This window comes from Polyodon spathula, chromosome 1, assembly GCF_017654505.1.
Source record: "Polyodon spathula isolate WHYD16114869_AA chromosome 1, ASM1765450v1, whole genome shotgun sequence".
NCBI lineage: Eukaryota > Metazoa > Chordata > Actinopteri > Acipenseriformes > Polyodontidae > Polyodon > Polyodon spathula.
In genome coordinates, this window is record NC_054534.1 from 95,593,348 (window position 1) to 95,737,526 (window position 144,179).

At 38.9% G+C, this 144,179-nt stretch overlaps 1 protein-coding gene and 1 pseudogene across 1 annotated transcript; one reads left to right on the forward strand and one right to left on the reverse strand.

Annotated features, from left to right (window-relative positions):
- The first annotated feature begins 63,318 nt into the window (after positions 1-63,318).
- LOC121324663 (neuronal vesicle trafficking-associated protein 1-like) lies at positions 63,319-77,547 on the forward strand. Its single transcript, XM_041266773.1, has 5 exons — positions 63,319-63,524; positions 63,839-64,020; positions 64,742-64,858; positions 71,321-71,419; positions 75,482-77,547. The coding sequence occupies exons 2-5, from the start codon at positions 63,889-63,891 to the stop codon at positions 75,674-75,676; spliced, it is 543 nt and encodes a 180-aa protein (XP_041122707.1). The 5' UTR covers positions 63,319-63,524; positions 63,839-63,888; the 3' UTR covers positions 75,677-77,547.
- A 102-nt stretch (positions 77,548-77,649) lies between these two features.
- Positions 77,650-101,050, reverse strand: LOC121327815 (annotated as a pseudogene).
- Positions 101,051-144,179: the final 43,129 nt, after the last annotated feature.

A 144,179-nucleotide genomic window follows, 5' to 3' on the forward strand; every position in this document is an offset into this window, starting at 1 on the left:
ATGGAGAGGCATCAGCAATTTTTGCATTTCACCTTAATGTAATTGACTTTTCTGTGGGGTTGATTATCTTCTTGGGGATCCAGCCATCTCCCTAAAGTGGAATTATGAGTTGACCCACCAGGATATTTCATGGCCTCACTCGAGCAATTGTGGGTTTGACTACAACAGTGCTACAAACTGAAAGTGACACTTTCCCTTTTAAGTTATCCCAAACCAAGTGCTCTTGCTTTTTAAACCTCACTGTTCCCACTTTATTTGTGATGGCCTCACCTCTCCATCTGTCCATACTAGTTAACATTTGTAAGAATTGACTACTGTCTTCGAGATTCACAGGATCAGGCTTTGAGATAAGCTTCCAATATCCCTCAACAATTCTAAATTGATGAATAACTTACTTGATGATATTCGTACCCAGGATGAGGACACCCTTCTGCCCTGGCACAACAAGAATGGGCACTTCAACTTGGAAACCAAACAATCCTAGTGTGAGGCGAGAGTGTATTAAATGGAATGTCCAGACAGTAATTTATGTGTACAGAAATAAAATAATTTATTTTTATTTTCTATACACAACAAAAGGATTAAATAACAAACGAAAAACAAAATGGTGTGAGGGAAGGAGTGCAGGGGTGGAATCCAAAACAAACTGTGATGACTCGTCTTTAATTTGTCTTCGTGGTGACCATACATAAACAAAAAAAAGACAAAAGAAATGTTAGTGTTTCAAAAATTCCCGCTGCACAAAACCAGACTCTCCCTCTACCCGTTACTCCTCCTACTTTACTTTCGGACCAACCCCGAACACAGTAGTACGTTCCCTTTAGTATGTAATGTCCCGCCTCTGTAGTCAGTGGAACACCAATCCCCAACCGACACGTGTCCTTCTCCTTCACTTGACTCCAGTGGCTGGAAGTTACATACTCGTACTTCCGCCCCTCACCAAGGTGCCGCCCCTCAAAAGATGACTTTTGCCATGGTCACGAGATCTTGGTAAGGGAAGTCCCGAGTTGGTTTGATGCCATCTACTGTCGGGAGGCTGAATCACAGACCGAAACCCCTTTGACTCATCACATATCCCACCCCTCAGAGTGGAGCCGAAGGAACACTCGGAAACCTCTAACCCTTCCCTTTTACCTCCCTCCCGGGAAAAAAAATCAGCATTTTGATGTAACTTACCCGCACGATACCTTATTTGAAAGGCGAAGGGTTGGAGCGCCAGGTACCACCGCGTAATCCTAGCGTTTGAATCCTTCATCGTGTCTAACCACTTTAAAGAAGCGTGATCTGTGATGAGTACAAAGGGTCGTCCCAGAAGATAGTATTTTAAAGATTCCACTGCCCATTTCACTGCCAGGCATTCTTTCTCCACTACCGAATACCTCTGTTCTCTGGGCAGTAACTTCCGACTGATGTATAGTATCGGGTGTTCTATACCATCTCTCTCCTGGGACAGAACCGCCCCCAGACCAGTCTGCGATGCATCTGTCTGCAGGACGAACTCTCGGCTGAAATCCGGGCTTATTAATGCTGGGGCCTGACTCAAATTAGTTTTAATAGATTCAAAGGCTGTCTGACACTCTGCACTCCACTTAATTTTATTTGGAGCGTTCTTTTTAGTGAGATCAGTGAGAGGGGCGGCTATAGTGGAAAAGTGTGGAATAAAGCGGCGGTAATAACCAGCCAACCCTAACAGTGATCTCACCTGGGTTTTCGTGGTAGGTACCGGTGAATCCAACAAAGCCTGGACTTTTGAAACCAACGGTTTCACTCTACCCTTACCCATTATGAAACCTAAATATTTAGTTTCTTCTTTTCCAATAGCGCACTTTGCCATGTTCGCTGTGAGCCCCGCCCTCCTCAGAGACTGTAAGACGGCTTCTAATCTAGTCAAATGTTCTCTCCAGGAAGAACTATAAATGACTACATCATCGATATACGCAGCTGCATACTCTCGATGAGGTTGTAAAACCCTGTCCATTAGTCTCTGAAAAGTAGCAGGCGCTCCATGAAGTCCGAACGGCATAGTACAAAATTGAAAAAGACCCTCTGGGGTTGAAAATGCCGTTTTCTCACGAGAGGCTTTCGTTAATGGAATTTGCCAATATCCTTTCGTCAGATCCAGAGTTGAAATAAACCGAGCTTGCCCCAGTTTGTCTAAGAGTTCATCTACTCGAGGCATGGGATATGCATCAAACTTGGAGATAGCATTCACCCTCCTAAAATCGATACATAATCGTAGTGACCCATCTGGCTTGTCTATTGGTACTATTGGGCTACACCACTCACTTCGGGAAGGTTCAATTACCCCAAGTTTCAACATACACTCCACCTCCCTTCGAACAGAATCTCTCCGACTCTCTGGAATGCGATACGGTCTCTGTCTAACTCTTAGACCTGGCGGAGTGATAATAGCATGTTCGATCAAATGCGTTCTTCCAGGCACGTTAGAAAACACATCACTGAACATTTTAATTAGATTGCTTACCTCTTCACGCTGATCAGGAGTTAATTGTTCCCCCATCGGGACCTCAATTGCTGACTCTGACTCAATTGAGGGTCCAAAATCCTCTCCCTCCTGTACAGGAGATATAAAATGGACTTCCCGTTCTTTCCACGGTTTCAGGAGATTAACATGATAAATTTGACTTTCTTTCCGACGCCCAGGCTGTCGGATCTCATAATTGACTTTACCAATTGCTCGAATAACCTGAAAGGGACCCTGCCATTTAGCAAACAACTTAGATTCCGATGAGGGCAACAATAACAACACTTTATCTCCAGGTCGAAAGTTCCGAATTCTTGCATTTTTATTGTAGCTTTGTTGCTGCTTCTGCTGTGCCGCTTTGAGATTGTCATGTGCCAATCGACCGACTAATTCTAAGCGATCGCGTAACTGCAACACGTATTTTACTACATTTTTAGACTCCTTTGACTGTTCTTCCCAGCCTTCTCTTATGAGATCCAAGATACCCCGCGGCTGCCGACCGTACAAGAGCTCAAACGGGGAAAACCCCGTTGAGGATTGTGGTACCTCGCGAACTGCAAAGAGCAAGTAGGGAAGCAGTTTAGCCCAATTGCGTTTTTCTTGATCTACAAAGCGGCGCAACATATTTTTCAAAGTCTGATTAAATCGTTCAACAAGCCCATCCGTTTGTGGATGAAAAACTGAGGTTCTAATTGAACGAATTTTCAATAATTTATATAGTTGCTGAATACAGTCTGACATAAAATTAGTGCCCTGATCAGTGAGAATTTCTTTCGGGATTCCCACCCTAGAGAATATTTTTACCAATTCATTCGCTACAGCTATTGCATTCATAGAGCGTAAGGGAACAGCTTCTGGATATCTCGTTGCGTAGTCCACTACTACTAAAATATACCGATATCCTGACTCTGTTCCCTCCAGAGGGCCTACTAAATCTACACCAATCCTTTCAAACGGTACCCCAATAATTGGAAGTGGAACCAGAGGTGCGGGGCGAACTGACTTAGGGGCAGCTAATTGACATTCAGGACACTCCGATACATACTTCCGCACCAGACCATAAACCCCAGGCCAAAAAAACCGGGCCAGAATTCGTTCCTGAGTCTTTTCAGTTCCCAAATGACCTGAAAATGGAATGTCATGCGCCAATCTCATGACTTCTGACTGAAAAGGCCTAGGAACCAATAACTGTTTTACGAGCTGTCCCGTCCCGGGAGCCCGGGTTATTCTATATAATAAGTGCCCAGATACAGAAAAATGCGGAAATACCACTGGTTGTCCTTCCTGCATATCCTTCCCCTCGATATATCTAACCCGTTTCCAAGCATACTGTAACGTGGGATCATTTTGTTGTTCATATCCCAAGTCAATATCTCGGTCCCAATGGTTAGGTACACAGAGAGGAGTGTCTTTTATTACATGACCTTCCACCTCAGTAACCTCGCAGCCCCGGTTACACTGAATACCTACTCCCTTTCCTTGCCGTTTAAGCGATTGGTTTACTTTTGTGTCAGACCCCTCCCCTTGTCGTCTCAGAGTTCCCTCATATTTTTCCACCCGACGCTCTCTTTTTGTTTTTCTTGGGCGGATTTTAGGGTTAAACAGGTCGGATTGCAACGGAAAAATCTCGCCAATTGTTTTCTCCTGTTGCTTTAATTGTCCCCTGGTAGAAACTAAGACCATTTCCCGACCTAAAATACGATCAAAAAACGGCCAGTCTCTTCCCAGGAGAACAGGGTATGGTAAACATTGCGCTACAGCCACTTTAACGCAAGCTGAATAATCACCTACAATAAGTCTAACTTTAGTGGTGGGATAAACCCGAGTTTCTCCATGAATACAGGAGATAGCCACTTTACCCTGTGGCTCCCAGGCTACCCCATCCAAGAGAGCTTGCCGAATCAATGTTTGTGCACACCCAGAGTCCGCAAATGCGTAAGTACTCTTTCCCCCGACCTGTACTCTTAACTGATAAGGGCCCTCCCGACATTCCCCAGTGTTCCTACCTGTTACTGCTGACCAGGATCTTGTCGCCAGGTCCACCTTTATTACTGGACAATTCCTGGCAATGTGTCCAGGCTCATTACATTGGTAGCACACTTGGTTAGGAGGCATCAACGGAGTTAATCTGTCCTGCGAGTCCGCGACCGGCAGGTTAGGGGGATTCTCTCTCGCCCAGGATGGGGCTAACCTCGACCTCCATGGTCTGAAGGTCCGGTTACCCCCTCTGGGCTTCATTGGTTGGTTGGTCCGAGTTAGTTTAGGGGCAGGAGTGGGGTCTGACCCGGCACCTTCGTTTGCGTCTTCGTAGGCCTCCGCCAGGAGGAGGGCATCCTCGAGAGTGGTAGGTCTATTCCTCTTAATCCACTCTCGATTCCCTGGCGGTAGTATAGACGCAAACTGTTCTATAACTATTTTCTGCACCAGTTCTTGGGGTGTATGTTCTTCTGGCCGCAGCCACCGGGTGCACTGATCTAAAAGATATTGTCCCGCAACCCGGGGCCGCATCCCCTTGGACAGCTGGTATTCCCGAAAACGGCGCCGGTATGTTTCCTCCGTGATCCCGAGGCGTGAGAGAATGGCTTCTTTAACTTTAACATAGTCCCCTGCATTCGTGGCCGTCAGGGCTCGATATGCTGCCTGAGCTTCCCCTGTCAGGCAGGGTGCCAATTTCATGGCCCAGTGTTCCCTAGGCCACTCTGCAGCCTCTGCCACTCTCTCAAACGTAATCAAGAAAGCCTCGGGATCATCTTCCGAGGTCATCTTCTGAAGATTAGGCTGAGCTGCAAACATCCGGGCAACCGCTCTCTCTGATGTTGATATTGATAGTTTTTCCACCAGCTGTCCAAAGAACTGGGCGAGCTGTTCCAGGTGCCGTGTCTCTCTCTCCTCTCGCTTCTCCTCCTGCTCCCTAAACATTGTCAAAACTGTAGCTGGATCCATTTTCACTTCTGACACCACGTGTGAGGCGAGAGTGTATTAAATGGAATGTCCAGACAGTAATTTATGTGTACAGAAATAAAATAATTTATTTTTATTTTCTATACACAACAAAAGGATTAAATAACAAACGAAAAACAAAATGGTGTGAGGGAAGGAGTGCAGGGGTGGAATCCAAAACAAACTGTGATGACTCGTCTTTAATTTGTCTTCGTGGTGACCATACATAAACAAAAAAAAGACAAAAGAAATGTTAGTGTTTCAAAAATTCCCGCTGCACAAAACCAGACTCTCCCTCTACCCGTTACTCCTCCTACTTTACTTTCGGACCAACCCCGAACACAGTAGTACGTTCCCTTTAGTATGTAATGTCCCGCCTCTGTAGTCAGTGGAACACCAATCCCCAACCGACACGTGTCCTTCTCCTTCACTTGACTCCAGTGGCTGGAAGTTACATACTCGTACTTCCGCCCCTCACCAAGGTGCCGCCCCTCAAAAGATGACTTTTGCCATGGTCACGAGATCTTGGTAAGGGAAGTCCCGAGTTGGTTTGATGCCATCTACTGTCGGGAGGCTGAATCACAGACCGAAACCCCTTTGACTCATCACACCTAGATAAAAATCATATAACCCTTTTGGTTGAGTCTGCTTGCCTCCGCAACAATCAACACCACTTCTGTTGGTTTTGCAAATCTCTCGCTGAGTGCTCCTGCTGCTATCAATTTGCGCTCTGCTTCTTCACTCAGTGTACAAGCCATTGAACCACTTCCCAGCATGGCGCGTAGTTCCACCCACAAATTGACATTTACTGCTAGATAAAACAATACATCACTCTCCGCTACTTTCTGTATGTTTTGAAAAATAACTGTGGTACTATCAGAAATGTTTTCACAATAATGTGAATAAATGGATTTTGGATCCTGGTGACATGTTGAGGGAATTTCACTAAAGCCTACACTGCTCCTATCCCAATGCAGGCTCTCTAGTTTCCCTGAAGATTGCCAGAGGCCCCGTTCGGTGATTAAGCACCTTCTACAGGTATAGCTTGCAGCAAGCAATTCCTCTTCTGGTGACCTACTCTGTAGCATGCCAATGAAAATAAGTTGTGTGCATTTGATCGCCACATACTTTGCATGGAACACTTTGAGACAGGTGAGGTCGGGGACGGGAGGCTCTCCTATTGAACACGCCGCAGTTTTGCGTGGTCTGCTCCAGAATACGATCTAGTAGGTTAACCATCTTTTCTAGGGTTGGTTGATCACATGAATTGTGACTGGGTGCAGTCTGCATTACAGGACACTGATAGACTGCCTGAGCCTACTGTGTTTGGCAGTCCTCACTATGAACAGCACAGACATTGTTTTGGGCTCTAATATGTTCTGCAGATGCAACAGAATTCAGTTTACATTTCTGTTCCCTCTGGTATTCGTTAAGCCTCTCCTGAATCTCAAATACAGTCCACTTTTTCTAGTGCACTACACTCAAACAAAAGTTTGAGCCAGTTCAGGACCAGGACAGTTTCTAATGAACATCATGGCTACTTCATGGTCAAGACTGCCTACATTTATTCCTTGTTCCTTTAGACACTCTTCAGTAGCATCCATAGCCTTGTTGAGCCTAATCCAGTAGTCAAAAACATGCTCTTTAAGCCGAGGTAAAAGTCTGCTAAAGGCATGCAGGAAGATGTGGTTTCCCCAAAGTGTTGCTTAAGAATGCTAAAAATAGCTTCCAGGTCTTCACTAACATTGAGGTAGGGATTACTGCGAATACCTATTTTTGCAACATTTCTTACCATCCCCATAGCCCTTCCCTCCCACTCATGTATACTATACGACAAAACACAGGGGCTCACATGTATCTGTGTCCACCACAACACTCAATTTAGATTGATCTAGACTATGGGCTGTTGAGGGCTCAGGTTGCATTGGCAATCATGCTGTGACCCCCTTGTGTCACCCACCCTACTTGATGCCAGTTGAGCCACAACAGAATTACTTATCTGTTGGCCAAGCTGAGAAAATAAATCAGTAAGCTGTTGAATAGAATTGTCTCCCTGGTTAAGAGGCATAGAAGCTGCACCCTGAGAAACAGTGTCTGACATTACTCTATTCATGTTAGGGGTGAATTAAAATTGTTGTTTTAAATCAATTCTCACAGGAATAGTTGCATCATGCTCATAACTCCCCTGACCCTCACTGACATGTGGAGATCTTAAACTAAACTTTCCAATCCTTCTGCCAATTGCACTTGCAGGATCCACTTTCCATCCCACTTTCATCATGCATTTGACTATACATGTTTGATTTATCATCATTTGTCCCCATTGTAAACTAACATCAACCAACTTATCAACAGCTTAAACGCTTTACAGTAAAACAAAATTACATTCACAAACAGCTAACCAGCTGATTAAATAGGCAAAAGAGGAAAAAAATGAACAACTTTCCGATGCGAGTCCAAATGAAAATAATAATAATAATAATAATAATAATAATAATAAATAATAATAATAATAATAAAATCCTTCACATAGTCCTGTGTATCTGCCCACCAAAATATGATGTGCATCAACCGCCAACGATTGGCTTCCAGCTGATCAGGAGTTCTGGGTCATGGCATCAATGTAACAGGTCTTTTGGGCCTGTTCACCTCCTCTGCGTTGTGTGTTGTCTTGACTAAAGACTGCCACAACTCAGATCTGCACTCAGCTTCAGACATTTATTTTTCGTCACTGCAAGAAAATACACAGCTCAGTTGCATTTCCTTAAGCCTGGTATCATATCTTGTGCTCTCCTCACAGCAGGCAGCCATTTTGAGAGTGAAAGAAACTACATCTATTACAGGAAGAAGAAGAAGAAGAAGAAGAAGAAAGAAGAAGAAGAAGAAGAAGAAGAAAATGATTTGACCATAAAAAAATAACAAAAATAAAATAAATTCAAAATGTACATGAGGCTACATATCTTTTCACCAACAATCTCACACACATACTCAGCATTACACAATTACAACAAATATGCATCAAATAAAAGTTAATTGAACGCACCTGCAAGAAAATACACAACTCAGTCGTATTTCTGTAAGAGCCTGATATCATATCATGTGCTCTCCTGTTGGATCACGAAAGAACACAGGAATAAAATAAGACTACAGGGGGACCAGCATTAACCTGACAAACAAGTCCCACTAACAGCTTTTCTCTCATACAGTCTCCCATTACAGAAGTAAAATAGATTTTTCACGTCATACATCAACATTATTTAACAATCACTAACATAAAACTAACATTCAGGTGCGATATTATTCAAGATTTAAAGACATTAGCCAATAATAATGAGGAAAATGAAATCTTTTTTGAAGAGAGAAAAATCCACGTCACAGCAGGCAGCCATTTTGAGAGAGAAAGAAACTACATCTCCCCTCAGCATCACTGCCTGCGAATCCCACAATACCCCTGATCACTCTGTTTTAACCCCCTTTTCTGCCAGGCTCAAATTCAACCCAGACTGAGCAACTATACACTTAAAACTCATTTTCATGGCAAATATTATGGGGGAGTTTTACAGCTTTTTTTTTTTTACACTGGTTACATCTGCAGTGCCCTTGCAATGGAAGCGTAGTCTCGCCGCTGTTTGGGAGCAAGAGTTAAGAGGCAGTGCATCCTCTGTTAGGTAGCCTGCTAGGAGAGCCTCACTTCCCCTCCATCTCTGTAGTTTAGCAATCAACTCAAATTGTGGATTAAAAGCAACAAAATCTTCTTTCCGATTGCATTTTGGGGGCTTATAGATTGTTCTGTTGTTGCTGCCATCTCCCGCTGGCTACCTGGCTCCCGGACAGTGGCAGTGTGTTGGCTCCGGTCGCACCTTCTGCCGGATCCTTCTTTACTTTCCCCAGTGTCCAATCCTCCCACTTCTGATCACCAATGCAGCACAGGATAAAATTGCTATCAGAAAAGGAGGCACTCTTGACAACAGCGCATGGTTCAATAGCCGACAGGCTCTTTATTTGCAGCAATAGGTTCACAGCAAGTAACACGGTTCACAGCATATAATTCTCCACTCTCTTGAATCCACAGACACTTGCAAACCGGATGCACCCTCTTTTATCCCCCTTCAGACACAGACAAAGAAACACAAAGTTAACAGTTATGTGAGGCTCGGCCCATCAGTGCCCACTGTCCAACAAACAACAATGTAACAGATTATAACAGTCCTAATCCCATCAGAGTCCTGTATAGCCACATGAAAATCACATGAACAGCATCTGGTGACCTGACTGTGATCCAGCTCCTAGTCTCAGCACCCTGCTGCATTTAAGTTCTGCAAGTTAATAGCTGGCATAGTCCACAGATGAAACAGTTCCATTCAATACAGCCACAGACAAAGTCGGTCAGCATGCACACACCGCTAAAATATAGTTTTGTATAAGTGTCACTGTAAAATCTGTAGAGATTAGGTGGGTTGTATCACCAAGCCTCCATCTGTTACACCACCACCAATATATTAATGGAAGGATTTCCCCTAAATTCACAATTCCTCAGGCCCCTTGTGCACTATTCTCCTAGCCACCAAGACATGTATCATAGAAGGTTGTGTTTCCCATATTTCCACACCACCTCCATAAAATCAATGGTAAACATTTGGTCCTTGCCAGCAGATAATGGATCAAGTCCCATGTGCAGCACATTTGTGCAAGATGCTACTATAAATTTGTATTAAATCTGTCAGAAGGCTTCAAAGTTCAATTGTGTCACAATTTGTCAATCTATAATCTGACACAATTACATGTAGTCCCAGAGTCAGACTGTTACATGTATATATATTTTTTTTTTTTTCAGGCTAGTTTAATAAATAAATACTCTTTCAGAAAATGGTTAATGTTAGAATGTTATCTAAGAGGTTTCAGCTAAACAAGGCAGAAAATGCAGGGTTATGTTTCTCACCATCCGTTGTAGTCCAGTCTTTCTGTTGACCATCTATGTACATATATGTAGTATGGCTTTTTATATATATATATCATATATATCTATATATATATATAATAATATATATATATATATATATATATATATATATATATATAATAAACACATGCTTTTAAAATCTGCAAATTGCTTAAGTTGCAGTCAGCCTGTACAGGCAATGAATAAAGTATGCTAGCAAATTATTTTTAAATTAGAAAGAGTACAAATAGTGTAAAAGTTCATAATGCCCATTTTATTTTATTTTTTTTACTACCTTTCCATTTTTTGCTTAATTGTTCACCCATTATGCTTGTGCTAAACTAAAGTAGACTATATGTTGCAACATGGTTACTATAGAACGTCTAGTTTATCTTTTTTTTTATGTATTGCATACGTAAGTGACAAAGAACACAGCAGGTCAACATGTTCTAACCAGTTTTCTATGCAAATCCTTCTTCGTTTAATCAGATGGAGCCTTTTCCTATTTACAGTGGCGGAGGAAGAGAAAGACACGCCCCGGCACAGGACCTTACTGTGGTGGGCTCTGCCAAACTTGAATGTATCACTTCTTTATGAACATAAAACAACATGCCAAGTTTACAGTGGCGGAGGAAGAGAAAGACACGCCCCGGCACAGGACCTTACTGTGGTGGGCTCTGCCAAACTTGAATGTATCACTTCTTTATGAACATAAAACAACATGCCAAGTCACGTATTCAGTACTTAGCAATATTTAATTCTCAGAATGTCAGCATGCATGGCACAGTATATGCCTAAACGTGATAGAAAAGGTTTCTATCATCTACCTGCTTTGTATTTTGCATGCTTCTTTATACCCAACACTATACTGTTTTTAATCACAGGCTAACAAGTGTAGTCACCAGTCCCTTCAAGGAGACTTATTGTAATTCAATTAATCATAATCACCAGTCCCTTCAAGGAAACTCATCATAATTCAATTAATCATAATCACCATTCCCTTCAAGGAAACTCATTGTAATTCAATTAAGCAATAGAACCCAAAGAAAAGGGTTTTATCATCTGGTAAGGCCTGTCTCGTGTCATTAAATGTCCCGAGTCGAGGGCAGGCATTTAACATAACAAGAAGGGCCTTACGATATGATAAAGCCCTCTTATGGGGGTTCTATTGCTATTAGAAAATGGATACTAAAAAATAAAATAAAATTAAAAAAAACATTTACAGTTTTTCTGTTGCTTGTTTTCGTGATTGTACGCAGCACTAGTTTTTGTTGCTAATGATAGAAATATTTTCCTCATTATTCTGTGAGTGATGCGGTTTGCTCAGAATTTGAGGTCTCATAGCCTTCACTTGGGCTTCATCCCAGCAGTGGATGCTTCGTGGGTATTTCCAATTGCCAAATCATTTTTAAAAAAAGCTTCAACTTACAAGGAGCTGTTCTTCAATTATCTTCAAAGTATCTCCCACAGAAAAGCAAACATGGTTTGTGAACTGTTTGTAAAACATGTAAAGAATAAAAGTACAGCTAACTTATTATTTTTGGATTTGGATTTGAGTGCATGTTCGTGTATTTGTGTGAATTTCAGCATTTAAGTTGCAGTTAGGTCCTGACATTTATTAGATAAATAAATAAAAGGTTTTAGTAATTAAAATATCTAGTTATCTGCCATATATATTAATCCTGATCGTGCTGTTTGTTCCCAGTGTGTATTCATAAAGTCAAGCCTCCTTCACCTGACTTTAAAGAAGATATGCAATGTGCCTGTGACATACTTAAATAAAGTTGCTGAAAGTAATCAGACTGCGTGCAGTTTTTTGATTTGCTATACTAAATTTAAATAGATAGATAGGACAGCGACATTCAGAGGACAAGCGGAAAAAAAAACACAAATGCTGTATTTACATATTTTCGGGAAAATTGATTTGGAACAGTGATTAAACATAGTTTGAAAGAGGTCCTGTATCAGAGATTTAAGCCTTTTATTGGCTAATCAGTTGTTTTTCTTTTCTTTTAAAGAGAATAGCAGTGTTGGAACGAGGGAGGATAAAAAGTTAATTACTGGCACTGGTACCTACAATGATACAAACATGAAGGTTGTAACATCTGCAAATCTAAATGTGAAGGATATTATCAATGTTAAACTTTCAGACACCTCCAGGGCCCTCTGAGTTTTTGCCCCCCTGTGCAGTTGTACTGGCTGCACCTGGTACTCCTCCACCACTGGCAACATAATCTAATGTTTACTAAAAACTAATGACCAGTCCTTGCTTATAAAATCAATGCTTGGTCTTTTTGTTCTCATACTGTAACTAAGGCTAATTCACCAGCAAAGCAATTACATTTTAGATTTTTTTTTTTTTTTTTTTTTTTTTAGGCTTGGCAATTAAGATAGAGTTGTTCTATTTCACCTTTAGTAAAAAACAGTGAAAGCATCCAATTCCATAACATGACAAAGTACATACGGCAGAACAGAAACAGTACAACAGGTATCCACTGGTCTCATGAAGAGGTAAAGAAAGCTACAATGGAAATGCTGAGCCGGCTTTAAACACAAAAAAAGTTTTTTAAAAAGCTCAGGTGTGGGGCAGTATTTCACTGCTTAGAATGCATGCCAATTTCGGGTGGATATGGAACATAATGGGCAAAAGGCAACACTGGCGGGCCAGCTGCCAGACTGGTTTTAGTAGTTGTTTATAAGAGGATCACAGTGTCAGCAGCAACAGTGAAACGACTTTTCAAGCAATTGATACTAAAGAAAAGTGAAGCACAGTATCAGAAGAAAGAGTGCCCAACATTGTCAAAGAGGCTCAAACTCGCGTGGCACTAACTTTTAAACTGAACACCTATATACTATATATATATATATATATATATATATATATATATATATATATATATATATATATATATATATAAGATTTATTATTTATTAAATGTATTATTTTTGCTATTTATAGTTTTTATGGTATCATAGTACTAGAACTATATAAAGAGTAGAGTCCACAGCATATAGAATGGAATTACCCATATCTGAAAGTCTGACACATATTTTTCACAGCTGCAAACTAACACCCTGATTCAAAAGTCATGTATCCCTTACAAAGTAAATTACAAAGTTTGCTCAGTGCACAAGAAGGTCTTATTTTAAAATTTTTGTACAACTTTTGTACAACTTTTTTTATATGCTGGATGTGTTGTAATCCAAGCTTCTTCTCACTGGTTATTGTGTGGACCACAGAGTCTTATGAGTTGGAAGCTGATACTGTAACTCTAACCCTAGTCCTAACTGTTATAATTTGAACACCGTTTCTTTCCCCACACACAACTTCTACTGGCTAATGCCACCTAAGACCTGACGTTCAGTATTGGTAATATTTGTTCCTGTATTTTATAAATATCTTTATTATATTATTTCTTTATTATCTGCAATTTTCCCAGGATCTGGACAAGCTCAGATGGGCTGAATGGCCTCCTCTCACTCTTATATCATTTTCTTATGTTTGTGTCTTTTATCAACTTCTTTTTTTTCCATCTATATCAAATCCAATGTAGACCCACTAGTTTTCCAAACATTTTTAGCAAAAGAGAAGCTTGGTAATAGACAACTTATTTTCTGCAAATAAACCCTTTGGTAATTCCGCTAAAGTTAAAAAAAAAGTTACATATTAAATATTTCATCTAGGCAATCAATTGTAAGTAAAATACCTATTTTATCAACACATATCATTTTAAATAAGATTAAGAAAATATAAAAAACATCTTAAAAAACCCAAATAAATACTCTGACAAACATTGATATACAGTCCACAACATACATATGTTCTCTGTTGGACTTGATTTTAAAGATTCAATCTAAATTTACTCTCACAAATGGTTGTACAACCTGACAAGTGTGAGTAACATTTGTCTAATATCTAAAGTATGTGATATATAATTACACACAAGCACCACAATGAATAAGGACCTCTGTCTGACCCTACGGATTAGCAGAGCTTCATAAAGGGATTTTCCTTCAATATTCTGTGTGTAGGTAACAGGCTATTTATTCTACCAAGGAATCAGACAGCATTAAAATTCAATCAGACTTTAACACCAGTATCTTGCTCTGAATACACAAATATACCTGTATAGGGCTTCTGTGTATCCAGCCAAGTGACTACTGTGAAGGGTGCAGTGGAATGTGCATTAGTCTACTCTAAAGTAAGTGTCAAATTTAACCTTGGGTTTATTTTGCACTTAAACAATTAATCCGTAAAGAAATGTTATCTTAAATTTCCGAGCCTGCTAAAATGCTGCATTTACAAACTCAGCACCTGAAATATTAAAAGGGGCACTGTACGTGTGTTGGGCCCTACTTTAGGTTAATTTAAAACCCCCCCAAAAAAATGGTACTCTGAAACAAATAATTGTTAATATTTTTATTAGATACAAAAAATCACCCATCGTAAATATGATAAACATATATTGTTGTATACTTATTTTTATCTTGTGGCATGCATGTTATATTTAGTGCAGTGTTTCCCAATTGCAGTCACACGCAACTTCCAGCAACACACCAGTAGAACCCCCAATAACCCCTTAGTCAACCTTTCAATTTATGTTAGTTTACATTGACCAGTCACAATATTGTAGCGTTTCACAGGGCAGCCAGAAAAGAGGAGAGACAGACACGCTTGTTCTTAGTCCCAAAAGCTTTATTCAGCAATTTCTCCCCTCGCATACTCAGTATCCACAGCTCTCTGTCAGCGTCTCCAGAATCATGACAACAAGAACACAACAACAACAACAACAACAGAGCGTCACAGCGCCTCTTATAACCCCAGCCACACCCCTTTATTCACAACTTACACATCCCATTGGTCCTCAGGTGCACACTTCAAGCCAATGGGAACACACTGAATACGTGGACACACAGTGATTCACAAACAGGACTAATTACAGGGGAGACACAGACCATGCATCACACTACTGATACAATGGAACAAGGCCAATCACAGGGAGACACAAAACATGCCCATGCGTGCAGGCTAGGGTCACACAGCAACAGAAGCAAAGTTAAACAATGGTGGGAAATACAGAGGGGGAAGGAAACACAATTACAAACAACGGGAATGACATGAGACACACACAGCACGTAAACACACATACACAGCTGAATTACAGTACAAACACAAATGCACAAATCGTTACACTGCCCCCACCTTAGTCTCATTTTGTTGGCCACCTCCCTTTACCTCCCTTAAAACACAGCCCCTCTCCCCTCATGTCTGTTTTTTTTCCTTGCGGCCACTCTGTGCAGTCAGGCGCTGGCTAAGTGCAGACAGGTGCTGGCTCTGTGCAGTCAGGCGGTGGCTCTGTGCAGTCAGGTGCTGGCTCCGTGCAGTCAGGTGCTGGCTCTGTTCAGTCAGGCGCTGGCTCTGTGCAGTCAGGCTCTGGCTAAGTGCAGACAGGTGCTGGTTCTGTGCAGTCAGGCGGTGGCTCCGTGCAGTCAGGTGCTGGCTCTGTTCAGTCAGGCGCTGGCTCCGTGCAGTCAGGCGCTGGCTAAGTGCAGACAGGCGCTGGCTCTGTGCAGTCAGGCGCTGGCTCTGTGCAGTCAGGCGGTGGCTCTGTGCAGTCAGGTGCTGGCTCCGTGCAGTCAGGTGCTGGCTCTGTTCAGTCAGGCGCTGGCTCTGTGCAGTCAGGCTCTGGCTAAGTGCAGACAGGTGCTAGCTCTGTTCAGTCAGGCGCTGGCTCCGTGCAGTCAGGCGGTGTCTCCGTGTAGTCAGGCGGTGGCTTCGTGCAGTCAGGCGCTGGCTCCGTGCAGTCAGGCGCTGGCTCTGTGTAGTCAGGCGGTGGCTCTGTGCAGTCAGGCGGTGGCGCAGGGCAGTCAGGCGCTGGCTCCGTGCAGTCAGGCGGTGGCTCCGTGCAGTCAGGCGCTGGCTCCGTGCAGTCAGGCGCTGGCTCCGTGTAGTCAGGCGGTGGCTCTGTGCAGTCAGGCGGTGGCTCTGTGCAGTCAGGCGGTGGCTCTGTGCAGTCAGGCGGTGGCGCTGTGCAGTCAGGCGGTGGCTCTGTGCAGTCAGGCGGTGGCTCTGTGCAGTCAGGCGCTGGCTCTGTGCAGTCAGGCGGTGGCTCTGTGCAGTCAGGCGGTGGCTCTGTGCAGTCAGGCGCTGGCTCCGTGCAGTCAGGCGCTGGCTGTGCAGGCGGTGGCTCCGTGCAGTCAGGCGGTGGCTCTGTGCAGTCAGGCGGTGGCTCTGTGCAGTCAGGCGGTGGCTCTGTGCAGTCAGGCGCTGGCTGGCTCTCGTGCAGTCAGGCGCTGGCTCCGTGCAGTCAGGCGGTGGCTCTGTGCAGTCAGGCGGTGGCTCTGTGCAGTCAGGCGGTGGCTCTGTGCAGTCAGGCGGTGGCTCTGTGCAGTCAGGCGGTGGCTCTGTGCAGTCAGGCGCTGGCTCTGTGCAGTCAGGCGCTGGCTCCGTGCAGTCAGGCGGTGGCTCTGTGCAGTCAGGCGGTGGCTCTGTGCAGTCAGGCGGTGGCTCCGTGCAGTCAGGCGGTGGCGCTGTGCAGTCAGGCGGTGGCTCTGTGCAGTCAGGCGGTGGCTCTGTGCAGTCAGGCGGTGGCGCTGTGCAGTCAGGCGGTGACGCTCAGGCGGTGTGCAGTCAGGCAGTGGCTCTGTGCAGTCAGGTGGTGGCTCTGTGCAGTTAGGTACTGGCTCCGTGCAGTCAGGTGCTGGCTCTGTGCAGTCAGGCGGTGGTCCTGGCCATGGTGGTGGTGCTAGGCATGGCAGGGCCACTGCCGCTTGCTGGGGGATGGAGGGTTGTCCTGTTGGCCGTCGCCTTTCCTGCTCCCTCCTCGCACCCTTCGAGGGTGCTTGCGGGGCTCCTCTCTCCCTTGCAGTCATGGCGGCAACACCTCCCTCTCAGGCACTGGGGACCAAGCCAGCTCCCGTGTTTGCCTTTGAGGTCGGCTGTCCCTTTTCCACTTTTGCTTTCAGGCAGGCAGCTCTTCTCCCTTTTGATGTTGTCAGCGCCCCACTTTATGCCCGAACTCCCCTCAGGCGACGCACCAAACCCGGTCCTCTAGGTCCTCCCATCTGTCATCTCACTGGATCTGGGAAAGGTAGGGGTTCCAGCCACTCCACTGTTCCGTCTCATTCTCCAGCACACGAGCTACACTCTCTGGCGCCCAGAGGGCAGCACCTCCCTCTCCAACGCTGGAAGTGGCACCGGTTCTCTCGCTTGTCAGTGAAAATGGCCGCCCCTCCTCCTTTTTTGCTTCGGGGCAGACGGTACCTCCTTGTGCCCGAACTCCCCGCAGGCAAGGCACCAGCCTTGATCCTCAAGGCCACCGAGGGGGTCTTCCAGGTTGCCATTGCACCGGGTCTGGGATGGGTCAGGCTTGCAGTGGATCCACTGGTCCATCTCTCCTCACTGCTCCTGCTTGACGTTGAAGTTTTGTTCTTATCCCGCTTCTTACGCCTATGTAGAGTTTCACAGGGCAGCCAGAAGACAGGCGAGACAGACATGCTTGTTCTTAGTTCTAAAAGCTTTATTCAGCAGTTTCTCCACAGCTCTCTGTCAGCTTCTCCAGAACTATGGCCCACCTTTGGCCAATTGGAACACACGAACACACAGAGACTCACAAATGGGACCAATCACTGGGGAGACACAGACTCTGCATTACACAACTGATACATGGGACAGGGCCAATCACAGGAGAAACACAGTAACACAGGCAAAGTTAAACAACAGCGAGAAATACAGAGGGGGAAGGGAACACAGTTACAAACAACGGGAACGACATAAGACACACACAGCAAGTAATCACACATACACGTACACAGCTGAATTACGATACAAACACAAATGCACGGATCATTACAATATCGTGTGTGACCATCCCCACATCTTTTGGATTGCGAGTGTACTGTACGTATAACACACTAATATATTACCCTTTATCAAAGTGTACTGTAAAATAAAATATAATGTGCTTATATTTATAAGCTGTATAGTATCACCTCCACAGCTGAAGATAAATGAAAATACCATGTACCCCATATACAAGTATGCATCTATTTGCGCAACGACACAACAATTAGTACAATTTAAGCTGCACATTCTTGCCACTATGGACCCCGTGAAGCACACAGGCAGGCATCCACAACAACTGAAGCAGTAGATGGTCATAAATAATAGTAGTTCAGAAAATTGTTTTTTATGATCATATTTCCACATTTAGTTATCCTGCCAACAAAAAAATAATGATATTTTAACAAACTCGGTCAACGTTAATAAGGCAGGTCTTTTCACTGACCTTGTTCAAGTCAAATATGGGGGGGGGGTTGTGACTGGTATTAGTGTCTTGAAGACATATATATCACATATCACATTTAGTAAGTCAGTATAGTGTAATGTTGAGAAACAAGCTTACCAAGTCACAGCTTCCAAGTAAAGGCAGTTAATGATGAAATATAAGTAAGAACGAAGACAGTTCCAAAAAAAAATGTTTAACATGAGTGTTGTTTTTTAAAATCTCAGCTCATCTGACACCTGAGATTGGGGGTTATTGACGTGAGCTATAAAATTTTTAAACAAAACTTAGACATTAGCTATGTAGGGATATTTTACACACCATTTCCAATTTTGAATTCAGTTATAAAACTAAAACAAGAACAAACTGGAAAATGACATGGATGACATCTGGCAAAGTTTTTTTTTTGTGATCTTGTGAGTGCTAACAAAAGTCGTCGAATAGTCATGCAATTATTCAGTTTTACTTTGTCGTATAAAACTCTAAACATAGGATTGCTGCAAATTTTCTTGTTGAATAGTGAAAGTAGTTCTTCTTCAAACTTGAGGTTGTCTTCTCCACTCACAGAGTAATACTAAGCCAGAACCTACAAAACAAGAAGAATGCATTAAGACTCATTGTTTCTTTGTCTGGCCTACTTTGTATTCATCAATGCCCAACACTTATTGTGAAGAATCATGCGTGCTGTTAGTAGTAAACTGAAAACCATAAGTTAACTGCGAGATGCATGTTTATGTGCTTTTCAAGACACAAAATACTTTTGAGCCAAAGTTCCATATGCATATGGCAACACATACTTTTCCAGGTACTGCACTGAACTGATCTAATACAGAAGGAAGCCTGGTGCAGAGCTGCTAATGTAACCGTAACAGGGGCTTAATATGGGAAAGAATGGCTTTTACTACAGGATACAAGGCATTGTAAACAACTCCTGTGTTCTGTTTCAAACCCTTTAAGGATCAGGCTCATTTTAACACGATCATACTGAAGTGGACTTCTAGGACTGCAATTGTGTAGACACAAGAAAAAAAAGCAATTTGTTTTAATGACTTACAGGGCCACTGTACTTTAGCCATGGGTAGGGCTGGGACTGGTGTTCATGTCCTGATAGTTATTTTTTCGTGTAACGTTAGCGAGGGGCATTCAGGCCCAGATTTATAAAATGATTGTGCATGTTTTATGACCATAAAACTGGCACTGAGGGTTCTGAATTCTTGGATGGGATTTATAAAACACACACAATGGCATAAACATGCAATTAATACATGATTTGTGGGGGCAATGTCTCTGTGCGCTTTAGCCCTTGATGCATATGTAATTCTGTATATACATATGTAATTCTGTATATACTTATGTAATTCTGGGACATTTTATAACAAAAGGATTTTTTTTTTTTTTTTTCATTTTGTGGGACAATATACCCAAAAGTAAATCGTAATCTTTGCACCCGCTACTTTTATATTAAAATATTGCCATTTATTTTCAGATAATATTGTAACAAAAAAAAAAAAAAAAACATATTCCTTTCATTGTGAGATATTGGGGAGTTATAGAAGCGGTCTCCTTTAAGAAGAAAAGCATCCTGGGATATCAGCAGATCCCTGTCAGCTGAGTTTGGAGACAGGGCAACAAACTACAAATAAATCTGGGTCAGACTGCAGTACTTGATATCAATAGACACTGTAACATTTGTTCAAGTTTATCATTGTTATGAAACGTTATTTTATTGAGATACATGTTTTTAAAAAATATTTGTATGTTATACACACAAACATAAATGCATAATTTTTACTTTAAGTATATTTAAAAATCTTGGCAAAAACAGTGAACATGTCATGAAAGAATAATTGTTATTTGTGACATCTACGTTCAGTTAAGATGTGAAAATGTAGATTGTTGTGCTATTATTAAACAGTAGTTATCTATATCCAAAATAACAAAAATTTTATTACCTACTCCTTGTTCTTATGAATGATATGGTGTGACAGAGCAAAGCTCTGCCCTTTTAAATTGGCAGGGATGGGGTTAACTTCCCCTGCCTGCCTGGGTTTATTATGTTCAGGTGGCTGGGGTTGATTAGTTGATTAGGTTGATTAACGATCAATCAGCGCCCAGCCACCTGATATAAAAGGAGGCCTCAGCTTCTCATTTGGGAGGAGGGAGCTGAGGAAGCAGGTTGGTGTTTGTTTTGTGGTTTTTGAATTTTCTAAATCCAGTGAAGGCATTGCCCAGCCTGGAAACTTTATTTTTGTGAGTTTTGTTTTTGCTTTATTTGTGTTTGTGTATCTGTTATTTTGCCCTTGTGCACTTTATTTTTGTTTATTTATAATAAAATTGTTATTTTTTTTGAACTGCAGACTGTCTCTGGGCCTCTATCCACTCGCCAGCCTGCCACATTTGGTGTCAGAAGTGGGATAGCGCCACCTAGAGGCTCAGAGCAGTATTTATTTTTTTTTTGAGAAAAAAAAAATGGGAAAGAAGAGCAGACAGTGGAAAAGGCAGGACAAGCAGCAGCTGAAGAAATGTAAGCTGCTGCAGCCACCGCTGGAGGACCCGGCCAGCCTCTTCCCCTGGTGTTCCTGGTGTGGGAAGGAGGACCATCGTTGGCGGTCCTGCCCAGACGTGCCACCGGCAAACTGGTGTGGCCGGTGTGAGGAGGACGGCCACAACTGGGCAGGATGCCCCTACAACCAGGCCCAGGAAGAGGTGCCGTGTTCACCCCGGGCATCAGGGGCCACCCCACTACCTCCAGCACCACCACCTTCACCACCGTCCCAGGAGATCTGGGACTGGTTGATGCACCCTGAGGCAGACCTCGTCCACGATCTCCCCATAGTTATCAACACGCTGTGGCGTCGAGATGGGGAGAGGTGGGAACAGTGGGAGGAACAGCACCACCCGGCCTCCTTCCCAGAGGTTGCCCTCATGGTGGTTAATTACCTGGCGGTAGACATGGGAGATCCACCGGTCACTCCAATAAAGAGAGGTGAGCCGCCTTCCCGAGAGCCAGAGAGGGGTGAGCCGCCTTCCCGGGAGCCAGAGAGGGGCGAGGAGCTGCCGTCGCTCCCAGAGCCAGAGAGGGGCGAGGAGCTGCCGTCGCTCCCAGAGCCAGAGAGGGGTGAGGAGCTGCCGTCGTCCCCAGAGCCAGAGAGGGGTGAGGAGCCTCCGTCGCCCCCAGAGCCAGAGAGGGGTGAGGAGCTGCCGTCGCTCCCAGAGCCAGAGAGGGGTGAGGAGCTGCCGTCGCTCCCAGAGCCAGAGAGGGGTGAGGAGCTGCCGTCGCTCCCAGAGCCAGAGAGGGGTGAGGAGCCTCCGTCGTCCCCAGAGCCAGAGAGGGGTGAGGAGCTGCCGTCGCTCCCAGAGCCAGAGAGGGGTGAGGAGCTGCCGTCGTCCCCAGAGCCAGAGAGGGGTGAGGAGCTGCCGTCGTCCCCAGAGCCAGAGAGGGGTGAGGAGCTGCCGTCGCTCCCAGAGCCAGAGAGGGGTGAGGAGCTGCCGTCGCTCCCAGAGCCAGAGAGGGGTGAGGAGCCGCCGTCGCTCCCAGAGCCAGAGAGGGGTGAGGAGCAGCCGTCGCTCCCAGAGCCAGAGAGGGGTGAGGAGCAGCCGTCGCTCCCAGAGCCAGAGAGGGGTGAGGAGCTGCCGTCGCTCCCAGAGCCAGAGAGGGGTGAGGAGCTGCCGTCGCTCCCAGAGCCAGAGAGGGGTGAGGATCTGCTGTCGCTCCCAGAGCCAGAGAGGGAGGAGGATCTGCTGTCGCTCCCAGAGCCAGAGAGGGAGGAGGATCTGCTGTCGCTCCCAGAGAGAGAGAGGGAGGAGGATCTGCTGTCGCTCCCAGAGCCAGAGAGGGAGGAGGATCTGCTGTCGCTCCCAGAGCCAGAGAGGGAGGAGGATCTGCTGTCGCTCCCAGAGCCAGAGAGGGAGGAGGATCTGCTGTCGCTCCCAGAGCCAGAGAGGGAGGAGGATCTGCTGTCGCTCCCAGAGCCAGAGAGGGAGGAGGATCTGCTGTCGCTCCCAGAGCCAGAGAGGGAGGAGGATCTGCTGTCGCTCCCAGAGCCAGAGAGGGAGGAGGATCTGCTGTCGCTCCCAGAGCCAGAGAGGGAGGAGGATCTGCTGTCGCTCCCAGAGCCAGAGAGGGAGGAGGATCTGCTGTCGCTCCCAGAGCCAGAGAGGGAGGAGGATCTGCTGTCGCTCCCAGAGCCAGAGAGGGAGGAGGATCTGCTGTCGCTCCCAGAGCCAGAGAGGGAGGAGGATCTGCTGTCGCTCCCAGAGCCAGAGAGGGAGGAGGATCTGCCGTCGCTCCCAGAGCCAGAGAGGGAGGAGGATCTGCCGTCGCTCCCAGAGCCAGAGAGGGAGGAGGAGCCTCCGTCGCTCCCAGAGCCAGAGAGGAGTGAGGAGCCGCCGTCGCTCCCAGAGCCAGAGAGGGGTGAGGAGCCTCCGTCGCTCCCAGAGTTGGCCGATTGCGGCCGGTGTACGTTGTACATGGGGGGAGGTGTGTGGCAGAGCAAAGCTCTGCCCTTTTAAATTGGCAGGGATGGGGTTAACTTCCCCTGCCTGCCTGGGTTTATTATGTTCAGGTGGCTGGGGTTGATTAGTTGATTAGGTTGATTAACGATCAATCAGCGCCCAGCCACCTGATATAAAAGGAGGCCTCAGCTTCTCATTTGGGAGGAGGGAGCTGAGGAAGCAGGTTGGTGTTTGTTTTGTGGTTTTTGAATTTTCTAAATCCAGTGAAGGCATTGCCCAGCCTGGAAACTTTATTTTTGTGAGTTTTGTTTTTGCTTTATTTGTGTTTGAGTATCTGTTATTTTGCCCTTGTGCACTTTATTTTTGTTTATTTATAATAAAATTGTTATTTTTTTTGAACTGCAGACTGTCTCTGGGCCTCTATCCACTCGCCAGCCTGCCACATATGGCTATACTGCAGTTTGTGTTAAAATGTCCATACGTTAGATTAATACAATGATCCAGTATTTTACAATCACCAACGTTTATTTTTTATTTATTCATTGCATCTTTGTAATAGTGGATTGATGGGCTAATGTTAACTGCATATTCTATATTTGTGTACCATAATAACTGATGACTAATACGGAGAAGCATTTATTGGTGTATCTATTTATTTAATAATTTTGCTTGGAGTGAAAAAAGAAAAAATAACTTTGTACTTATACAACCCATTTTTAAAGTTAATAATATTATTTTTCAATACAATTCAATAAAACATGACTCTTCCTCCAACACACACACTGAATGGATATATATATATATATATATATATATATATATATATATATATATATATATATATATATATATATACATACACAGTGCCTATAGAAAGTCTACACCCCCTTGAACTTTTTTTCACATTTTGTTGTGTCAGTGCCTCAGAGTTTCATACATTTAAATGAGGATTTCTTTTCCACTTATCTACAAACCATACTCCACACTGTTAAAGGGAAAAAAAATTTTTATAGAGAAAAAAATTATATATTAAAAATACAAAACTGAAAGATCATAATTGGATAAGTCTCCACCCCCCTGAGTTAATACTTGGTGGAAGCACCTTTGGCAGCAATTACAGCTGTGAGTCTGTTGGGATAGGTCTCTACCAACTTTGCGCACCTAGATTTGGCAATATTTGACCATTCTTCTTTACAAAACTGTTCAAACTCTGTCAAGTTCCTTAGGGAGCGCTGATAGACAGAAATCTTCAAAACATGCCACAAATTTTCGATTGGCTACACCGTGTAATAATTTTTTTTTTTTTTTTGGTTCCTGGGTAGTAATTGTTATTTCCTAATTGCTTATGCCTCAAAAGTATAGAAAATGGCTATTATTCCCCACAAACATTGCTTTTGTGACCAGGACAGTGATATTTTGAAATGTACCTATTTTCCAGAACATTCCAGATAGATTCAGTGCGGAGTAAACTTGGAGCAACTTCTAGAACTTTCTAGAACTTTCCAGTAATATAAATAGTAGTATAAATACAGGGGCCTTAAGCCCACCAGTTCAGTTTAGTTCCAGCTGCCTAAATGGAAAAATATCTGCATTTTTCTGAGATGGCATCAAGAGGCTGCAAGCATCTGGCAGACGCATTTTGCTATGTCTGCGGCCAATTTATCAAGACAAGAGCGAAAAAGTACTCCATGGAAGCATCTGCTAAGATGTGTGAGGCCTACAAGGCATATTTCGGCATGCCTGTCGGGGATCAAGACAAACCCTGGGCACCTAATTTTACCTCTGTGCACTGCGAAAAAACTCTGGAAGGTAAGATGGACAATTGTTGCTTGGAATTTTATGTTAGAAAATTTGTTAAAGTTTTTAAAATTGTAAAAGAGAAACCCATACTACCCCAACCAAAAAGACCTCAACGACTTGATTAGAGATCTTGGTCGCACCAAGTCCAATGCTGAGCTTTTGACGTCTAGGCTCAAGCAGTGGAACTTGATTGGATGAAAGTGTGCAAGTCGCAGATCAGAGGAAGCGACACCAACCTTTTCCCAACTTCTTCACCCGTCAAGAAGGGGTCTGCTTCTGCCACAATGTGGCCAGTCTGTTTGAGGCAATCGGAATCGCCTGTAACCAGAATGAGTGGGGCCTCTTCATTGACAGCTCATCCAGGAGCCTCAAAGCCGTGCTGCTCCATAATGGTAACAAGTACCCGTCTCTTCCCCTGGCTCACTCGGTGCACCTCAAAGAGGATTACAACAGCATCAAGACCTTGCTGGACGCCTTGAAGTATGATGAGTACGGCTGGGAGGTCATAAGAGACTTCAAAATGGTAGCATTCCTGATGGGTCTCCAAGGTGGTTTTACCAAGTCTCCCTGCTATCTTTGCCTTTAAGACAGCAGGGACACCAAGGCGCACTACCACAGGCAGGACCGGCCACAGCGGGCCGAGTTCTCTGTGAGGAGGAACAACGTCAAGTAGGAGCCACTGGTGGACCCCCGGAAGGTGCTGATGCCATCACTGCACATCAAACTGGGCCTTATGAAACAATTTGTCAGAGCTCTAGATAAGGAGTTGGCAGCCTTCAAGTACCTTCAAGACTTCTTCCCTAAGCTGTCTGAGGCAAAGATCAAAGCCGGTGTCTTCGTCGGACCACAGATAAAGAAGATCCTGGAGTGCAATGAATTCCCCAAGAAGCTCACTAGTAAGGAGAAAGCGGCTTGGAACAGCTTTGTCGCAGTGGTTCGGGGCTTCCTGGGCAATCACAAGGCCGAAAACTATGTGGAGCTGGTTGAGACTCTGGTGAAGAACTACGGCACAGTGGGCTGTAGGATGTCCCTCAAAGTCCATATCCTTGATGCTCATCTTGATAAATTCAAGGAGAACATGGGAGCGTACTCGGAGGAGCAAGGCGAGCGATTCCACCAGGATATAATGGACTTTGAACGCCGCTACCAAGGAGAGTATAATGAGAACATGATGAGAGACTACATTTGGGGGCTGATTCGTGAAAGTGATTTACAGTATAATCGTAAATCTCGAAACAATACTCACTTCTAAATCTTTTGTAGTCATTTTTGTATTACTTTAGTATAAATACATGTTAATTTGGATTCATATGTTGTTTTTTTCTGACTTTAGTGAACGAAAAGACACAAATTCACCCATTTTCTCACTGGAAATAGGTCAATTTCAAAATATCACTGTCCTGGTCACAAAAGCAAAGTTTGTGGGGAATAATAGCCATTTTCTATACCTTTGAGGCATAAGCCATTAGGAAATAACACTTACTACCCAGGAACAAAAATTGTGTTACATAGTGCTATAGGTCAGGGATCTGACTGGGCCACTCAAGGACATTTACCTTTTTTGTTCCTTAGCCACTCCAGTGTAGCGTTGGCTGTGTGCTTAGGTCGTTGTCATGCTGAAAGGTGAACTTCCGGCCCAGATTCAGGTTTCTTGCAGAGGGCAGCAGGTTTTCCTCAAGGACTTCTCTATACTTTGCTCCATTGATTTTTGCTTCTATCCTGACAAGTGCCCCAGTCCCTGTCAATGGGAAACATTCCCATAACATGATGCTGCCACCACCATGCTTCACAGTAAGGATGGTGTTCTTTGGGTCATGCGCTGTGTTGGGTTTGCACCCAACATAACGCTCTGCATTTAGGCCAAAAAGTTCCATTTTAGTTTCGCCAGACCACAAAACGTTTTGCTACATGGCTGCAGAATCTCCTGAGTGTTTTTTTGCATACTTCAAATGGGATTCAAGGTGGGCTTTCTTGAGTAATGGCTTCCTTCTTGCCACCCTACTATATAAGCCAGATTTGTGGAGTGCTTGGGATATTGTTGTCACCTACACACTTTGACCATTCTTGGCCATAAAAGTCTGTAGCTCTTGCAAAGTTGCCATTGGCCTCTTGGTAGCCTCTTTGATCAGTCTCATTCTTGCTCGATCATCCAGTTTGGAGGGACAGCCTGATCTAGGCAGGGTGTTGTTGGTGCCATACACCTTCCACTTCTTAAAAATCGTCTTGACCATCTTGACATCAAGGTCTTTGATATTTTTTTATACCCATCCCCTGATCTGTGCCTTTCAACAACTTTGTCCTAGAGTTCTTTTGAAAGCGCCTTGGTGCTCATGGGTGAATCTTTGTTTGAAATGCACTACCCAGCAGAGGGAACCTACAGAAACTGCTGAATTTATCCTGAAATCATGTGAATCACTACAATTTAACACAACTGGAAGCCACTTAACTTGGTGTGTGATTTTGAAGGTGATTGACACCTGAGCTAATTTAGGATTGCTATTACAAAGGAGTGGACACTTATCCAACCTAGCTATTTCAGTTTTTATTTTTTAATTAATTTTAGAATATTTAGAATATAGAATATTTTTTTACTTGGAAGTTGTGGGGTAGGATGTGTAGAAAAAAAAAAAAAAAAACTTATTGCATTTTAATTCCAGGTGGACATTTTGAAAGGGGGTGTAGACTTTCTATAGGCACTGTATATAAGATACATTATACACTGAAGCAGTTGGTACTGTATCTGTTTAGGAATGCAGAATGTATCTAACCTTTTTTGGAAAAAAATATTTCCAATTTACTATTGTTTGTTTTACTGGGAAAATAATTATATAGCAATTTGCTACAAGTTTTAACAGGTCTTTCAAAAAACTAAAATCAATTCCAAATTAAAATTTTGTCTGTTTCTATTTTACTTCAACTTATTTTATTTTATTTATTTTTTTATTTTTTGTCAGGTTCATTAATCAGTGCTTCTTGAGGTGCCTGGAGTCTTCACTTTACTATATAGGTTGCACTACTGATTAAAGATGCCCTGGTGATAATTGATTCTTTGTGCATTATTTGTTAGAGCAAAACTGTATTAATGACATATGCTGCTAATAAGTTCTTAAGTAATGTAGAAGAGGCCCTTACTTCAGAATAGGGGCTGCAAAATGCTTTACTAGTGACCAGTATCCTCCAAAAAAGTCCTTTATTGGAAACACAATCCAACTCTGAGATGGTAACCATGCATGGTCCACTTTGTCTTGCTGCTTTATTACCAAGGTATTACTCACATACAAGCAGCTAGTAAGACCTACGATGGCCAAAAACAGTCTTCACTTCGGTATAAGACATGAAAATCCTTTATTAATGTCCATTAACCTGTTGTAGTAAGGTTTGAGAATAAGCATAATAAGTACCTAACAACCCCTTATTAAGAAGCTATACGTTATGTATTGTGTGCTAATTAGTCACAAATAGGTACATAATAAATGCCTAATATGTAGTGCTTAAAATAAAGTGTTACCAAATAGCATAAATGTGTATTATGTCATTGCAATCACTCAGGTGAAACAATGTCTTGTAATCTGCTCAAACATCAAAAGGCCATAGAATAATGCGTTTTTATACATGTATCTCTAAGCAGAATACATAATAAAAAATACTAAAAAATAATAATATTGTGTTGAAAAAAAAGTATGGTATGGTTTCTGAAGTACATTATAATGTTGCCCAGAGTGTTCTGAAAAAAGGACTCCATCTCCAAAACGCCTGGTCCTGGGGGAGCATCCCACTGAAATGCTTGGTCCTGAAAGGGTTAACATTACAATTGATTGTATTGTTCTGTAGTCCATGACCCATGGATGCACTTGTGTATAAAAACAAAGATTATATGTATGGAGCACACTAACTTGTTCACCATATTGACTGTGATAGGCAGACAGACACGATCAGTGCAGAAGGGTTTTAAATGAAGACCTTAAAAAAAAAGAAAGGGCAGACCAGAACAACACAGTACTGTAGATTGAATTACACTGCTACTGGCTATTTGTGCTGCTTTCCAAGAATGAAAACAATTACAATACAGTATACTATTACTGCACATTCCAGCATAAAACACATACCTCAACCACACTTTTCAAGCAACACGCACTCGATCATGCTCCAGAGGTTTCTTTTAAATCAACAAATTACATACAAGAGCCGTACACAGTACATATAGACATTATAACAAAGCTATTTCAGCACAGGTCTGAGAATAAAGTATTCCTCATTTGACCAGCTTTTATGAGCCTATACATTGTGCTGATATCCTACCAGGGCAAATGCTACAATACCAAAGTATGTTAGCATACATTTTGTGCGAGTGTATGTATATCTATAGGTTCCCTAATGGTTCAGAGACACAACATGGCTTACAGATATATAACACCTGTTCATTTTAAGATAATCCTGCCTTTCTGAGTATTTTTATTGAGATTTCATCATCTGGGGACTGTTTTAAGACAACTATTATGGTTCTTTTCCAATTGAATTGACCTGTAAAAGTATAATGAAAGGCTAGATTAAATACTGCAATACAACCAAACTTGCTCTATCCCAGACCCTAGTTTTAATGCATTTATTAATGTGTATAAAGTGATAAATAAAACACCACCCAGGGAAAACTAATTGGATTCCAGCATGAAAGTTTATTACCTAGCTCTATAGTTCGTTTCCTTTTCATTTTCGTTTTTTTTTTTTTTTTAACACAGAGGAACCAAAATAGTGATTACAGTGCCATCTTGTGACTAAAAAGGTAAATCACTTTTAATGCAAATCCAGTGATGCTAATAAATTAAACAGGTAGAAATTCAAAACAGCAGCTTCTTATCTGCTTACTAATGACAGCAATATCAGCCTGAAGACAAAATGGCAGAACTCCATACCTGGTAATTCCAGTTTTTCAGATGCACAAACATTATCTCCATCAGTTTTTGGACAATTCTTATTTTAAAATTTTGCCACTTTCCTTGAACTTTTTTTGATTTGTATTTTGCATGATTATTAATAAATGTTGACTCTACACTGCACACGAATTTATATATACTTTGTATGCCTCAACATACTATATATAAGATCCTTTTATATTCTGCGTATAAGATACCTTTGTTTTTGTTGTCACATTTTACTTCTTCAGCAGTTTCCATCTTCACAGAAGAAAATTTACAAACAAGGGGAGGCCATTTGGCCCATTTTGCTTGTTTGGTTGTTAGTAGCTTATTGATCCCAGAATCTCATCAAGCAGCTTCTTGAAGGATCCCAGGGTGTCAGCTTCAACAACATTACTGGGGAGTGGGTTCCAGACTCCCACAAAAAAGTGCCTTCTATTTTCTGTTCTGAATGCCCCTTTATCTAATCTCCATTTGTGATGCCTGGTCCTTGTTTCTTTTTTCCGGTTGAAAATGTCCCTTGGGTCGACATTGTCAGTACCTTTTAGAATTTTGAATGCTTGAATCAGATCGTTGCGTAGTCTTCTTTGTTCAAGACTGAATAGATTCAATTCTTTTAGCCTGCCTACATATGACATGCCTTTTAAACCTTGAATAATTATGGTCGCTCCTCTTTACAGTCTTTCTAAAGCAGCAATATCCTTTTTGTAGGGAGGTGACCAGAACTGAACACAATATTCTAGAAGAGGTCTTACTAATGCATTGTAAAGTTTTAGCATTACTTCCCTTGATTTAAATTCAACACTTTTCACTATATATCTGAGCATCTTGTTTGCCTTTTTTATAGCTTCCCCATGTTGTCTGGATGAAGACGCTTCTGAGTCAATACAAACTCCTAGATCTTTTTCATAGATTCATTCTTTAATTTCATTGTCTCCCATATGGTATTTATAATGGAAATTTTTATTACCAGTGTGCAGTACCTTACATTTTTCTATATTAAATGTAATTTGCCATGTGTCTGCCCAGTTCTGAATGCTGTCTTGATCATTTTGAATGACCTTTGCTGCTGCAACAGTGTTTGCCACTCCTCCTATTTTTGTGTCGTCTGCAAATTTAACAAGTTTGCTTACTATACCAGAATCTAAATCATTAATGTAGATTAGGAAGAGCAGAGGACCTGACAATGATTCCTGTGGTAGTCCACTGGTTACCTCGCTCCATTTTGTTTTCTACATGTTAACCAGTCCCTAATCCATGTGCATGCAAGTCCTTGGATTCCTACTGCATTCAGTTTGTAATTATCCACTGTCGATGTTGCATCCTCAAAAAAAAGAAAAAATAAGCAGGATAGTTAGACACGATCTCCCTTTCCTAAAACTATTCTGACTGTCTCCCAGGGTACTGTTACCATATAGGTCATTTTCCATTTTGGATCTTATTATAGTTTCAGATAGGAACAGGTTGACGTGTATATTTGCTATTTTTATTTTCTGTTCATCTATGATTTTGCCATTTGTATCTCTTAGACATTTTACTTCCTCCTTGAATGTTCTTACTTCCTCCTTGAATGATTTTACTTCCTCCTTGAATGTTCTACCATCTACCATCCCTATGGACATACCTGTGTGCCCTGTAAACAACACAGAATGTATCTCGCTAGGCATTATTGGGCAGCCTGTGACAGAGCCTGCCACAAATCAAACCTCTGGGGGCGAAACTTCTCCAGCCAGTAAGCAGGTTTGTCCAAAAAGACTACCTTAAAAAATGCAATTGCAAATGCAAATGTTGAAAAAGAGATTGAACTTGCCACTATATCACTGTGGCAGAGCAGGGCTTTGCCCTTGGAAACACTGGCAGGGATGGAGTTAAATTCTCCTCCCTGCCCAGGTTGATTGCCCCAGGTGGGAGCAATCAACTAATGTAATTAATCAATTATCATTTAGCCACCTGGCATAAAAGGAGGCCTCAGCCACCCAGTAGAGAGGAGGGAGCTGAGGAAGCAGGTTGTTTGTTTGTTTGTTTGTTTGTTTGTTTGTTTGTTTGTTTGTTTGTTTGTTTGTTTGTTTGTTTGTTTGTTTGTTTGTTTGGTTGGTTGGTTGGTTGGTTGGTTGTGGTAAATTTGAATCCAGTGAAGGCATTGCCCAGCCTGGAAACCTTGTTTTTGTAAGTTTGTTTTTGTATTGGGTTTTGGTTTGTGTTTAAGTCCCTTTATTTTGCCATTGTGCATTTTTATTTTGTGTTATTTATAATAAATTTGGTATTTTTTTTTTAACTGCTGACTGTCTCTGGGCCTCTATCCACTCGCCAGCCTGCCACATTTGGTGTCAGGGTGGGATGGTGCCACCTAGAGGCTCAGAACAGTATTTGTATTTATTTATTTTTTGTGGAATTTTTGGGATCTTTTTTTTTTTTAACATGGGAAAGAGCAGACAGCGCCAAAGGCAGGACAAGCAGCAGCTGAAGAAATGTAAGCTGCTGCAGCCACCGCTGGAGGACCCGGCCAGCCTCTTCCCCTGGTGTTCCTGGTGCGGGAAGGAGGACCATCGTTGGCGGTCCTGCCCAGATGTGCCATCGGCAAACTGGTGTGGCCGGTGTGAGGAGGAAGGCCACAACTGGACAGCATGCCCCTACAACCAGGCCCAGGAAGAGGTATAGTGTTCACCCCGGGCATCAGGGGCCACCCCACTACCTCCAGCACCACCACCTTCACCACCGTCCCAGGAGATCTGGGACTGGTTGATGCACCCTGAGGCAGACCTTGTCCACGATCTCCCCATAGTTATCAATACGTGTGGCGTCAAGATGGGGAGAGGTGGGAACAGTGGGAGGAACAACACCACCCAGCGTCCTTCCCACAGGTTGCCCTCATGGTGGTTAATTACCTGGTGGTAGACATGGGAGATGCCCCGGTAACTCCAATAAAGAGGGGTGAGCCACCTTCCCAAGAGCCAGAGAGGGGTGAGCCACCTTCCCAAGAGCCAGAGAGGGAGGAGGAGCTGCCGTCGCTCCCAGAGCCCGAGAGGGAGGAGGAGCTGCCGTCGTCTCCAGAGCCCGAGAGGGAGGAGCTGCCGCTCCCGGAGCCCAGAGGGGAGGAGCTATGGCCTAAGGATGCCTGCCTTGCACCGCTTAGGGATGCCATGCCTGCTCCTCTCAGGGGTAATGTATTTGGATCGCCTGGGGTTGCCTGCTGCTCCGCATCGCCTGGGGCTGCTGGTTTCTCCTTTTTGTTTTTTAGGCCTCCCGAGGGTCCGCTGCTGCCATCGCCTCCCGAGGGTCCGCTGCCGCCTTCTCCACTAGAGGGAGCCGGGCCGCCGTCGCCATACTACCTTGGAGATTCGGGGCCCCCTCAACCAAAGAAGGCTTGGGGCTCCGACATCAACCCCGCCCACCACCACCCACCATAACAGCCCGCCCAAGGGATATAATTGGACTCTTGGGGGGGGGGGGGGGGGGGGGGGGGGGAGTTTGGCCAATTGCGGCCTCCATACTTTATACGTGGGGGGATATGTGTGGCAGAGCAGGGCTCTGCCCTTGGAAAAACTGGCATGGATGGAGTTAAATTCTCCTCCCTGCCCAGGTTACTAATGTAATTAATCAATTATCATTTAGCCACCTGGCATAAAAGGAGGCCTCAGCCTCCCAGTAAAGAGGAGGGAGCTGAGGAAGCAGGTTCGTGTTTGTTGGTTTTGGTTTGGTAAATTTGAATCCAGTGAAGGCATTGCCCAGCCTGGAAACCTTATTTTTTGTAAGTTTGTTTTTGTATTGGGTTTTTGTTTGTGTTTAAATCCCTTTATTTTGCCATTGTGCACTTTTATTTTGTGTTATTTATAATAAAATTAGTATTTTTTTTTTTTTTTTTTTAACTGCAGACTGTCTCTGGGCCTCTATCCACTCGTTAGCCTGCCACAATCATATTTACAAAAGAGCGATACTTCACAGTGATTTGAAGGAAAATGAAGGAAATACAGTTAATAACCCCGAAGACCAAGCACATCTTCAAACGTTGTTCTAAAATGTGTGGAAAGACCATCAAGCACCAGAGCAACCCATAATTCAAACACAAATAAATAATTGCACAGATGTAACTGAACTACTGTATGTAGAATTTTGTTGTTGAGTTGAGAAGCGAGGCAGGTTTTGGGCTACTCAAAACATTCGCCAGTCTATTCTTAATAGGTTGTCAGCCTTACTGGATCTATTACTATTTTTAGATCATTAGTCTTTAGATCATAGTCATTCAGAGAACCCACATATGCTTGGTATCCATTGAGTTGTATAAGGTTATACATTACATTGTGAAGCTCTTTTTCCTAATCATGTTTTTTAAATGACCTTGTCTTGGCTTCCTATACAACACTGTGAGGCAGCATCACTCACAATTATCATTGGAGCTGCCTATTTCCCATACCAATACCTCCAATTTGTTTCTGATGCTGTAGATTGGTACATCTTTCCTCATCATTACTTGCAAGTGGCTTTGCATACTGATGAAGTTTTTATTTTATTCAGACAATTACTGTACTACATGTCACATCTTTTCAGATTTCTACAGTAACACTGACTGTCTGCAGTTTAATTTAAGTAGCACATTTAAGCACATTTAAGTCTTTTGTTCTTCAAGTACAATGGGTATGCAATTAATCTGACTTTACTTTCATCTTCAAAAAAGGTTATCTGTTTGTTCGACTGCTCAGATACTTTTGTGAGTTACTATGACAGAGCACCAATGAATCTGAATCAACACTCTCCCTCCCGACATGTGAGGGCGCTGTACAACAGGACCTGGTGTGGAATGGTTGGGCGTTTCATTCCAGGGGCAGTCAGAAGCCGGCCATTCAGGAAAGGGGCGGAGTCACGGTACCAGCAGTCATCGCCCTAGTACGGTAAGCAAAGTGTCAGTCATGAATTGGGAGGAAACAAGGACATGGAAAAGTGAGTGGAGTGTTTTCCTATTTGATGAACTGTCTGTGATTGTTTTGTCAGACGGCTTGTTCGAAGCTGGGAGCTGCAGCAAGAAGCCAGCGCTAAGCCCGGACCTGTATATATACACCACCACCTCTGGAGACAGGGGTTTTGTGTCTGTGTTGTGCATTTCATGTTTGGATTATTATTTCAGGACTGCAACCCTTTTTGTTTATGCTGGCAAAACCCATTGCTGGGTAGAGCCAGACTTATTACATCGTGTAACAATTTTTTTTTTTTTTGGTTCCTGGGTAGTAAGTGTTATTTCCTAATTGTTTATGCCTCAAAAGTATAGAAAATGGATATTATTCCCCACAAACTTTGCTTTTGTGACCAGGACAGTGATATTTTGAAATTTACCTATTTTCCAGAACATTCCAGATAGATTCAGTGCTGAGTAAACTTGGAGTAACTTCTAGAACTTTCCAGTAATATAAATAGTAGTATAAATACAGGGGCCTTAAGCCCACCAGTTCATTTTAGTTCCAGCTGCCTAAGTGGATACATATCTGCATTTTTCTGAGATGGCATCAAGAGGCTGCAAGCATCCGGCAGACACATTTTGCTATGTCTGCAGCCAATTTATCAAGACAAGAGTGAAAAAGTACTCCGTGGAAGCATCTGCTAAGATGTGTGAGGCCTACAAGGCATATTTTGGCATGCCTATCAGGGATCAAGACAAACCCTGGGCACCTCATTTCACCTGCGAGCACTGCAAAAAAACTCTGGAAGGTAAGATGGACAATTGTTGCTCGGAATTTTATGTTATAAAATTTGTTAAAAATTTTTAAAATTGTAAAAGTTTTTAATTTTAAAATGTTTTACAATTTTCAATGTTATTGAAAAAATATATCATATACGAAAAATGTTGCGAGAATCTCTTACACATTAGTCATGGGTGAAATAAATGTATTTTTGTATCCATCGCCCCGGTGCCACACTTCCATGAGCTCCCAGTACCCACTCCTCCGGAGGGAGAGCAGCCGTCTTTAGAAGAGAGCAGCAAGTCAGAGAGCGAGGAATACGTTGTAGAGCCAGATGACAATTTCAGAGGTGGAGCTGAGGAGAGAAACCCATACTACCCCAACCAAAAAGACCTCAACGACTTGATTAGAGATCTTGGTCTCACCAAGTCCAATGCTGAGCTTTTGACGTCTAGGCTCAAGCAGTGGAACTTGTTGGATGAAAATGTGCAAGTCGCAGATCAGAGAAAGCATCACCAACCTTTTTCCATCTTCTTCACCCGTCAAGATGGGCTCTGCTTCTGCCACAATGTGACCAGTCTGTTCGAGGCGATCGGAATCGCCTGTAACCAGAATGAGCGGGGGCTCTTCATTGACAGCTCATCCAGGAGCCTCAAAGCCGTGCTGCTCCATAATGGTAACAAGTACCCGTCTCTTCCCCTGGCTCACTCGGTGCACCTTAAAGAGGATTACAACAGCATCAACACCTTGCTAGATGCCTTGAAGTATAATGAGTATGGCTGGGAGGTCATAGGAGACTTCAAAATGGTGGCATTCCTGATGGGTCTCCAAGGCGGTTTTACCAAGTTTCCCTGCTATCTTTGCCTTTGGGACAGCAGGGACACCAATGCTCACTACCACAGGCGGGACCGGCCACAGCGGACTGAGTTCTCTGTGGGGAGGAACAACGTCAAGTGGGAGCCACTGGTGGACCCCTGGAAGGTGCTGATGCCACCACTGCACATCAAACTGGGCCTTATGAAACAATTTGTCAGAGCTCTAGATAAGGAGTCAGCAGCCTTCAAGTACCTTCAAGACTTCTTCCCTAAGCTGTCTGAGGCAAAGATCAAAGCCGGTGTCTTTGTCAGACCACAGATAAAGATGATCCTGGAGTGCAATGAATTCCCCAAGAAGCTCACTAGTAAGGAGAAAGTGGCTTGGGACAGCTTTGTCGCAGTGGTTCGGGGCTTCCTGGGCAATCACAAGGCCGAAAATTATGTGGAGCTGGTTGAGACTCTGGTGAAGATCTACGGCACAATGGGCTGTAGGATGTCCCTCAAAGTCCATATCCTTGATGCTCATCTAGATAAATTCAAGGAGAACATGGGAGCGTACTCAGAGGAGCAAGGCGAGCATTTCCACCAGGATATACTGGACTTTGAATGCCGCTACCAAGGACAGTATAACACCTACATCGACTGTACACCCGAGTACTGCAAATCACTCCTTCACAAATTGTTGTCAGAAACAGGATCATGTACATGGTCACATTAATCACGCTGCTGCAGCCACTGAAAGTGATAGGAGATGGAGGAGAGAGATTGGGAGGAGAGATATACAGCGCTGATAGACAGGGTCAGGCTCAGGAACGCACCCCAAGCACCCATGGTACCCGTGAAAGTGCACCCCAAGGCACGAGTGCAGAAGATGACAGTGGAGGATAACCCTGAGGTGTACTTGGTTGCTTTCGAGTGGTTGGCCACCACTGCGCAATGGCCAAAGGAGTACTGGGCCAGTCAACTGGGCCCATCTGAGCACGGAAGCTTAGGCAGCATACCTGGCCTTAGCTAACCAGGAGGCTAGCCAATATGACCTAGTCAGCGGGCCATCCTCCAGTGCCTCAACATCATGGGGAAACACACCGGTTGCTTTTCCGAGAGTACCGGAGGCCACAGAAGACCCGCCCCAGGGTGGTTGCACAGAAGCTGTGTGACCACATGGTACACTGGCTTAGGCCCGCGCAGAAGATCGGTGCACAGATTGGCGAAGCAAGGGTCTTGGAGCAGATAAATTTGAATGTCAAAATGGCTGCCACAAATCTTATCAAAACGCGCCCTTAACAGCAAACTGCTGCTATTGAACAATGTTTCACCAACAAACTCCAAGCAAGGTAGTTTTGTCCCAGTAACAATGGAATACAAATATGTCAAAATGGTTATGTTTTATAAAACAATATGGCCGCCACTTATGTTTACATTTGAAATTTAAACCTGCAACAGTTGACAAACGATTTACTTGACTAACTAGAAACTTCGCAAGCATCATCCATGACACTGTAGAAATACAACTGACTTTTAAGAAACTGGTCTTAAACCGAAATGGCAGTGTGATGCATTTCTTCTTGAAACCTCCCGAAATGTTCTTCTTTGGCACCATTGAAGTGATTGATCTGATACTTCATAGATATTATCAGCATCCAAACCTGCTTGCAAAGCAGAAGCGCTGTGATACAATTCAATAGTAAAATGGCTGCCGCAAATTTCACCGAAACTTGCCCTTAACAGCAGACTGCTTTTATTTGAAAACAGTCTGACCAACAGGCTCCAAACTTGATAGTCATCGTTCCAGTGACAGCGGAATACAAATATGTTAAAATGGTTATGTTTCATGAAACATTATGGCTGCCACTCCTACATTTTCTTCTTATATTTAAAACTGCTTCAGTTCAAAAATGGTTCACTTGATTAACTCCAAACTTAAAAATCATCATATCTGTGTAGCTAAAACTTAATTTTTCAAAAATGGTATTTGTGCGTTAAACAAGACGGCCTCCTGATGAATTTTTGAAAAAAAAAAAACTTATAAAATCTTCTGTGGAACTGTTGAAGTTGCTGATTTTAAACTTGGCACATTGAGAACTAAACACGCTTAGACGGGTACTGATACTGGGGCTTGGGAGCCGTACAACTGCCTGGCAGTTCTAATTATTATTATTAGGCTTCAAAGCCAAAAGCTGGGAAGCCTATTGTTAATGTTAAGATTTTATTTATTTATTTATTTATTTATTTTTCTTCCCAAAACTTTAAACTGCTGCTGCTTTGAAGCTGTGTGACTGATCAGGTTCTGACTTGGCAGCTAACAAGCTGGATACATTGGCTGACTGATGCTGCAAAACATTTTGCTGCTGCGTCCTTGCAATTGGCGCCGTGACGCATTTTTCGATAAAACCTTTCAAAATCTTCTTCTTGGGAACCGGTGAAGCGATTGATCTGACACTTGGCATATATCATCAGCATCAAGAGAAAACAAAGAGAAAACATACGCACATCCAAAGTCCTTCAAGGTGCAGGGTAGAAAGATTTTAAAGTTGAACAAACGTAGTACCCGCACAATATTATGCTCCAAAGTGTTTAGATTTTTTTATTATATCCAAAATCAACGTTTCGATCTGCAAGAGATATTCATCAAACCTGGTATGTAACTGCTTTGCAAGTGTGCAATACGAGTCTGTCTCACACTGCTAAGTCATATTAAAACCTGCATACTGGGTGCAGGGGGAGTTCCTGGTAAGTGACGCATTTGTGAACTTCGCATAGTCTTCTGGGAATTGAATTTCAGTTTGGTGCAGTGATGTCGTAGCGCTGCTATGGACAGGCGCTGTAATGGCCCACACGGTGATGTTGTGATACGCAGTTGGAGGTAATGAGACATTGTAAATGGTCTATCAAAGTGTTAAATTCCTCTGCCAATATAAATGGTGAATAAAATGTTAACCATTTGGGATCCCAGGGTGTCACACCTGGTCAAAATAATTAGAGACACTAAAAATATTGTCAGTGTCTTATAAAAATGTTAAGCATGTCAAACAAGTTGTTTTGTTGAGTTTTTTTTAGGTTTCTATTTTGGCCCTCAATAGAATGGAAAATGTCATATTTCTTTGTAATCTATCAATGTATAAAGATATAATAAAGACATTTTGGTAGTGTTTCTGGTTTGTGATTTAAGGCTGTATCTTGTATCTCTTTAAACCCAATTCATATCTGACCTTACCTTATCTCTCACTTTTGTGTTGTCATGGTAACTATTTCAGGAATATATTTTGAAAAACAAATGTGGTGTTAGCCAAGTTGGTTCAGAGATTAAAAAGCTAAACCAATTATGTTTATTTTTTATTTATTTTTTTATTGAAGCTTAAGCCCACTTTGACCTGATATAAGTGAAGATGAAGTCAACATTTAAAATGGTTTGATTTATCAGAACTGAATACTGGATGTACTTTATTATGTCTAATATGTTTTGGAAATGTATTGTGGTTTTATTTCCTGATATGTACTGTACAGAACTTTGAGGTACAATGCAAATAAATAAGTAAATAAATAATGGGAGAAACTTTTTCAGTAACATCTGGGGGAAAAAAAAAGGTTAGAACATTTCTATCGCAAAGTAGATTTGTATAGGTTCATTACTTTAAAAAAAACACAGCTCTAAAAACTAAAAATTTCCTTACTGTCAAAAAGCCATGAAAAACGGTTTCCCTTGGTTTCTTAATAAAGAGTTCCATTATAGGCTATACAGTGTTTATAAATGCCTGCTGGAAATACATATACATATATCTTTTTGCTATGACACACAAATATAAGTGATTAATAATAAGTACCACTAATTATAATTATTATTATATAATAATAATAATATTATTATTATTATTATTATTATTATTATTATTATTATTATATTATTATTATTTATAGATGCCTGCTGGAAATACATATAAAACAGAAGAAAAGTGCAACACTCATGATGTAAAGGACACTATTTTATTAATTGATACATTAAACAGAGTACTCTGACGTTTCGGCCCGCTTTGCCTTTATCAGAGAGTATAGCAACTGAAGAAAAAATACCTTAAATACAAACAATTCAAACACCAATAAAATTACATAATGATATCATTACAAACATGGCAAATTTACAAAGATATGTGTACTCATCATAAAAGAGCACGTATTTATATAAGCATGTGTTTTGTAGGATTGCCAGCTCTGGGTGTTTATTTAGAAAGCGTGGATATTACAATAAGAAGAAGAAGAAGAAGAAGAAGAAGAAGAAGAAGAATTTGTATTTCTGCCTTGTCGATTTAATGCTATCGTTTTTCAATTTCTGTGCTTTTCAACTTACTCTTTCAGTGGTTGTTTCCATGCATGTTTCTTTTTTAGCTCAAGAAATTTGCTCAAGAAAAATGTCTTGTGTAAAATGATTTTTTGCATTTCCATTTGCTCAGTTTATTTTACTTGAGGAAACTGGGACTTGTGCTGTTTTTGAAGAATACTAGTGGAATTTTGTGAAAATGTGGTTTCCATGCGCAGAGAACTGGTACACCAGTGAATCTAAGCTGCTGTAAAAAAGCAAACTGCCTTATGCCTTGTCGGTTAATAATGTATTTTACTGCTCATGCCCAAATTGTTTTTCAAATGTTATTAGTGGGGTGTTATGTCGTTAGTAATGAATACTGTTTCAACTAATTTATCTTATGACTCATTAATTAAAAATGGCTGAAAACTGACGGAGATGTTATATATATATATATATATATATATATATAGTATATATATATATCTATATATATATGAAAAAAATATATGCCCAGCCATTTAAACTGGAGATATCAAAAACACAAGCCAAGTTTCAAGAAACCACTGGGGCAACCTTGACCAGCACAAAGCAAATAGGCACAACTGTAAAAGCGGTGGGGGTCAAGGTTGTCCAGGTTGGTTCTACTAAACTTGGCTGTAGCTCCTTCCCGGGGCACTAATAGCTGTATATATATATATATATATATCTCTGAAACAAAAACACATTGTAAATGTGAAAAAAAAAAATAATGTTATCAAAAGTGCCCAGCCATTTACAGCAGAGATATCAAAAACACAAGTCAAGTTTCAAGAAACCATTGGGGCAACCCTGCCCAGCACAAAGCAACTAGGCACAACTGTAAAACCAATGGGTGCCAAAGTTGTCCCAGTTGTTTCTACTAACTTGGCTGTAGCGCCTTCCCTGGCACTCGGGGTGGCTGTAGCTCCTCCCTCTCTGGGCTTTGGGATAGCTGTAGCCCCTCCCCCTATGGACCTCAGGATAGCTGTAGCTCCTTCCCTGGCACTCGGGGTGGCTGTATCTCCTCCCGCTCTGGACCTCAGGATAGCTGTAGCTCCTTCCCTGGCACTCGGGGTGGCTGTATCTCCTCCCGCTCTGGACCTCAGGATAGCTGTAGCTCCTTCCCTGGCACTTGGGGTGGCTGTAGCTCCTCTCCCTCTGGACGTCAGGATAGCTGTAGCTCCTTCCCTGGCACTCGGGGTGGCTGTATCTTCTCCCGCTCTGGACCTCAGGATAGCTGTAGCTCCTTCCCTGGCACTCGGGGTGGCTGTATCTCCTCTCCCTCTGGACCTCAGGATAGCTGTAGCTCCTTCCCTTGCACTCGGGGTGGCTGTATCTCCTCCCGCTCTGGACCTTGGGATAGCTGTAGCTCCTTCCCTGGCACACGGGTTGGCTGTCTCCTCTCCCTCTGGACCTCAGGATAGCTGTAGCTCCTTCCCTGGAACTCGGGGTGGCTGTATCTCCTCCCGCTCTGGACCTCAGGATAGCTGTAGCTCCTTCCCTGGCACTCGGGGTGGCTGTATCTCCTCCCGCTCTGGACCTCAGGATAGCTGTAGCTCCTTCCCTGGCACACGGGTTGGCTGTCTCCTCTCCCTCTGGACCTCAGGATAGCTGTAGCTCCTTCCCTGGCACTCGGGGTGGCTGTATCTCCTCCCGCTCTGGACCTCAGGATAGCTGTAGCTCCTTCCCTGGCACGCGGGGTGGCTGTATCTCCTCCCGCTCTGGACCTCAGGATAGCTGTAGCTCCTTCCCTGGCACTCGGGGTGGCTGTATCTCCTCCCCCTCTGGACCTCAGGATAGCTGTAGCTCCTTCCCTGGCACTCGGGGTGGCTGTATCTCCTCCCGCTCTGGACCTTGGGATAGCTGTAGCTGTAGCTTTTAACCTGCAGGTTTTATCTGTTTTATTTTAAATACACCGAATGAGGTGTTAAATATATTACTATATAAACTGGGTTGGAAATAACTTATCAGTTCTAGGTGGGAGGGGCTAAGCAGCACTGTTATATATATATATATATATATATATATATATATATATATATATATATATATATATATATATATATATATTATTATATATATGTGAGTCCCTTTTAAATCTGGTAACCCTAACCTGTAGACTAACCTTGTATTAAATGATGTATTATTTGTATTATATATGTTATATAATATGTATTAATTATATTATATATGATGTATTATATGTATTTTTGTAATGTAATTATATATTGGTAATGTATTATGTATTATTGTAACACTGTAATGTATAGGTTAAAAATGAATACTGGAAAGTATTCTTAATAAAAGTTTGTTCGTTGTGAAATATCTGCCATTTCATTTAGAAACTAATACATATTAACAATGTTTATTTAATTAAAAATCCTGTCCTGTCTTGAAATGTCCTGTTAAATTGTATATATTTCATGTAAATGTTTAAAAATGTAAGCATTCATTTCACCTTCAAAACTTAAAATCTCTGTGTGATACATTTTCTAAAATGTTGTTTATTGTTTAAAGTGTTTGTTTGATGTGAACCCTTTACTGATTTTTAATGTAATATTTCTAAAGGTCGCTGCACTTATTTTGTTAACACACAACTTCAAAAGTGCAACGCTAAAATGACTCATGCTGCACTCTTGAAAGTAATGAAACTGACATTTTCAAAGACATAGCTGCTCAAAAACCTTTTAATGCATGAAATTACCAGTGAAGCTTTTTGTCTTTTATGTATTACCCCGAATTATATTGTAGAACACCAGGTGATGTTTGTTATTAAAGCTTGTTTTACAGGTTGGTTATGAAAGGGCAAGAAACAAGAATGCTATTTTATTTCCAGTGTTTTTTCTTTTTATGATGTTTGAAATCATTGAGAGTGCCTCTGGGCTGTCACGCTCCAATATTGATTTATTATCAATTTCCTCTGTCTACTTGGCGTTGAACTTGATTTGAGCGTATTTTGTTTGTTTCGTATGTGTGCCGTGTTTTATGATTTAAATATATGTATGTATTGGTGCACAGGACATGGTTTTATTACTGTTTGAAATGTATGCGTGCACGGGTGTTTTAGGTTGGCAGGGAAGGATTAATTGCCTTCCTTGCCAAAGCAGTTCACATGCAGACTGTACCTAGACCCAACTGAATGCTTAACAAGCAATCGAACCCAGGCATAGCTGCATAAAAAAGAAAGGATCTCTCACTCTGGGTTGGGTGTTCAGAGGTGGAATGAGAAAGAAAGACGTGAGTTTATAGAGAAATATAACAATTGCTACTAATGCTGGCTTTACACCAGCAAGATATTTGTTTAATTTAGTGTCTGTTTTGGCCACTGTGCCATTTACTTTGGAAAAGTGTTTTATGTTCAAACTGTTTATTTTATAATAAATACACTCCCCAGCCATACTGTGTCTGTCTGTTTCCTGGTCTGACATCACCGCAAAGCCACTCAAGTGACAGCATATCTGGAGAACTCTTAATTGATTGAACAAACCTCTGCATTCTATCCAACAATAGGTTGCATTACATGAGTGTTTTACTTATCTCAAGACATTTGTGTCTCGTGAAATAAACGTGGACACGGTGCCTTTTTGTGTTTACATATAAAGCCTCTCATTTCCTTTGGAATGCTTACTTTTCCCTGAATGCTATACAAATGAAGGCGAGGGGGAGGGGGGGTCAGATTTAAATTAGCCATGCTGACGGCCCACTAGACTCTCGTAGTGTTAACCGTGAAAGTCCCAAAAATACTGTTTACATGAGTAGAGAAGAGTTTCATGAGAAACAATCCATATGTCATCATTTTGTGATGACACACTGCATTTAAATAACAAGGGAACTAGTCTACTTGGAGAAAAGATCCTCGAGCAGGTTCGGAAGCATTTAAACTAGAAAGGAAGGGGGGAGAAATCAACAAAAAAACAGAAGGGAGACCGCATCAAAACAAGAACAACAACTCAGGTAAGACAACCATTAAATGTATTTATCTAAATGCTAGAAGTATCAGAAACAAAATTCTAGAACTTGAAGCTACTGCACTAACAGGTAACTATGATGTGATAGGTGTTACAGAAACGTGGTTATCTGAGAGTGATGCGGACGAATATAATATTTGTGGGTATACACTGTATAGGAAAGACAGGCAGGACAGACGAGGAGGAGGGGTAGCGCTATACATAAGAAACAGTCTTGAAGCCCAGGTGTTAAACCTGGACAAAGAAAATAAAACCGAATCAATATGGGTCAGAATAACAGACAAAAATTCAAAAGGCATAATAATAGGAGCATGCTATAGACCGCCAGATTCAGACGGTGAGCAAAATAATCTGTTATACAATGACATTAGAAATGTGTGTAGCAAAGGAGAAGCCATACTAATGGGGGATTTCAACTTCCCCCAAATAAAATGGGAAAACCCGGTGGGTAGCGCGAAGGATGAAATAGAAATGGTGGAAATGACAAATGACTGCTTCCTAACACAATTTGTGAAGGCACCCACTAGAGGGGAAGCATGCCTTGATTTAGTCTTTTCAAATAACGAAGATAGAATAACTAAAACAGAGGTCAGAGAACCACTGGCAAACTCAGACCACAACATGGTCTCATTTGAAGTGTTTTTTAAATCCTCAAAAGTAAAGACTAAAGCTAAGGTTTACAATTTTAGAAAAGCAAACTATGAAGGCATGAAACAGAGACTAACAGAAGTAGATTGGAGTAAAATAGAGAAAACACCCACAGAAGAAGGATGGTTGTTCTTCAAAAACGTAGTACTAGAGGCGCAAAACAATTATATCCCTAAAGTAGACAAATCTAAATGTAAAACTAAATTGCCAAAATGGTTTAATAGATCAATTAAAAAAAATATTCAGCGAAAAAAGGCACTTTACAGAGCATTAAAAAAGGACCAAAAAGAAAGTACACAGAAAGAGTACACAGAACTGCAAATGCAAGTCAAAAAGGAAGTTAGAAAGGCCAAGAGAGAAATAGAAATGAACATTGCTAAGGGAGCTAAAACCAATTCCAAAATGTTTTTCCAATATTACAACAGCAAGAGAACATTCAAAGAGGAGATTAAATGTTTAAGAGATACAAATGGCAAAATCATAGAGGAAGAAAAAAAAATAGCAAATATGTTAAATGATTACTTTTCACAAGTTTTTACAAAGGAAGATACTGACAACATGCCCCACATGTCATCCAGTTCCTATCCAGTTTTAAATAACTTTAGCATAACTGAGGCAGAAGTGTTAAAGGGACTAGGAGCTCTTAAAATAAACAAATCCCCTGGGCCGGATGAGATCCTCCCAGTAGTACTCAAAGAAATGAAAGAAGTAATTTACAAACCGCTAACCAAGATCATGCAGCAGTCTCTTGACACAGGGGTGGTACCGACAGACTGGAAAATTACCTATATGGTAACAGGGTACTGGGAGACAGTCAACATGGTTTTAGGAAAGGGAGATCGTGCCTAACTAACTTGCTTGATTTTTTTGAGGATGCAACATCGATAATGGATAATTGCAAAGCATATGACATGGTTTATTTAGATTTCCAGAAAGCTTTTGACAAAGTCCCGCACAAAAGATTAATTCTCAAACTGAACGCAGTTGGGATTCAAGGAAACGCATGTACATGGATTAGGGAGTGGTTAACATGTAGAAAACAGAAAGTACTGATTAGAGGAAAAACCTCAGAATGGAGTGTGGTAACCAGCGGTGTACCACAGGGATCAATATTAGGTCCTCTGCTATTCTTAATCTACATTAATGATTTAGATTCTGGTATAGTAAGCAAACTTGTTAAATTTGCAGACGACACAAAAGTAGGAGGAGTGGCAAACACTGTTGCAGCAGCAAAGGTCATTCAAAATGATCTAGACAAGATTCAGAACTGGGCAGACACATGGCAAATGACATTTAATAGAGAAAAGTGTAAGGTACTGCACGCAGGAAATAAAAATGTACATTATAAATATCATATGGGAGATATTGAAATTGGAGAAGGAATCTATGAAAAAGACCTAGGAGTTTTTGTTGACTCAGAAATGTCTTCATCTAGGCAATGTGGGGAAGCTATAAAAAAGGCTAACAAGATACTCGGATACATTGTGAAAAGTGTTGAATTTAAATCAAGGGAAGTAATGTTAAAACTGTACAATGCACTTGTAAGACCTCATCTTGAATATTGTGTGCAGTTCTGGTCACCTCGCTATAAAAAAGATATTGCTGCTCTAGAAAGAGTGCAAAGAAGAGCGACCAGAATTATTCCGGGCTTAAAAGGCATGTCATATGCAGACAGGCTAAAAGAATTGAATCTGTTCAGTCTTGAACAAAGAAGACTATGTGGCGACCTAATTCAAGCATTCAAAATTCTAAAAGGTATTGACAGTGTCGACGCAAGGGACTTTTTCAGCCTGAAAAAAGAAACAAGGACCAGGGGTCACAAATGGAGTTTAGAAAAAGGGGCATTCAGAACAGAAAATAGGAGACACTTTTTTACACAGAGAATTGTGAGGGTCTGGAATCAACTCCCCAGTAATGTTGTTGAAGCTGACACCCTGGGATCCTTCAAGAAGCTGCTTGATGAGATTTTGGGATCAATAAGCTACTAACAACCAAACGAGCAAGATGGGCCGAATGGCCTCCTCTCGTTTGTAAACTTTCTTATGTTCTTATGTTCTTATGTTCTTATGTGTGACATAAATCATTATTAACGATCTGATTTGCTGATGGAAAGTGCCTGCTTTTTTGATACTTTGTTTTAGTGTTGTTGCCCACATTGCTTTTCACACATCATATTTTTATTAATAATAAACTCTTATGCAAGTAACCTTTTTTTACAATAGCAACACCATGGAATTATATGTGTGTGGTGTTATATATATACAATATATATATATATATATATATATATATATATATATATATATATATATATATATATATATATAAGGGTTTGAGCACACACTTATTTTTCCCCATGCAGTGCATAGGCTATAGCATGGTTACTCAACCCTGGTCTTGGAGGGCTGCTGTCCCTCCTGGTTTTTGTTCCAACTGTACCCTACATTACTTAATTGGACCAATTAGGAAGCTTCAGAACAAAAACCAGGCGGTACAGCGGCCCTCCAGGACCGGGGGTTGAGTAGCCCTGGGCTACAGTATAGTACTCTTGTATTTACTGTAGTTTAAAATAAAAAAGCAACAGAAGCAACACAGTTGTTTAGGCTATATTACACCTGTGCCATATGGTTGTGTGTTTTCTGTTGTTTTCCTTTTGCAATTACATTCAATTTACACAAAAAAAAACCTGTGTCAAAGTTCCACTTTTCTACAGTAATTTAACAATGACCTATTATTTTTTATTTTACAAACAACAATATTTCTGTTTTTAAGTTAGAAATTGCTTTGCCAGTGTACAAATTATTATCAAGTTTAAAGTGTATTGTTTAAAATCAATAGTTAACTACCCAATATACGCAGTGCTCACACAGGTCATGTTCTTCTCATGCAGACAGTTCAGTGCCGCTTACTGCTCAATGCAGAGCCACTTCCTGTTTCACTGGGTCATGGACGATAATTCTGATTATCAATAACAATTTTTCAATGAGATAAAATTATGGCGGTAAAAAAGTATCATGATTAGCAATGTTATTGATTATTGTTCCAACCCTAATATGTAGAGATTGTGAGTAGGTGACACCAGCCAAGTTAAAAAAAGAACATAAGAATTGCTGACTGAAGCAGCGTCCTGCCATGCTGCACATAGGACAAAGAAGATAATGTGGTTTCATAGCTTAAGTGAATATTGCCTGTAGAAAGATATATTGCAAGGACTGGAGAATGGATCATGAGACAATTTGGTCATGCAAAAGCTGGATGAGGCGATCAGTTAACCAGCACGTGGAAGAAGTCAGAAGGTACAGTAATAGATATGTCTTTCTTCAAAAGTCCTATATAAACTGGTAGTTTGCATCCAGTATTTCGAATTGGTTTCTGTACAGTAGGCCTATGTAGTACAGAAGTAAAATAAAATGATTACCAAGCTCACTTTCTTTTTACTTTAGCCTATTGGTAACACAAAATAAATCATACTGCTGCATTGTACACAGTTGGTGTTTTTCAACTGGTACTGTAGTGTAAGAAATGTGTTATTATATGGTGCTTTTTATGTAAAACATCTCAGAGCCCTTCACATAATTAAATATTGTACATAAATATGTCAAAAACTAAAATAAATAAGGTTTGAACAATTCTAGTACCAGTCACCATAGTTAATGTCACCAAACTGTTATTTTAATCCAGACACCAGTTAATGTTCTTCCAGCTCACCGCTAAATTTGCAGCGGTGAATAAAACAACGCGTCCCAGCTTTCTAGTCTGGTGGCTCATCGATGAGTTTAGCAACAGTTTGTTGAGCGTCACCTGTTGACTTTAAAAACAGTTTGGTGACCACAGAGTGTCACTGGTGAGCAAATGGTGAATAAAACAATGCGCCCAATGCAAGCACCATTTACAAGGGGGATGCAGGGGACAAGCGACCCCCCCCCCCCCCCCCCCCCCCCCCCTCACTTTTTCAATGATGGGGAAATGTTCCCTTCACATTGCAGGGGTTCTAAAACTGTTATTTCATGCTCATTCATTGGTATAATCACTTGTCAGTATAGTGTGGCAAAATTATGATGAGTTTTTGTCAGTGGTGTCCCAAGATAGAAAGAGATTTCCAAGGTTGTATTGTCTTGTGACCTTGTATGAAAATATTAATATTCAGATGGAAAAAATCATTGCAAATCAAATGGATATTGGTATTCATTGAAATGGCAGAATTTTTTTCCCATGTCCAGGCAATGTCTTTCCTCAGAAGCATGTTGAGTGGCTGTGTGACTGCTGAGATATCTTTAAAGTATCTTCCTAGGTAACTCACCGCCCCCAGTCTTCTCTTCAGCTCACTGACATTCGTAGGTGGTTCCAATTCTGTAATAGCTCACACCTTCGCTGCACTTGGCGTTGTGTTATCTTTGCAATCCTCTGTCCCAGGAAATCTAGTAGTTGTTGACAAAACAGGCATTTATCTCTGTTAAGTTTAAGACCTGATTTCTTGATGATATTAAATACTCTATTCAAACGTTCATTATGCTCCTCCTTAGACTTGCCAAAGACCAAGGTGTCGTTCATAAATACCACAGCTCCCTTCCTCACTCAGCAGCTCTGTCATTCTCTTTTGAAATATCTCTGGGGCACTGGTAATCCCAAATGGGAGACGGCAGAAACAGAACCTGTCAAATGGTGTGATGAAGGCTTTCAGTAAGGCTCTCTGGATCCAGTGGAATCTGCCAGAACCTATCTGAGGCGTCCAATTATAAAAAAAAAAAAAAAAAAAAAGTGACTCCTGCGACTTGGGGAAGGAAATCATCAAAGATTGGTATATCATATTTCTCCCTTAGCACTGCTTCATTAAATCCACACAAATTCTGACCTACCCATTATTCTTATGACAGGCACCATCAGTGAACAGCAAGCTGCTGGTACAGCTTTCCTCCATTCTTTGAACTTCTGATTCTACTTCAGGCAGTATGGGGATTGATTTGAGGTGCATAAACACTGTAGGATTCTACATCCTTCTTTAATATTAGTTTTGTTTGTTCACAACTTAAAAGTCAGATTACTCCAAATACCCCACTATTTATCTCTTTTAGTCTCTGTGTAGAAACATTGCGACTGAGTAGACTATCAACTTGATTGCCCTTCACAATACAAATGCTTAATTTAAAGGTCACCCTTTACTCTGTTGTGTGCTTCAAACTGTCCTGTGCATTTTAGCACTCCTCTTGGGCTGGTTAGCACAATGTTTACTGTCTTCAGTTTTGACATGGGATTTATGTGATTGAATGTAGCTTCTGAAATAACTACAACATCAGCCCCTGTGTCTATCTTAAAGTTAACTGCTGCTGTATTTATTTTTAAATGAACTCGCAATGCAGGTTCTTAATTATCGTTGCATGTAATCGATCCCAGGAAGAAAGCATTGATATTTTCAATTATTATTTCTTCTTTAGGTGTTAAACCTGGACAAAGAAAATAAAACCGAATCAATATGGGTCAGAATAACGGATAAAAATTCAAAGGGCATGTGGCAGGCTGGCGAGTGGATAGAGGCCCAGAGACAGACTGCAGTTCAAAAAAATAACTATTTTATTATAAATAAACAAAAATAAAGTGCACAAGGGCAAAATAACAGATACTCAAACACAAATAAAGCAAAAACAAAACTCACAAAAATAAAGTTTCCAGGCTGGGCAATGCCTTCACTGGATTTAGAAAATTCAAAAACCACAAAACAAACACCAACCTGCTTCCTCAGCTCCCTCTCCCCAAATGAGAAGCAGAGGCCTCCTTTTATATCAGGTGGCTGGGCGCTGATTGATCGTTAATCAACCTAATCAACTAATCAACCCCAGCCACCTGAACATAATAAACCCAGGCAGGTAGGGGAAGTTAACCCCATCCCTGCCAATTTCTAAAGAGCAGAGCTTTGCTCTGCCACAGGGCATAATAATAGGAGCATGCTATAGACCTCCAGATTCAGACGGTGAGCAAAATAATCTGTTATACAATGACATTAGAAATGCGTGTAACAAAGGAGAAGCCATACTAATGGGGGATTTCAACTTTCCCCAAATAAAATGGGAAAACCCGGGGGGTAGCGCGAAGGATGAAATATAAATGGTGGAAATGACAAATGACTGCTTCCTAACACAATTTGTCAAGGCACCGACGAGAGGGGAGGCATGCCTTGATTTAGTCTTTTCAAATAATGAAGACAGAATAACTAAAACAGAGGTCAGAGAACCACTGGCAAACTCAGACCACAACATGGTCTCATTTGAAGTGTTTTTTAAATCCCCAAAAATAATGACTAAAGCTAAGGTTTACAATTTTAGAAAAGCAAACTATGAAGGTATGAAACAGAGACTTACAGAAGTAGATTGGAGTAAAATAGAGAAAACACCCACAGAAGAAGGATGGTTGTTCTTCAAAAATGTAGTACTAGAGGCACAAAACAATTATATCCCTAAAGTAGACAAATCTAAATGTAAAACTAAATTGCAAAAATGGTTTAATAGATCAATTAAAAAAAAATATTCAGCGAAAAAAGGCACTTTACAGAGCATTAAAAAAGGACCAAAAAGAAAGTACGCAGAAAGAGTACACAGAACTGCAAACACAAGTCAAAAAGGAAGTTAGAAAGACCAAGAGAGAAATAGAAATGAACATTGCTAAGGGAGCTAAAACCAATTCCAAAATGTTTTTCCAATATTACAACAGCAAGCGAACATTCAAAGAGGAGATTAAATGTTTAAAAGATACAAATGGCAAAATTTTTTGAGGATGCAACATCGATAATGGATAATTGCAAAGCATATGACATGGTTTATTTAGATTTCCAGAAAGCTATTGACAAAGTCCCGCACAAAAGATTAATTCTCAAACTGAACGCAGTTGGGATTCAAGGAAACGCATGTACATGGATTAGGGAGTGGTTAACATGTAGAAAACAGAAAGTACTGATTAGAGGAAAAACCTCAGAATGGAGTGTGGTAACCAGCGGTGTACCACAGGGATCAGTATTAGGTCCTCTGCTATTCTTAATCTACATTAATGATTTAGATTCTGGTATAGTAAGCAAACTTGTTAAATTTGCAGACGACACAAAAGTAGGAGGAGTGGCAAACACTGTTGCAGCAGCAAAGGTCATTCAAAATGATCTAGACAAGATTCAGAACTGGGCAGACACATGGCAAATGACATTTAATAGAGAAAAGTGTAAGGTACTGCACGCAGGAAATAAAAATGTACATTATAAATATCATATGGGAGATACTGAAATTGGAGAAGGAATCTATGAAAAAGACCTAGGAGTTTTTGTTGACTCAGAAATGTCTTCATCTAGACAATGTGGGGAAGCTATAAAAAAGGCTAACAAGATGCTCGGATACATTGTGAAAAGTGTTGAATTTAAATCAAGGGAAGTAATGTTAAAACTGTACAATGCACTAGTAAGACCTCATCTTGAATATTGTATGCAGTTCTGGTCACCTCGCTATAAAAAAGATATTGCTGCTCTAGAAAGAGTGCAAAGAAGAGCGACCAGAATTATTCCGGGCTTAAAAGGCATGTCATATGCAGACAGGCTAAAAGAATTGAATCTGTTCAGTCTTGAACAAAGAAGACTACGTGGCGACCTAATTCAAGCATTCAAAATTCTAAAAGGTATTGACAGTGTCGACCCAAGGGACTTTTTCAGCCTGAAAAAAGAAACAAGGACCAGGGGTCACAAATGGAGTTTAGACAAAAGGGCATTCAGAACAGAAAATAGAAGGCACTTTTTTACACAGAGAATTGTGAGGGTCTGGAATCAACTCCCCAGTAATGTTGTTGAAGCTGACACCCTGGGATCCTTCAAGAAGCTGCTTGATGAGATTTTGGGATCAATAACCTACTAACAACCAAACGAGCAAGATGGGCCGAATGGCCTCCTCTCGTTTGTAAACTTTCTTATGTTCTTATGTTCTTATGTTCTAATTCCTTTTCTTCTGTGGCAAACAACAACAACAACGTTCCATTTTGTCCATGTTCTCGATTGCATCTCGTGCACCACTTCCAAAACACATATTTTTGCTTTGGTTTATGTTGGCCGTGACGCTGCGCTGCTCGATTTCTGATCCAGCCAGGGCCTCCCTTTTCTACTCTGGTAGCAAGTTACTTCATCTAGGCTGCTCGTTAATGAGCTCTGTTTTCTGTTTTTTTTTATTTTTTTATTAGCTCTTTATTGCAGTTTCCGAGGTCAAATCAGTTTTCATTTGTAATTTTTGTGATTCCAATAATGATTCTGTCTCAGATATGTTCATCCTTTTTCATTCCGAAATCACAATTTATCAGGATACACAAACATACAGACTGGGTCCAGCCCTTTTTATATATTTAGCTCCACCCCTTATTCAGATCAGGGTACCGAAGCTCACGCACATCCCATTGGTCCTCAGGCACACACTGGGACCAATGGGCACAGACAAGCAACAACCAATGGGGACAGACAGATAACAGCCAATGGTAACAGACCAGAGAAAGACAAACAGGAAGGCACATTACAATACACATGGGAATACACACACACACACACACACACACACACACACACACACACACACACACACAAATGGTAAACAATGCAGTGGCGGAATACACTCTGGAGGGAATTAGCAATGCACGCAAACACAAATTCAAAGTGGGAACAGATCGCTACATTGCCAACACCTTAGTTCCATAAAAAGTTTGCAGGGCACAGTGATTGAGACTCCAGCTCCACAGTTAGAGTGAAACTGGCGTTGCTGTGATCCGGCCCAGTTTTTACAGGTAGCCTCTGTTGGTCAATAACAGTGGCATCGGCAATGTAGTCCGAGTGGCTAGCTATGCAATGAGGTCCTCTCACTCAAAACAACCCTCCCCACCCCCCCAAGTGACTAGCGCAATGTGCACGTAACCAGCATGGTTCGGGTGCCAAACTGGGTTGGTACCTGGTGGGGTGACTGCTGGTGATGGGGGTCTCGCTACTGGCTATGGCCCATGAGAAGGGCCGAGGTGGTTGCGGTGGAGCACAACTTTTCAGTTTTGAATGCAGAGTTGCACCTGGTAGGCCCCCTCACCCACTCTTTGCAGAACTGTACAAGGTCCCATCCAGGAAGTGTCCAGTTTTTTGAGATCGTGCCTTCTTCAGACGTGGGCTGAAAACCCACACCAACTCCCCAGGCTGAAAGTGGCATCTTATCTCCTGCAGGTCGTAGTTCCACCGCTATCAGACCCTGGTGGCTTGGAGCTGTTCTATGGCAAAGGCGTGAGTGCTGTTCTGCACGCACTGGGCGTATTCCATTCCCAGTGGCTCCTTTACCCCCAGTGGTCACCCATACGGGATTGCAACTGCAGATCGCAGTTCCTGACCCATCATTAATAGGTCGGGCGGGCAGCATATGGAATCCGGCATGGCAGTGCGACACACCAGCAGGATCAATGGCAGATGCAGATCCCAATCCCACTGGGGCTCGCTGGTGGTGATGACGCCAAGCATGTGTTTGAAGTGTTCAACCGGGCCACAGCTCTTGGGATGAACAGGGGTGGTGTGAGTTTTGCTGATTTTTGCTGATTGCTGAGTTTTGCCACTTGCAGACATCGCTGAAGACCTTGCTCTCAAAGTTCCATCCCTGGTCGGAGTGGAACTCCTGGGGGACCCCGAACCTGGAAAAGAACCCACTGATGTGTGCATCTGCCACTGACTGCACCTCTTGGTTTGGCAATGCGTTGTGAAGTAGTCCACCATTGCTAAAATCAACCAGTTCATACTTTCAGAGGTGGCGAACGGGCTCATCACATCAATGGTGACCCTCTCAATCGGTTTGCCGACCTGGTGCTGCTGCAGGGGACATGCGACTGCTTACCGGGATCTTTCTCGTTTTCACAGCCAGCAGTGAGTCTTCATGTCGCGGCGGCAGTACCGGTGTAGTACCGGTCACCATGGTTGGCTTGGAGCACAGCGCATTGGAGTGAGGCAGACACCACATGCTGCAAGAGGGATTCACCAGTGACTGGAACTTGCCATTGGTGGTGCAGGACGCGACCATAGTCCCTTCATGGTTTGTGAGAGCGGGGCTACTTCAGCCCAGTCGGGCTAGTGGTCTTCCTCCTTCCATCGGACGAGCAGACCGAGCTCTGGGTCTTGCTGTTGCCCCTCTCTGCCAGTCTGTAGTCAGCAGTGGCTGCACCTCCTTTACGTTCACCGCATCCCCATCTTCTCCCAGTATCTCTCTCTCTCGTGCTTCTTGCCGGTCACAGTAGCCCCACCCCACCTCGCTGCATAGTCTCCTGAACAGGGTATCAGCGTTGCCGTAATTCACCCCTAGTTGATGCTGTATATCCGGCTCATAGGAGTGTCTCTAGCCAGCGGGCTTGCTACCTGCCCCTGGGGTTCCCAGAAACCACTGCAGGGTGGTGTGGTCAGTGTGGAGCAAAAACGTAGAGGTAGGGGCGATAGTGTTTGATGGCTTCCACTACTGCCCTTAGCTCCTTCCTGGTCACACAAGTAATTGCGCTCTACTTTACTGAGGGCACGGCTGTAGGGAACCATAACCCGTTCTCCTTCTTCAGGGTTCCCTTGGGACAGCACCATCTTTTTGCTTGCAGCAGTGTCCAGGGTGAAGGAGGCTGACACAGAGGGGACAACAAGTATAGGAGCACTGGTCAGGATGTGTTGCCGATGGGCAAAGACATCCTGTGCTTGGCTGCCCATTGGAGTGCCAATCTTTGTCCAGGAGGCAGTGCAGGGAGGTAGCGATGGTTGTGAACCCCTTCACAAACTTCCTGTAGTAGGACACGAGGCCCAGGAAACCGGTTGAACCCACAGGTCATCCAGGTACACCATACAAGCCTGCCTAGGGATGCCGTTGCACAACCCAAAATAGATTGAATTGCCAGAGGCCTTGTCCTGTAGAGAAAGTGGTCTTTGGCTTGGCATCAGGGGTGAGCTCCACCTGCCAGTAGCTGCTTCTCAGGTCGAGGGAGCTGAACCAAGAGTATTTGGCAATGAGGTCCAGCGACTCGCTAATGTGGGGAAATGGGTAGAAGTCTTTGTGCAAGAGGCAGAAAATTAGAGAGACGCTTGTTTTGGTTTAATACTTTTATTTAGCACACTCTTCTCAGATCACACAGCTCCGTCAACTTCTCAGGATACACAGGATTGCTGGGCCCAGTCCTTTTTATATATTTAGTTCTGTCCCTTATTCAGATCAGGGTACCGATGAGGACAACAGATAACAACCATTAGGAACAGACCAGGGTAAGACAAACAGGCAGGCCAATTACATTACATATGAGAATGCACTCACAAAAGGTAAACAAAGCAGTGGCAGAATACAACTGGGAGGGAATGAACACACAGCACATAAACATCTATTCACAGCGGGAATTACAGTATACAGATCACTACAGTATTAAGTAAAGCAGCATCCAATGAAAATGTCGAAATATGGTGAGTATTTGCAATTTTAGTGGGAATGAGCAACTCAACCCTACTGAAGATGAGGAATAATGAATCTTTCAAAGGATTTTTGAAAACTGAAATGTGTTGCTAATCTCCTTTAGCTGAAACGTTGATTAAAAAATATGCTCAAAAGATATTTTACTATAAAAGAATGACTATAAGAAATGAAAGCTCAGGATTACAAATAACCTTATGTTTTAAATCCATGTGCCAAGCATGATGCACGAATGGGCTACACAGGGAATGACAAGAGATGCTTAGCACAAAGACAGTGATAACTAGAGCACCATCGTCACAGTAAACCTCAGCAGGGGACAGAATTGTTGCCAAGGCCCACTGTTGTCATGGGGAACGGTGCTTGACGTATTTCCAAAGCATAAACACAAAGTTAGAAAAGGCATTTCCATTTTTATTAATAGACTTTTATTTCAAACTAAATATTCGTGCCAGTAGAGGTATTGATATGCTAGTATTAATGATTTACAGCATATAGACTAACATTTAAAATTATAATATATTTAGTGTCAGGCTGTATTTGTTAATTATTGTGTAATAAATAAATACAACAACAACTATAGAAGAAAAAGATGTCAGCTGTGTTTAGTCAAGTTTTGGAGTTATCATTTTTCTAGGGTGACCAAATTTTCAAAGCTCAAAACCAGGACACATTTGTTAAATAATTGATAAGACTAATTAAACCATTTAAATATAGACAATTTTAATGGTTATTTAAATAGCCATCTTTTCACTCTCAGTATTATCTTTTTTTCGTTTTTTTTTTAGGCAGCTAATTTAAGTATACTCCTGGGTGTAATATTTACGACCAGTTAGTTTAAGTAGACAAATGATACATATTGCGTACTTTTATATTAAGTTTATTATTATTATTAATAATAATAATAATAATAATAATAATAATAATAATAATAATAATAATAATACATTAAATCATTAAAAATACACTTACGTTTTGGCATTTTTCTTTCTTTTTTTACTCACTGCGTCAGGCTCTATTTATTGATGTTGTTGATGTGGTTTAACTTGGTGGAATCGGATGCTTGCAGCCTCTTGCTGCTCTGTCTGGGCTATATCCCGCCAGAACTAAACAGCTACAAAAGTACCCTATTACACACAATTGCAGATTCATATTGAATAAACTAAATGAAAATATTATTCATGTGTTGAGCCAGTTGTAGGCTTATAACAAATCTAAAAATACAAACTAAAACTGATTACAAATTACATTTTCCTATTTTGTTGTACATTTATACTGATTTTGTAAGGTTACTTATGCAGTTACATTTTCTGGTTCAACATAATGCTTTTGGTGAATCAGGATGACATAGCCATATTTCAAAAGAGTGAGAGTTTAACTTCACCTGCAGCCCTGCAGGGTTTCAATTTGTCCCCAGTGTGAGCATGACATGCAAAATAACACTTCAACTATATTATTAGTTGGAACTGTAGCCTAGCAACAGATTGCAAATTGTCTAATTATCAAGCACACCACACCACTGATTAAGGGGACAGGTTAAAAAGGTCAAATTACCCACCTTTGTCTAACTCTAACCACAACCTTATATGTATGTTGTTTTCACACCACATTGCTGCCGAATGCTTTTACTTGTTTGCTGTTATAGCCTTACAATCTAAAATTCACAATCATAATACAGCAAAATATATGGAGAATCATTCTTTATACCACCGCCCAAGTCATTTCATTCTCCAAAGAGATAACATTAACTGCCCAAGCATGGCCGTAGCTAGCTGGGGCACCGAGGTCGTGTCCTTGGATGTTTTTTTGCAGCATCAATGCTGATGCTCATGTAAAAATCCTGGCAAAGTACAAAAGACTCCTTAATTTTCTCTGTTGGTTTGCCGTGTAACATAGATTTGGAGGTTGAATAGTAAACATCAAGCAGTCATAGAAATACTGCAGCTATAGCTTGAAACGTCAATCTAACCTTGGTAGAATGTCAGCTCTGGTTACAACGCTGAGCCCAGGCCATTACTTAGCCACCTGCAGCTTGGAAAGCTGCCACAGCCTAGTCAATGCATTCATACTCTTACCACTTCTATCCATCTGTGTAAACATGAAGTCTTCTGAATGCTTCTAACAGCATTCTTTGCACCACTGAAGGTGAACTGGCATGTTGTATTCTGTAGCTTTATAAATACAGTTGTTCATCCTACCTAAACTCTAAGTGCTCCTCTTCTGGATGTGGGCTTCACATTATTTTCATGAATGTAATTGGTTATTGTTTGTAATGCTTGAAACATATACAATTACAATTGCTGTCAAATTTTCCAAACCGATAACAAAAAGACCTTATCTAAAAGACTATTAGGAGTGATTCTATATGCAATCAATTGATGTGGCTGATCACAGGGTTAAGCAGCTAAAGGAATAACTTTACTAATACTGAAATTAGTGCATGACTTGGATATGTTGTGAAGCAAAAGGCTATTTTACCTATAAAATAGACAATTTTGTGTCAGATTTTGGAGTGCGGTATAACAGCATGTTCATATAAATTCATAAAGTGAAATGGAAAGGAAAGAGGGAACAGTCTCATTTAATGTTCTTGCCTGAACTTATATGTCATCATAACAGCATGGCTAAGACATGACAGCTAAATCATATGGTGGGGGTGGGGGGGGGGGTGGGGGGGGGGGGGGGGGGGGGGGGGGGGGGGGGGGGGGGGGGGTGGGGGGGGGGGGTAAAGTGCCTTTTTCATGAACAATAACACAAGAGTATTCAAATATGGTCTAATATCTGCACTCCCAAGCTGTTAAACACAGACCACCTAGGTATGTGGACATTTGAGCCATAATTAAACACCCTATTGTGTGTCACTGCTTATAAAATATCAAAACATTGCTTAATTCTTTATAAAATACAATACAATACAATACAATGCACATTATTTGTATACAGTGGCCTTCATGCCTTGGCATCCCAGAGTGCTCTATAAAATTTAAAACAAAACAAGTATAATGCAACCAATTATATACAAGAACATCTAAAAACATATGTTTTCAATTGAGACTTAAAAGAATCTAATGTTTCAACCTGCCTGATGTCAACCGGAACTGGATTCCACACATGAGGAGCACAGCAGCAAAAAGGTCAGGCTTCCGCTGATTTAAGACAATTTTTTAGAAAAACTAAAAGTTATGCATTTTCTGATCTCTAGAAACAATAGAAATATAGTTAGTAGTGCTTATAGATAGGAAGGTCCTTATAAAGTATTACTTTCAAATAAATTCAGTAACTCACTGGTAACCAATGTAAACACTGGAGTACTATGTTAAGAAGGATGAGTGTGGGCTCCTGAGTGGCGCATCCAGTAAAGGCGATCCGCATGGAGTGCAGGATGCACCCTATAGTCTGGACATCACCGCTTCGAGTCCAGGCTATTCCTTTGCCGACCAAGGACGGGAGCTCCCAGGGAGCAGCGCACAACTGGCTGAGCACCATCCGGGGGAGAGATGGTTAGGTTGGCCAGGGTGTCCTCGGCTCACCATGCACCAACGACGCCTGTAGTCTGGTCCCGCGCTTGTGGGCTTGCCTGTAAGCTGCCCAGGGCTGCATTGTCCTCCGACACTGTAGCTCTGGGTGGCTGCATGTTGAGTCTGCAGTGTGTAAAAAAGCGGGCAACTAACAGCATACACTTCAGAGGACAGCATGTGTTCGTCTTCACCCCTCCCGAGTCAGCACAGAGGTGGTAGCGGTGAGCTGAGCAAAACAAAATAATTGGACATTACTAAATTGGGGAGAAAAATTAAAAAAATAATAATATAGCGACTACTAAAAAAAAAAAAAAAAAAAAAAAAAAGAAAGATGAGTATGAGAAAGCAGTGTAGCAGCTGTGTTCATCCACCCAATAGGAAGCATCCTGAAAGCTTGGATTCTCAGCTGGATATTGATACACACATTGACAATATCTATATCTAAGAAGCATGTGTCTTGATACTTATAAAAGTGTGCACAGCATGACTTGATACTTACAAAAGTAAATAAGCTGCAAGGAAAATGAAGGGAAATGAATAGTACACTGAGTTCACTTGAAAAAATGTATTATGTGCTGGTGTATAATTATGCCGAACAAATTACACAGTGCCATATTCATGTTGCTTAGTGAACACAAGGGAATAATTCTACACAATATCAGCTTTTTATGTAACCATTAAGCCATCAACATATTAATGACTGATAATCCAGGAAGCAGACCCTAATTATACTTTGTGATTGCTCTCCAAAACAGCCTGCAAAGGCAGCCCCTAACAGTTCAGTGTGATTCCATCATTGTGCACGGTTAGAAATGTATTTATTTACTGTATCGAAGAAGTGTGTGTGGTGAATTTTGATAATCGTAGAATAATCTGTGATTACAAAACTCAACTCACTTTAACAACAGCTAAAATTTGAACCTAGGCCTACCAGGGGTGAAATAGAGCTGATGCCTTTTGTGTTATAATTTGTCAAAACAGTTTCTTTAATTTGATTAGGTTTCTTTTAAGTACTGTTGAATTGAATGTTTAAAGTTATGCACAGGGACTTACTGTATGCAGGATAAAGGGTTAACCCATTTAAATCTTGGTAAAATTAACATTTTTTTTTATTATTATTATTATTGTAGTATACAGATTATAAAGATTTTATTTTAAACCTATAAATTGTTTAAATGAATTCTGAGCACTGGTGATCCTAGTCTCTTCAAAATCAGACTAGCATCCTTCCTAGGCTATAATTCGGTCCACTCGATTTTCTCTTGCTGAAAGCTTACAGTAGCCATTACATGACAAACCACTCTCATAATTTTCTGTATTTGTTACTAGGGAAACATCATCAGAAAAGATCTGAAAATCTCAGTCTCAGGCCTTGGTTTTATAGTGCACTAAAAATCCAATTATTTTGCTTATTCCATTGTCACTGGGTGTTGCTGACTGTTGAAATGGCCTTTGTACAGAGAGATCTGAGATGCTGTTAAGTGCAGTCGGGTGTTTGTATTAAATGGGTCACTCTTTGTAATGAATGACCTATATTACACCAAGTGATACATTCTACAAAGTGCCTGTACATGAGTGATATAACAACTGCCTTTGCCCATCAGTACTCTGTGCATCATTGCTCCAAACATATTGGAAAAAGGTACAATGACGAAAACTGTTCTGGATCATCCCACAGATACTGTGAACTGTGTAGGAGCGAGGAAGCTTGGGGGCTGGTTGCTAAAACCACTGTTGCTGGAAATTTAACAATGGCTGGTTTCTGTGTATAGGAGGCTAAACTATGGAAGATGATAGTGAAAATCCAGTCAGGAATCATGTTTTACACTGAAGCTAGGCACATTTTCTGGTAATTTTCTTTTCCTAGAATTTACTTAGAACTCTAGACAATACCAGATGATGCTAGGATTAGCTAATTTCAATCAAATATGACAGACAGGGTGTAATTGTTATTCATTTTTCTTTACACATCATTTATTGTATGAATTGTGATTACTGATGCCCCATCCATTGGTGGGATGGGGGGACCTTCACAGTAATAAACACCAACATTTTTTTTTTTTTTTTTTTTTAAAGAAAGTTAGAAAATGTTCATAATGGGGTACCCTGTACCTCTGTACTTCACAAGAGACTATGGAACACGACTATGTATGTGGGTTACTTGCATTTTGTAATGTAAGGTGCGATTTTGTCACCCTTCCCTGACGAGAGAATATTTTATGAAGAAAATACCTTGTTCATGACGTCATCAAGTCGTGATACTATTACTAGAAACTAATTTCCATGCTACATGTAAACCTCACCCTTGTTACTTTTCATGTGATTACCTGCAGTGTTATAACTTCTCAACATCCCAACTCACATTCAGGGTTCTAGTTTAGAAAACGTCCCATTTTGTGCTTTCCAATTACATTGGTTTTTCATATTGAAATGATACTTGCTCTTCATTTTATACAGCAAGCGTCCTGTTAACAAATCCTGAACTTTAAAGACAACTGTAGAAGTATATTTTACAAGTTGACGAACACTTACTTAAATAACTATTTTCTAAATGCCTTCTGTGTGCAATACCAATATGTGCAGATAGGGGGCACCAAGCCATCCAGTTTGCACCATCCAGTACTCAGTATCTCTGTTGGGTGAAAGGATTTGAATGACTGCCAGTTTATTCTAAGCTGTAATAATCAATAATGTTTCCTTCTTTTCTCGGTGCGCACACACTGTTCTCCATTTCAGAAGTCAGGGTGTAGACAATCAACATCTCCTTAGACACTGTCTGTGTTTTGATATTTTCAAATATTATATAAAAAGCATTTAATATTTTCAAACGCAGGTGTGTTTAATGAGTCTGTTTTATGGCATTGGTTATAAGGTCACGTTCCGGGGGTAAACTTGTCTTATAGACTACGAGGATCAATAAATACAGCAATACGCTGTTTATACATTTCCCTATATTAACAAAAGTAGAATAATGAGTCAACATATGTGAGCTGTATAGGTGAGTCAAAACAAAAAAAAAGAAATGTATTAGACCTTTAAGATTGCCCGGAACACAAAGACCTACTCCACATGGTTATTATAATTACTACACACAGGAGGTCGTGATGCTGTTGCATCACGAGGGGTTCTTGTGTGCAGCTTCTGTTCCAAAGGCTGCAGATCTGCCCAAGGAAAGCAGCTGCGTCATAGCAGCATCGCTGATACAAAATTAAACCATAAGGAGAAGAACATCGATTTATTTAGGACACCCCTTCAAACACACATCGGCACTCACTTTATTCAGACACCAGAAGGCTAGGAGCCCAATTACTCGTGGTAAGGATAATCTGTATTTTAGTAAGTAAGTGAATGCATGCGGAGAATCATGCTGTAAAAATATACTGAACAAGGTTGTTTCGGCTATGCGGTTTTTAGGCGTTTTTGTTTTTTGTTGGCAATCGGGTAAATTTGGGTTGGTTTAGAGCCTATGAAGTTTATTATGATGAGGAAACTTGTAATGAATGGTCCATGTATTATGTATCGTGATGTTATACGTGTTGCATATATTTAATTATTCAATATTCGTCGCATTATTTAAAAATTACCAGATAATTCAATGTCAAAACCTTTCATCGCTGTTTTCCTTGTAGGATTGAATTAAAATAATTGAAACTGAAAATATTAGATTTTCCTCGGAATAATGGTGAAATTGGGGAATCATTTTTGTGACAAGAATAACACCAAAGTGCCCATCTCTGAAGATGGGTTTGATACCATCCCCCTTATCACACCCTTGGATGTCAGTCAGCTTCAATGCCCCCCGCCTGATAAGGTAAGTATTTTATTTTGATAGGTTGATTTGTCATCTCAATAACGTACAGGTCACACACCATTTTTTTCCAACCCCTTAACATAAATTCAGTTCAAATAAAGCAGCTGTTAAGGTATTGTCTTGAACGATTAATACATTGGGGCGGGGGTGGAGGAGACGCTAACTAATATCAACAAATACAACTATAATGGTACTAAAGACATGTTAAATTAAACAAATTGAACAAGAAAAAAAACATTGAGGTTTAACATTTATCAAAGGGTTTATAAAATGTTTTCTAGTACCAGGTTACTATTTTTAAGCATGTTGATTAAAAATATCTCTTTGGTAATTTTATTATTATTATTATCATCAATACCAATATTAGTTCTTCTTCTTCTTCATGTATCTTGCTGGTTTGATCTTAGATCCGCAGGCATGTACAATACATGTAGTGGTTCATGTTTGTCCCAAACTAGTTCACATTTACATTTCTTTGTATTAAGATGAGGCGCTGATGATGCCTTCTCTCAGATGATTTTGGAAGCTGCAGTGCAAAGCTACACAGACTTTCAGACGTGTTGTCTGATCTCAAGGTTTTGCTTCTGCCAGCAAACACATTAAATGTGTCACACAGCCATGTTTTTTTTTTTTTTTTTTTTTTTAGCAGTTGTGTTTGTCTTAAATGGTGATGCTTAAATTTTATTTTTTGCTCTTAAATGGTGATGCTTATTTATTTAAGGTGGTGGTAAAAACTAAAACAGAATATGACGGTGACCACAAGAGGGGCAAATTCCACAACCCTAAAGCAGCAGAATTTACAATAAGCATGACTGAAGGTGTCTCTGATAGTTTTAAGGTAAGCCATATATTTGCTTAATACAGTTTTCTGTTTTTTTTCTTAAGCTAATCAGACCGTTAAATATTTGAATAATAATAAAAAAATAACACTTTATAAATTATTACATGTTAAATCATGTTTGTACTAAATTATCAAATGTTATTTACAATAAATCTTTATACAGACTCCTTAAATAATATATATATATATATATTATATATTATATAATATATATATATATATATATATATATATATATATATATATATATATATATATATATATATATATATATATATATATATATATATATAACGTTTCCGTGTGGTCCCGCCTCCCGTTAGGGTTTGGTCCCCCGCCTCACACAGGGCGAGGCAATCCACACACAGGCGGAGGGCAGGCGCAAACCCGGGACCTCTCGCACTAAAGCATAGGGACCGAGATGACCGTCGCCATAACCTACGACTGGCAGCGGTATTGGCGCTATGCTACGTGCTAGAGGGCCCAGGTTAATGCCGCCCTCCACCTGTGTGTGGATTGCTCGCCCTGTGTGAGGCGTCTGCCTGCGGGAACTGAGATCACAAACTGTATATATATCATAGATATATATATATATTATATATATATAAGTATATTTGTAAACCGACTCCTGGACGAACACGGAGTTCGTTGCCCCTTTAAAATAGACCCAGGACACAAAAAATTGATTTTTTACGGCGCTGACGCACACTTTTTAATAAACACAGAAATGAAAACAAAACAAACACCTAGCTCCCTCTTGGAGCTCTGACTAAACATAGACTGGTTCCTCACTAAACCACAGGACGGCTAAGCCGTTTACCTGACAAACACCAAAACGGGCTTCTCTCAGCACTCTCTTCAATACAACTGGACACACACGCAGTCGGGCTCTTCACTCACCAGCCCCGATCACTCTGGCTGCCTTTTTAAATACCCTGCACCTGTCTCTAATTTATAATTACGACCAGGTGCCGAGGATTAACTAAATCATTAAAACAATTACACAATTAAACCCCATAACACCCAAATGTGCATTCTCACAAGGTTTTTAGCAGGGAAGGATTTTAACCCCCTCCCTGGTACCTTACAATATATATATATATATATATATATATATATATATATATATATATATATATATATATATATATATATATATATATATATTAAAAAGATACCAGCACAGAAACGTACAGCTACAATATATACAACAAATAAAGTGCAGCTGCTGAAATATAATGAAGTTAGCTGTATTTAAATTACCATTTTTTCTAGGTTGTTTCTTATTTTATGTTTGTATGTTGCTGAAGCGGGTTTTTTAATAACCTGTACAGTCTCCAAGGATCTGAACCCACGCTGTTTGGTTGCTATGTTAGGTTGCTAGGTTACTGAGTCAGACAGAGCTTGTAGAGAGAACCAGCATCTCGGCGGGATTCAAACTCAAATGTGAATGCAATGTTTCTGTATAGAATGTTATGCTTCATTATACTCTTTAGACAGAGTTTTAATTTGGCGTTCACAAATCTGGTTTACTCTGTTGACCGTATTGTGTTTTTGAGTAAGGATGATCTGTTGCTTCTGATAAAATTATTGTAAATACACTTGTTAATAGATTGTGTTAGCAGCTATTACAGTTCCATGGTGCCTCTCGAGTTCTGCTGTCCAAGAGTTAATGAATGCTAATTAGATGTAGTCAGACGATTCTTAACTCAAGCACCTGCTCCTTAAATATAAACGAACGTGCATAAAAAGATGATTACAATAATACTGTAGGTAGCAGGATATACAACACATCTCAAATTCAGATACAGTTTTTAAATAATTTACAAAAGTAGGAGAAGAAATTTGAATTTGTTTGTGTAGCTGTTATTTTACTAAAGCAGTTAACTTAAGAAGGGGCAGTTTTAATGATGTCATTTTGTTACAACTGTTCCTTTCCCCCCAAAGAACACAGTTTCAATCAATGCCAATGAGCTTCTTCAGATCAAATTGAATGTAATCTGTTGACACTGTTAAATCTGCATTGAGAATAAAGGGAAGATAAAGGTACATTTATCTGTAGAGAAAAAAAGAAAAAAAAAACAGCAGAGGGGCAGATATTATAGGACACACATCAACATGGCTGGTAATGAATAAATTAAATAAATCGGAGCACTGCCTGACTTTAAGTAATTTTCTCATTATCTAATTCAGACAACAGCCTAATCTTTAATATGAAAAATGTGTGTCAAAATCAATGGTGGGTGCAAGTTGAGAAATTACATATAATCACTACATGATTAATGGCAAGTCTTTTGGGCGCCAAACCAATCATTTTAATTACAATGGTATTTGCATCAGAAAAGACATTGCAGAAACCACTTAAATGGATTAAAAGTGTTAACAGTGATACAGAATATTGCTTTTCTACAGCTTCTGTAATTCATAATTAGTTTGGTAAACTCTCTCATATCATCTTTAGGTTAGCAGTCTTCAAAAAACTAAAATTAAAAAAATATAAAAAAATACAAGTATACAAAGTAGTGTTATTCAAGAGACAGGATGATGGCAAAGGATATTACTAAAGTGACTTAATGCAGTCCGGTGGCCCAGATCTAAGCTTGCGTCCCTAAAGAGAGTCGCCCTCTAGAGGTAAGGAGCTGCCACTGACGCCACGCTACAGATAAACCACAGAGAAGGAAGGAATTCCAGATCACATTTTCTCTGTCTTTTAATTAATTTTGTATTTTATTTTAATGTTTTGCTCACCAAGATATCTAATTTCCTAGAGGGTCTTGGAGGACAGCAGGCAATTAAACTGTTTGGAACAAACTCATCCATTACAAACAAAATACATTTGTTAAATATAATAAGAAAAAAGGACTGAAATGACAACAAATAGACTTAATACAATCTAATTTAGCAAGCGTATAACATCTATAAATATTTGCACAACCCATGCAGGAAATAGCTATAGAAGTTGAATCTAGTTCATGGTACAGATTATTAGATTATTGGCTAATTGACAGCCCTAGATCTAAAATGCAGTGTTCACATACATGTAAAATTGTATGTACTTCATTGCAAACTTGACTGGCTGGTTTATATATATTTACATTCCCTACAGATAGTTTTGCTGCAGACTCACAAGCTTTATCTGTATTCAGAGCTTCCTTGCTACAGAACAAAGTTAAAAACAAACAGCAGGGATTTCTGGATGCTTGATATAAGCTCACAGACACAGACACCCAGCAAACTGAGACTTGCAGATTGTGTTATACCTTAAATCTATGCACCACTCAACCCAGGTTAAAAACCCTGCTGTCCCTTATACTGCGTCTCCATGTTCATTCAGCCGACCCGCATTGTCTGCTAATCTGGGCTGCCCCTGATTATTTTGGACCATTCCCCAACAGGATGGGTGGAAGTACATCACAACACTGACCAATCACTGAACGAGTGGGCTGAAACATTTCCTTACCAGCTAGGGTGGGCAGGTCTCTCCGTGCTTTAATTTTCTTGTATCGTGTTTGTTTTTTGTAACAAAAAGCTCCAGAGGATGTTAGGATAATTAGAAACAAAGCAACAACATCATTAACACATGAATGCGACCTTTAACTGCAAGGCTTGCTGGGAAAGAATCCTTGTTTATCTGCTGTAACTTCGATGCACAACAACAGGAAATTGCCATTTTTAAGACACACCATATTATTTAATATAGATAGGATGAGGCCTCTACATAAAGTATCTTCAGAGTATAGCAAAGCGATTTGGAAATTTCCTTACAATTACGTTGAAGTTTTGAAATGGCGCCTTATGATTTATTTTCATGACTCTGAGACTGTCCCTTTGACATTAACAGATATCAGCGTGCTCTGTGCCTGAAGATAAGCTCCATATGGCATTGTTCATAATCTATCAAACAGATGTGCTTATCGACTGCCTAGCAGCAGTTTAGTAAAATCTTTGACTAGATCTGATTATGTCTATTACATTTTTGTAGCATAGTCTATAATACAGTGACTTTGTATATTTTTTACATTCCAGTGCGAATGCACAGCTGTTAGGAATAAAGGTAAGATAAAGATATATTTGGACTGAATGTGTATTAATCACGTTTCCCTGAGTTTTAGTAAATCTTTATCTGTATTGTAAAAGTACAGTCAAAGGTTTAATTAAAGTGATGACAGGTGCCATATTTCTAGATGAAAGTGCATCAATTCCTCACAACAATATACTAGTCCAGAGATTCCCGCAGACCTTCGTGTCTCCTAGGCTGTTGTGGGGAATTGTTGACGGATCATCCACAGTGTCTGACATTCTAAATTTCAGAGGGAAACAGGGTAGACTAATTGGACACTCTGCATTAACAAATGAGGTTTAAAGATGTCTGAAAAGCATTATCTACCAAAGGCTTTAGTTTGCGGCATCTGCTAGTGAACAGTGGTATTTCAATAATAATTAAGCTTGCTACTATTACTTTTTTTTTTGCTAAATCGACGATTAATATCTATGTTTATTTTAGAAAAAATGTACTGTTTTTTTTTTCGATTTTTATTTTTCAATACAAGCAGGGAATGAAATCGACCTTCATGCTTTAAGAAACTGAGAAACGTCTCATTTAGTGAAGCCCCTTTATCATATTCAATATGGGCCCGCTTCGTCCTGCCGCGGAGACGTCTTGCAGGGTATTGTGCACAGTACTCATTAAGCATTTTCCTCTTGCGCCCCATTTTCAAATCAAACTAGTAACTGTCACCGCATACCTAGCAAAAGCCTACCTACACCCTAATAAGCTAATTTCAAAAGTAGGTGCTTGACAGTCATTTACATGAATGAAAGCATTCTGACGCAGCTTCAGTCAACGAGATCTGTCAGAATTGGGTGAAATGACAGTGACAGTGAAACTATACAGATCAGTGAGATGATTGACAGTCCCCTAGCCATTCAGAGTGGAATGGAGACGGGACAGACAGCAAGTATAAAAACTAAACAAACTATAGATGATTTCTAAATTGTTATTTTTGGTACAAAAACAAAAAATAGTGAGTAGTTTTACCGACATTTATCCTATGTGCATTTATTTGTCAAACTCGCATTTTTTTGGAATTTGACTGTTTAACAAGTTTTACCGATTTCATATCGAAAGGTAGCAAACCTAATAATAATCCTTGAATCATGCAGCACCCTCTACCACGCAAAACATTCAACAACACACTAAGCTTGATTGTGCCACAGATAATAATGGCTCATTTGCAGGCACGGGGAAGAAGATTTTAGTTCTCACTGTATTCATCTCCTGAAACTAGAGATTGGTTTTTGCCTGCCTAGTTGCTTTGTCTATTTATTTCTAAAATGATCAAATACTGTGTTTTTTTCATGGTAGAATTAGTCCCCCAGTAAGTGACTGCATACTACAAAGCGAATGCAATTTTTTCTCCACGAAATTGTTGTTCAGTGTACTGGCATAACAACAGAACTGGCACTAGTGTTTGCACTAATACAATATGACTGCTAAGGAGAGTGCAGCAACTGCAGTATCTTTAATGTATTAACTAGTGTATAATTGCATCGGTATAAGAATATAAGAAAGTTTACAAATGAGAGGAGGCCATTCGGCCCATCTTGCTCCTTTGGTTGTTAGTAGTTTATTGATCCCAGAATCTCATCAAGCAGCTTCTTGAAGGATCCCAGGGTGTCTGTTTCAACAACATTACTGGGGAGTTGATTCTAGACCCTCACGATTCTCTGTGTAAAAAAGTGCCTCCTTTTTTTGTCCTGAGTGCCCCTTTGTCTAATCTCCATTTGTGACCCCTGGTCGTTGTTTCTTTTTTCAGGCTGAAAAAGTCCCTTGGGTCGACATTGTCAATACCTTTTAGAATTTTGAATGTTTGAATTAGGTCGCCGCGTAGTCTTCTTTGTTCAAGACTGAATAGATTAAATTCTTTTAGTCTGTCTGCATATGACATGCCTTTTAAACCCGGAATAATTCTGGTCGCTCTTCTTTGCACTCTTTCAAAGCAGCAATATCCTTTTTGTAGCAAGGTGACCAGAACTGAACACAATATTCAAGATGAGGTCTTACTAATGCATTGTACAGTTTTAACATTACATCCCTTGATTTAAATTCAACACTTTTCACAGTGTATCCGAGCATCTTCTTGGCCTTTTTTATAGCGTCCCCACATTGTCTAGATGAAGACATTTCTGAGTCAACAAAAACTCCTAGGTCTTTTTCATAGATTCCTTCTCCAATTTCAGTATCTCCCATATGATATTTATAATGCACATTTTTATTTCCTGTTATTATAACACCTGTATGTCACCTTGGATAAAGGTGACTGCCAAATAAATAAATAATAATAATAATAAATAATAATAATAATAATAATAATAATAATAATAATAATAATGAACAACCAACTTAAAAAGTACAGTTGCTTGCCTCTGTAGTGAATTGCTTGGTTTCTGTCTTTGCAGGTCACACTGTTAGTGCTTTTTGCCCTGGCTTTCCTAACCGGTGTAGTGTTTCTGGTGATCTACAAAGTTTACAGCTGTCCAGAGGGATTTGTCTTTCAGGTAAATCTGCAAATTAAACAATGTGAAGCTTTTTTCTTAGCTGCACAGCAGGCAGTTACCAGCACCCACGTATATCAACTCAGTTGTTCTAGAAATACTTTTACTTACTGTTAAAAGCGTGATAAACATTTATTGCAACATTGGTATCCTTTTTCTTGTATCAAGTTGTATCTTTTGGTTCTTTATAGGAGTTTTATTTGTTAAACATTTAATTATTATAACAAAAAAAAAAAAAAGAAAAGAAAAATGCAGTCTGTGGTGTGCTGATGAAAGGCTGTGATAAAGCTGTGCTTTAATAACCTGGAATTGTCTCTTTTCTTGCATTCAGCTCTTGTTTTGAACTTTCTAATGAAGGACATTTTTGTAAATTAAATGTGAAAGCATGATTGCTAGTGTTTGGTGAGCGCTTGGCATTTGTCTACATTTAAAAAAAAAAAATTCTATCAATATCTTGTGCCTTTAGCACCCCAAATTTTTCTTCCATAACGTTTTTACAGTGTATTATATCTTAATATAATAATAAATGTTGAATATAAAAGGAATTACCTTAGTTACTGCTGCATATTTTTAACAATGGTTAAAAAGGTTAAACAAATTAAATACAATGCTAAATGTTATTTCTATTGTCTTATTCTTTGCTTTTTAATATACATGGTGATTAGAATGTAAGTTTACCACATGAGATACTTTCTAACCACTCTTTACTTTGGGATACATTCTCAATTTATTTACAATGGTATAGAAGGTAATAGAACGCAGGGATCTGTATAAGCCATATTAAAGGGGGAGAATAAAAATTAAGCAAATAACCGACACATAGTCATCAAAATGAGCAGGGGACCCTTGATAAGATTGCTCACAATAACAAGTAAGAAAATTGATTTGGTTAGTACTCTTTTAAGTGGTTCTCGATGCAAGAAAAATACCTCTGGGGTTCTTTTAATTTTCCTTTTTCTATTGTTTGTGATGTAGAGTTAGTTGATCCATTCTGGAAAGGATAGATTAATCTGAAGCAGGGGTCTGACATGGCTGTTACAGCCGGAGAAATATAAATTAATGTAATTCTTGTAGACAAATGCTATCTGCCTTCTTCAGGGCAGTCAAGACATAATGTGTTTTCCTTCTGAATATGTAGGCAGACCTTTAATGTTCCATGGGCTGGAATTTTTAAGCAATTCAATTAAGAGCTCTGAATCAAGGGTTTAAGAGGTTCATTGCACAATGTTTCCAACCCGCTAGTGTTCTAATTTACTTCCATAAAAATCATTACTTAACTATAGTAAGTAATGGGGCTCATATATGCAAGTCTAGAGTAAGGGAGGGAGTCGGCTGTGAAAAATCCCCTACACTGAGAGAGATCTGGCCATGCACGATGTAAATGTACAACAAAAATACAAAGCAACCTAACACATTTGTAGACTGAGCAGATTCCCCCAGATAACAGATTAAAACCTTCCATAATCCCCTGATGCATCAGGTTAAAGCACTAACACACCAGGGTTTAGAGAAACTAGGGCAGTCAGTTTTTTTTATTTTTTTATCAGGACATGTTGGCCTAATTTTGGACAAGTGGTGAAAAAAAAAAAAGACATGTATTTGTAATACTGTACTTCTAACAATTCTAGCAGGGAATTAGACAAAAATAAAAACAGGGGAAAACATCTACACTTAACTTGATTACACAACACTGAATATATTACAAAATATGTGATTACTCCTGTAAATACAGTTGCATAACATCTAGGAGCTGCTAGTTTTTCCAGTATAGAGTATTCCATCTGTGGCAGACCCATCTTTAGCATTTTGACTATAAACAATCAAAAAATCTTGAGATTACTAAAGCTGGCCAATCACATGTGTAATGGCACATTTCCATTAGTTACACAACTCAGTCTCTTCAGTAGTCTAAAAATCTGTTATCCAGTCAGCAACTGGACATTACACAACAAAGATCGGATGTATGATGTTTTCTTTACAATTGAGATTTATAAATTAATTCATCAATCTCCAACAATTCTCTGACAGTATAATCATAGACTTTATGTTCAGCCTATATGCTGTTATTTTTTTATGTGGTTGGAGGTTTAAAGAAATACATATTGTGGCACTGTGACTTGCTAAACACCTCTGCAAATGACAGACCAAGAGCAAAAACATATGCTTGGCCACAAAAATTTCTGCAGCTGCAGATCTACACCACACACAGTAATTATTGGTGCGTTTACATTGGCTGTTTTTAGGACGGCTTAGGGCTGTCTCAGGTCTTTTTTCTGCAGTGTAAAATCTTTATCGGGGTTCGAAAAACGGGCAACTAAAGATGTGGCTCAGCACCAGCTTAGGTCCGTCGGAAAGGAAGTGTAAACTCACTGGACTTTAGGACAGCTCACGCACATGAGTGCCACTCGGCTCCTCCCCCATGGAATCAAAACAGGAAGTGGCGTTGCAGCATCACAAAAAGAGAAGGACGACTTGAGACACAAGCGTCTTGAATATTTTAATTTATTAACAGTTTATATTGGGGAGTATTTGTAAATATCTATGTTTTATTATTAAGTTGTCGTCAAAAGTGTACCTACCCCTGTTAGCTTAAAGTTAAAATTAGCGGTTGTCAGAAACAAACTGTTAGCGGCGTGAACTGGGGAGAGCAAGAAAGCAGAGTTGTCATGGCGTTGTGGGGTGAAACTCAAATCCAGAGTGCACTAAGTGGAAACACAAAATAAATACATATACAGAGAAATAGCGGCAGATCTGGCAAATGAAGGTCTATGCAACCCACAACCACTACCCCTCGCAGGAATTTATCCAGAACAATGAACGTACACCTGCTCCTCTGCCAGCCTCACCTCACACCTGGCATTGTCTGTGAAAGTAGTCTCTCAAGCACTGTAAGAAAGACAGATCTGTGCAAACCCCTCTCTGCACTTTTTGATTATAGTTGATCTGTTACACAACTGCGTTTTATATGTTGTGGTCTAAGTTTTATTTGCGGTCTCTGTCATTTTTTTTTTTATTTTTTTTTTTTAATAATTACAAACAATTTAGATAGTGTACTTATATAACACATTATTATTATTATTATTATTATTATTATTATTATTATTATTATTATTATTATTATTATTATTATTATTATTATTATTATTATTTATTATTATTATTATTAATTTGCAGTAGTGTTTGTAACAAGGCTAATTTGAAAAAAATTAAATTTGTTAACTGCAGTTTTATACAGTAAGTGGTTTTTCCGGTATTCCTGTGGCTCCTTAGCCAATTTTAACTAAAAATAAAGGTCTTATGCATCATACAATTATTGATATATACAAGGTGAGATAATATTGCTGAAGAAACAGAACCGAGTTTGTTTGAAAACAAAAGGCTTTTTATTATTACAGTAATAAACAACAAATTTACTCTTACTCAAGGTGAAATCCTTTACATAACAAATGGGTCAGGAACTGCTTCAAACACTATCTAAACAAATAAACATTTTTCTTGCAGACTCTTAAGAGAAGTATATATTTAAGACCGAGTCCCCACAATATGAACGCGACACTGTATTGTTTGTTTGTAATACCACTCTGCCTCTTCCGCCTGCGTGGTTTGGGGAGAGGAAAACCCGTCATCCCTGCAGTGGTTGTTATGACTTCATAGAGCACGTATTGTCATTTTGATGGTACGCGTGTGCATTCGGACCTAAGCCGGCTCGGCACAGCCGCAGTGTAAATGCTACGTGAATGATAATCTCTGCAATCAGTCTGACCAGATGGCTTAGGCCCGAGGTGGCAGTGTAAACGCAGCATAAGAGAACAAAAATACAGGGTTATTCAGAATTTGTGCAAACCTACATCAAAAAAATGTATATTACTCCAAAAGTGCTGTGATTGAAAAGAAAAGTGTTTTTCTGTGATAAACTGATACTGTTGTACTTACCAAAAAAATCATCTTGCAGCATTAAGTATGTGTGTGAAGAATTATGAATTGGAGTACCATACAGCACTTACTTACTGAAATGTATGGTAACCAGGAGTCCAGATATATTTCATTAATTTATTTTCTTTCCAGCACAACCGCTGTATTCCAGCTGGAATAGACAGTTATTATTCTGAACAAGACCCCAGCGCCCGAGGAAAATTCTACACTGTTATTAACCACTACAACGTGGCTAAGCACACGCTCACTCGCTCTGTATCACCCTGGATGACAGTGATGACTGAAGAAAAGGTATCTGAACAGGAGACAGAGACTGCAGAGAAATAAGCTTAGAAGTGAGAGCTGCTACAAGATTACAGGAGTCACACATGCTGGGCAGTAATACTGTATAAATGGGAGCTTTTAACTTTAAATATAACCATAAGCAGCTATGACATTTTATATATATATATATATATATATATATATATATATATATATATATATATATATATATATATATATATATGTGTGTGTGTGTGTGTGTGTGTAACATTTTTTTGGGGGGGTCTACATAACACTGCAGATTTTAGGCAATAGTTGAATAATTTTCATTGTTTAGCAGGAAATGAAAGATTCTGTTTCTATTAGTAACCCACATGTTTATCTTCTGTTCCAAAGCCAGTAGCACTGTAAAGACAAATGCATCTTCATTTGAGATGACAATTCTAGCTCTTTCTCAATGGTTATAATTAAAGTTGACTTTCAAGACAAGTGGATATATGTACAGGGCACTGTCAGTAATGGATTATGTTGTATGAAGAGGGGAAAAAAAAATCTGTTAATTTATTTTCTTATTTATCTTGTTTTATCTTTCCTGTCTTACTACTCGCTACTGTTGATAATTTGCAATTGATAATGAAGTTCAGTCACACAACGCGTTTGATGTTATTTTATTAATGCAGACAGCATTCTATTGCTTCTCCACTGTGGCATGTAGTGAGGATGTTCACTGGAATACAGATTGGTGTACTGTAGAAAAGGGCAAATTTGGTCTTCATTAGGTAACTGACATTTTTCAAACTGTTCCTTTTCAATTGAAGTGTTGGTTGATTTCCTCAGCTTATTGACTCACGATTTGACTATTTTAATTTATAACTTGTTAGGGAAGAGCCCAGACCTAACTAAATACAATACCATGAAGAAATGTTACACAAGACCGTTTCAAAATATATTAACGTGTTCAACATACAAAGTGTGAGTGCATAAGTGAAGTAATACTATATTTTTTGGAGATCTGCATTCCATAATAAATAAAGTAAATGCACATTATATTGAATATTAGTAAAAACAACAATATACACAACAACTTCTGTGATTTTATTTACAGGATGATTTCATTATCCTGCCTTATTACTAAATCAATATAAAACACATTAATTAATGAAAATTAAGACCATTACCATAACTTGTGGTTTGTTACATTACTAAAAGCGTCCCATAAGCCAGAGTACAATTGTAGCACGCCAAACACTTTATCAAAATGTCAAATTAGATATGCAAGTTCTTTGTGAAGGGCTGTAATGTTAATGGATTGACAAGGGAAAAATGTGTGTTGCAGGGCTGTGCTGAACCTTCATAGCTTTAATAGTTTTTGACAACAGCTGTATTTGAATACAGATATTCATCATTTTCCTTTATGGTTCCTTCTATATGCTGTTTGTAGTGGAAATGTCAAAAGTAGTAGTAGAACTCAAAGAAAACCCACAAAAAAGCACATTGCATTCAATGAATTCCAATGTCATGTTTATTTGTTTAGGTTAAATTAGTAGAGACAGCGCATTTTATGCTTTATTGCTTTAAGAAGTGCATCGTACATTTTCTTAAAACAAGAGTTTAGTAATTGCTCATCTTTGTTTATTAATGCGCAAAAGGCTTGATATGTCACTGAGTGGTAGGACAGGCTTTAATGTGCTGTGTGCTGTTGTAAAGTGTCACGCTGCATGAAATGCAATAAAACCAGTGCCAAACATTTTACCTTGCCTAACAAAAGGCTCTCACAAACCCATTTTAAGCAGGTCATGTAGTTTTTGTTGATAATCAAAATTGATAAAAAATATACTGTATACTTTATTGAATGTAGTGAAGTGAAGCAATTAGGTTGTAACTTTTGACATTTTCACTTTGTGAAAAATAAAGTCTAAGAATGACAAACGATATACATGTGTAATTACTGCCTCTAAATCAAAGTAGACCACACAACCGGATTCATTTCACTGACTTTTAATTAAAAAATGTGCAATGTTTTTCTTCTGAAATATTAAGTATAGCAGCTCGTCTTAAATCATCCTCACTGCAAACAAATGCTAAACATTCTTGGAGTGAACAGGATAAGACTCTGGTGAGACCACTTAGACAAACCTTTCAGACATCATACAAAGTCACACATCTTAATAAAGGTCATCCTTACAATGTCATGCATGTTAAACCTTTTTACAAGACATGGAGGCTTTAGTGGGATAGTATAATCGTCATAGTGCTTTCTTTTTTTAACCCCTGTTGGTCCTGTCTGGAGTCAAATTTGTATTTCGGGTCAAGTAATTAGGATTCAGATTTGCTCTCAAATGTGACAATTTCCAAGGACCAGTTCTCTACATTAGCTGTTATACCAGTCCAGGAAGAGCAAGATAAAGGAACACATAACAAGGAAGAAAAGAATCCACACGGAAACCAGCATTGTTTTTAATTGCCTGGAAAATAGAAAAACATATTAGTATGATAAAATGGAGCTTTAAAAAAGGTATACTTGTATTTTTCCCACTTTTTGTACATGGAAGAACATTCAAAATACATAAAAGGGGGTATCGAAATTCCCTGGTTCCCTGAAATAAAAATGTAACCATTACCTAATGGGTGTTTACCTCCTAAAGACCCCGAAATCTGAATAGATATAACAAAGCTGCTCGCTAGTGCCTGTGATGAAGTCATGACCGCCCCCAAGGGCATCAGAAGACTGCACACAGATACCAGTATAATTTTCCTCCAGGCATGCTGCAATCAGGCAGCAACCTTGAAGGTTAATGATTACATTTCTATCAGGGAAGCAGGTTATGATAATAACCAAGGTTCCCTTTCAAGTACGAAATGTAACCATTAACTGATGGCATACCAAAGCCATCGCAAGGGCAATATTTCACAATGACTGGAAAACTACAAGGCTAAGCCTAAGGCTACCTTGTGCATTACCATTAGGAACCCCAGTAACAAGTAGCTAGGGCTAAAAAACTGAGGGAGAAACTCACCTCTATGTTATGTTGTAAGGGTTGACCCTGAAGCTGCCCTCAATACTCTAGTTCCAAAGCCAGGGTTTTGTGGATCCATGACATTTAAACTATAGAAACTTGTAAAGGTATAGGGAGTAGTCCACACCACTGCATTGCACATGTCCTTGACAGAATAAAGCCCATTAAGTTGCCATGACCCTGGTGGAATGGGCAGTAAGCTTTACTGGAAGTTGGCAAGTTGGTCAGCTCATAGCCAGTCCTGCGTGTCTGCTATCCATTTAGATAGCCTCTGTTTAAAAATGGTCTTGACCATGTGACTTCTCTCCATAACAGACAAAAAACTGTTCAGACTGCCTCCAACTTTGTGTCCTGTCAACATAATACGCTAATGCCTTCACAGGGCAACGTATAGAGTTGTTGCTCCCTGTCAGAATGGAAAGGTGGATGGAAGGCCTCCAGTTCCACATACATGACATGAAATGCTGAGATAGTTTTCAGCAAAAAAGTAGGATTTGTATGAAGTGTAACCTTTATGCTGTCTTCTGCAAAAATTAAGCAGCCTTTCACAATTTAAAATGATCGCACTTCACTCACCTGCTTAGCGGAGGTGATTGCAAGCAAACAGAGATAATATTTCAGCTCAGCTGAATGCATGGGCTCAAATGGAGGCTTCAAGAGTGCATTGAGCACCACGTTTTACCTCCAGTGAGGAACAGTGTCCTTCATAGGTGGCTGAAGCCGCCAAACCCCTTTCAAAACATGTTCCCCAACAGGAAGCTGAGCTCCTGGGGAGACAGAGTCAATTTTGACATGACAAGCCGAATGGCTGCCAGATAGACCTTTAGTGTAGAGGGGATTCCGCTCATCAAACCGGTCCTTCAAAACTGCAATATTACTGCCATGGGACAAGGTATGGGGTCGAACCCATGAGGCAGACACCATGTCTGTAAGACGCTCCACTTGTACCAGTACTGGGAACATGTGGAGCTGCTGTGGCATTTTGTAAGGTGTAAATAACCCTATTGGACAGACCCAGATGGATCAATGCAGCCGTTCACTGGCCAGACCCAGAGCCTCAGGCTGATGGGTAGGAATGCCATAAGGTCCTCCATGCCTGATTGAGCAGGTCATGGTGCTTGGGCAGTCTCAACGGCTGGCTGTTCAGAAACAAATACTGTATAGGTCTAAACCCTATGTTTAGCTTCCTGTCTTGAAGTGAGCTTGCCAGTGTACTTCCATTTTCCCTGGCAATTGCTTCCCAATCCACCAATATGGCCTTGAATACTTTACTCCAGTAAAAGTATGCCAGCTACTGTTGAAATCCCTTGTCACCACAAACTTTCAATGAGGTACAAAAATATGTATTTCAACCAAATTAATTTAATAATAATAATAATAATAATAATAATAATAATAATAATAATAATAATGGTACCCAAAGTTAAAAATATAATGTACATTTGTTATGAATTTTGCTAAAAATTGTTAAAATATAATAAATGTACACCAAATAAAACATTTGCTTGATCTTTTAAAAGTTTGTTTGTCTGCAGTTTATTTATCAAGAAATGCTTTGAGTAACATTAGCAGGTGCATAATTATTTTCAATGTGTAGTTTAGCGCACAAAAAAATGAAATACTATCTCCTATATGTAATTATCTGGTTTGCCTATAAAAAAAATAAACATTTTGAAAGATGCTTCCTAGAAAAAGCTATATTGCTACACGGTAATAATTTAAACCTTTGCAGAGCACCATGATTAAAAAAAAAAGCTTTTTTGAAACAACAGTAAAAACATGTACACATTACGTAATATTTGATCTACAAGGGCAGTTGGGCTGATATAGCCTATGATTCATATATCTATGGCATGACACAAGAACTAAATAGAAGCTCTTGAGCTCACTTAAGGACCTTTTCAAAGCAATTTACCTACGCTTTGAATATTGAACATATTTTAAAATCGAATGAAGGACCGCATCTTTGTTGTTAATTGGTCTTGAGTTTTAATGAAATACATTATAAAACCCTAGCAGACAAAGGTAAGAATGAATAATGATACGTCAGACCTTAATTGTTAGAAAACCATTACGTCTCTAATGTCTTCATTGCCTTCTTTGACGTTCTCTGTTGCACCGATGACCAGCTTGTGAATATTATCAATCTCTGACTCCTGTTGGGCATCAATTTAAAACAAATTAACCACAGCAATACATACAGAGGACGTTAGTTGATAAACATTTACAGGCTTCAAATAATTAAACAATGCTTCAGTGTGCTATCACTTGTGACAGGAATACACATATTTAAATAAATCAGCAGGGGAAGATGTAAATTACACTTTTACAGCCTGCAACATAACAATTTTCTTTAGAGACAGATGGCTCAGTGTCAAGCAACTCCATTTTGGACTGATGAACTGGCAAACTGTGAAATCCAATACATTGTTCATTGGGTATATTTCTATATATACTGTGAGATATAAAAATGTAAAGAGATTTATTATTGATAAAAAGAGATAATAGTATTTCCTCTCACAAACAAAAGCCATATGAGGTTTGTAAACATGTTTATAGAGATTTATTATTGATAAAAAGAGATAATAGTATTTCCTCTCACAAACAAAAGCCATATGAGGTTTGTAAACATGTTTATCTTTTAAAGGTTTTGCTTGTTCAAACAAATGTTTTAAAAGAACTGCAAAGCATTTTAGTCTAAATAGAAAACCTTATAAAAATGATATGTCCCTATGTAACCTTCTATTGCAGGGGTGTCAAACACACGGCCCGCGGGCAGGACTCGGCCCCCCAAGCCCCTTCCTCCAGCCCGTCACGTGTATTCATTTTTATGAATTAATGAAATTGAAACGGGGGATTTGGCGCCTCCTGCCGCAAAAAATAAATCAACTCTCTTTTCCAAGCCTCATTATCTGTGAACTTGATACACTAACCATAATTCTAGCCAATCCCAATGCTGCTATCTTAATTTATCACGAGAAGGAGGTGTGTCTTTTGATGAAATTGTAGGGGATGTGTCTTTTAATGAAATTGTAGCTACATTTTTTTTAAAAAACAAGAGGAAACAAATAGCCCAGAGTCCGCAAATTTGGATTTTGATCAGATTTGCACATGCTAGCAAGCTACTTACCTGTACAACATTGGATTTATTTGTTTTTTGAAGTGCGATATAATTTGTATACCCTAATTATGTTATTTAAAAAAAAGGAAGGTCGATAAGGTGTGTAGAGTTGTCCAAGAAAAATTGAGGAATTGTGAAGATGCCCAGAACCCCCGTGCACTGCCATATCACAAGAAGGTTCGTTGGATAAGCCAGGGAGCGGTATTGAAACGTTTCTATGAATTGCATGGTGAAATACAGTTGTTTGTGGAGCAGAAAGGGAGGTCTATGCCTGAATTGCAAGACGATGAATGGATGCAGCATCTTGCTTTCATGGTTGATATTACAAAACATCTCAACTGTCTTAACACCAAAATGCAGGGATGCAATAAATTGGTGACAGATGTTTATGACAGCATTCGTGCTTTTGAGATTAAGCTTCAGCTGTGGGAAACGCAACTTTCGGAAAATAATACTGCACACTTTCCAACATTAAAATCACGACAAGCAGAAACGGCAGAGCGCCGTGACACACTCACAAAATACACTCAGCAAAATCTCCAACTTGAGAATGGAATTCCAAGAAAGTTTTTCAGACTTTAAAAGCCTTGAGAAAGACTTTGCGATATTTTGTAACCCATTTTCTATCAGTGTGTCTGAGATCTCAGAAGAGCTACAGATGGAAATAATTGATTTGCAGTGTGATACTGCTTTGAAAAAGAAATTCTCCAGTGTTGATGTGAAAGCATTATATCAGTATGTAGGACCAAATTACCGCAAGCTGAGGTCTTTTGCCGCGATAATTTTGTCCATGTTTGACACAATGTATGTGTGCAAACAACTTTTCTATGTCATGAACATGAACAAATCAAAATTGGATTCGCAACTTGCCGATGCACACCTGAACTCTCTACTAAAAAGGTAGCAGCAGCCCAGACACTTGTTCCAAACTTTGATGTAGTGGTCCAAACAAAGATGTGTAAGGCATCAAGAAGCGAGCAGCCACAGCACTAAGTCAGTATACATATAATTTTATTCATGAATGTGTTTGACATTACTTGGGTTGTTGACACGAATTTAGCTCCCGTTTTTATACAGCCGAATTTCTGTAAATTAATATCGTATTGCTAGGCTTTTCATTTTCATAGGCCCAACTGGGTGGCCCGTGGGATGTGCATTTGAACCCAAACCGTCCCGCTATATGATTGAGTTTGACACCCCTGCTCTATTGTAATGAGTTATACAGATAATTTAGTTTTAGGGAAATATATGTGGATTCAGGAGATCTCTCAATTTTACATTTTACATTATATATATACAGTTAAACCCATTTATAATGTACCTGGGATATAATACACACACTTATATAAAGAACCAGTATCATGGAAACTAATAAAATTGTATTAAATCCTATTTAAATTCTCCTTTTAGTATGTACTATGATCATGCATACTTCCTGATATTACGCACACACTGCGATGGCACGCAGTGGTCTGTGCTGTGCATGTTGCTACTCGTAGGCCAACTTCTTGCTGTTTGAACTTGACCTTGCTCTCTATTACTCTAATTTATGCAGTATTATCATGGCCAGCTCTAAACAATCGTCAATTCCACTTAAGGACAAACTGTACATTATTGGAGAAATCTTAAAGCAGTCAGAATTATGTTGTCAAAGAGCTCAAGTTTAAAAAGTAGCAGTTGCTGACGCAATCGTCTAAGGTCCTGTCCACATTAGAACAAAAAAAATGGACAACCGAATTCAAAACTGATTTACCTGAACCCTAGCCCATTAGTGTTAAGGTGTCCAGATTGCCATACTAAAATGGGTTAGTTTAACCTAGCTGTTGCTGAAAAATCACTTCGCTGGATGACTGTATCCCAGAAACCACTGCAAGACGTTCTTTAATTTAATTAAAAGTCGAAATAAAGACCTTTAACTTGCTAATACTGTATGTGATGGGATCTAAGATAATTTACAAAGTGTTTTGGACACAGTGACAGGAAATGGCTGAGCAGTGACATCAGGCCAGAAGCAGGAACAACAACACACAAGGTACAGCAGTTCAAAAAGATGCTTGCAGCGTTGTTTTTATTAAACAACAAAAATAAAATAAATATTTAAACAAGAAAACACTGCTCACAGAGCACAGAAAACAAAAAGGTAAACAAAAATAATCACAAACACAAATAAGTCAGGCTGGGCAATCGCCTTCGCTGTTCCTATAAGTTTTAGTTTCACTTTCGTTTCGTCTCTCCTCTTGCTCTCGTACTCTCCTCCGTACACCCACCCGGAGTGCAGAGAGCTGTGGGTTTATATACAACAAACAACAACAAAACACGGCTACACCATCAATACACAATTAATGCACTACTTTTGCCATCATTTAAATATATATAATAAATCATAATAACCACAATAACAATAATAATACAACCCCCTACCCCCTTCTCCTGCACAGGGCTCCCAGCCCTGTTAAACATTCCACCGCCCCCACAACCCCCTTGTGCACAGCACACTTGGCTCCAACGACCACCTCCCCCCTTAGTCCCAAAGTCCCGGAAGGGGAGAAGCAAGTGGACCATGGGTGCGGCCATGGTGGGAGGTCCTCCTTCTTCCACTGCTGAGCCAGGCTATCCCTCTAGACTGGACCAAGACCTGGCGACAGGGGACCCAGGTGCTGTGGATGGGGCGTCAGGAGCGCAGGAAGACGACCTGTCGGCTGCAGCCCTAGGCAGAGGAGCAAGCCCAGGCAACCGTGGAGTGACATCTGGGTTACCAGGGGGAGCAAAGGAGGAGACCAGACGACCTGTGCCTGGTGGTGCCCCAACCTGGGAGTCAAACCCAGCAACCAAAGGTTCAGACATGGAGCCTGGGTGTCTGAGAGCCCAGGCCGAGGGATCCAACCCCCTGCACCGGGCTGTGGCATGGGGTTGGTGGTCGGGACTGTGGTAGAGGTGGTGTCCTTACCGTCCCCTCTTCTTTGTGGCCCATGGGCCAGATCTGGCCTCTGGAGTGATGTCATCCAGCCCACGGAATATCATTTTTTTATTCAATAGGATACCAGAACTATCACCTCTCCCTTTTTTGCCATGACTCTCCCACTTTTTGGATTTCTCCTGGACAACTCCCAGGACAGATTTTCTCCCGTATTTTGCTCAGAACTCTACTGTTAAACCCCTTTATGTCAGAAAACCTTTAATTTCTGCAAAAGTAATGTAGTCTGTGGTTACTGCAATCCCCGTTTGTACCTACCAGGGTTTAGGACCCAGGGGAGCCGTGTAGTAGGCACTCATTCAGTGCAAGAGGCAAGCTCACATACTTAACCATTTACGATGGCTTTGCGTGCGATAAGCCCTCCCGGTAAAAAAACTAAAATATTGATGCAAATGTCAAGCTTCCTGGACAACAACATAGTCTCACATAATCTGATGCAATGCTGAAAAGTGATGTTTTCTGTAAACTATGCAGGGCTGATTTTAATGGCTGGAGCAAGAATGATGTTTGTGGTAAGCACGAGAGATCACAAAAACATCTCAAACTTTTAAGCCAGTGATGCTCAAAAAACCACAGCTTCAATTAATGTTGCCAAAGATAAAATGGAGATCAAGAAAGTTACATATGCAGAGACCTTTACATGTTGTGACTAGTTCAGCAAATGTGTAGTAGATATGCTCCGAGACTCACAAATTGCAAAGTGTTACAGGAAAGTGTAAAAGTCACACAAATAGTGAAAGGCATTTCTACATATTCAGCATCAACATTGCTTTTTCAGTATGGAGAATCCGCAATGTAGATGATTTAAATTGTCAGAGTTAATGATGAATAATGAATTTGGCCAGAGACCTTGTCCGTGGGTGCTGACCGCTATCCGCAATTTTTGCTGGCTAGCGAAAACACGATGACATCATGTAGTCTTGTGCTGCAGAACGGAAGTGGCTTGTAGGGCCACCTCCCCCAAAAGACAAAGCCACCAAACCATGACTGGAAAAAGAAAATGATGAATGGTTAATGCAACAACTGCAGCGGCGCAATGCCATCTACCCCCTAAAATAGGAAAAGGATGAATCAAAAGTAAGCAGCTGAAACACGGGCCCGCCTCCCGTTCATGACATCCAATTAGGGAGAACCCAGCTTCTCCAGGCTGCCATGCACCCTGCAGAAAATAAATAAGAACTGCTTGGCACTCAGGTAAGGAAAAACCCTACTCGCTGGTAGGAGGAAACTTTAGGGAATCCATGGCTGAGGGTAGCCCTTCCTCCAGGCTCTAAAGACGTCCATCTCCCTGTTTGGCCTCACCGTGCATGACAGAGAGGCCAAACAAAAAGATGCGACATGAATGCAAGCCACACAACAGTTTTTATGGCGCTTGGACGTGTTGATTAGTGGGCTGATTCTCCTTCAAAAAAGTTTTCCAAGAAAGTAACAGACATTTATATACAGTACAAGTGTGTTCATTTAAAATAGAAGATAGTTGACAATGAAATGTTACTGACAGTGGTATTATTGATTCGCCACTGTGGAAGGGGTGTGGGTAATTCACTGACTAGGAGACAGACAGGTGTACTTGAAAACACCACACAGGTGCCCAGTTTTATTTGCAAACAGTTCTTGCTTTTTCCGGCAGAGGGCACTGTTGACCGTGGGCTGCCTATCAACGATGATAGACAGAACCACGGAAATACCACAGCTGGTACGTGAACAGCAAGTGCACTCGCAGGTGCTCAAAGAAATAATAATGAAAACAGAAGGCGAAAAGAACAATGGAAAATAAAACAGTAATAAAACTACAAATAAAAGGTGCTGCACTCGGCAGCGTTATCCCGGTCGTTGCTACCCGCACGACCCGGATCACCGTCCTACTCTGTAGGCTAACTAGACTGTTCTTTCACAATACGCCGGGGTCTGCCCAAGGGTTCCCCGCTCTCTCTGTCTCGCTATGAAACTCTTTGTTTCGCCTGATTCCCGGTCCCGGATCAGAGCTTCCGCACTCTCGTTGCGTCTAAGTGGGCAGACCTGAGGAAACAGCAGAGCATTTTTTTATAGGGCTAGCAATCTGCCAAGACTCGCCTCTCAGCCATTCAGAGAGGGGGAAGGTCCACACACCCACTTTCCCACCTCCCCATGTCACTGCCATGACTCACAGGCGGTTGTTGGACGACTGTCTCCCTCTTTCTGCAGCCCGTGAACACGCCAGCAGAGTCAGCACAGATCTCTCCCTGTTACAGCCACATATTATTGTGTAATGAATAATGTTGCAATACCACATAGTTGTGTATTTTGGCTTTTTTTATTTTAATGATGACATTTAATTTAGAGGGTTTTACTTTCTTGTTATAAAGTAGGTGTCATAGCTCGTCCTTTAGGTTTGTTGTGTGATGAAAGTAACAACACCAACTGTGTATGTATGCTTTGCTGTCATGCAAAATCAACTACAGTGGACCTGTTTACAAAGTATTGTGGCTGCTGCCAAATCATCCACCTACAACTACTGTACAATAAGAACCACAGGGGCCTGTGACACACGTGGTTGTTTTTGATAGTTTAAATCTTTCTTATTACCAATCAAATAATGGTATATTGCATCTACCAAGTAAGAAGTTCATTATGCCTTTTTCTCAACATGTAAAATTGAAGGGTATTTGACTTCTTCAGGGTTAACTTCTTTTAACTGTTAAGCTCCCGGTGATTCTAAACGAATCAGTTCATGGAATTCAAACCCTTGAGTGGTTTTGTACATCAGTCCCTTGCTGATTCTACAGCAGATTCGTTGTAAACGGATAAGCAAATGATTCTTTATAAGCGGATTCTTGATTCTTACAAGCAGATGGTTAGTGTAGGAATGATTTGGTCCCAGTGGTTTTGATCACTATATGCGGTTGATTCTTATATCAGTGATTCTTATAAATGGACTGCACTGTAGCAGGAAATAGCAATTCAGGCATATAAAGCACAGCAGTTGTGACGGCAGCTCTGTCACTCTGTTGCACACTGTGAATCTCCAAGCAACAACTAACTACATGCATGCAGAATTGCAAGCAGCAAGGGGGCAGGGCAAGTTAACAAAGCAGATTTGCTATAACCCATATTTGGGAGTGGAAAACATGGGGATTACACCAAGAATAACTCACTGCAAGTCAAATTACCTATGTTTTTTCTGAAAACATCTCCTGCAGTCTAGAGATTTCAACAACTTTGCCTTCTATTATTTGCCTGTCGAAAAAAAAAAAACCCACAAAATTAAACTGTGAATTTAAAATACAAAGCAAACCATGGACAGACAAATGTATCACTTCAATGTCAGTTTTGGTCATTTGTTCAAAACTAATAAACACTTCGGATCCAATAAGTACTGAACGCTTATTAACAAACCTTCCTTTTACCTGCTCACTGTGTGGCTGTGTATTAATTAGGAAACAAAGATTAATATAATAATTTACTCATGAATTCAAGCACTTTTCAATGTATTAATTCACTTGTGAGCATGCAACCTAGCAACCATCGCTATAAATAGCATCCACAACTTACTACATTACCTTGGAATGTTGTTTCCTTTAAAAATACAGGATTTGTATTTAGTTGCAGCATGGTGTTCTGCAAATCAGCCACAGCCAAAAAAAAAAATTTAAGCTTGACAAAACATTGGCAACGAAAAACTGCTTCACCCCCCCCCCCCCCCCCCCCCCCCCCCCCCCCCCTCCAAAGGACTGCACGGATTTATGTACTTAAACGTGCCAGAATACAGGTCCCGACGATCTGGTCCTGTTTGTCTGTCTGTCTGTCTGTCTGTCTGGCTTTCTTTTTCACCTATCCCCCTTGTCAGTTAATTTCTCAGAATTGCTGGAAAAAAGAACAACAACTGGATTCTGATATAGCATGATTTGTATTCCATTTACTCAAGTTTGTTGTTTTAAATAAAACATTAAGCCACTGCTGTATCAAGATGTAAACACCTTCTTCTAAACCTTCATTCTGATGATAACAACATAAAATGAGCTTGTACTTTGTTGTATTGCGATTTGCAGACAGTTGACATTTCTAAGGAATGTCAGCTTCTATTTTCTGTAATGTTGCTAAACGTTTTTTTTTTTTTTACTACTGTATCCTGCGGGGCACACTTAAAAGGGTTTGCAATATCCTCCTGTGGAAATTTTAAATATGTATATATCAAATGTCAGTTTCTGCACAACATTCTCTCTACAGTTATGGCCAAATGTTTCAACTAATTTTGCTTTTATAAAGTCGAATGAAACCTGCTGAATAATGTATCGCTAACATATTCAATTGAATACCGCTTTGTAGTTTTCCATATACTTAACAAAAAACTGACAAGTTAAAAAAAATTGAAATTTCACAATCTAACATGAAATACTGTACTACTATTATGGCTTCCAGTATTTGCAATATCTTTTTTTTGTTCTTTGATGACATGCTGTTAAATAAAAGATCTAAATTATGTTCACATAGCTTCTTTTTTTTTAAAATTATGTGTTAGAGATCTTGTAAAAGGAAATACATTTGCAGAAAATCATAATGTTTCAGGTTTTTTTTTTTTTTTAATTAAGATTGAGTGCTGTATGTCCTTAGTAAATAATCACCAATTTTCCTATGACTCACATGCTTTCAGTGTCTCCGCGTTCCTTAATTCCCCTGCAAGAATGAAGGCTAGAATATAAATTAAAAGCAGATACCGTATTACTTTGAATTACTGCTGCCCTCAATAATTAAACGTACATTTTTGTCCCTACCTCAGCTCAAATAAACACAGAAAAAACATAGTATGGTAAAACATTGCAAGTAGAAACAAAATGAATTGAATAATTGTTGAATTCAGATAAAACAGAGGTTATGCTAGTGGGCTCACAGAACCAACTAAAAGGAAATGTGAGATTACATGAGCTCGACCCTTGCAGTCTCTCATCAAAACTAACTAACCAGAAATTAAGAGTTTGGGGGGTCATCCTTGTTCATGATCTCTCATATTAAGGAAGTTAAAGTATCTTTTTACCATTTGAGAAATATAGCCAAACTTCTACTGCACATAAGCCGCATTCCCACAAAAAATGCAGGATCACTAATTGTGAAATACATATTAGCATCTCACAAAGTTCCATCAAGTTACGCATTTATCTCTTCTTTTGATAACCAGCGCGCATTTTAAATGTTTGCACTTCTATTACAAACTACAGTACTGCTTTAAGAAGGATAACACTTTTTTTTTGTAAAAATGCTGACGACGACAGCTGACAGCAAAAGTGCATCCTATGACTGTGGCCTTAAACACGGGTTTAAAGCTGTTCTGTACATCGGATTTATGACTTTATTAACATGTGGCGGAACAGGAAATTGCGTGTACTTGGAAAAAAAATCCACCTTGAACGCAACATGTGGTGGCTGTGACGACACTGACAGTAATGCGCTTCAGTACCTGCACTGTGCCGCCACTGAACCACCTCGAGAGATGGGTCAGTGGCGGAGTAAAGTGTGGCTGCATTTTACCAGCAATTCCCATTTACACTTTGTGACACCGCATCAGTGCCGCCACAGACACGGCAAATTGCTTCAGTGTAAATATGCCTTTACAGAGCTACATTATGGAGTGTTCTGCCTTCGTTTGTCAGGGAAGCTGGGACAGTTTTCAAGTCAAGGCTAAAAATGGACTTTTATAAAATGTCTCTCTTATCTTAGTGGGTTTTAATGTAACTTTAAAATTGCTGCTTTTGTATTACTATTATGTGTATACAGTATTTAAATCTGCTATTTATGGTCTGAATGTGGCAGTTGTATGTGTGACATGCTATACAAATGTATTATAGTTTGTTCTTTTTTTTTTGCTATGTACTGTACAGTGCTTTGCGATACTTGTGTTTAAAAAGCGCTATATAAATGCAATAAAATGTATTTAAAATAATACAGTTACATACTGGAGCATACCAGTATTTTACTGTAAAGTTTATGAAACCCAAACAAACAAAAAAATACCATTGATACGCAGCACTATCTACTGATACTGGTATGTGTCCTCACCCATTCAAACACTGATCTGATCTGCAATCTCAACAGCTTTCAGTTTAAAGTTGTAGGACTTCTTCGCCACCCTGATCAAGTTACACCTGCAGAAATAAACTTTAATATATGCCTCCCTCAACTACAGTAAAAAAAAAAAAAAAAAAGCAACAACAAAATTGTGCCTTTCGAAAACCAGAGTACATTAATTACCACTGCCCTTGAATAAGTGCCGCAGCTGATCTTAGCAATTTAAAATAAAGACTGTGGTGTTAATTTGGTAATATGGTATGTAGGATTGAAGTATTTACATGGAGTGCTAGGTCAATTTTTCTTTGCAGAGTGCTAAGAAAAGAAACACAATTACATATTTTACTAAAATGTGTGAATCTTCAACATAAGAAAATGTGGGACCTAGTCATAGCAGGGTTAGAAACTAACAATATTGTGCTACTACCTTTTGAAACTTGCTAGTCCTTATGTGACGTGCCTAAGTTGGAATCAGCAACAACAGTTGGGGTCCCTAAAAATAGGTTTAGATTTTATTTTGCTAAAAAATAAACACTTATAATTTTTTTTTTTTAACAAAACACCTTTGTAAATGCTCATGCAGATCGATCAATCACCTGTTTGCACCTTGTTACTAAGCAACTACTATACTGTGTGCTGAGAAACTGACACTGACAGCACCAGACGGGATGACAGGAAAAAATTCTCTCAGCTGTGTCACCTTGCCGACCACGATGCTCCACCTGAAATGGACACCGGTGACACAAATACAATGTTTATTTTATTTTACATTACATGTTTTGCTATTTATAAAAATGCTGGCTGGCTATGAATTACTACAATAATTAATGTACTCATGTACACATGCGGTCTTCACTAAAGTCCCCATTTAAAGACAGTATGTTTCACTGTAGCCCTCAGGATGAAATTGTTAGCTAGGTGGCTATTTTATTGGACGCTGTATCTACTAGGTTTTGACACTAATGAGAACATAACAAATACAAAGAAAAACAAGGGATCATTTCAAGAAAGCTGGGAGACTTTCCATAAATGGAGTTTATTTTTAAATGCTGCAATAACAGTTCTGAAGTTTATTTTTAAATGCTGCAATAACAGTTCTGTTTGTGAAGCATCCACACTATCATTTGACAGAACAGGTGATTTATTTGCAGTATGCAGGATCTTATTTTCCCCCATTGGTGCTTGAGCCCCAGAGCACTCATGGAATCACCGTCTGTGCACCTATTATCAGTGATTAAAGCCTGGTTTTCAAACAAACTGATTACCGCTCGCCAATACTGTACTCGTATAAGACAAGTGTGTTTTAAAAAAATAAATTCCAGTCATTGAAAATATGCTGATGATAATGTAAACAACATCAAGCTGCAGACAGCGAGTCCCAAGTTTTAAAACGTTTTACTGTTTATAGATAAGAACTGAAACTTTTGTGTTATATTTTAAGACATACTACAATATTGTTCATTATGGTAATTGTTTGTTTATTAGTTTTCAAACGTTTAGTAAAATGTGACCTATTGTTTGACCTAATGACACCTTCAGTCAGGGCTGTAACCCACTACAAATCTCCATATTTTTGTAAAATGACTTTACACTTACATCAGAAGATGCAACATGTTTCAATAAATTCAAACAATAAACTATGCATCCCGCACAGAGGGAGAACATATATGTAAAATGCCATTAAGTGGGGTTGGAATTGCATGGGAGATGAAGGGAGGTTTCACTTCTTAGAGTTTTCTAAGCATTATTTGTGGATGCTTATTCACCACTGCTACACCCAGTTAGAAAATTGACTTCCCTGCATTGTTTTAACACAAGACTAAATGTGAGAATACATGTGTACATTTGTTTTAAGTACTCGCCCAAAGGACTATTGAGACACAGACATCAACTAGTCCTCATCAGATTTTTAATTTGCCTCAGGCGAATCCTGCATAGCAATACCTTCTATATCTCTTAACCACAGACACATTACTTTCTTAGTTATCAAAGTATGAGGTGGCGTTTATTCAGTATTAAGACTGACAACTTAACCAACATTTTTAATCCACGTAACCAAAACAATCGTTAGGTTATTATCATAACCCTAGTTCCCTGAAATAGAAATGTAACCATTACCGAATGGGTATTTACCTCCTAAAAGACCCAAGTCTTGAATATTGTATACCAAAGCTGCTCACCAAGCCTGAGACGCAGGTATCAAAAGGACTGCACTCATAGATCTCAACGTCATTTTTTCTTCAAACCTGTTGCCATCATGGACACAGCGACCTTAAAGGTTAATGGTTACAGTTCTGTTTCAGGAAAGCATGGTTATGACAATAACCTAACATTCCTAACCTAACAAGTACGAAATGTAACCATTATCGAAGGGGTCAGTATGCGCAAGTCGTTCCAAAGGTAAGATTGCTGAACGACTGGAATGCTACAAGGGTAAGCACAGAGGCTGCCCTTACCATTTGGAATCCCAGTAATTAGCTAAAGTGAAAAAATTGAGGGAGAAACTCTATGTCTGTGTTGTAAGGGTCAACTGGGAAGCCATCCTTAACACTCTAGTTCCAAAACCAGGGTTTTGAGGATCCATAAAATTAAGAACCTAGTCTGTAGACCCTAGTGAAGGTATGAGAAGTAACCCACACTGCTGCTTTGCATATGTCCATATGTCCTCATAAGCAGTCCCGAACATGTCTGTTCTCCACTTGGTCAACCACTACTTAGACAGGGTTTGACCATAGGATTTTGCCCCATAGCAGACAGAAAATTGTTTAGACTGGCTCCAATTTTCATCCTGTCAACAACATAGTACGCCAGGGCCCCAACTGGGCAGAGCTTATGGAGCTGTCACGCTCTGTCAGACTGGAAAGGTGGTGGATGGAAAGACTTCAATTCCACAGACTGGTGACATGGAATGCCAAGATAATCTTCAGCAAAAATGCAGGATTGGTAAAGAGCGTAACCTTTGTACTAGCGTCTATAAAATTTAAGAAGGCTTTTGCTATAGGGAATGCCTGCATCTCACTCACCCACTTTGTGGAGGTGTTAGCAAGCAAGAAAGCCACTAAATTATACAATTTTCAACTCAGCTAAATTTAGGGGCTCTGTGGCAGAGCACAGCTCTGCTCTTTAGAAATTGGCAGGGATGGGGTTAAATTCCCCTACCTGCCTTGGTTCATTGTGTTCAGGTGGCTGGGGTTGATTAGATGATTAGTTTAATTAACAATCAATCAGCGCCCAGCCACCTGACATAAAAGGAGGCCTCTGCTTTTCATTTAGGAGGAGGGAGCTGAGGAAGCAGGTTGGTGTTTTGGTGTTTGTGATTTTTGAATGTTTTGAATCCAGTCAAGGCAATGCCCAGCCTGGAAACCTTTATTTTTGTGAGTGTATTTTTGCTTTATTTTGTTTATTTTGTGTTTAAATTGCTTTGTTTTGGCCCTTGTGCCCTTTCATTTTTGTGTTTATAATAAAATAGTTATTTTTTTGAACTCCAGACTGTTTCTGGGCCTCTATCCACTCACCAGCCTGCCACAGGCTCAAATAGAGGCTTCATGAGTGCATTAAGCACCATATTTAGCCTCCAGTGAGGAACAATGTCCTTCACAGGCGGCCGAAGCCAACAAGACCATTTCAAAAATTGCCGCGCCAAGAACTGAGCTCCTGGGGAGACGAGTCAATCTTAACTTTGCAAGCTGAAACAGCTGCCAGATAGACCTATAATGTAGAAGGCGGGGGGGGGGGGGGGGGTCCTGTAGGTACGTGGCTGATGATGTCATCATGCCCCGAAGAGGACTGGGACCATGTTTGAACTGCAGTGAACAGCTGGTCTGAACAGTAGTAAGCACCCAGATGTCTGTGGTGAACCGATGGCACTATTACAGATGGCTCCCTGAGAAGCTGTGGCAGCAAAGTCCTAGGCTGATGCATAGCCTGTGGCTTCTGTTGCGAACATTCCCACCTCCGTTGCCATCTGCTCTGAGTCTGCCGCGCACCTGGAACAGCGACTTCTTATTCTTCAGCTGCGGAGGGGAAGAAGAGGCAAAGCTCGAGGTGGATGAGGAACGTAAAGATGGTGCGCTTGGAAAAAATGGGCACAAAATTTTCAGAAGCTGCGATTAACCAGTGTCTCCTTGGCATGCTTCTGCCCCAGGCAGGAACAGCACCTGCCATGCTTGTCTTAGGTTGTTTCCCCTTGCATGTCATAGGGATAGAACCCGGGCGTGATGCAAGGAGCATGCAATGCAATGTACAGATACAGTTGTAGAGGTGCTGCTTCAATCTGCTTATAGATGTGGAGCAGGCAGGTCAAGACATGAGTGGGACTGGTTTGGTACCAGACCGGTGACCTCGGCACCATTTGGTAGCGGGCTGGAACCAGGTCTATACCGAGGCAGTTTGGTACTGGTTTGGTGTATTTAACACCAGGTTGGTATTGGTTCAGAACCAGTTCAGTACTTGTTTAGAACCTGGTCGGCATCAGGCCAGTTTGGCGGCTTTGGCACCATTTGGAACCGGGTTGGTACGGGTTTGTTAACTTATAGGGGCATATAGGGGCATAGGGTTAGAACGGGGTCAGTACCGCTGTAATCGGATTCGTTGAAATATCACACAGAATTTATTTAAAACAGAAACATGTAAAATATATGCAGATAGAAGCAAAGTACTTATCTGAACAAGGCTCTCTGATCAGGTCAGTCTTAAAAAAAAAAAATGTTGCGGAGATCTGTGAGCACGGTCCTTTTGACACCTTGGGGGCGGAGTCATGACTTCGTCACAGGCTCGGTGAGCAGCTTTGGTAAACAATATTCGGGATTCAGGTCTTTAAGAGGTAAATAACCATTCAAAAGGGAAATAGTGATACTGTTGTGAGAGGTTATTGCAGAAAAGTTTACATATATAACATAATTAGTGAACACATAATTGCAGACTAATAGTATTTGTTTTCCAGCATTCATTTATAGAGATATAACACATACATGCCGCAGGCTATTTAACACAAATTAACATTAACACTCAGAGAGACCTATAGTTTGCTATGGGATGTTGCTCCCATTTGGATACGATGACTCAGATGAAAGAGAAGCCCTAGAGAAATGAGTAACATGATCAAATAAAAAAAAAAAAAAAAAACATACCTGACTTTATCCACTGGGTTGTTTATCTCACTGACAAGCCTTTGGTTCTCTTGTCCAAACTGCATATAAAAATAAGGGGGAAACTAAGAAAATTAAATGCTACATAAGCTTTGTGGCAGAGCACGGCAGGGATGGGGTTAAATTCCCCTACCTGCCTTGGTTCATTGTGTTCAGGTGGCTGGGGTTGATTAGAGGATTAGTTTAATTAACGATCAATCAGTGCCCAGCCACTTGACATAAAAGGAGGCCTCTGCTTTTCATTTGGGAGGAGGGAGCTGAGGAAGCAGGTTTTGGTTTTGGTTTTGGTTTTGGTTTTGGTTTTGGTTTTGGTTTTGGTTTTGGTTTTGGTTTTGGTGATTTTTGAATGTTTTGAATCCAGTGAAGGCATTGCCCAGCCTGGAAACCTTTATTTTTGTGAGTGTATTTTTGCTTTATTTTGTTTATTTTGTGTTTAAATTGCTTTGTTTTGGCCCTTGTGCCCTTTCATTTTTGTGTTTATAATAAAATAGTTATTTTTTTGAACTCCAGACTGTCTCTGGGCCTCTATCCACTCACCAGCCTGCCACATTTGGTGTCAGCAGTGGGATAGCGCCACCTAGAGGCTCAGAGCAGTATTTTGTTTTATTTTTTTTGGGGGGGGGATTTTTGAGATCTTTTTTTTTTTTTAACATGGGAAAGAAGAGCAGACAGCGGCAAAGGCAGGACAAGCAGCAGCTGAAGAAATGTAAGCTGCTGCAGCCACTGCTGGAGGACCCAGCCAGCCTCTTCCCCTGGTGTTCTTGGTGCGGAAAGGAGGACCGTTGGCGGTCCTGCCCAGATGTGCCACCGGCAAACTGGTGTGGCCGGTGTGAGGAGGACGGCCACAACTGGGCAGGATGCCCCTACAACCAGGCCCAGGAGGAGGTGCAGTGTTCACCCCGGGCATCAGGGGCCACCCCACTACCTCCAGCACCACCACCTTCACCACTGTCCCAGGAGATCTGGGAATGGTTGATGCACCCTGAGGCAGACCTCGTCCACGATCTCCCCATAGTTACCAAAACACTGTGGCATCGAGATGGGGAGAGGTGGGAACAATGGAAGGAACAACACCACCTGGCGTCCTTCCCAGAGGTTGCCCTCCTGGCGGTAGACATGGGAGATGCCCCGGTCACTCCAATAAAGAGGGGTGAGCCGTCGCTCCCAGAGCCAGAGAGGGGTGAGGAGCTGCCGTCGTCCCGAGAGCCAGAGAGGGAGGAGGAGGAGCTGCCGTTGTCCCGAGAGCCAGGGAGGGAGGAGGAGGAGCCGCCGCTCTCAGAGCCCAGGGGGGAGGAGCTATGGCCCAAGGATGCCTGCCTTGCACCTCTCAGGGATGACGCATCCGCATCGGCTGGGGTCGCCTGCTGCTCCGCATCGGCTGGGGTCGCCTGCTGCTCCGCATTGCCTGGGGTCGCTGGTGTCTCCTTTTTGTTTTTTAGGCCTCCTGAGGGTCCGCTGCCGCCTCCGCCACGAGAGGGAGCCGGGCCGCCGTCGTCGCCGTGCTACCTTGGAGATTCGGGGCCCCCTCAACCAAAAAAGTCTTGGGGGCTCCGACATCAACCCCGCCCACCACCACCCACCAAAACAGCCCACCCAAGGGACATAATTGGACTCTTGGGGGGGGGTGGGGGGAAGGGGGGGGGGGGGGGAGTTGGCCGATTGCGGCCGGTGTACGTTGTACATGGGGGGAGGTGTGTGGCAGAGCAAAGCTCTGCCCTTTAGAAATTGGCAGGGATGGGGTTAAATTCCCCTACCTGCCTTGGTTCATTGTGTTCAGGTGGCTGGGGTTGATTAGATGATTAGTTTAATTAACGATCAATCAGCGCCCAGCCACCTGACATAAAAGGAGGCCTCTGCTTTTCATTTAGGAGGAGGGAGCTGAGGAAGCAGGTTGGTGTTTTGGTTTTGGTGTTTGTGATTTTTGAATGTTTTGAATCCAGTGAAGGCATTGCCCAGCCTGGAAACCTTTATTTTTGTGAGTTTTGCTTTTTTTATTTTGTTTGTGTTTAAATTGTCTTGTTTTGGCCCTTGTGCCCTTTCATTTTTGTGTTTATAATAAAATAGTTATTTTTTTGAACTCCAGACTGTCTCTGGGCCTCTATCCACTCACCAGCCTGCCACAAGCTTGTTCACTCTTTCTTCTACAGATAATATGGCTCATCTGAGTCAAGACTTTTATATGAATCCTGTGCATTCTCTCTGCCTTAGTTTTAGTGAGTATTGCTGGGAGTAAGTGCGACTGTAGTGGCAACAAACTCCATTACATTGAGAGGCTTTATTGCTCACTCTAGGTTTAGTATTACAGTATGTATCTGACAAAGGGCTCATTAGTTCAATATAGTGACTCACCATAATCAATCTGTCTTTTCCATTTCTCTGCATTGCCCACTAACCATAGGTTGTGCAAATGTTTACTGACTTGTTACCTAGGGACCAAATGTAAGCCGATCTTTAATTATTCATATCCTTCGTATGTTTCAGAAAGGTACAGGAACATAATACAGTGAGATTTACTTGTGCAATAAATAAACAGCAGAAATATACTTTAACAGTCTGTGATGTATTATTTTCCACTTCACTCAGGATGCACTGTATTTATCTATCAACTCAATTTTAACACCTTCAAAAAGGTATAGGTGAAAAAAAATACTGTTAAGTGACAGTGACTCAGATCAAAGAATATTTATTGAGTGCTACCTGCAGACACACTATTGAAAATGGAAGTTCTCTTAAAAATTTAGTTAGACATTTGTAATATTATATATATATATATTATATATATATATATATATATATATATATATATATATATATATATATATATATAACTGGAGCCTGTTTAGCAAATTCTGCATACTGCTGACAGGAAGAATTACTGTTCAGTCAATGATGTGGTTCTTGAAGCTTTTGTGTGCCTGTCATCTACTTATTTTTCTTTTCTTTTTTTTTTAACAACAATGAAGAGTCTGAACAGTCATCTTTAGGAGCTAAACAGCACGTGCCATGTGACACACAAATGTATATATCCTCAATAATTAGCACCATTAAGGAAGAACTTAAATTACCTGCTCAAGAGACCTTTAAGTAGGGGAGCCATCAGCAAAATAAGAAATAAAAGTCGTAACATTGTATCTAATGTGCTGAAGTGAAAGATCTCTTGAAACCTGACACTCGCTAAGAGAGACTTTTACTAAAGTAGGACGTGATTCACTATATTTAAAGCTGCAATGTCCCACAATATTGTTTCATTTTACACCAAAATATAATTCCTTGTTTGTTAAATTCTTCCATATTAGCCTTCTGTGCAAATATGTACAAACAGGTAGACAATAGGAGGTTATAGGAAATGAAATAGTGTAGATATTTATCAAGTTTTCTTTTTCTATTATTAATAACTGCGAAGATGAAAACAAAACCTGTAATAAAAATAACAAACAATTCTTTACACATGGTTAAAAAAAATCTCAATTTGTATTTAAAAATGACAAGTTAATGCATTACTCTAGTCTTCTATATCACAGTGTAATCATTGTTTAACACACATGATGAATTCAGAAGAAACTCTTATTTCATACTGAAACGTCTTCATTCATTTTGTTCTTTTCTGCTCGGCTACAGATGGGTTTTTTCCATTGTTCACTCACACTTAAAATATAAGTTTTTTTTGTTTGTTCCTAAAACCTATGTGGATGCTTGAACTGTGATCAAAATGACTCCTTATGGGGCTGTCTTCAATTCTCACTGCTGTAGGGGGACTAAGCAGAGTCGAAACTGCCTTGTTTCATTTATTTGCGCACCCCTCTCCTGGAAGCGGGTGGTCCCGGTTCGCTATACTAAATGTTTTATACAAATTAAAAGGTCAATTGGACATGACCCCATGTATTTTTCCAAAAGGATTCTGGGAAGCCAACACTCGTAAGTGCTGTAAATATGTACTCAAAATGTCAGGCGAGTACCAAAATAGGAAAAAGAAAGTTTATAGTTAATTAGGGGAGCACAACTCAGGTAAGAGAAATACAATGTAAGGGTTCAAATTAAAAGTAAGCATCAAAAAATCAACAGTATTCATTACATGTGGTTAAACTCAGCTTCAGTAAATATAAAAGTAAAATACAAAACACAATTAAAATAAAAAAATGCCCGTGAATAGTAAAAACAAAAGCAAAAAATGCTGCATATTTCTACGAATGAAGTATTAACACAATTCACATACCATTTGAATTTCTTCTGGTGAAAGCTCATCCTCCACTTTTCCATCTTCCCAGAGGCCAAAACTGGTGTCTTGCACATCTGTAATGTTTTTGTCTAGGAGATGAAACAATTTAAGGGACCATTACCCATCAAATTGCTTTGAAAAAAAAACAAATTGTTATGACGGAGACTTTCTGAAAAGAAAATAAGAATGGCATCTTATCAACAGCCCATAGGCACAGACAGTATTTCAATTCACCACATTTTTAAGATATTTCAACAAACTGCTCAAATATAATTTTGTTTTAGATCTTCAGTTTCAGTCTATATGGTTGTTTTAGGCATAAGGGCTGAAGCTTTTCAGCCCCTGAAAACCTGATTGCCATTAGGTGAGGATGCTCCAGGAACTACTTGTAACAGTAGGGAGTTCAGGGTTCTCCCCAGGAATTGTCTACAGCCGGGTGGCAGAACATTATAGACGGGAGCACTTTTAAAGAAAGTTAAACTTGCCTTGCCTTAAAAACTTAATAGGACAAAGAATTTGAATAATGTGTTGTCTTTTGTTGAGTATATCTGATTGCTCTTTTTTATTTTCAATATTTTTTATTACTGTTTTTTTTTTTTTTTTTTTAATTATTATTATTATGGTAAATTACCATGCTATTTAGGCACTCTATGATTTGACTGGGGAAAGATAATGAAGGTTTACTGGAGTTCACAAAAAAAAAAAAGGAAAAGGGTAACCTTTTCACTTCCTTTTTAGTGTAATTATTGAGCTTATTGCCTCATTTAATTTGTTTTGTTTAGTATTCAGGGCATTTTATTAATGCATTTTTAGGTATTTTGTTATCTATTTTTGTTTTTTGCTGTTCTACATTTTTTGAATGCAGCTGTTCATTTTAACCATTTCCTTTACAGGTTCAGTACTCTCACACCTCTGGTCACCATCGTAACTGCTGCATGAAACCGCAGTGTAATAATCCAGAACTGCTGCACTTAAGCATTTATGTCAGCTGACAACAGCTGATATACCATCATGCCTTTCTTCTTAAAGGCCTACAGCCTCTATAAAAACCCCCAAAATCTCTTACAAGCACCTGGGTACATATTGTTACCATATCACAACAATGGGGGCGGGGTAATAAAGTAGCCGGTGCAAACATAGTATTAGGCAGTGGATTTTGCCTGTCGCCGGCTTACTATGAAACCCTCATTCATTGTCACTATTTTTGCTTTGAAAATAAACGGCTATTTTTTTAGCAGCCATTTTGACGTTTTAGCCTCTCGAACTGCTTAACACAAAAAACCCGCCCCTTCACTCTCTGATTGGTTAAATGTTGTGTCAAGACGTAACACAGCTGTCATGTGGTTCCAAGTTTATTTTTTTATTTATTTTTTTTTTTAACTGAGCAACGTGCAAGTGATCTAGTCTGCTTGCAGTGCAATCAAAATTTATTGTTAAAGGCACAGTAGCATCTGCAAGACGGACGGCGCGCCCTGCTGAAAAGACCTGGGCAGAACCCTGGGGTTGGCAAGGAAAACAGAAATACAATTAGGCTGTCATTTTTGCCACAAAATTCTACTGCAAACATTTGTATTTTTTCTAAATAAATATAGTATCCACCACTTACACCGCAGAGGGTTATTTCGGGCAGCCGTTTATATCGGACAAATAGCGTTTGTCATTCCCATCGATTTCAATAACAAAGACATCGTTTATACTGTGTCACTCTTACTTATCCACCAATCAGCTGTTTTCACCATGTTACCTTGTCATTCACATATATTTCAATACAAAAGGCAGCACTTTACTGTAGTAAATGCTTGATAGATCGATCAGTCAGCTTTGCACCTCTGTACTGTACCTTGGCTATTTAATCAGTTTTTTATAGTTTGAAAAAACAGCACTGACTGCAACAGCAGGCATGGCTGGAAAGATAAAAGTGATGCGCATCAGCTCGTAAACTCAGTGTAAATACAATGTTGCTGTGCTAAAGCATGCTTGGAACTCCCTCAGTCAGCAAATACAGTTTATCCAAGCACGTGACCTGCCTGTATGTGGATTGTGTTGCTGTTTGCAGTCTGAAGGAATACAATAGTGACTGCTGATTCAAGCGACTGACCTGCTTGGTACGCGGTTTTGTTGCCGCTTGCAGTCGGAAGGAAGAAAATAGCGATTTGGTAAGTAACTTAGGATTCTTGTTTGCTGAGGTAACTACATCAGCTGGTTGAAATAATTAAATTTTCTAAAATGTTCAGTGTGATGGGGGGCCCACACCTTGTCTGTATTTTATTATTCGTGTAGGTATTCATTTGTTGTTGTTATTATTATTATTATTATTATTATTATTATTATTATTATTATTATTAGTAGTAGTAGTAGTAGTAGTAGTAGTAGTAGTAGTAGTAGTAGCCGTAGTCGTAGTCGTAGTAGTCGTATATAAATATATTGTGTTTATGTGCAGACGGATGAAAGCCGTCTGGCATGATTATTATTTAAGATGGCGGCAAAAAGCAGTGCGTTTGTGTTTTGTTTATTTACTTAAAAACCTTGTGTAGAAGGTGACCATCTCCCGAGGTTAATTAATTGATTAACTGTTGCTAATTGGGAGATGGTCACCTGTATAAAAGGGCACTCTGGCCAAAGTGAAACGAACACTAACAATTCTAAACAAGTATATTTTAGATATAGCAATTGTTATTAATTTAGACCTCCTAGTGACTGACTTCAGTACGCTTGGGCTCTCTCAAATCTGTCAACGTCCCCACTCACACCCGAGGACACACCCTGGATCTGCTCATCATCAAGGGTCTTGACCTCTCAAGTCTCTCAGTCTCAGATATCTCCCTCTTTCTCTGACCATTTCTTAATCACTGCTAATATTAATCTCCCTGCTCCTTCCTCCACTACTGATACTGTTATCTCCCTCTGTCCCAAGAATCTGCTGAATCATCTGAAACTCTCGGAATGTGTTTCTTCATCCCCACTTACTGGTACTCTACCGTCCTCAGCTGACAATGTGGTGACCCTCTACAATGCCACCCTTACTTATATCATCATCACTGTTGCCCTGCGAACAACCAGAACCGTCAAGAAAGATCGAATGGCCCATGGTACACCCTCGAACTTCGATTGCTTAAGTCTGCCTGCCGCAAGCTTGAGCGCAAGTGGGGGTCGTCTGGACTAATGGTTCACAGAGAGATCTGGACCGACCAATTTCGGTAGCTACAGGCATGTGCTTGACGTTGCCAGGGTGAAGTATTTCTCTGAAATCATAACTATGAGACACGATAAACCCGATGTTCTCTTTAAGACCATTGACCAAATCCTACATCCAGCCACTGACAGATTCACTTCCCGTTCATCCTCCTTTACCTGTCATGATTTCTGCTCTTTCTTTAAGAACAAAATTAACAACATCTATTCTATCTCTCCCGCCAGAAACCCAGTTTACTACTTGACCACCTTGACTCTCCCCCGGTTTCCCCCCCTGCCGTCTCCTCTTTCTCTTCTCTCTCCATTGCTGTGGGATATGCGACAGTTTGTTTTAAATATTATAGTAATTTTTATTTTAATTAATAAAAAAAATTTTTTTTAAAAATTATTTTATTAATTCATATATTACTTAAATAAGATATTTAATTTTTAATTATAAATTGTTTTTTTTAAAATAAATTTTAAAATTTTAACTTTTTTCATTTATCATTTTTTACATTTTTTTTTAAATTTAATTTTTATTAACATATTTTTTAAATTTTAAATATTTTTAAATGAATTTTTAATTTTTTAATGTAAATTAAAATTTTTTAAAATGTTATTAATAGTATTAAAAATTTATTATAATTTTTTTAATATTAAAAAATTTTTTTTAATTATTTTTAATTTTTAAACTTTAATTATTAAGTTTTTTATTACTGTACATTTTATTACAATCCTTTGGTTTTAATACATTGTTTTTATTAGTGTAATGAGTGAAAGGAGTTTATACTGTCCATCGCTTACTGCAGGTGATTCACGTTAACACAAACTTGCCTGTTCTAAGATGTGGCAACTGTACTTTAAAAATAGGGTCCCATTGATAGGATTTCCAGGTTTAGTACAACTGCATGTGCATGGTGTTCATGAACTGGTAAATTGAAGGAATAGGGACCCTACATGGATGGGCTCTTGTTAACATCTTGTTTTACATTAAATAAGTATATTTTTGCATTATTAAGCACACACTTGGAATAATCCTGTATTTGGATATGTTAATCACAGTGTCCAAAAAATAACCCAAGAGAGTAGCAGGGTTTTAATCAGCCACAGTTTACAGACAGTATCAAGTCAAATGTGGGCCACCGATAAACTTCTGCACCATTGTATAAACTTTACATATTTCACTTCACTCATAGATACAAAACCGTTCAGATTTTTAAAGAACAACACTGCCAATCATTTTCTGATATACATTTCTTGCATCAGAAATCCTTCCCCTTGAATTGGTTGGAAGCTGTTTACCTTTGTTTTCATCTTTCATGACCTTTTCATTTACCTGCTCTGTGGAGGTCTGTGTTGTTCTTTAAGGAGATGTGGAAGCCAACTGTTTGTTATTTTGCTCAGGTTCAAGTCTTGACCTAGAAGAAAGCATTGTATTTGTTGGTGTGTGCATTTTTTAAACATCACTCTAAATTCAAATGGGAGAAGAATCAAATAATTAAAAGGCTTTGTGACTATCTACACAGCAATACAAAAAACAAACATACAGAACTTTAAAGCATTTTAACAGTAAGGTCAACCACCCTTTTCATGAAATTATTCTTATGAAAGCAATTCACTGGCTTATTTCAATTCAAGTAGCTTTCCATCTGAATGGTATAAAAACAGTGTTCTCTGCACCCAAGCATAGCCTGCATTGTGTGGTAAAGAATACAGTAAGTTGGTTCTGATTTACATGAAATTCAAATTCAGAATATTTTTTCAGTCTTTGGTTTTTCTAGCATATATTTAGAATGAAATACTTTCATTTTACTTTCTGCCCCTGTGTTTATTTGATAGGAATCTACTTTAACTTGGATGATAATTAAATATTAAATTACAGATTATTGGCTGAAAATGATGGGGTGTTAACTTCCATTAATACATTTCCCTCAGTATTTTTTTTTTTTTTAACAAGGGCATAAATATTCTGATGCTCAGTTAATTATGTGGAACTGCTTAACAGCAGCAGCACACAGGTCAGGTACACTGTCTCACAGTGTATAGGAAACATAGTTATATTGTAAATGAGAGGGCAAAATAACCATGAATCTTCAATTGATTTTAATGTTATTCGTTTAATGATTCTTTAAATGCATTATTAATTACTGTTCACAGAAGAAAATTACAGGAAAGCTTAACTTCTGTCCATTACCCAGTTATTTCTAAATGAAAACTACATGAGTTAATTCCCGCCCCCCGCCCCCCCCCCCCCCCTGTGCGGAAGGACCCCGGGGGGAATAACTTATTTTGTAGTCGCCAATTGGTTTTTCTTCCAATTTGAAATATCCAATTGTATTTTTAGGCTCAGCTCACCGTTACCACCCCTGCGCTGACTCAGAAGCGGTGCTTCTTTTCACTCTAGCCCGCCATTTGGCCAACCCAGAGCTAGTGTCAGAGGACAACACAGCTCTGGGCAGCTTACAGGCAAGCCTGCAGGCACCTGGCCAGTCTACAGGGGTCGCTGGTGCACGGTGAGCTGAGGACACCCTGGCCGACATAAGCTTTGGAAAATGAGGCGAATATTTAAAAGCGTTATTTGATCCGGAATACTAAAAGTCTTGTCTAGAATATGGCAGCCACCTTGGGTCACAGGTCACATGGTCAGTAGCTGATAGTTGATCTTACTATCCAAGATGGTTTATGAAATATTAGGAGCTGAAAAAGAAGTACCAGCGCTGGCAGACTAGCAGGGGCAAACGTTAAAAGAAAACATTTACCCACAATCTCTTTTTATCCACCACTCTTTTGACCCTGATCATTCATTGCTCTGATTAAAGCATGCATACAGCTGTGAACACCACAACCCAAGTTAATTAACTGCAACAGTACATAAGTTATACTGTGTTGTGTAATCTTCTATCTAGGTCTAAGTCACATGTTGTTGTTTTCTTTTTTTTAACATACACCGTATATGAATGTGATGCACTTAGTTTAGCCGCTATGAGACAGGATAAACAGTAAGCAACAAACTTATTTTCAACTATAGCTCTTATCAACAGAATAGACTTCTTAACCAAGAGTATGTAACCCTGACAAGATAAAAGTGACTTAAAATGCAGAATATGAAACAAATTTTATGGAATGTAAAACATAAATTACTTTTTAGGTACATTTCTGTAAGGTCTAATACAGCTCCTTTACGTTCTTTCACCTGGAGCGGAGAGTTTCTTTCAGCTAAAACAACAAATTGTAACAAACATCTTAACAGGCATTTTTAGAACCTCATACCTTATGTAAAGAATGCACTAATTTGTGTAATTACTGTAAATCTTATTATGCCAAATGTGCTTTAGTCAAGCTTATTCTTGATCATGTGTGACCAAACTTTTTCGAAATCACTGACCTGGTAGTTGATCATCCTTGGTTTGTACACCCCTGTTCTAAACATGCTGTCTGTTTATTCAATACATGGATTGCACAATATTGTGAAAATCAAGATAAAAAAAAAAAACTAAGAAGCTTTTTTAAAGAAACTTGAGCTGAATCCCCTTGAAAAAACACGACAGTGCCAAGATCCAGTTTGATTTAGTGTTATCTCTAATGTGGAGATTTGAATGCAGTTACTTTGTCAAGATCCAGAATACATTCTATTTGGGAAAAAAAAAAAAAAAAACTAGCAATAAAAAGAACATCTGACAAGGTCAAACATCTTTGTCATCTTTGTTTTTTTTTTCATGCAAAAGCTATCATCTGGCTCAACTGCAATGTATTAATATAACTGCAGCATTTTAATAACTTGTCCAGGGAAGAGGTTTTTTCTGGAGTATAATTAAACCGATAAACAAAAAATACAGAATATGTTGTATGGGGTTTGTTCAAAATAAATAAATAAAAATAATTCACAACTATTTTTTGGTGTGAATGGGCTCTTCCTCGCATGACCACTGAATTTGCTATGCAGTCGGCATCACTGACAAACAATATAGAAAAGACGCATCTCTCAATTCTGGTTCTGATAGACTTGGATAGAGAGCTGATAGTAAGCACTTGGTTGACACATACGGATGTTGCAAGTCCAGGAATGTGCAGCAGATTTCCAGACTGTAATTACAGACGAATGATAAATGTGGCATGTCTGTAAGGTTGGGATACACAAAAACACTCTGTTCTGGTTTCCCATGGTGACCCTACAACCAAATGACAGTGTTATGGCAGATATTTATTTGGCCAAATCGTTTACATAATAACATTCATCTGCTTCTCCTTAACTCTACACAGCATAACTTGTATTACCTTCTGATCTCAGTTGATGAATGGCATCACAACATGTTCTCATGAATATCTGTGCATCTTGATCAATCTGATCCCTTCGTTATCTGTCATACAAGAATAGTCTGAAGAGATAAGGCTGCAAAGAAAAAAAAAACATCACTTGCTGCTGTTATCTAAAACCACATTCAGATGAGAGGAGATGCAACAGAACATAAAATATACACTAAATTCCTTCTTTGTTTCTACTGTATTATTATTTATTTCTTAGCAGACAACCTTATCCAGGGTGACATACAACTGTTACAAAACCACCTTTCAGAATATCACATTACAGATAAGAACATAAGAACATAAGAAAGTTTACAAACGAGAGGAGGCCATTCAGCCCATCTTGCTCGTTTGTTTGTTAGTAGCTTATTGATCCCAGAATCTCATCAAGCAGCTTCTTGAAGAATCCCAGGGTGTCAGCTTCAACAACATGTTCAACAAAAGTGCTTTCCTAATTTCTGTTCTGAATGCCCCTTTGTATAATCTCCATTTGTGACCCCTGGTCCTTGTTTCTTTTTTCAGGTCGAAAAAGTCCCTTGGGTCGACATTGTCAATACCTTTTAGAATTTTGAATGCTTGAATTAGGTCGCCACGTAGTCTTCTTTGTTCAAGACTGAACAGATTCAATTCTTTTAGCCTGTCTGCATATGACATGCCTTTTAAGCCCGGAATAATTCTGGTCGCTCTTCTTTGCACTCTTTCTAGAGCAGCAATATCTTTTTTATAGCGAGGTGACCAGAACTGCATACAATATTCAAGATGAGGTCTTACTAGTGCATTGTACAGTTTTAACATTACTTCCCTTGATTTAAATTCAACACTTTTCACAATGTATCCGAGCATCTTGTTAGCCTTTTATTATAGCTTCCCCACATTGTCTAGATGAAGACATTTCTGAGTCAACAAAAACTCCTAGGTGTTTTTCATAGATTCCTTCTCCAATTTCAGTATCTCCCAGTACCTTACACTTTTCTCTATTAAATGTCATTTGCCATGTGTCTGCCCAGTTCTGAATCTTGTCTAGATCATTTTGAATGACCTTTGCTGCTGCAACAGTGTTTGCCACTCCTCCTACTTTTGTGTCGTCTGCAAATTTAACAAGTTTGCTTACTATATCAGAGTCTAAATCATTAATGTAGATTAGGAATAAGCAGTTGTAAAGTACAATAAAATCAGTAGCAAAAGCTCAAAATCAAATAAAAGCAAAAAAAAAAGAGAGTACAGTAAATAATTACATGTAAAAGCGGGTTTGACTAAGAGCAGTTAACTTATAATAAAACTATGTGTCCAGTTTGAGCATGTAGTAAGTACGATGAATGGATGAGAATGACATCAAATAAGAGCAATTACAAAAAACATGAATACGGTTACCTTTAAGAGTAAGATCAAAGTACAAGATACAGAAAATATAATTATAATTGAGAGCAGTGGTAGAATACAGCAGTGTGGAGAAGTTAAGTGCAAGTATAAGATGATGCTAGTACTGATGCAATTGGATGCCATATAGTCTAGTATAGTCGAGAGTTATGAGGTTTACAGATGCTGTCAGGAGAAATAATAGTCTGGCGATAGGAGGTAGCAAAAAGGTTGAGACAATGTTAGGCAAGTACAAGAGTTTTGAATAGGATGTGAGTGGCGATAGGGAGTCAGCTGAGGGAGCGGAGCAGCGTGGTAGAAATGAGGAAGAGAAAAGATAAAGTGAGCAGCAGAGTTTTGGGTGAGCTGGAGCGGACGGACAGAGGAAGCAGGGAGGCCGGTCAGGAGGGAATTGCAGTAGTCAAGATGGGACAGTACCAGGGCCGGAACTAGCAGCTGTGTAGAGTAGTTGGTGAAGAAGGGATGAAGAAAGAAGGAAGAAGTGACAGGAGCATGCCGGAGTAGCGATGTGCTGATAGTAAAAGAGGGACGGGTCGAGGGTGACACCAAGGTTCTTGGTGGATAAGGAGGGAGAGAGGATGATGGATTTAAGAAGAATAGAGATAGAGAGATCAGCAGTGGGGGAGGAAGAGGGAGGAAGAAAAGGAGATCTGATTTGGAGAGGTTGAGTTTAAGATGATGCGAGTGCATCCACGAGGAGACGGCCAAGAGGCAGGTAGAGATACGTGAGGAAGTGTCGGTGTCAGAGGGGGGAAAGGAGAGGAAGATCTGGGCATCATCAACATAGAATTGATAAGAGAAGTCATGGGAGGAGATGAGGGGACCCGGGGAGCAGGTGTAGAGAGAAAACAGGAGGGGTTTCAGGACTAAGCCTTAGGGGTCACCTGCCGAAAGACATCAAGAGACAGAGAGTAAGCCACTCTAGCACACCCGATACGTGCGATCAGCTAGGTAGGAGGAGAACCAGGCAACAGCAGTGTCACAGAGTCCCAGGTCAGCGAGGGAGGACAGCAGAATAGAGTGGTCGACTGTGTCAAAAGCTGCAGAGGCGGCACGGGTAGAGAGTAGAGAGTTGGTGACAGAGAGAAGAGCAGTTTCAGTGGAGTGTGCCGGGTAAAAACCAGATTGGAGGAGGTCGAGCAGAGAATGTGTTGACAGGAAAGCAGAGAGCTGGCATATGAAGGAACGATAGATAGGAGACAAGACGGTAGTTCTGGAGGGACAATGGATAAAGGGAGGGTTGGTTTAAGATGGGGGTGATGCAGGCCTGTTTGAAGGCAGAGGGGAAACAACTAAAGAGCAGAGAGGTGTTGAGAAGACAGGAAATGAAAGGGAGTACAGGAGGGGCAGCAGCCTGGTAAAGGTGAGTGGGGAGGAGGTCCAGAGCACACGTGGTGGGTTTGTGTCCCTGGAGCAGGGAGCAAAGATCAGAGTGGGGCAAGAAGGAGGAAAAGGAGGGTCAAGGCTTGAAGTTAACATATATTTGGTAGCATTATGCTACCCAAAACTCTTAATTTGCTACAATTTTCTTTTTATGCAGTAGCATTTTTCTGATATCTTATGTTACAGCATAAATGACCAACCCTGAGTGAACACGTACATAATTACTGGTATTAGTTGTTTTTTTTTTTTAACACTTAACATTATTATTATTATCTTTCATAAAGCGGAAAACCATTGCTAATAGAGCTTCACGATTTGTAAATGGCTGACATTTGTATCGTCCCATGTAGATATGCTCGAGGCCCACAATGCAAATCGTACTGGACAGTGGAGTACAAATACCTACAATACCAGAACAACATGGACACAATTTCAAAAGTAGAATTAAATAACTGTTAAAAACATTACACTTTTATAAGACACCAGGCAGTGACATAACAGGATATTAAGTTTATTCAGTGTCTATAAAATGCTAATTTAATATGCCATGGAAAATGGCTGCTTTGGTTTTGTTATAATGTTAACACTGGTTTCACCCACGTGAAAAATAAACACATAACAGGTATATAATTATTACTTTATCAAAATTCTGAAAAAAAAAGCAAAACAGTAGCAAATAGCTAGCTATAACTTTACAATGATCCAAGTAATGGCTTCCTTGTGTTATCAGTATGAACAATAGACGATATGCAATCTTGAGGTGCATTAATTTATCTATCTGTTTTTTTTTTATAGATAGATTATCACTACCTTTTGTCTAAAAAAAAAAAAAAAAAAAAAAAAAATATATAAATCTATCTATATATATATATATATATATATATATATATATATATATATATATATATATATATATATATATATATATATAGATATAGATATATATATATATATATATATATATATATATATATATATATATATATATATATATATATATATATCATCCTCAGTGACATTCAAAAATTTTCATGGTACCCAACTTCTACGAAAATTTTTTCCGCTTTCTGCTACATAAAACAAAACGTAATTGTCAGCAAAAAATAATTGTACTGCACTGCTTATTGCTTTTATGTTTTACACCAAATACAAACTAAAACAATCCTTAACACAAATATATAGTATACTGTACTGCATATTACCTTATATTCTAGATTTAAAACACTTGTCACCAGTTGTTTTAAAAAGTTAAAACACTAGCATTTTATGTATGTTGAGATGAAAGGACTTTTACAATGCCCTTCACTCAAGTATCACACAAGCATTTGACTAAATAAATATATAATTGTGGAACTGAAAGAATTAGAGCATAGCCTTTCTTACTGCAGCACACACAGCACGCCCCCCAGCTACTTAAATTATGCAGTTCATCTTTCTTTCTTTTCTGAGTTAATACCAGCTGCACTCTGCTGCAATGCAGTGACTGACAGCAAATTCTCATACAGGTAAAGAGTGTATATAAATAAATGTCTTTTTAACCAGTGAAGAATACAATGTTACAAATACTAGCAGGCTTTTCCTGTAAAAGGCTATATGGTAAAATTCACGGTATTACAACTGTAAGTAGTAGATGGAGAATGCCTCACAGACAGACACAATGGGAAGCAGGTTTGAAGTGGAAGGAAGTTTGAAAATAACTGGTTAATGTAAACAATTTGTACTGTTAACAAGGTCTGTTAAAGCAGAGTCCATGAACTATGGATGCACAGTTCCATGACCAAATTTCTCGCCATTAATAATGAAAAGATTACTCTGTTTAGCATTTAAATAGGGGTGCGCAGGACTCGGAAGTAGGTGGGGAAAATCAATTAAGGTTGTGGTTTAAAACAGGCAGGGCCAACTTGTGGTTGTGTGTGAAAACTAGTTTCTGACCAATAACCTGTGTTGCTAAACAACTTCCAATTATGATATGACCAATTTCACTTCTGGTTGGCCCTTCCCATTTCTGTATCTTTAATATTTGTTTTCCACTAAAAGTTTTGCACGATAAAAATTGTTCAATTGTTTGTTCTTCTGAGCTTTTTTCAAACAAAAGCTCAGTTTGTTAAAATCAGTTTACCAATGATCCTACAGCACTTCCCAGCATTCCTTTAATGTAAAGGAATTTGTCATGAATGGACTAGCGAAAATGTAAATTGTAATGACATAAACTTTTCCTTTTCCTATAGGACAGATATACTGGCAGGGAGGAGTTTGCAGATGGCAAAATAATTTAAAATGCACTGTGTATCTCAGGATACCTTTATGACTGGTGTTTTAAGAACTTTAAATAAAATAGAATTTTCCTGGTAGGAACCTTAAAAAAAAAAAACAAACAAAAAAAAAAAAACACTAAGTCTGCATGAGAACATGCATATTTCATGTCTTTCTTATTATTAACAAAGCTTGAAAACACAGTTTATATGCTATACAGTAGTACAGCGGTAAAATCTCCCTCATCCCACTTTAAAACTTAATACTCAGTCAAAAACCAAATGTAATGAATCACTCTAGATGAGAGCCAAGTAATAATAAGGTAAGCAGCAGATAGTAATGGACAGGAGAAAGCAAAAGCTATTGGCATAGTCGTGTATAATACATACACAAATCAGAACAGTAGCTTTTCTGACTAAACTCACAGACACGTTTGAACAAACCTTGGTTTTAATGATTTTTTAAACCAACATTGCCCTCTTGTGAGCGACTGCAGTATTACTACCGGTTGCACCTTGCCTTTATTGACCATGTGAGTGGTACTGTTTCACTATAACACCAAATGAGCTCACAGCTCAAAAGAAATGTTCTAAAAGGCAGAACATTCATTATGAGACAATCCTACTGTGTAACACTGAATGCTCTACCAAATTGTTCTCCCAAACATTACCACAACACAGGTAAGTTCCATTCAGGAGTGTTAAAGTTCAGGAGAAAAATACTGCAGTTTGCTAATTCTCGTAAGCTCCATTGTAAGGCAGATACCCTTATTTATATACAGAACCCTATTATGCCATTCTGAAAGAACATATACCTAAAAGATTGGAAATGCAGGATACAATTAATTACAGAATCATACTATATGTTTAAAAATGCTCTCATAAGTAACAGAGTGACATAGTGATTTTTGTTCCAACTGCTGCAGGCGATCCAGTAAAAAGTGCAATTTCGAGGCCAGCGAGTCATATTTAAATGCAGAGAGTAAGCTAGTTTTCTTGATGCAGCTTTGAGAGAATGCTATGAAAGATATACATATGATAATGTTACTTTCCAGTGTTGATTTAACCTTTCCGGTGCTCCAAGAGAAAATCTTTCAATTTAGTGATGTTGGCAATCTGAAAACATAAAATGAAATTACTTAAAAAAATAATAATAATAATAAAAATAAGATAAGCATTAGAGGACCAGAAAAAAATGATTGCTTCTTAAATTACTTCACATTGTTTGCAGTTTCAGAAACCTTACGGCACAACACTACAAGATTAGCAGATATCACCTTTACAAATAACATATTCTGATACCCTTTAATAACATAGCCAAAGATTTTTTTTTATTATTATTTTGTCTACTCTTTTCCCCAAATAAGCCACAGAACAGCATGACTGACACAAATAAGAGACTGACAGTATTTTAAACATTAAAAAAAACACGGGCCACATTTTAATAACTTAAATAGTAAGTAGCGGGGTTCCGAAAAATACAGCGTTACATATCACCACGTGTTGCTACAACTATTGAAATAACATACCTGTAATGTTTCTTTTAGTTGTTAGCAACCTGACAATGTTTTAAAACTATAACTTTGAAGTCTGCTTCAAAGCTCTTTTCAAAATGTCTGCTTTAAAGAACTGACAGTGTAAGGATTATTGCCCACACTGTCAAACATGTAACACAGCAATAACGATCCATGATACTGAACAGAAAAGCCAGAACACCTGTTCTGTTTTTTACATTTTTTTATTGCTCTTCCTGCAGTGATTTAGAGGATAGATCTCAAACCCCAGTGCACTACAGTGGCCATTTTGAAAAAAGCTTTGAAACAGACTTTAAAGTTATAAGTGTAAAAAGAAAAACAATGAAAAGAAAAATAAAGATACTAAAGCAGTTGCAGCAACACATGGGGACTTACACCACTAACAAAAAGTTTCTTGTTCGTTCATAGAAACTTTGAAGATATTTTGAGTTAGTTATACTTTCCAGATTCAGGTGAACTGTCTTGTGAATTCTAGCAACATTTAGAGACCTGGAACACAATAAAGGAATTATATGAGGCAGTTAAGATGGGAAATCATGTGTATGTATATATAATATGCTTTACAGAAATTGGTAAAATTACAGATACAGCAGGCAGCCCAAACTGACCACATCTGTAAAGTTTAACAGCATAAAGCTTTGAGGAATAACACCACGCATCTTGTTTTATCTTTCAAATGGGGAGTGTTAGCTGTTTTAATTGCTGTCTGCATCTTCCCTTGAGCACTCAAACACGACGCACTCATAAACAAGAGGCACTCATAATAAACACAATGCTTTTCATCTCAAGAGGCTCCCCTGGTAATTCACCTAAAATAAACCCATACTTACAATGGAAACATTCCTCACATACTCCATGGTCTAGATGTTTCAACCTAGATTCTCATTGAATTATCCTTTTCTGTTAGATATCCAAGGGCTGTTGGTGTTTTTCAAACAGATCAGGTTGTGAAAGAGACTTTTCCTGGCAATTACATCTATACCTTTAATCACATTTCATAAATCAGTACGAGCAATTCCGGAGTGTATTTGGTATGAAAACAGAAACTGGCTGACATTTCTTGAAAGGATGTGAAACCTATTTGCACAACATTTTTCTAAAGCAAATAAAAAAAAAAAAAAAATCCTCCTTCTCTATGCTGTAACAATCTTTTTAACTATAAGAAAGATCACCTTTTGAGAAAGAACATTAAAACATTTTCTTCAATGCAAAGGATATGTTCCATAACCTAAAATTTATCTTGGACAGAACTGACAAAAATCTTGGCAGGAAAGCCAGCAAAAGCTTCTTAAATTTGTTTTTAAAATTAGGACCAATACAGTTTTTGTCCATGAGATGGTGCTAGAACAAAGTCTACAGCTTTGAGATTTATAAAAGAGAAAGTATGTTCACAGAACTTTAGAATTAAATTCTTTGAAAAAGTCCTAAAAATAATAACAGCATACTTAGTATAGGGGAACTTTCACTTTTGCTAAGATGAAAAAGCGTACCTATGCAGCTCACAGTTATAAAATGCTGTGAATCCTCTATAATACAGTAATTGAAATATGTTTTCATCCTGATTATTAATTGTGTAATCACACAATTGCTGCAGCTATGAAGTAACCCCCCCCCACCCCCGTCCGTCCGTCCCTTGTAATATGAATTCCATGAATTCCTATGATTTCAATAGGAATTGTGTAGGTCTTCTATGTTATTTAAAGGAGGAAACAGCTGATACAGTATAACAAGTCTTTGTTACTAAGAAGACCACAAGCGCGGGATTCAATTTATATACACAGTCAGCGTCACTATCGGGAGAAGTTAAAATATCTCGAATAAGCGGCTATCCCAGTTAAACGAGAGGCATTTGAGATGACCTTATTCACACTTTGTGATTAAATGTTAAATACATTATTTAAAATATGAGTCAATTGTTTTTTTTATTTTTTATTCCCAAACAAAATTAATCACTGTTTTTTTTATTTCTACATGAAATGGAAAAAAAAAAAATGAAATCACATTTTATCTCAAGACAAGGCACCTGCGATATTTATGCGGCAACTTTCTTTGCAACAGCAGTCTGAGAAACCACTTGAAAAGTTCAACGTGGTTTATGCAATCTACGCAAGTCACAGCTTAATCACATACTCACTGCAGTGTGCTATACAAGCCAGTCTTGCTCTGAAAAGCGATCTCCGTTCATTATTTGAAAATAATTAAACAAAGGGACGCCCCAACTAAACAACAAAAAATAGCATTGGCAAGAATCGTCTCCCAGAGTTTTATCCCATTTAAGCAGAAATCCCGATTAGGCGGCGCAGACTATACGTATAATTAGGATCCCAAGAATCAAAAATGTTATTGAGTCAAACAAAAAATGCAACCGTTCTGAGGCAGAACCTAATCCAATAATTACGGCACAATTACAACAAAGCTGTTTCATTAAACACAGTTAGATACAGCGAAACCTGACTCATGGGACTGAAGATTATTACATATTGTCTTAGTCGTTGGGCAACATAGATTAAACTTGCAACACTTCAGGGTTGGGGGAGGATATGTCTCCATGCCCATCTTTTTGAGGTGTCTGCAAAGGCGCCCAGTGTGCTGAATAGTGGTTTTGTGATATGTCTATGGAGGGCTAAGGGCTATCAAACTTATTTCACTTGAAAACACGGTCAGCAACTCTCTTCACTTAATCCGCATCCTCGAGTTAACTTCTCTTTGGTGTTTCCACACGTTCAAGTACTGAACAGGCCCAACCTGTTTTCAGGGATCATGTTCAAAGACTTGTGTGGGTTTACTAATGAGTAAAGCCAGTTTATTCACAGCTTCAGCAATCTAATGAGATAAGGGCACCACAATTCTGTCCAATTACAGTAGGGTGCTCATTCAAACAAACTCCTGTAACTGCAGTATTAAATGAACACACATACACAAATCTAAAAGGTAAGGCAAACAGATTTGTAGAAGGGAACTTCCTTTATCTTCTGAAGTTGCTTTGTCGGCCAAGAGACTTACAATTGCCAGAGGGAGATGTTTCATACAACAGGTAGATCAAGAGATATTTTGTATTTCCATCACTTACTAAATATACCGTAAGATTATCCAAAACCTGAAAATAAAACACAAACCCCTAATTTTAACCAATTCGGATTTTTCTGACCCTGGATAATGTTTACTGAACTAGACCATGTTTTAATTGTCTGTCTGCAGAGCTGTAACTACAGGCAGATTATACAACCCTCCTGTCATGCTTCAATCTCAGTAGATGATGCTGGGCGTGCTCCTCTCAAAGGCAGCCCTTTCAAAATGTCAAATGCCTGGTTCTGAGTTGATTTGTCTCCTGTGTGTAGACATTTCGGCTCGATTTCCCCCAGCAACTATGAAGGCCTTACATTAGGTCACAAGGATCAATTGCTCCTGTAATTTAAGACCCTAAAGTGCAAGTAATACCTAAACAATGAAGTAGGGGTGGCCTTGTGCTTAAGGGAGAGGTGAAATTCAAGAGACAGTCAGCCTGGCTGCATCTAATCTCTTCATCGAAAACACTTGCCTTTTCAGTTTCCGTTTTTTATCACCAACTGCAACAAAACAAAACAAGAACAACTGTGTATAAACTCTTAGAAAAATTTAAATATGGGTTTAACTGGAGACTCCAATATGAAGTGGCTGTGCCATAGCATTTTGAAAGCCAGTTCAGAAGCTAGCATTAAGCTCTCTGCTGCCTAATGTCTGTAATTAGGTTTCTAGGTAAGACTCCCAGTTTGCTTTCTGTGAAACTGTTTTGAATAGAGATGAAAATTAGGGAAAGCAGGCAGGCAAAATTATTATTATTTTTATCAACACACCACATCTCATGTTAAGATTCTGTTTTGGTTTAAATATATGTTTAAAAATGCAAAACTACTATTGAAAATGCAGTTTTCATATTTGTATAACATTAATTTATTTTCACATGAAATAAAGACTATAGTAGTAATCTAATTATCTTTCTTAAGTTGATCAGTGTAAAATTAAAAATCTGTTGAACTGTGTAACATTTTAATGAAAATCTACACACATAAAAAAGTGAGGTTCGGTTAAGTTGAGGTTAAGGTGGTTAACATTATCCCAATTTGCAATTAATTAAAAAGTAAGTCTATGCATTGATTGTTTTACTTTTGTATTTATTTCAAATTGTACAATAATTTATATATTTTGTATTAAAAGGGACAACATTTAATGATAAAAATAAAATAAATTAATAATCCCTATAATACAATACATTTTCAGTGAAACATTAAAAAATAATTAAATAAATAAATAATAATAACAACAAAAACACTTAAAAACAAATGACCATAACCTAAAACCACTGAGCCAACCTCAAATTCAGCAAAATGCCAGTTTGATATGCAGTGATCTTTAATTTAATATGAAGATCGTTCCATGGCCGAGCAAACTGAAGGATTTTCATCCAGTGGCACTTTAGACCATTGAAACCACATAGTTCAGATAATGTGTGGAACGCAATCTATAATGGTCAGAGCTTGTAACAAGCACCAGTACATTACATTTTTAAAACATCTGTTAAAATAACTGCAGGCATCAATACAATGGCACGAATGAGAATGTAAATGACTTCCTTAAGGAACATTAAAATCTACAATAAAACAATGAAACACAGCTTTGAAGGTCAACCCAGCGTTTGATAACCATAGTGTTTCTATCAGAGGTAAAGCAGTAAGCATAAACTGAGTATGTCCTAATAACTTTAATTTGTCTTAAATGTGTATTTACTTGTCAAAAACTAAATATTAAGTTATAATGCTAAATAAACACTTTTTTTGTAATTCAGACTCACACAAATCTGATGCTTTAAAAGTCACTTTTGGCTGATTTAACTAAGACCACATTATATTTGAAGGAAAAAAAATGTTTGTCATGGATCAAAACTTAGGCAAGAATTTCTTGCAAATTGATTCGAAAGTAAGACAAAATAATCTATTCATTGCAAATGGATTTTTAGTGGCATGTGTATCAAACTTTAAAATAAATTAGAGTTTGATGATAGGATTAAAGGCATGTTGGGGGGGTGGGAAGAAAATGTAGAACTATTATCTTACTATGATAGGGCATATGGAGCTGATCACAACACGGTAGTCTCATAATATCATTACTACATGACCTGCAACTTCTTGACCCCCACACTGAACCTTGCTGCAGGCAGAATTGTGTCTACTGTTTAGTACAATATGCATTGGACTGTTTAAATTATTCTATAAGCATTGGGTTGTGATCTTAAAGGATTCACTTATTGTGAATTTGCTGGTAAATGCCCTGTTTTCTGCAAATGACACCGATAAAATAATTCCTATAAAGCCAACAACCTTCCAGAACTACAGTTTCTACTTATTGTTAGGAATACTGACTTTTTATTGAAGCAATGTATTCCACATACTTTGAATGTAGATCTCTTTGATATGCTTCTTCAGTTCTCACACCTGACAAGCTGAGATATTGAAGGATATATCTTGGCAACTGCTTTCTAGAATTTGATTGTATTTTGCGTAGGCATTTATTATGATAAGTTGTACATGCTGTGGATGTTGGTCACTTATTAAATATACCGATATCTGTAATGTTATTTGCATACTTGACAGGGATACCTGGACATTATTGTTTAGTTGGACTTTTCATTGTGTTCCTAAAGATTTCAAAACTATTTTTGTTATCATTGTTTAGTGGAACTTTTCCTTATTAAATGATACCCTGCCCATCACATCTCAGTATCTATGCTAAAAGTCTAACCAGGATGCAGCGGAGTTATGGTTGGTATGGCATTTCCTGACTTTTGTTGCTTCAACTTAACCCTAACTCCTGTTTTAACAACATTGAATGTTATTCATTGAATGCAATGCAATGAATGTCCTGACTTTTGTAAACGCATACTGTACTGTACCGATTAGGGTTAAAGCACTGAAATAAGAAACTGCTGCTAATAAATTAACATTTAAAAACAGTGAACCGCTACTCCAATTCCCATGAACTGTGACTTTATATCTGTTAGGTGGGCCAATTCAAATGAAAACAAATCACTACAGTATCTTGGTTTAATTATGTTGGTTTACTGCAAATAAAACAACATTCAAAACGTGTATCTTTTTTCACCTCATTTGTACCGTAGTACTGATTATTTTGTGAATATTTTAACATATTGCTTCGAGTTTTAGTTTTTTAATATATTCTACATCCAGCTTTAATTACCCCTAAAGCTGTGTAAGCCTGTTTCTTACGTTTGCAGGAAATCCACTGATTAACGAATGCTCAGATGTCAAATGACTTCATCAGCATTTAAGGGGTTGCATGTTTTCGGTAAATAAAGGATACATTATTGGAGTTATGAAAAACATACCACTTGTGATACAAATACTGATAAGCAGCCAAAGGCAAGTTCAAGTACCATTCACTGAGCTTTCAATAAAATTCAAAGTAGAGTTACAATATGTGACTGGCACATCAACTAGGAGAATCTACAAAGCTTGAAGAGCCCAATAACTTTTCTATTAGGCACAGTCAAAAGTGACAACAGGAAATTAATCTGAAGACAAAAAAAAAAAAAAAAAAAAAGTGTGTGACAGTATTTTCATTTTTAAAACATAATTTAAACTATGTGTATACAGTATTACAAGCAAGTAAAATCTTTTTTTTTTTTTTTTTTTTTTAATCTCCCATTGTTTTACATTAAAACCCCTTCAAAAAAGTTTTTTAGCAAACGTATCATGAGTTACTATGGTATACCATATTTTCATTAAGGACAATTTCCTGTATAAAGTTAGATATATAATATTATTCCTCTAGTTTAAAGGAGCTAGATCAACTAGAAATATATATATATATATATATTTGTATTTTGGCAAGCTTTACATGCTTTGCCAAGTAGGCATTGTGTAGTTCAAGTGCCCAATACTTGAGTTGCCCAAAAGCTTCCTACTATTACATATTTCACTGTTGGCTGCTTGCAATATTTTATGACTAGAATCCACCATATTGTTGCTGGCTTTACATGGGATACTGCTTAAAATGTAAAAGGTAGCTGAATATATGAAGATGGCATGAAGCATGCAGGAGTCTGTGAAATACAATAGGGATACAATCAGATTATATTTGTATATTATTTTTTAAATGAGGGATACACCACTTGAAATTTAAATGCTAGGTGGGCCATAACAGGTAACACAACCAGCACTGGTGCATGCCAAGCCAGTCAAGTAAGGGAATATCTCATTGTAATGATTTTGTTTGGAAAATCATGAAAACATTAATCTTTTATCCTGGCCACAGGTCACCCCAAGGATGTTACTGTACATCTCAGTTATAAATACTAAATAAATAAAACAAATCAGTGAAACATTTATCCTTAAGGGCTGTTTGAATGTATTACATACACACTTTTAGACCATTCACATTTAAACTGTTAATTTTATTAAAAAAATAAATAAGATGTTTTCCATTTCAACTAGAAAGATAACGGTGTGCTTATTGGAAGATCCTTATTAAAATAAAGGCATTTTTTTTAAAGACTGTGACAAACATATTGCAATGCATTTTTTTGCCATAAATATTAATTTGTGACTCTCTAATGCAACTACTGGTAATAACTGGCAATTTCTAAACATTTTTTTTTTTTCTTTCAGCATTTGAATACCACTGATGTGTGCTAACTGATCAAGTACAGTAAAAGAAAGCTGCCCACAGCTGTCATAAAGAAGTAGTTAATTTGCTTGAGTGTTTCACAGGCCAAATTTAGCATAAAAACAAAACAACAAAAAAAAAGCATTTACTGGTGCAACAATAGTTTCCCACGGGGTACTCAATTGTGGTAACGGAATTAAATTGCAGGTCACCATTCCAGAAGACTATTTTCCTAACTACTGTATTTAGAGGCCTCCACATCAGAAAAGCTACAGTAAAGCAAAATCCAAGAATCCTTTAAATAAAAAAAAAGGTAATCTTCAATTTGGCAGTTGAAAAAAAGTGACCTATGACTGCAGCAGATACAAATTCAGCTTTTCTTGATGGGCACATTGCCTATTTTATAGGTTTAATATCTTGCAGTATCATAAGTTATACTTAGTTGTAATTTGATGAATTTATGGAAAACATGTGCACTATAATGACTCTCACGGAAGGTATTATGAAAATGATATTTGATACATCTTTGTTTATTCTTTTAGCAGGGCCCCTAACAATTCTTCATAAAACTGAATTTAATGGTCGATGGAATAATGCTGACAATTGTAAACTCCAAAATGCCGATTGTGATTACAAATACTAAAACCATTACAAAACCACAAATGGATTGTTACAGTAATCAACTCTATGGGGTAGATGTATTAAGATGGTCCAGTCGCAGAACAAACATACCACAATTGACAATTTCGTTGCGACAATTCACAAAGTAGGCCTATACATTTGGTCGTATGTACTAAGAGAAAACCTGTTAATGAAGAGATCCGCAATATACGAATTTAAATATTATTTGTGTTATCTTAGCGAGATCTCTAGCGAGAGCTGTGCAACATTGTTCAGATAAACAGCGGGAGTTGAGTTGTGGTTTGCTGCAGCAGAGAGTGCCCGAAGGGTAACGTCTATACATGCAAGGGTGCAAGAATCAAAATAACATTGTTTTTGTTAAATGTAAACGTCACCTGTACAATGCATTCTGTTCCGTCTTCATTTTACCTATTTTAATACTGTTATATACATATACAAAATGAAAAGCAGTTTAATCCCATCAACTCTATAGTGGGGCCCCAACCTTCAACCCCCCAAAAGCTTTTCATAATCATACAACAGCTCCTTGCTAAACCGGAAATATTTGTCCAACATAAGGAGGTGTCAGGTTTTAAAGCAATACAATAAAATCGCACACACATGGATTTACAATATTTTAAATATAAATCATTGTGCTGAAATAACACTAAAGTGTTTTGGGTAGGCTACATATTACATTATGTACAAATATAAATATGTATAGTAGGCCTGTACAGTATACAATGCAGTAGTAAAATCAAATTAATATTTAATGAACTTTTTTAGCCTACTGGTAACACAAAATAAATCATGCTGCTGCATTGTACACATTAGTGTACAGTGTGAATAAAAGATTACTTGAAATTGAAACTAAATGATTTTAGGGGGTTGTATTTTATTTAATTTGTATTATTATTTTTAACTTGGCCTACTTAGTAGCCTAGACAATTAACACACAATAGATCATGGTCCTATACAGATGCTCAGAATGAGCTGGAGGGGTCAGTGGCACATGTGTGCAGCCTATTGCTCCCAACAGGCTGGGAAAATCAGAAATGCCATGGAAAGTTTCTTTCAAGTCTTGTAAGTACACCCTGATTTTAGTGAAAATTAGGTACTGGGGTGTTCGCCTCAAATATGCATTGAGCACAACTGACAATGCACAAGGAACAACTGCAGCTGTTTAAAATGTGCTTTCAAAAGTTCTTAACAAACTGATACAATTGTAAGTGTCGCAATTGTCAGCAGCTTTAGTACATCTCATTATAATATTTGTGAACCCTCATTTGCACTATCTCCGCCACTTTTTGCAAATTTATACAGGAACGCCTATAATTACATATTCATCTAAGGTCGAACCGCAAAGAAAAACTGCTGCCGCAAAGCATTCCCTAAAAAGTCGCTAACAGGACTGCGAATGTTTAGTACATTTCACCCTAGACTTCTGACAGGTGCAACACTTTAGTACATCTACCCCTATGTTGTTAAGCCACAATCAGGAAAGGTCCACTACTACACACAAAAATGCTTAAACTGTTTAGTATAAACTTGATAGGTCATCTTAGCCAATCAGGTTCTGGGTAGAGTGGTCATTACCCCAGTTGTAGATTCCCTCTAATAGCCAACATGACTTAAGAGCTTACTTTAAAGCACAACATGAATTTGAAGCAACCTAGAGTAAGCCCTGCATATCCAAATATAACATAAGAAATGTCTTCATACACAAAAACATTCTTTAACATATTAAAGGTATTTATAATATCTTTAATATCCTCTTTAGCAGTCATTACCTGTAAATAACTGACCTTGTCTTTCAATGTGTTTCCACAGTCAATGACCCATACAAAATCGGACATTAATACTTAATTGGATGCTGCTACAGCTGATGCTCTGTATAATTCTATTTACATAAATGATGTAAAGGGAACTGTAAAGGGGATATAGGACCTTACTCACAGAGATGTAACTCTGTGTTACCTAAAGTCCTGTTCTTAGTGTCGTTAACAAAAGTGTAAAGCTGTTTCAAGAATTATTTGGGGGGAAAAACAATTGTCTTCAAATAAGCTCATAAGTTAAGTATTTAAGCTCATATAATAACACATTACTACATATACACTGCCATAAGATTCAGATGATACAGGCTATAAAGGAATAATATGAAAAACATTAACATTTTAAAAACAAGAAAAGTTACCCTGACGTGGTTTTCATTATAATCATGTGACTCTGTCCAGAAACATTACAGAATTATTATATTGGAAAGCTTTAAGTTTCCATGAAACCCAGCCATGTGTTACTTATTTGATGCATGTTTACTTTGTGCTTCTTAGTAAAACCCATTTGACCAAATATTGGGCCACATGCTATCATATACAAAAATTAATTACTGTACCTATTTGAGCAAAACATGGCACATTTATAAAAGTACCAGGTCATATTTCCATAGTACAAACAAGGGTTAATCTGTTATATTGTTTACTTTTGTATTGCTATTTATTTATTTAATTATATGTTTTTACTTAATTACTATGAAACAGTAATTAGCATATTAGACATCTTAATAGTAATTGAATCAATACTTTATTAATTACCTGCTGGCCTGAATACTAGGCCAAAGTCTTTTTAAAAATAAATAAATAAATAAATAAAAACATTTTCAAATCTTAAATCACAATAAAATAAAACCCACCCTTACCAAAAACAGGGTACATATTAAAATACATTTTTTTTTTTATGTTTACAGGTTTTACACAACTTCTGTTTCTGTTGACTGGTATGTTCCTAAATTAATGTTCCAATGCATCAAACTCACAACTGCACATGTAATGTTAAAGTGGTTTTAAAGAAGTCACAATAAAACAGAAAATACGGTTACACACTCTGGAGCAAATGCAAGTACATCTATAAAACGAGTGAAAATGGAAACGGTGATGATAAAGCTGTATGGAGTAGCGAAACATGTCAAACACTGCAGAATAGTACGCTGTTCAAAAACTATTAAACCTATCAAGTACAGGAAAAAAAAATAACAACATTAGAAATACATTTTTAACTTTAGACTGTGGTCAATTTGTTGTCTAGACAAAACCCTAAATGTGTGCACTGCCCAGTCTCCAGTCTGCTCCAAGTTTGAAAAGGTAATTGAACTCTGTCTATAATTACTGGATTAGACACAGATGGACTGTGTGTACGTCAAGGGGGGCCCCCCCCTAGGGGGGGGGCTGTTTTGATTCATTTTTATGATTGCCTGTAAGGTCAGACTTTTCAAAAAGTACTTTCATCTGTTTAAATTTTCTTGATTCCCGAGGGTATATCTTTAGTAATTGTGATGGGTTTTTTTAGCAATTTGGAACAATTGGACACTACCTTTTTAGTATAAAGATAGTCATTTTAAAACAAAATAAAATAAAATAAAATTGCAAACAGGTTACGTGTTACAACACCTTTTTTTATATAAAATTAAGAAAAGCTTAGCATGTACAAATCATGTTTGCGTTTACTGTATCATCAATAGACACTGTCTTCAGAGAGCCTTCAATTAAAAAATATGCAGTACTGTAAATAGCTGAACAGTTAAACATGACAACCAAAAAGAAAACTTTTGATTGACTATCGTAGTCTTTTACAATTCAAGCTTTTCAGATGTTCTTTTCGGATACCCAAACCTTGTATGTAAGTATCCCTCAAAATCACATATAAAAAAAAAAAAAAAAAATACAATATAAATACACAGGTCCAGGTAGATTGTCAATAAAAACCAAAAAAATAAAAATAATAGTACAAAAATAAATAAAAGAAAACTTAAATCAAAATCCTATTAAATAATTCCTAATTGTCATGAAAAAGATATAATTAGCTATAAACAAAAGAAGAAAATTCAACAAAATAGTTATTTATAAAAAAAAATTTAAAATGAAATGACCAAAAGCAATATGCAAATAAGCCTGAATAATGCCTGAATGCCCAACCAGTGTATAACAATTATCTGCAAAACAGAAACTGTTTTCTATGTGTGCTTTATGCATATTATATTACCTGTTCTGTCTAATTACAGTTCCACACTGTTTATAATAATATTAATACAAATTACAGAAAAATAAAATACACCTTGAATGGAAATATTCCATTCTTAATATGCTTCTCTTGTTGTGTATCTCAACAGCATTGTGATGGACTAAATCCATGCTGAATTCTTCTCTAGACCACTCCACTCCCATAGCTATGGGAGTAAGAAGCTAATCCAACTTCTTGTGTATTTGTGTGGCCAAATAATAATGTGGACCAAGATTACTGTATGACCATTCATAGGGCTGGTACAACAATTAACTAAACCACAGCGTCCCTTGTTAAGCAGGACAGTACTGTACAGTGCAAAGATATTACTGAGGTAGTACCATAATGTCTTCCAAAATAAAAGCACTGCTATAATCAGCTACACTTGTAATGACACTATAAGCATGGACAAGTTACACCCCTTTATCCCTTTCCAAAGATCAATAGCAGCTCAGGCAAGTTGGGACAAATCACTTTGTGTGCTGGTGCCCATTTGGCTAATAGCTTTCAAAACATGGTTAGCAAGTGAGCTTTTATGCTGGCCAACATTTTCAAATAAGGACAATATGAGGAGACATGTATATTTTGCACACACATTGCTTTTGCATGCTTTGTTTTCCATTAACTTAAAATTGTGGGAGGGGAACTATATACAGTCGATGTGCCAGGGAACTAACTACATAAATTTCCAGTGAATTATTTATTACATAAAATGCCAGGAAATATAACTTACATTAATCTAACGCCAGGGAAGATAACGATATCAAAATTCCATGGACGTAAACACATTTCTTTGTTTTACATTTACTGTCACATTTGCTTTAACTCCCAAAATGCCAGGTAAGCAACACAAAATCTGATTCCTAAAAAACAGAACCAATGCAATTTATAGCAGATGTTACTTCAGCTCGCTTTGCTTGAAATTTAAACTGACTTTATTATTTTAATCGCCTCAGACGCGGCTTGAGTCCCAGATTCTCTCTCTCTCCTCCTCCTAAAACCGAGCAACTTCTCCAACTGCAAAAAAAAACAAACATTTTTTTACTTAATTTCTTGTGCAGTCTAAAGCCCTTTTCACACTGCTACCCTACCCGGGTCCCTGCCCAGGTTTTGGCTACCTGAGTCACAATCCCACATAGTGTGAAACTACGTACCCAGGTCAAGTGAGACAAAACGCATGATGGGCGCTTGTAAGCAGAGGAAATAACAAACAGCCACATAAGCGTGAAGGTTTCACTTCCGCAAGGAAATGATGAGAAGTTTCTGTTTATTCATGGTTTGTTGATTGAGACACACCATTAGCCAGATTGCTGCAGGGATGGTGTGGAGCTATGAAGAAACATTTGTTCTAATCAACATTTTGGGCAGATGATTCAATCCAGAGAAGCTTAGATGGAAGCGTCCGTAACTTCTTCCAAGTAATCTGAGAGGTTGACCGAAGTTAGATTTCACAGGACGCCAGTTCAGTGCAGAGACAGATTAAAAACATTAAACATAATATTTATTAAAGCAGAAGAAATAGCATTGTCACATTCAAAATTGATCATTTTCTATGTTATTATACAACACAAGTTCTGAAACATTTAAATGCTTACCTGAAAAACAGAAAATGCTATTTTGTTTTTTATATCCACCTTTTCGCCATCACTGAATTATAAATACAAAAATAAAATAAATGTAAAAGTAACAACAGGCAAGTGAAATGTCCCCATTCTTGGACAGAGCGATCTTTAGCAGGGGTACCATTTCCAATCTTGGATGCAACAGATGTCTTTTTGGTTGAAGACATTTTAAAGAAATCGTTCAGCTCTATGCAGCGTGTTCAGTCATTATTCAGAAGCAAACTGAACTGGCTGCCAGCTTCCTAAATGCAGTGTAACAGACAGTGCAAACATTTGCTGTATTTATTTTTAAGTGATAAAAATCTGTAAGTTTACTCAGAAATGGGAATTTTCACGGAGAACTACACATTACACGGTAAAGGGTATACATTTCAGGGAAATCTTGAAATCTGTGATAACCGTGAAAAAAATTCAGCCTTATCAATGGCCTGTAGCTGTGCAGGTCTCCGGCAGCATGGATCAATTTTTAAAGCTGTCCTGTTATTTTGAATCTCCCTGTCTGAGCCATAGAGCTGCCTGCTCAACACTCATTCATCCCTTGTGTTAACCTACTTCTGAATTGCAGATAAAGCAGAATGAATTCGGAAAGACAATTCATGCTGTTACTATGGAAACAAGAAAAGGGGATTGGTACCAAGAGCTCAGAACGACTGGCTCTGAAAGGTCAAAAGGGGCAGCACAGATTCGGCCAGTTTTGAAGCAGAAAAACATTTTATTTTAGAACCGAAGTTCTGCTGTATGTACAGTAAATGCTTAGTTGCCTATGTGGCAAGTTTACAGTAACATCTACTGGCCATATTAAAATTAAAGATCACATTGTGCGACCTGGGGACCTGATTGGACACACCCTGAGCTCAGAACTCATAAAACTGTTCAGGTTTGCATCTCTTTAGTTGTTTGCTGTTCAACTTGACCCTAAGTGAAGGTGCACAGCTTACAGTAGCTCTGGGAGTGTCTTTCACACTGGCATGATCTACCCACGTCAGATCCTACCCGGGTCAGGACCCGGTGTCATGTGGGTCGGCTACGTGATTTCACACTGCTGTTGATAAAGCAGGGTTGACCTGGGTGACAGATGCAAGTGCACAATGTGCGTACCATTGCCCCAGAAGCAGCTTGTTACAGACGCTTCCATCCAAACTTCTCTGAACCGTCGGCCCTAATGTTGATTACAGCAAATGTTTCTTCATCCCTGCTGCAATCAGGCTCACGCTGTGTCTCAAGCAACAAAAATATGGCTAAACAGAATAAACAGAAACGTTCCTTGCGGAAGTGAGATCTTCACGCAGACGTGGCTGTTTGTTATTCCGTCGGCTTACGAATGGCTGTCATGCATTTTGTCTCGCTCAAACCGGGCCAAATCGTGTCGATCCACATCCCAGGTATGTGGTTTCACACTATGCAGGACTATGACCCAGTTAGCCAGAACCCGGGTCCGGACCTGGGTAGGAGTGCCAGTGTGAAAGGGGCTTAATTCACGACAGTAAAAGGGAGGGTGACACTTACTAATATTTTTTTTAATATAAATACAGAGTACATATTTTAAATGCTGTAAATAGAAGTTTTAAGAAGAAACCAGGTTTAACAGTGGAGTTGTTATGTAACACCTTTTTAAAGATAGACGGTCAGCCAATGAACTGCCCCAAAGATCTGCACATCTCTTGGTTCAAGATATGTTTAACAAACTATGTTAAGTAAAGGCCTGCACACACCAGACGCGACGTGATTTTTATTGGGGTGACACAACAAATTCGCTGCGAAAACACAGTGCACACCAGAAGTGATCACAGAAACGACACGACAGCTGGAAATATGCCAGATCTTTCAGAAAGTATGATTACTAACAAACGCAATAGAAAATGGCTTATTATTATTATTATAGGTCAGGGAAATTAGATACTGCAAGTATGATCTTTTCAGTGAAAGTGTGATGGGGTGCCCACCCCTTGTGTGTATTTTAGTATTTATGTAGGTATTCATTTGTTATTATTATTATTATTATTATTATTATTATTATTATTATTATTATTATTATTATTATTAGTAGTAGTAGTAGTAGTAGTAGTAGTAGTAGTAGTAGTAGTTGTAGTAGTATATAAATATACTGTATTTAAGTGTGAATGGATGAAAGCTGTCTGACATGATTATTTATTATTTAAAATGGCAGCAAAAAGCAGTGAATTTGTGTTTTGTTTATTTATTTAAAAACCTTGTGCAGAAGGTGACCATCTCCCGAGTTAATTAACTGATTAACTGTTGCTAATTGGGAGATGTTCACCTGTATAAAAGGGCACTCTGGCCAAAGTGAAACGAACACTAACAATTCTAAAGTATATTTTAGATATAGCAATCCTGGAGGGCAGAAAGCTGCAGGTTTTTGTACAGATGACCACCTCTGGTCACTGGTCACCTTCTGTAGAAGCTTTTTAAATAAATAAACAAAACACAAACACACGCTTTTCACCGTCATCTTAAATAATAAATAATCATGCTGGACGACCTTCGTCCATCCGCACATAAACACAATATATTTAAATAATAATAATAATAATAATAATAATAATAATAATAATAATAATAATAATAATAATAATAAATGAATACCTACATAAAAATACACACAAGGGTTGGGCCCCCTGTCACAAAGTGAAACAATGCTTGATTTCAAAGTACATGACATGAAGCTGTTCTCTGATTGCTCAGTTGTGTATTTGTCACTCGACAAATTCGCAAAAATAGGATCAGTGTCTATTTTTTTTTCACCGCTCGTGTTGGAATTTGTGTCGCAGCGAAGTTGCTTGATGTGTCACCTTTGGTGTGAAGGGTGCTATTGAAAAGGTTTTCTCGTGTCGCTTTGTCGTATCGCCCATCGCGTCGCGTCTGGTGTGTAAGGGCCTTAACACACACATAGAAAACGCACACTATCTATATATAATAATTTTTACTATCAGAATATGTAACTGTCACCCAGCACAACCCTTTAGAAGAGCACATCTGTTTAGCATTCCAAGCAAACCGTCAATATTGTTACTGAAGTCTTACTTTCATATTTTCCCTTTTTATGTTCCACCTTTAATCACTGCCTCGCGAGAGTATCAATTTACTTAAAGAAACTGTTCAGTTTAAAGAAAATGTTATTGCAGCACGTTTATGAAATCACAGTTCGAAGGTATTTTTTTTTTTTTTTTTTTTTTAAACCTGACCGCAACATAATTGTCTGCAGGACATTCCAATCTCACAATTTCAAGTTCCAGTTCTTAAGCAATTTCAAACAATATCTACTGTCTGCAGGATGTTGGGTACACGGAGTACCACAACGTGGTTATATTTCCAAAAGTCAGCATCAAGGTTGTTAGACACGGTTTTTATTTTCATTTAACAATATTTGTTTTCCACGAATGGTTAAAAGGTTTTTATCAGCATAATGTGTTTCTCTTTAATATCAAATTGACTGTTTTAGAATTGTGTTATTAAGGATTTACTAAGAGTATAGTGTGAAGTGAGTACTGTACATTCACAACCCACAGGAATATGAGAGTTTAAACCGCAGCACGGACTCCAGGATCGGAGCCAGTTAACAACATTACACAGTCATACAACAGGGAAAAACTCAAATGTGTTTTTTATTAAAGAATTAGTACATTTTTTTTCTCTCCTCAGTTTTTCTGCTAAGCTGAAAGGGTTAACTCAAATATGGAAAAAATGGGTTTTACAAAACTGTGACATTATCCAATATAAGTTTTTACAAGATGTGCACTAAGGTTTCTCTGAATTTGTTGTTAGTTGTACTTATTTGAGGATCAGTGCAATTTACATGCAGGCACTTGAATGTGTAACTGGAACCATTCAAATACCTATCAATTCTTTAAAAATACATTGATATTCATGATAATAATGTTCAACTATACATTGCATTAAATATACAGTAGCAGGGCTCAAATTTGCAAGCTATAGGTCACCAAAGCTTGCAATCGTATGTCAGCCGCCAGATCTGTGTTGTCCTCCAGCACTATAGGTCTGGTGGCCTTGGTGTGGATCCACAGTGCGAAAAATGATGGATTTGCAGGAGCACGTTTCGGAGGACGCGTGCTCCAGCCTCCGTTCCCCGAGTCGGCGGGGAGGGTTGCGAGCGGCGAGCCGAGGATACTGATAATAATTGGGGACACTAAACTGGGGAGAAAATGGGTAAAAAATTGGAGATGACAATTTTTTTTTTTTTAAATTTAAGAAAAAAAAAATACAAAACCATTAGTTTCAAACTTACAGCTGGCTGAAAAATGAGAAACAGCCCTGTTCTTCTATGTAACCTGTGCATATCTGCTGATATGCTTACCGGCTGCACTACGTTTAAAAAGATATTCTTGACAAACATAACAAAAATAAGCACAGAGCTACTCGTGATTTTTCTTACAAGGAAACAACAAGGTCTATAATAAAAGCAATCAAGAAAGCTGTCACCACAATTGATGACAAAACACTGACCTAAAAGCGTACACAGTAGCCAAAAATGAGGCAGTTATTAAATTTACACCATGGCTGAAAACTCAGAAATAAAACTGGGTACCTATTAGCATGAAGCACATGTCTGATGTGAAATGTGCAGTTTGTTTTGACAATAGCAGAATTATTGGAAACACACTGAAGAAATAATTTTGAAATGACGTTACATATCTGTACCGGCTGATGGGGGCACGGATGAGGGCATTGCGAGCAAAGTAGTCTGTGCAAGATTTGTTAATGCCGAATGCCAAGCTGTAAACAAATTTGTCAGACTGCAAGTTATAATACATACAAATGCAAATGGGATGTTTCGCTCCATAGAAGAGGCATTTCTGTCGCTGGGCAAAGGTACTATTAACTTGATGGAAATAATGGTGGCATTCCCTGCTGATGGCGCATCTGTTAACATGGGATCGAAAGCAGGTGTACAAGCTAAATTCAAAGAGAACCGTTATTGAAATGATGGCCTTGACATACAAAACATATCACTTTTCTTGCAGGAGTCACAGAGAGCTGAAGTCAGTGGCTAAAGAACTTGGATGTCCAGGCTGTGCATATTCCCACATGGGTGAAGAGAACTAGGTGGGTACCTCAGGTCAGGCAAGCTCTGGATGTGCTGTTGCACAGTAATGAGGCATGAGAATTGATGTGGGACAATTTGCTGCTGTTATAACACACCTTGCATCATCTCACAACAAAGCAGAGATTAAAGGAAGAGCAAAAAAGGTGAGTTTTAATTTCTTATATATAACAGTAATGAAGTATGGGGGGTGGTGGAGCAAATCTTAAATGTGTTTTTTTTTTTTTTTTTTTTTAAATCTATACACTGTTAAATGTATAGTGACGAGTGTGAGCAAGCCTTCAGTGCTATGAATTGAATAAATGCAGGCGTGTGTTGTTGTTTGAGCACCAGTACTACATCAAATCTGATTCAAACTGCAGCTGAAGGTCCTCCCATGGAGGGTTGTGACCATGAACCTGCTGTGAAACTGTGGTTAAAAAACTCTGAAATGGCAAGAAGATGCAATTACATAAGCTGGCCCACATCATCTATTGCATGAGTTTTCCTGACATTTAGTATTCTATCTAATCAGAGATGTATGCCTGGTTGTTAAAGAGTTAGTATATTGTATATAAGTACATTCACTGTATCTGTTTCTTTTACTGTTTCTTCTGTTTCTTCTTTCAGTAGAAAAATGCATTATTAATTAGCTAGAGTTATAGAACTAAGAATATTTCACTTGGCCCCTTTAACTAGCTACCAAATTCTATATTGTACCTGTTGCTCTATTTCCAAAAAATAGATCAACAGGTACAATATAAAGAACAAACCTAGTCTAAAAATGTTTTTTGTCTTTAAATCAAGTTAATGAGATGTAAAATAAATTATAACAAACACATGCTAAAAAATGTGTTAAAACATTCTAAGAAGCTTGTGACAGGGTGAGGTGTCCCCTGTTACTTTAATAATGCAAATATGTAGTCCGGAGACAACTCAAGGGAGTGCGTTTGTGGCTGTGGGTGTGTGTACATTTTGTATTGTAATTACAATGTGTGTTCAATTGGTAAACAGTTCAGCCGTCTGATTAATAGATTATAAACTAAATCTAAAGTGTAGTTAGTGTGATGAAGAGGAGTTAGGTTTTGTTTTCTTTATTTTGTTTGTGTCTGTAAAGGAATAAAAATACAGGCACCGCCCTGTTCAAACCGCACTTGCTGTTTGGAGTCTTTTATTACTCTAGATTAAAGATGGTGATGGTGACAACACATCCCAAACGTGGCAAGCAAAGTCCACTTTGCCACACACACACACTCACACACACAGAGACGTGTTCAAATTTGTTGGTACCCCTCCACAAAAAACAAAGAATGCACAATTTTCTCTGAAATAACTTAAAACTGACAAAAGCAATTGGCATCCAACATTGTTTATTCCATATTTAATAGAAATTTTGCTTTTGATTTTTTATTCAACATAATATTGTAAATAATAAAACAAATGAAAATGGCATGGACAAAAATGATGGGACCGCTAACCTAATATTTTGTTGCACAACCTTTAAGAGGCAATCACTCAATCAAACATTTTCTGTAGCTCTCAATCTTCTGCACCTGTTAACAGGTAGTTTGGCCCAGTCTTCCTGAGCAAACTGCTCCAGCTGTCTCAGGTTTGATGGGTGCCTTCTCCAGACTGCAAGTTTTGGCTCTTTCCATAGATGTTCGATAGGATTCAGATCAGGACTCATAGAAAGCCACTTCAGAATAGTCCAATGTTTTGTTCTTATCCATTCTTGGGTGCTTTTAGCTGTGAATTTTGGGTCATTATCCTGTTGGAGGACCCATGACCTGCGACAGACAGAGCTTTCTGACACTGTGTAGTACGTTTCACTCCAGAATGCCTTGATAGTCTTGAGATTTCATTGTGCCCTGCACAGATTCAACACCCTGTGCCAGGTGCAGCAAAGCAGCCCCAAAACATAATCGAGCCTCCTCCATGTTTCACTGTAGGTATGGTGTTCTTTTCTTTGAAAGCTTCATTTTTTCATCTGTGAACATAGAGCTGATGTGACTTGCCAAAAAGCTCCAGTTTTGACTCATCTGTCCAAAGGACATTCTCCCAGAAGGATTGTGGATTGTCAATATGCATTTTAGCAAATTCCAGTCTGCCTTTTTTATGTTTTTCTTTCAAAAGTGGAGTCCTCCTGGGTCTTCTTCCATGGAGCCCATTTTCACTCAAAAAGCGACGGATGGTGCGATCAGAAATTGACATACCTTCACCTTGGAGTTCAGCTTGTATCTCTTTGGCAATTATCCTTGGTACTTTTTCTACCATTCGCACTATCCTTCTGTTCAATCTGGGGTTGATTTTTCTCTTGCGGCTGCACCCAGGGAGGTTGCCTACAGTTCCATGGACCTTAAACTTCTTAATAATATTTGTAGCCTTTACCTTTACCATGCTTGTCTATTATTTTCTTTCTGATCTCCTCAGACAACTCTCTCCTTTGCTTTCTCTGGTCCATGTTCAGTGTGGTGCACACAATGATACCAAACAGCACAGTGACTACTTTTTCTCCATTTAAATAGGCTGAATGACTGATTACAAGATTGAGGACATGTGTGATACTAATTAAAGAAACTAATTAGTTTGAAATATCACTATAATCCAATTATTTATTATCTTTTCTAAGGGGTACCAACACATGTGTCCAGGCCATTTTAGAATATCTTTGTAGAATAAACAATAATTCATCTCTTTTCACAGCTTCTTTGCTTTATTCTATGACATACCAAAGGTATGCAAGTATACATGATAAAATAGCTTTTAGTTTCATCACTTTTCAGGAGGAATGAAGCATTATTTCAATGAGCTGTAAGGGTACCAACACATTTGAGCATATATATATATATATATATATAAATATATATATATATATATATATATATATATATATATATATATATAGTAATACATATAGTAAATATGGACTGGTGAGAAGGGCCATAGTGGAGAGTTATAGTCCCGAGGGAAAACTATTGTTACGGACTGCACCCTGGAGGTAATCAATCAATCAACCAGTCAATCAATAAATCTATTTTATATAGCGCCTTTCATAGTGGACCACCATCACAAAGCGCTTTACAAGATGCAGTAACAACAAGAAAATCCACAATACTTTAAATACAGAGAAATGCATAATGCATGATGTACAAAAAAATAAATACATAAACATGCATAATTCATTAAATACAGAGTTAAGTGCATAATAACAATAGTCTTCCCAAGGCGCATTTAATTTTCTACTAGGAGTCTACTAGAATCAGTCAATCGGACTTTATATTTTATTTAAATATAGCTGTTACAACATAAGTAAATAAATAAATAACAGAAAATGTTTTTGAAGTTCATACCACATAGTCAAATTTTTTCTGGCGTACAGCTCTCTGTCTGGTTTGCTGACTGCTGCATAATACTTTGCATTCAGATCGTGGCCGTTATATTTGTTTACATCATCAAGTAGAATGTGTTTGAATTTAAGCAGGTCAGAAAACAGTGATAGTGAAGTTTTAATCACCATTTTGGTGTTTAGAGCATCTTTCTTTTACAGTACGTTTTGTAATTCATTTTCTGTTTAGCCACAGAATCGCTGTTCAGCAGCTTTTTCATTCAACCATTTTCTCTTGTTAGGAGTGAAGGTGGAGGGTGTTCTTTTGAAAAGGGGCAGGACTGTGGTCAAAGTAAGCTCTTCGAAGGGAGATAGGCTTTGTTTTGTTTGTTTATGTGTATTATTATTTGCATTGTGAAGATTATCATGATAATACTGTTTTCAAGTCAATAACCTTGGTCTTTTGTCATAACTATCCTTGCTATCCAGGAGAAAGTTCCCAAAGTGACGACCACGTGCGATCGACCAGCTACGTGGCTGTCCGTTTAGTGATGTCGTAGTAAAATAAACTGAAGCTTCTACATGTTGACAACACTTTTTTTTTTTTTTTTTTTGCTCAGTTGAGTATTTAATAAAATCATCTCATGTAACTTAAACAAACACGGCTTCTAAACAATTAGACATATACGTGGTTATAAGTACAATAAAAAAAAAGAATGCGTGCAGACAAAATGAAAATGTTACAGATACGTTCACTATTATTTACTTTGTCATAATGCTGACAATAATCATATTCTTAAGGAATGTCTGTAAAACTTCTTTGGAGTTTTTGGTCTGTACCACTTTCCCAGCCGAAGAAATAAAAATACTGTATGCATTGTTTTAAAACTACACATAATGCAAAAGTACTGTCAATAGTATTTAATTTAATCTGAAGTTAAATCATTTTTGGTCTTATATAGGCAAACACATATTGTGGGCATTCTTTTACAAGAGCTTAAAAATTCTAAACAATAGTTATATGAACTGTAAAATTATAGGTTAGACTGTGAAAATATGTAAAGAAACACACAAATGGCTAAACTGGTGTCATTGTAAATTGCTTAAGATGTTTACAGAATGTACTTTGGAATATTTCACTTCAAACCTTGAGGAAAGAGTCTAATAATATCATACTGCAGATAAACAAAATACAAATTATGAGAACTACTTGTAGGGTTTTTGGTTTTCCACAGGCCTACTGTGAGGTTTGATTCTCAAACCTTTCACATCTGGAGGCCTGGATTAAAATGTGTCTTCATGACACAAATTACACTTTTGCTGCTTGTTGCCCCTCAGACTTTGTAAACAATACATTATATTTCTTTATTTGCTGAAAATATAAAATGCCCTTTCTAGCAAACAAATCAAGTAACTTGAAAATGAATTAAAGTACACTGCAGCGTTTTCACAATGCTCTTTCTGTGTAATCTTACACCTCTGATCTTGCATGCTGTAAAGCAAGAAATCTTGTCACTTTTGAAAGCCAGACTGTCACATCCATGTATCTGTGGAGTAGCGGCACATATGGCTTGGGTTAACTGGTTTAATAACTTTAAAAGAGGCAGGCTGTGCAGGTATGTTTGTGTTTTCTAAACATTCAGATTACTAGTAACGTATGATGAATGCTATATTAAAAATATTAGGCTGTATAATGGGCATTACATATAGATAGTATTATATTAAAACTGGTGCCTGCCAAAGGATTCAAGCTATTATTATTATTATTATTATTATTATTATTATTATTATTATTATTATTATTATTTTTTTTTACTTTAGACACTTTATCAAATGTAAGGCCACTTTGTCTGAGGTGGCGGGTTGTGCTAAGCTCACAAACCATGATTTTTATGAAACATGACGAAACATAGCATCTACAGCCAAACCAAGATTTTGGTTCCAGTATGGAGAATATAAATATTCATTTTATTGTTTTATTTTTATTTAATATGTCAATTGTCAATTGAGATTTGTCCTACAAGTCACAGCCAAAAAATAAATATTTACAACAAAAATCATTTTAGCCGATAATGTCTACCAATACTCATTCTTGAATTTCTTCGAGCACACAATTTAATGTTTGGTCAGGCATGCTTATTAATGACACAAGAACACGGAGACACTCAATAAGACTTAAAAGAACAGTGTTTGGACATTTTTTTTAATATCTGAAGACAACAATAGGATAGCGAGATGTGTACAGCAGAACAGACTTGATGCTACATTAAACCCAACGACAAACTGCGAGTAGAATATTATTCTGATGCTTTTGTAAAAAAATATATCTTAAAAAATAGGTTGAATCCTAAATAACATTGATGGTTTCAGTTATTATTATTATTATTATTATTATTATTATTATTATTATTATTATTATTATTATTATTATTACTACTACTACACAATGCACTTCAAAATTACCATTTGTAATTCGTTTTTATCTTGGTTAATCTGCAATGGCTGTGGATGTATTCAGTGTCATTTTGATACAGAAATGGATTACTGTGCTGTCTTTTGTTAAGTAACAAACTGAAGCTTGACTGAATTTTGTAACCAGATATTTTTTATGACATTTTTGATTAAGTGAATAATTTTAGTTGCGCTGCATTTTTAAGCAGTGTATGCTGCAATAATTTACCGAACGTTGTTGTAGTTGACATTGTGTAGGCTACATTTCTTTTTTCTACTGTACAGTATAGGTTGAAGTTATAATAAACAATGTTTGACAGTAAGTGCCTATAAAGGTTAATGTCACATTACATATTTCTTGTGTAAATAGTGTTTTTACTAGTATAAATGCAAAGTATTCTTTTTGTGTGACTGTTGTAAAACAAATTTATAAACTGCTGACAAGCACACAATATAATACTACATTACTCTTTGTATTCATTTTCTGAAGTCAATGCAACAAGTAAACAATACCTGTTCTTTTGTCACAAATACAATAGGTAAACAAGATCTATTAATTTTTTTACATATATAATTATAAAAACAAATTAAATATTGCTTACCTGTACTGTCTACTATTATCGGTATCCTGTCGGTATAGGCCGATATCGATAGATAACCATCGGCTATTGGTATCGACCAAGAAAATCTTTATCGCTGCACCCCTAGTACTATACAACATACTGTATAACTAAGGAATCTGATTTCCAGGTGAAATTGTTTTCCAAATTTGGGTGAAGGCTTTTTTTAAAAATCATGTAGAATTATTCAGTGTAAAAATCGGGTAAAATCTGGTGGATTTTTTTTTATATATAAATCAAGAAAGAATAAACATAAAATATGGTTTTGTTTAGAAATAAATAAACAAATGCTTAGGCATAAAGTGATGACAACAAAGTTGTCGTCAACAGTTTAAATCCCCAATGTACACTTCCACTCATTGGGGTATGCAAAACCTTCGACATGTCTCTCTCTCTCTCTCTCTCTCTCTCTCTCTCTCTCTCTATATTCTCTCTATATATATATATATATATATATATATATATATATATATATATATATATATATATATATATATATATATATATTTCTCCATTCTAATCCAGTTTTATTTTGTAGTGGTGTTGCAGGTATAATTGAACACGGAACATACCGGAAAAACACGTTGTTTTGTGCCAGAAAACAATCGACTGTTACATCTAAATGCTCTTGGCTTAAAACCCACAATCATAGAACAAATAACCGGGAAGAAAAGTGTGCAAAAAAAAAGGCAAAATTGGGCTGTAATTTTGAAAAATTAAAACTTTTATATATATATATATATATTATATATATATAATATATATATATATATATATATATATATATATATATATATATATATATATATTATATATATATTCCTGTTCTAAATAGGATTATCCATTAGCTCTAGGGAACCGTCATCGGCGCCAGTTAACTTAGGTCACTTCGAGACAACGGATTGAATCACAGAAAACTGTGCATGAGTTTATTCATATACAGATACCCTTTGTCCATATATATAAGCTATGACTGTAACACATGACATGGAACATAAGGTAGACTAATGTGGATGATTTTATATTACATGATATCAAGGGCAAATATGAATGAACTATTTTTCAAAACACTGTGCTAGAGCAATTTATCACACTTACAGCACATACTTTAGATATAGTTGACAAAAAGCACTGACAACCTTTAGCCATCTTTAACATAGATACATAGTCATGCATGTGTGGATATCCTATCCAAGGCTCATGAGCATCGCAAGTCAATCCATGATGTCAAATAGTACTGTACTATGAAGGTGGCCAACCTGACTGGTACTTGCAGGTGTATCACAAGACGCTATTGTAATGACTAGGGGGTGGGTATTGTAGGGCCCTATGAAATCCATTCTGATTTATTTTATTCTGATTTCGGATTTTGCGGTTTTAAAAATCTGTAATTTGTTAGTTAGTTTGTTTTTTATAACCACAAGTGTTTGACACATTGACAGTAACGATCAAGCTAGAAATGCATGAAAAAATCACACAAAAAAACTTTCTATACAGTTTTAATCAGAGTGCTTTGAGAAAAAAGGTACAAATTGGCACAATGTAACAGAAACAAACTAGAACATTGTAAATTTAAAAAAAAAATCTAAACTGTAGGCTTTTTTAGTAGTTTTTCTTTTGATTTATTCTAATTTAATAAAAAGGCACTTAGTAATATCTCCCTGAGAACTTTGGAGAAAAATGCAGCAACTAGACACTACATTCTGCAGCAGTCATTACAGTACTATCTGCTCAGAATACCTTATAGGTAGTCGTTTTCCCCCACCAAGCGATAATGGTAGGTAGCAAGTGAAGACAGTTAAAATCACGCTTGTGTATGGCGTGTGTTTCTTAAAGCCTCGTCATACAAACACTGTGCTATGTAATTTTTTAAATATACATATACATTTTTGTTTGTTTAAACTGATTTTGTGGTAATGTCATCAAGTGCCTAATTCTGTTTCTTTCTCCAAATTCTGTGATTGCGTCCGTATTTTCCGCAAAGCGGATTTCATAGGGCCCTAGTATTGGAACTGAGGATCTGTATTGCAATATACTGCAATACTGAAGACAATATTATGATATATTGCGATACACACTGGAATTCAACACGGAATGATGTTAATTTTTTTGCGACCAAAATAAATCAGCATATGTAAACTGGGCTTTTTGTCATTTTAAAGTATTAGAATGTAATATGACACATTAAACTCTCATATGAAATGCCCATTTCCTCATTTTTGTTGGATGCATGTGCTTCCAATTTGAAAAACAGAAACACAGTGCTGGTTTGAAAGCTATTTAAAATTCTCTAAAAACATTGATTTTAAATGTCATTTTTTATTTTTTATTATAAATAATATATTTATTTTCATTTTATATTAAACATGTTTTTCAAAAGTGCATCCTATGACTGTGGCCATAAACACGGGTTTAAAGCTATGTTTAAAATTTTCACGTATAAGTGTGGCCATAAACAGTTTTTTCAAAGAAAAAAGTTGCTACACAGTTAAGAAATAAGATATCTATCTATATAGATATATATCTATCTATCTATATCTATATATAATATATATATATATATATATATATATATATATATATATATATATATATATATATACATAGTCTGACACACACACACACACACACACACACACACACACACACACACACACACACTTGTAAGTAATGTTATAAACTATTTATTTATGTATCTGGTTTGCTTGTTTTACTCTCACAACTTACAGTACCAGAACCGCTGTTTTATTATTTAAGAACATAAGAACATAAGAAAGTTTACAAACGAGAGGAGGCCATTCAGCCCATCTTGCTCGTTTGGTTGTTAGTAGCTTATTGATCCCAGAATCTCATCAAGCAGCTTCTTGAAGCTTCAACATGAGATCTAATGCAGTTGGTCCATGAAAAATGAGATAGTCAGAATAAATGTTAAATTACATTGTCCAGAACTGTCGGTGTACAGTCATTAAAAAAATATATAAAAACAATTAAAATTGCAGATACAGTTCTTAAATTGGTGATGAATAAAAAATAACTCAGCGTCTGCGTAATTCGTAATTTTGGATGCAGGACTCCAGAAAAAATACGGGGGGAAGAGGGTGTGATATACTATACAGGGCATCAGAGTGACTGAAGATGGGGAGAGGATGTGATTTACTATACAGGGCATCGTGGTGATTGAAGACAGGGGGAGGATGTGATTTACTATATAGGACATCATGGTGACTGAAGTTCTGCGCTGGAGATGACCTCATAAATCGAAAGGAATAGAAAAAAAAATATGCATGACAAAAAGTCAAAAAATAACCAAACCACCAGACAACATTTACCCGCTAGATGCTTTCAAAACAAGCCAAATTTGGCTGGAAAATCACCCATCTGGCAGCACTGATCAAGGGAGAGTATCTTAAAAGTCGCACATGAGACGCATGCATTATCTATTAGATCAGGGGTCTCCAACCCTGCTCCCGGAGAGCCCCTCTCCAGCAGGTTTTAAATCTCTGTGTGCTTCTGCCGTACTTTATTTTGTGTTAGCACTGTTCGCATTACGAGTTCTCGCGGGGAGTGATTATCTTATGGGATAATAGTCAACATTTCCCTGAATCAGTTTAAATACGGATGTTGTTTTTCAAAGATCGGTTATTGTATTGCCTGATAAATATTGCAATACACCTGTATATCTGTACTATCGCGCACCCCTAGTAATATGCTACAAATGTCAACATTTCATTGTAACACACTGAATGTTCTAGATCTCTCAAGGCAAAAGTATCATCCTACATGTACAGAGTTGTATCTGTTGCAAAGCTACAGTAGATTAAACTCTCTCAAAGTCCACTGCTGTCCACTCAAATTCTATGCAGTACAGACTCTATGTGTGCCTAGCAGCCCTAATACCTGCTGCACATGAAGTTCTCTTATACTGGGCAGTCAAAGTAAATTAAATGTCTGTAAAACATTCTATAAAAATCAGTGGTTGCAGTTGCCAACTGGCATGACGTCGCAGCGAATCTGCCACCTTAGTAAAGGAAGGACTTGTACATTGCACATTTCCTTTTTCTTTTTCTTAATTAATACTCTCATTCACATGTACCTGTCTGTTTTCACTTCCTCTCGGCACCACCATCTCCCATAGCCATTTCTACTTCCTCTCCTCTACTGCTCCTTATCATGACTAACTTTATTATCCCTGTAATCCTCTCCTCTCATGCCCATCCTCTGTCTTCTCCCTACCGCTGCAAATATAACTCCTTTAACCCACAGTTTCCCAATCCTGGTCCTGGGGACCCACTGTGTCTGCTGGTTTTCATTCCTACACAGCTCTCTCTTGCTTAACTAGACCCTTAATTGAACTGATAATTTGATGATTTAATTTGCTGCAGATATTAAACAGTTGCAGAGTTAAAGTTGCTTATAAAAGGCTCCAAGGTGGCACATCCAGTAATAGCACTCACATAGAGTGTAGGATGAATAACACTTCCAGTGCTTTCAATAGTTAATCAATTCATAATAAGAATAAAATGAAAAAAAAAAAAAAAAAAAAAAAAAAACATATGGCCCACAATTAATTGGATCCTTCTTGGTCAAGTCCAAGAAAATATATAAAGTTATAAATAAAA

Excerpts from the sequence above, each read along its gene's own strand:
- LOC121324663 (XM_041266773.1), top strand. The coding sequence starts at position 63,889 with ATGGTGAAATTGGGGAATCATTTTTGTGACAAGAATAACACCAAAGTG. Across the intron at positions 64,859-71,320 it reads GTGTCTCTGATAGTTTTAAG|GTCACACTGTTAGTGCTTTT; the intron begins GTAAGCCATATA and ends CTGTCTTTGCAG. Across the intron at positions 71,420-75,481 it reads CAGAGGGATTTGTCTTTCAG|CACAACCGCTGTATTCCAGC; the intron begins GTAAATCTGCAA and ends TTTTCTTTCCAG.